Source organism: Coffea eugenioides, chromosome 9 (genome assembly GCF_003713205.1).
Source record: "Coffea eugenioides isolate CCC68of chromosome 9, Ceug_1.0, whole genome shotgun sequence".
Classification (NCBI taxonomy): Eukaryota; Viridiplantae; Streptophyta; class Magnoliopsida; order Gentianales; family Rubiaceae; genus Coffea; species Coffea eugenioides.
In genome coordinates this window covers 41470999-41614714 of record NC_040043.1, presented here as the reverse complement: position 1 = coordinate 41614714, position 143716 = coordinate 41470999, and the positions used below count along the sequence as shown (strand labels likewise).

General features: G+C 35.2%; 12 protein-coding genes, 1 long non-coding RNA gene, 1 other non-coding gene and 3 pseudogenes across 25 annotated transcripts in view; 8 read left to right on the top strand and 9 right to left on the bottom strand.

The window, feature by feature from the left end:
* Nucleotides 1-13677: 13677 nt before the first annotated feature.
* Nucleotides 13678-15423, bottom strand: LOC113782598 (probable L-type lectin-domain containing receptor kinase S.7). Its single transcript, XM_027328477.1, has one exon. It carries the CDS (start codon nt 15421-15423, stop codon nt 13678-13680), a length of 1746 nt encoding a protein of 581 aa, XP_027184278.1.
* Nucleotides 15424-18706: 3283 nt separating this feature from the next.
* On the top strand, nt 18707-22749 carry LOC113783791. Its single transcript, XR_003469983.1, has 3 exons — nt 18707-19143; nt 21191-21243; nt 22619-22749. It is a non-coding gene; the product is annotated as an uncharacterized LOC113783791 (long non-coding RNA).
* A 991-nt stretch (nt 22750-23740) lies between these two features.
* On the bottom strand, nt 23741-26212 carry LOC113782597 (annotated as a pseudogene).
* Nucleotides 26213-39901: 13689 nt separating this feature from the next.
* LOC113782596 (glucan endo-1,3-beta-glucosidase 11-like) lies at nt 39902-41136 on the top strand. The gene is made up of 2 exons (XM_027328476.1): nt 39902-40239; nt 40623-41136. Exons 1-2 carry the CDS (start codon nt 39902-39904, stop codon nt 41134-41136), a joined length of 852 nt encoding a protein of 283 aa, XP_027184277.1.
* Nucleotides 41137-47350: 6214 nt separating this feature from the next.
* On the top strand, nt 47351-55995 carry LOC113782595 (annotated as a pseudogene).
* Nucleotides 55996-58741: 2746 nt separating this feature from the next.
* LOC113782594 lies at nt 58742-62978 on the bottom strand (annotated as a pseudogene).
* A 2644-nt stretch (nt 62979-65622) lies between these two features.
* Nucleotides 65623-71595, bottom strand: LOC113783117 (2-oxoglutarate dehydrogenase, mitochondrial-like). The gene is made up of 9 exons (XM_027329157.1): nt 71427-71595; nt 69502-71173; nt 69084-69310; nt 68671-69003; nt 68226-68472; nt 67745-67873; nt 67443-67658; nt 66978-67101; nt 65623-66122 (listed from the first exon to the last, which is right to left on the bottom strand). Exons 2-9 carry the CDS (start codon nt 71053-71055, stop codon nt 65887-65889), a joined length of 3066 nt encoding a protein of 1021 aa, XP_027184958.1. The 5' UTR covers nt 71056-71173; nt 71427-71595; the 3' UTR covers nt 65623-65886.
* Nucleotides 71596-72955: 1360 nt separating this feature from the next.
* LOC113782593 lies at nt 72956-74485 on the top strand. The gene is made up of 3 exons (XM_027328474.1): nt 72956-72979; nt 73400-73478; nt 73598-74485. Exons 1-3 carry the CDS (start codon nt 72956-72958, stop codon nt 74230-74232), a joined length of 738 nt encoding a protein of 245 aa, XP_027184275.1. The 3' UTR covers nt 74233-74485.
* A 439-nt stretch (nt 74486-74924) lies between these two features.
* Nucleotides 74925-79094, bottom strand: LOC113783033 (ras-related protein RABE1c-like). Of its 3 annotated transcripts, none has more exons than XM_027329044.1 (9): nt 78906-79094; nt 78551-78711; nt 77423-77495; nt 76726-76826; nt 76199-76264; nt 75798-75895; nt 75561-75623; nt 75392-75484; nt 74925-75269 (listed from the first exon to the last, which is right to left on the bottom strand). In XM_027329044.1, exons 2-9 carry the CDS (start codon nt 78621-78623, stop codon nt 75186-75188), a joined length of 651 nt encoding a protein of 216 aa, XP_027184845.1. In that variant the 5' UTR covers nt 78624-78711; nt 78906-79094; the 3' UTR covers nt 74925-75185. The 3 variants fall into 3 exon arrangements, with proteins under 3 accessions (XP_027184845.1, XP_027184844.1, XP_027184846.1); XM_027329043.1 differs by having other exon boundaries at nt 78551-78678; XM_027329045.1 differs by having other exon boundaries at nt 78551-78678; nt 79011-79082.
* Nucleotides 79095-82442: 3348 nt separating this feature from the next.
* LOC113782815 (40S ribosomal protein S15a-1) lies at nt 82443-84721 on the bottom strand. Its single transcript, XM_027328740.1, has 4 exons — nt 84614-84721; nt 83394-83540; nt 83145-83305; nt 82443-82799 (listed from the first exon to the last, which is right to left on the bottom strand). Exons 2-4 carry the CDS (start codon nt 83524-83526, stop codon nt 82701-82703), a joined length of 393 nt encoding a protein of 130 aa, XP_027184541.1. The 5' UTR covers nt 83527-83540; nt 84614-84721; the 3' UTR covers nt 82443-82700.
* Nucleotides 84722-96662: 11941 nt separating this feature from the next.
* On the top strand, nt 96663-98985 carry LOC113782869 (actin-depolymerizing factor 2-like). Its single transcript, XM_027328811.1, has 3 exons — nt 96663-96813; nt 98074-98339; nt 98448-98985. Exons 1-3 carry the CDS (start codon nt 96811-96813, stop codon nt 98605-98607), a joined length of 429 nt encoding a protein of 142 aa, XP_027184612.1. The 5' UTR covers nt 96663-96810; the 3' UTR covers nt 98608-98985.
* Nucleotides 98986-100628: 1643 nt separating this feature from the next.
* Nucleotides 100629-104137, top strand: LOC113782592 (pentatricopeptide repeat-containing protein At2g39620). Its single transcript, XM_027328473.1, has 2 exons — nt 100629-103526; nt 103645-104137. Exon 1 carries the CDS (start codon nt 100629-100631, stop codon nt 103311-103313), a length of 2685 nt encoding a protein of 894 aa, XP_027184274.1. The 3' UTR covers nt 103314-103526; nt 103645-104137.
* Nucleotides 104138-104826: 689 nt separating this feature from the next.
* Nucleotides 104827-104898, top strand: TRNAC-GCA. The gene has a single exon. It is a non-coding gene; the product is annotated as a tRNA-Cys (tRNA).
* Nucleotides 104899-106420: 1522 nt separating this feature from the next.
* On the bottom strand, nt 106421-112121 carry LOC113783338 (elongator complex protein 1). 2 transcript variants are annotated; one of them, XM_027329442.1, is made up of 6 exons: nt 111805-112121; nt 110930-111263; nt 107754-110823; nt 107347-107436; nt 106948-107267; nt 106421-106846 (listed from the first exon to the last, which is right to left on the bottom strand). In XM_027329442.1, exons 1-5 carry the CDS (start codon nt 111961-111963, stop codon nt 106958-106960), a joined length of 3963 nt encoding a protein of 1320 aa, XP_027185243.1. In that variant the 5' UTR covers nt 111964-112121; the 3' UTR covers nt 106421-106846; nt 106948-106957. The 2 variants fall into 2 exon arrangements, with proteins under 2 accessions (XP_027185243.1, XP_027185244.1); XM_027329443.1 differs by having other exon boundaries at nt 106421-106832.
* A 1474-nt stretch (nt 112122-113595) lies between these two features.
* On the bottom strand, nt 113596-124226 carry LOC113782880. 2 transcript variants are annotated; one of them, XM_027328825.1, is made up of 11 exons: nt 123979-124226; nt 123303-123420; nt 121916-122803; nt 121670-121794; nt 119960-120145; nt 118901-119864; nt 117849-118361; nt 117441-117772; nt 116465-116563; nt 116259-116384; nt 113596-115697 (listed from the first exon to the last, which is right to left on the bottom strand). In XM_027328825.1, exons 1-11 carry the CDS (start codon nt 124180-124182, stop codon nt 113934-113936), a joined length of 5319 nt encoding a protein of 1772 aa, XP_027184626.1. In that variant the 5' UTR covers nt 124183-124226; the 3' UTR covers nt 113596-113933. The 2 variants fall into 2 exon arrangements, with proteins under 2 accessions (XP_027184626.1, XP_027184627.1); XM_027328826.1 differs by having other exon boundaries at nt 123877-124054.
* A 2437-nt stretch (nt 124227-126663) lies between these two features.
* Nucleotides 126664-129519, top strand: LOC113783847 (THO complex subunit 4A-like). The gene is made up of 5 exons (XM_027330086.1): nt 126664-126929; nt 127049-127156; nt 128169-128237; nt 128320-128501; nt 129195-129519. Exons 1-5 carry the CDS (start codon nt 126702-126704, stop codon nt 129334-129336), a joined length of 729 nt encoding a protein of 242 aa, XP_027185887.1. The 5' UTR covers nt 126664-126701; the 3' UTR covers nt 129337-129519.
* Nucleotides 129520-133247: 3728 nt separating this feature from the next.
* The window catches only part of LOC113783662, a 17751-nt gene continuing 7282 nt past the window's right edge, over nt 133248-143716 (bottom strand). For 2 of the 8 annotated variants that reach the window (XM_027329858.1, XM_027329866.1), the window contains 11 exons: nt 143361-143412; nt 143002-143286; nt 141757-141867; nt 140983-141174; nt 139979-140254; nt 137650-138273; nt 135945-136441; nt 135804-135864; nt 135652-135720; nt 134119-134659; nt 133248-133683 (listed from right to left, as the gene is read on the bottom strand). In XM_027329858.1, coding sequence (XP_027185659.1) covers nt 134588-134659; nt 135652-135720; nt 135804-135864; nt 135945-136441; nt 137650-138273; nt 139979-140254; nt 140983-141174; nt 141757-141867; nt 143002-143286; nt 143361-143412 — 2239 coding nt within the window. In that variant the 3' untranslated portion in view covers nt 133248-133683; nt 134119-134587. The remainder of the gene's footprint in view (nt 133684-134118; nt 134660-135651; nt 135721-135803; nt 135865-135944; nt 136442-137649; nt 138274-139978; nt 140255-140982; nt 141175-141756; nt 141868-143001; nt 143287-143360; nt 143413-143716) is intronic. The other 6 variants (XM_027329864.1, XM_027329859.1, XM_027329860.1 and 3 more) reach the window with 6 other exon arrangements.

Genomic DNA, 143716 nt, shown 5'->3' with positions numbered 1-143716 from the left:
AAGTTCTTTTCTGATGCGAATGGTGAGATTGGTGCATTGCTACTCTAAGATTAGTGTTATTGAGACAACTTGTAGATAGTATTACCCGGTAGAGAAAAGGATTTAGGATGAAAAACAAGCCAATATATAAACTTCTCGTTGTCCAATCTGAGGCCTGAATTTGAGCCGCCCATCGGAACACATTGAGCATCCTCCTTCCCGACTGAAACCCACCAGCTGGACGTGTGGACATTAAGTTCGCTAGTTTAATTGTATGGTACGACTGGACTTCAGGGATGTTTTTGGTGACCTAAATTTCTTTCTCATACCACACCAATGCAGGCATACGCTGTAGAGTTCCAGCGTTATAAATGAGTGTCCTTAGTAGCTAGTTCCTTTTTAGTGGTAGCTATTTCGACTGTAAAACATTGTTTTTGATACATAATTAATGTCGTATCAGAAATGGTAAATCTTGCTCATATATCCGTCTGATTCTGCGTATACTACTGTTGGTATTATATGGAATGATGGAATACATATGATCGTTAAATTATGTGGATACGGAAATAGGAATCAGGAGACTTATATCCACAGTATGTTATTGGTATTCTCGTCAAACTTGTTCGACCTTCTATTCCAATGAAGATATGATCGGTTTTCTTTTTTCCTTTTTGTGTATTTCTCAAGTAACCATGACAAAAATTTTTCACTTGTGAATATGAACCCTGTGTTGCGGAAGTTCTACCAAATTAAGGTATAACGAGTAAATTATTGTACCAAAAATTATAAAATGATAATTCCCAGAAAATATTTGGTAAGGCATACTGACCTGTTTAAGTATCAATTTTTTAGACAGAATCACCTATATATGCAATTAATTGTACAATAACTCACTACAAATATACCTACAAATATAGCTACTAAATAGACAATAAAATAGAACACCAGAATTTAACGAGATTCGGCTAATTTGCCTACATCCTCGGACACTACCGACAACTTAATATTTCACTACTTAATATTTCACTAGAAGAAATATTACAAAGAGAGAGAAGGAAGCAAGTTATGATACTCTTGTTTGGTGTGATTGAATTGGTTTGTTTGAGAGCTATTTATAACTCTCAAACCATTCCACAAAAACCAATTCAATCGATGTGGGATATTGGAATGTTAGACCAACAATTTCAAAGTCAACAATTATTGGCTTTGAAATTCAACAATTGTTGACTTTGAAATTCAACAAATCTCCACCTTGGCATAATTTCTAATTCCTACCCAAAAAAACAAAATCTTGTCACTCAATATTCGGTGGTGTCTTCAAATGCATTGTCAAACGCCAATCTTCAAATTGTGCATATCATTTATCAAATTCAAACAATGTTGGAATTTGATAGTTGTCACAACCTTCGTAAGCATATCAGCAGGATTCTCTTTGGTCTGAATCATTTGAAGTAGTATCGTACTATCTTCTAAAATCTTCCTCACAAAATGATACCGTACTTCGATATGCTTCGTCCTTGCAGGATAAACCTGATTCTTTACTAAATGAATAGCACTCTGACTATCACAATGAACTTTGAAAGGTTTCTGTCCGATTCCCAATTCATCAAGCAACCCATGAAGCCAAATTGCTTCCTTAACAGCCTCCGTAACTACCATATACTCCGCCTCTGTAGTAGACAAAGCAACCGTTGACTGTAAGGTAGACCTCCAACTGACTAATGTTTTAGCAAGTGTAAACACATACCCAGTCGTTGATCGATGTGTATCTTGATCACCTGCGTAGTCGGAATCACAATATCCAACTGCACCTTGACCAATCTTCTCATCCCGCTCAAATACTAATCCAACATCTACGGTGTTCAAAATGTACCGTAAAATCCATTTCACAGCCTACCAATGCTCCTTGTCAGGATCATGCATGTACCTGCTCACAACTCCAACTGCTTGTGAAATATCGGGTCTTATACATACCATAGCATACATCAAGTTACCCACCGCATTTGCATATGGTACCTTTGCCATATATTCTCGTTCTGCATCATTCTTTGGAGATAACGATGTACTGAGTTAGAAATGAGGAGCAACTGCAGTACTAAAAGGTTTGGTCTTTTCATTCATGCCAAACCTCTTTAATACTTTACTAAGATACTCTTTCTGAGTCAAATAAAGCCTTCCCAATCTTCTATCTCTGCTTATCTCCATGCCGAGAATTTTCTTGGTTTCACCGAAATCTTTCATTTTAAACTTTCGACTCAAATGAGATTTTAATTTTTCAATCTCACTTTGATCCTTGGAAGCTATCAACATATCATCAACATAAAGAAAAAGATATATGTAGGATCCATCTCGTAGCTTGCGCAAATATACACAGTCATCATATTTGCTTCTTGTGTACCTCTGTCCCATCATAAACTTATCAAATCACTTGTACCACTGCCTTGGAGACTGCTTCAATCCATACAATGATTTGTCAAACTTGCACATCATCTTTTTTTTACCAGCAACTTTGAATCCTTCTAGCTGAGTCATGTAGATTTCCTTTTTCAAGTCACCATGTAAAAATGCAGTTTTTACATCTAATTGGATAAGTTTCAGATCCAATTGTGCTACCAAAGCCAATAAAATTCTGATGGAGGAATGTTTCACGACTGGAGAAAACACGTCGTTGTAATCAATTCCCTCCTTCTGAGCGTAGCCTTTAGCCACTAATCTTGCTTTGTAGCGAACACCAAACTTATTAAGAAATCATTAATGAATGCGCTCATGATAGCCACAATAATTATGCTTAGAGGACTAACGCAGTAACAAAAACAGGCCCTCTTGCCCTCATTATCATTCCCGAAACACATTAACCAACTCATGAAGTGACCATTTCCTGAGACGCGTAACCAGTATATTTAGTATGGTACAACGAAATCTCTCATAATTTTGGAGATTAAAAGAAAAACATTCATCTTACACTGTAAACATAAGACAGGAGGATAGTGTCGAAATGTGTCACACCCCAGCTCCACTCCCTCCTTAAGGCTTCATTGGCAGGACTTACTCAATCACTAATTTAAAAATTAACAATAGTTTTTATTTATTGCTTCGCACTAGAACTCACTCAGTCACTAATTTAAAAATCAACAATAACTTTTTTTATTGCAAAAGTATTTTTACAGTTCATAATATATGCCTTAAAGGCATTGCATCATTATGTAGCGGAAATTATGTTCTACTTAAATTCACTAGATCCTGTGCATCTTTAATGCACTTAACTATCATTGCCATACTAAGAAATTTCTTGCTTGTGTTTGTCCTGAAGTTTGATCTTGCAAAAATGTTCATATTTTGATGTCAGCTCGACAACCTAGTGAGGTCCGTGTAAGCAGTTGCGATTAAACTTTTGAGAATATACATTCAAACATATATAAAACATATAAAATAGATAAATCACGGCACAATGAAAAGATACAGCACTGAATATCGGTGACAACCTAGGTCCACCTTATACCACCATCATGAGTTCAACCTCCTACTTCAAGAATTAATTAGGTCAATTCTGGAAATGTCATTCACTCTCGACCCAATAAATGGACAATCTCCTATCCAAGTAGTAGGTTGCGAACTACTGTGTGAAATGACGCTCGACATAGCTCTTTACTTGTTTGATGAATCAAGACATACTGTTGACAAAACACTAGTACCAGTGCAATAAAGTATACAACTGGTATGGTCAAGCACAAGCAATCACAATACAATTATTTGGCAAAACAAGTCGTGAGCACTTTTTGGTGCGATAAAGTACACAATCAGCAAATGCTTCATTAAACTTGCAAGTCAATTCAATCAATCACTTTTCGGTGTCGTAAAATGCACATCCGAATTCACAAGACAATAGCAAGCTAGACAAGCCAAAAAAAAAAAATTTTAGTGATATAAAATACACATCCAGATTCACAAAATAATGGGATGCTTGATAAGCAAATAATCACATATGTATGTTCAACTTAAATAAAAAATTATCATTCAAATGAGATGAAAGCATGCATCACAGTTGTTTTTAAGCACTCAAAAATAACAATCATTGAGTTCACTTTATATGGTTTTAGCATGAGGCCAACATAACTATTGTTATGGATTTAATATGTAACAAGAAGGCTATCATATAATAACCATATGAATGCAATATTGTCACTACATGAATGCAGTGAACACTCATTTGAATTTTCTTATCCTATGTTAGCTTGTCTCCTATTGCCATTTTTCTTTTTTATACTCTCTTATTCCCTTTTTCATGCTATCGCCTCATATTCTACTACAATTTTATATGAGTGGGTTCTTTGATTTTGATATTAAAAATGAAGAGGAAATGACCTATTTATAGAAATCAGAAAAATGGTGAGTTAGCAAGGGAAGAGATAGAGTCACGACACATGTCACCACTATGTGACACGTGTCAAATGTTTGTGACACATGTCTGGATATGTGTCAAGTTTGAGATACATGTCCTGCCACGTGTCACTTCTAGGAGAGGATGGCAATTAGTTTTATTATTTATAATTTGACACCTCAATTTCTAGAGAATAGCATTCAGGCCACAGGAAATTCACGTTGTCAGCATTCAAGACTTATTTCCATGTAACATCATTTAAGTATATATCGATTTACTTAAGATATTACACATAAATAAGGAAATACCCTTATTTCAACAAAAATAGTTTCAAAACCAAATTCCTCATGTATAAAAAGTCAACTTTTCACACGAAGAACAAATTTTGAGTTTGCAACTCGGGATTTAATCTTGAGAAGTCTAGCATTCTTGAAAAATAGATCTCAACCTAATTTAATCATGGAGAATAATTACTAGCATTTTTTATTCTTATTTGCTTAGCATTTCAAATAATCATTCTTTGAGGTGCTTAGTCTTCACAAACTGATCAAATTTGATCACACTTACTGTTAATTCATAGTTTTCTCTTCTAGATTCACTTTTTAGATAATTATAACTTGCTAATAATATATTTAAGAGTTCAGGATGTCATGAATCCTTCTTGGATGATAAAACTAAGGGGTTTAGGTGTGGGGTATTACAAAATGTATAGACCAAACACTGGGATTGCCCTATTCGGCAACTAAGGTTAGTATATTGCCTTGAAGAGCTCCTGCGGTGCATATCATACTCAAGAATGAGTGGCAAGCAAGGTATGACTTCACTGTTTTGGCCGAGTCAAATTTAGCAGCAGAAATGTTAATCAATATGTAAGCTAATTTATGTCTCCCAAGAACTTTAACTTCTCTAGTTATAAGTCGTGCAAGACACGAAGGGGAACAGGATAGTCCAATATTTATGAAGATTTTGTGAAATTGCAGTTTTCTTTATTCAATGAAACTGAAAAACATTATCGTCATGAAATTCCTCTAAAACTAGTATTCTGACCGTGCTATGCAGGGATTTATATTTTAATTCAAAACAATACTTATATATTACAATATTAGATAAAGTATATGAAAAAGGCCAAAAAAAAATTCAAAGAAGTGTATGCTTAACATATTAAAAAAAACTTTATTTCATAAATACAAAATGGACTTTCTTAATTTTAATATCTTAAATAAGTTGAAACCAAATTTTGTTAACCTATTGTTTGTCAATATATGATAACAATTTGAATAAAAGAATTTAATATATAACGATTTACATGATAGAGCAATTGTAAATTTATTTGTCAATATATCATGTTATACCCATTTAATCCATTTTCCTCAATTTTAGAAAAATATTACTTCCATCTTGTAATCCTTAAATTGTTGAGTGCTTATAGAGTAATGTTTTTAATAAACTTTAATATAGATTTAAAATAATCTCTATAAGACGTGTTTTTAAAATTTTCAAAATTGTTAAAAACTATCATCCTTTTAATCCTTTTTTACCTGCTAACTGGTTATCTGCTGTCTTCTATGACTTTCATAACTCTTACCATGGTGTCATCTTTCCTGTCATATCTCCACAATCCCATTCTTTTTTTCTCCTCTCTTCGTTCAATTTTATAATAGTTTACATTCTTTTTTCGACTATTTCCACCACTCTTTAACTTCTCGTTATTGTCTTTCCCTTACTTATAGCTAGTCTCTAACTTTCTATTATTGCCACCCAATTTTCTATTATTTTTCTTTCACCATTCTCTCAAACCCTTTAAATTCATAATTTTTTTTAGGCTAGTAGTACTTTATTTTTTATCCAGTGATTTCATAATTTAGGATTTACAAATGGTACCATTACTGATATTTTAAATCTATGACCAATGAATATTATTTTCTTTTTGTTTTTTATATAATTTTCCCTTTCAGTTAGGATTACTAAGTTGAAGGATAAAATATTGTTATTTATTTTTTACTTTTAGCAGGGTTGGTGATTTTTCCTCTTTATTTAGTCTCATATTGTAAGACCCGAAGACAACTTAAGAGGGGTGACTTAGGTTGATTATAAAAATTAATCAAGTCATGGACACCTTTTTGTTCAATATGAAATTTACCTTCTTTTTTAGGTGACCACACAATGAAGCAATTAGTAAAAAAGTAAGATTGCTTGGGAGTAGAAGAGATAAGCAATTTAAAAATCACAAGATAACAATAAGTAAATAAGAAGGAAAGAATTGCAAACCAATTGACTACCAAACTCCTCTTGAGCTTGTAGATCAATTCAAACAAATTTCTTCAAATTGATGAAATACAACCAATCTTGTATACAAAGGAAGGTTCACTTCCTCCTTGCCTCAAGATCCACTCGATCAAACTAGAAAATTTTACTATCTCGCAGGACAACCCTCACAGACCTACACTATTGAAGTATTCACTCACAAATAAAAAATTTACAACGAATTTTACACCACCAAAACTACAAATTTTTCTTGAAGAGTATTTTCTAACTAAAATCATTTTAAATCTTTTGTATCTTCAGTATGCAAAAGTTATTTGAAGATTCTGACCATAGTCTAATTATAGGAGACCAAAAAAGTTTTTCATTAATACTTCCAACGGATAGAAAGTAGTTGAAGAGTCAACTAGCCGTTGGAAGTATCGGACGTCCGGTAATTTGGTTTCTTGCGTCCGACAGCAGGCATTGAATTTAAGAGATTTTTTTTTAATTCTATCGGACGTCGGGTGCTTGCGTCCGAAAGCAAACAATGAGTTAGAATGAATATCTCAATTCTATCGGATGTCCGATATTGTCTTCGTGAGCGTCCGACAGCTTTCGTCGAATTTGAAAGATCCTATCGGACATTCGATACTTGCATCCGATCGAGATCAGTGAGTTAGGGAAAATGTCTTATTTACTTTGGACGTGCGGTGATGGAGTTCTTCATGCGTCCGAAGTTGGGTAATAATTTTGGGACGTCCGATCATGTCTTCACAAGCGCCCGATAGCTTTCAGCAACCTTTGTTTCTTTCAATTGCACTTGATCTTTGAATCTGATTTGGTTCATAACTGAAAGTATATTTTGAAGAGATATTAGTATCATCTATTAATTTTGTAAACATCAAAAGTTAGGGACTAAGATCAACAATGTTCTCCTTTTTGATGATGAGAAAACAATGGATGGAAAAAAAAGAAAAAAGATTGAGCATAAGCTCCCTCTTACTCATTGCATCCAAAATTTCAAATTTATAATAATTCTCCCTTATACATAACATCCATTTCTCCCCCTTTTTGTCATCATAAGATGAGAGTAAAAATTAGCAACCATAATTCGGCAACAATAACAGAGAATCCAATATTTCAAACAAAAATAGAAAAATGATACAAGAATTCAGCAATCATCAACATACCAATATTCAGCAATCATCAGTCAAAAATAGAAAATTGATACCAAACAGATAAATACCAATCAAAATAATTATCAAAACAAACCATCATTAGATCAGCATCATTAGATCAACATTATTCTTTTTTCTCCCTTTTTGTCATTGTAAAAATTCAGTAATATCCAAAAATATCAAGAAAAACTCAGTTCAAAGTATCAGAAATATCAAAAAAAAATTACAAACGAACATTATGAACAAGAATCTCACCAATCTTACCAATATTTTCTATTCCAATTATTTTAGTTTTCATGTCATCTCCAAATGTCACTTGCCATAAGACTTTGGTTTGAGTTTTGATGAATTGTGATGGATCACCGATCATGTGTTTTGAACATTCACTGTCTATTAACCACTTTGATTCCTTAATAATGTTCACCAAATTCATCTACTCAAGAGTTCAAGAACTAATATATGGTACCCAAAAATTTTTGGGTTCTTGAGAGTTAGTATCATGTCTAACTATCCATATACATTTCATGCCATTGCTCAAATTTTTCCTTACATAATAATTATTTTTCATGTGACCAACTTGATAATAGAAACTACACATAGTCAGGGAATTGCTTACATAAACAGGTTTAACAAATCTGACTTGTCTTCTTCTATAAATGGTAAATTCGTTTGCATTAGAATTCAACATTTTCTTATGAATGTCAAAGTGAGGTTTTGCTTCATTCCTTTGAAAATAGACTTATTTCTTGTGTTTAAGCAATTAGTTAAATTATCTATTCTTCTTTTCAAATTACTTTGTTCCTTTTTGAACAACTCACAAAACTTTATTTTTCTATCAAGTTCAGCACGTAGATCAGTCTCAACTTTTCCTAAGTTATCATTTTCAGCTTTTAGATTCTTGTTCAATCGAAAAAGATTTGCATTATCCTAAATAAGAAAATTAATTTTCTTTTTTAATTCCTTGTTCCTAGCACAAGAGTCTTCAAGTTGCTATGCAATCTTTCAATGAAGCAATTAACATCATCATCAGATTCCTCATCACTGTCAAGTTGAGAGTTGCAAGTAGTTACCTCATTGTCACCAATGGCCATGAAAGTCATTCGAGCAGATTCCTCTTCCTCTTCAATATCACCATCCGAGTTGCAATCATTTCATGTGATTTGAAAGTTGTTGAACTTTGATTTTCTTTCAACTTTTCCTTCTTTCTTCTTTTTCTTCATTGGACACTCACTCATATAGTGTCCAAATTGGCCGCATTCAAAGCATTTGTCCGCTTGCTTTTTATTAGCCTCTTGTTTTCCTTTGTTCCTTGCATTGTTGAACTGATTTGGAAATGTAATGCTAAGTCCTCCTCTTCTGAATCTCCTTTTATTCAGGATTCTTTTGAATCTTCTTGTGATGAGAGCAAGATCATTATCATCAATTTCTACATCTTTTCCATCCAAGGAAAAAGTATCATCTTCATTTTGAGAAGTTTTTAGAGCAATGCTCCTTCTTACTTTTGCATCTTTTTCCTCTTGCACTTTGGACTTAAGGTTCAGCTCATAAGAGTTAGAGAATTTATAAGAGATTCAATAAGTAAGAAATTTAGATCTCTATCTTCTTCAATGGCAGTCACTTTACTCTCCCAATTCTTGGATAAAGCATTCAAAATTTTTCTGTTTTACTCATCTAGAGAGTATTCCTTTTCCAACACTTCTAAATCCTTAATGAGATCATTAAATCTACAATATATCTTATCAATATTTTCGTGACATTCCATCTTGAACGATTCATACTTGGTAACCAAAATAGATTTCTTTTGTTCTCTCACATTCTCACTCCCTTCATGAATTTCTCTAAATTTATCCCTGATTTCTTTAGCGGACTTACACTCTTTGACCCTAATGGATTCATTTGAATTTAAGGCACTATACAACATATTCATAGTTTTAGCATTTAAGGTTAGGTGAGTTCTGTCTTCACTAGTCAACTCATTTCTAGTTTTTGATATCGATTTTTGAGTGATTTCATCTATTATAGAGGTATCATATAGACCTTCATTGACAATGAACCATAACTCGACATCAATAGATTGCAAGAAAATGAACATTTTTTCCTTCCAACTCACATAATTGGATCCATTAAATATTGGAGGTCTAGTGACGGATTGTCTCTCAAAAAATATGACATTGTTGGTTGTCATTTTTACTCCAAAGTTGATTGAGCTTAATCTCTAGGAGACCAAATTCTAATACCAATTGTAAGACTCGAAAACAACCTAAGAGGGGGGTGAATTAGCTTGATTATAAAAATTAATCAAGTTATGGACACTTTTTTGTTTAATATGAAATTTACCTTCTTTTCTAGATGACCACACAATGAAGCAATTAGTAAAAAAGTAAGATTGCTTAGGAGTAGAAGAGATAAGCAATTTAAAAATCACAAGATAACAATAAATAAATAAGAAGGGAAGAATTGCAAACCAATTGACTACCAAGCGTCTCTTGAGTTTGTAGATCAATTCAAACAATTTTCTTCAAATTGATGAAATACAACCAATCTTGTGTATAAAAAAAATTCACTTCCTCCTTACCCCAAGTTCCACTTGGTCAAATTAGGAAGTTTTACTATTTCTCAAGACAACCCTCACAGAGCTACACTATTGCAATATTCACTCACAAATGAAAAACTTACAATGAATTTCATACCACCAAGACTACAAATCTTATTTGAAAAGTATTTTCTCACTAAAATCACTTTAGATCTTTTGTATCTTCAGTGTGCAAAAGTTATTTGAAAATTCTGACCATACTCTATTTATAGGAGACCAAAAAAGTGCTTCATTAATACTTCCAACGGATATAAAGTAGTTGAAGAGTCAACTAGCCGTTGGAAGTGTCGGACATCGGGTAGTCTGGTTTCTTGCGTCCAACAGCAGGTAGTAAGTTTAAGAGATTTTCTTTAATTCTATCGGACGTCCGGTGCTTGTATCTGAAAGCAGACAATGAGTTAGAAGGAATATTTCAATTCTATCGGACGTTCAGTATTGTCTTTGTGAGCGTCTGACAGCTTTCGTCGAGTTTGAAGGATCCTATCGGACGTCCGATACTTGCGTCCGATCGAGGTCAGTAAGTTAGGAGGAAGTCTTATTTCCTTCGGACGTCCGGTGATGGAGTTCTTCATGCGTCCAAAGTTGCGCAATGATTATCGAACGTCCAATCCTGTCTTCACAAGCGTCCGATAGCTTTCAGTAACCTTTGTTTCTTTCAATTGCACTTGATCTTTGAATTTGATTTGCTGCATAACTGAAAGTATATCTTAAAGAGATATTAGTATCATCCGATAACATTTGTTTTATAAATATCAAAAGTTAGGGACTAAGATCAACACACATTAATAGATTTTAAATCAAATTCCTGTATAAGTGGGCCACTCCTTACTTTTTAATTCAAAAGACATGAAAGGATATATAACAATTAAAAAAATTAAAATTCTATTAAAAAATTGAAGAGTTATAAGCATTTTGATTTAACTATTCTAAAAACCCTCCTTGCAATACATATAAATATAGATTTTCTTAAAAATAGCAATTGCTGGTTCCCAAGGTGACCTCAATAAAGCTTAATTCTCTCGTATTGAAACAGTTCATATTTATCATGGGACTATTAAATATTTATCTGTGTGTTGCATGAAGGGTGTAAAAACTGGCGCAACACAAGCAACTTGCTGATATCATAAGAGCCCTTTTGATGGAATCTGACGAATTCACAGCAATTGTTGATAAACTGTAGGCCCTCAAAATTATTAATCAAATAGATCTCAAATGATGAATGAAGAAAAATAATCAAGCGTGAGGCTTTTTTGATTGTCCTGTGAATGAACAAAAATCACAAGAAATATCAAAATCACCCACTTAATAGGAATTAGAAAACGCGACCCACTTAATGTAAATATCAAAAGCACTCATTTCTCTAAATAATATCTAAATCAAGAAATTTTTATCCCTATCATCTTATCAATTTATCAGTGATTATAACTTGCATTATAAAGTCATATTCCCAATAAAAAGATCTCAATTTGGGTATGATTTGTTTTACTTTATTTTTTCAAATAATTTTAGAGAATGGACATAGTTTAAACATGAATTCATATTTTTAGATATAATTTTTAGGTATATATTTGATTGCAAGTCTAATAATTTTGTAAAATTTTGTATGGCTGGTCGAATATAACTAAGACCCTGATTTCAATATTTCTGAAACTTATAAAAATATAAAATAATTATGACATCATATTGACTTTAGCTAATTTTTTAGGACAGTCCGACCGATCTGACTAGTTGACCCCGACCCCAAATCGCTATCTGATTCGAGTTTAACAACATTGATTAAACCTAATAAATTACGTCAATTACATGTTAATACTACATTTATTTACTCATACATTACTTTTTTCTTACACCTACATTCTACATTCTACCAATTAAATAACTATACTAATTACACGTATTTGAATTATTAACTATGTTAATTACACCTATTTAAATGTTTAACTAGACTAATTACACTATTTATACTTATTTGAATTATTATCTATGTTAATTACATGTCAAGAATAAGCTAATTACACTTAAATTAATTGTTCGTAATCCTAAATTTAGCCTATTAAATTAGTGACTAACTAATCTAATTAGACTAACTTATCTAACTAATCACACAGCCAATTAATTTACATGCTTGGACTAACTAAATTATTATAACATAAATCAATATTAAATAAATAACATAATAATATAAAATGAAAAAAATTTTCTACAACTATTTTTATAATAAATAAACGAGACAATAATTTAATAATGTAATATAACAACATAAAAAATAAAGTGGTTATTTCCTTCAAATAAACGGCTAATAAATAAACAACAATTAAAGAAATAAACAAGTATTCAATAAAGTATTCAACTTAAAATAAACATAAATAAAGTACATATAAACAATAATTAAAAGAATAAACAAGTATTTAATTTACATCTTGAACTGTCCTTACAAATATCGGTTGCCTTCTGAAGACCGGGAGCTGTCAGCACGGAAGGCTTAAGGATGCATCGAGCCAAGAGCCGATAGATAGAACTAAATATGCTATGGACTTCGACTTGGGAGTTGAGAGAGACGGTACTAGAGAGAGCGAGAGAATGAAATGAAATGCTGCTGCTGTTCCAGTTAATTGTCGGATTTTTTTCTTTAAATATTTTGGTGTAAGCATGGCAGCACTTTAATTCTTTTTTTTTTTATATATAAATATTTTCGACCTGTCATGCACAGTCATGATCATGGTTCAAAGTCTCCGCTAAGATAGAGATGACTTGGCCGAATCATCATCTGATCGATATGTCGAAACCGATATGGAACAGTTCGGGTCGCGATCGCGACTTTGAACCATAGTCATGATAGGCATAGATTTATAAGCTTCCCTTGTGAGAGTCGTATTTGTGCTATTTTTTTTTTACCAATATTTTAAGGAATTGCCCCAAGAATGAATGAAATAAATAGAAGAACAAAAACTTCAAGAAACTAATTTCATCGACAAGAAAGATTGCAAAAGGACATTGGAGATGCAACTCATAAACCAACTTAAGCCACCACGTAATTCTGACTACATTCACATATTCGCATTATATGACAGCTATAAAGATATCAAAAGACCGGATATTGACATTCAACCATAGCCAACAAGCTCCTAAAACCTAGAAAATGTTTCAGTGTGCACATTTACCCTATTAGGTACACAACAGAGGACTAAGTTCACTGAAGGATTGTGAAATCAGGAACGTATCCACTCATAAGAACCATACAAGTAGCCAACCAGCTGAAAATGTAAAAGAACAGTTAAACTAGTAGTATCACGAACTATGGATCATCATCGTCTATTGGAAAGCTTTAATAGAAGGTTGAAGGGCTTTTTTCTGGGCGAAGGCACAGGCTCTGCCTCCTTGCTTAACATCTTGACGACCAGAGTCATAGGAGGCCTTTCTGTACAGTTTGGATTTGCACATCTTAAACCTACCAGTAGCAGTTTCTTCATGTCTTGTTTTCTAAATTGACACTTCAATTTCTTGTCTACGGATTCAAGGATCTTTCCTTCCAAATCGAGTCTGCTAACCCACTCAACCAAAGAAAATCTTTTCTTCCCATCACATTGTCCTTGAAACGGTTTCCTGCCACAAGCAATTTCAAGTATAACAATGCCTAAACTATAAACATCAGTCATAGAAGTTGCTTTTCCATTTAGAAAATATTCAGGAGCAATATATCCAGTTTCAGCATTAACTGTTGAACAATGACTGCTGTAATCATCAAGTAAACTTGACACTTTAAAATGGCCAACCCTAATATTAAAGCTTCTATCCAGCATTATATTACTTGTCCTGATATTTCCATGGACCTGCTTGCATCCCTCATGTAAAAATGTCAATACACCTGCCAATTTAACAATTATCCAGTATCTATGATGCCATTCTAGTCCAGATCCTTCGTACAGAAGTCGATCAAGAGGGAGACATCCAGTAAAGTCATATACCACACTCAATTCTCCACTACAACTAGTCCAACCACAAACAGGAGCTAAGTTTTCCTGTTGCAAAGTTTTGATTTGGAAATATTTGCGCATAAAATGGCGCAACTCAAGGACTCGTTGAACATCCAAATTAAACCTGTCATTATCAACAATAACAGCAAATTCCATTGACCATCTCGGAGAATACTGCATCAGGTGTTTCAGTTCTTCATACTGATGCTCCCTGGGTATTTTGACTTTCAACCAGGCCCTCTCTTTCCACAACTTCTTAGGATCACAAGTCTTGTACTTTTCTACAAACATCCAAAACTTCTTTATATTAATGGTATTGCATTTCTTAATATATATACAAGCAATAAAGCCTAAGAAGATAACCAAAAAGAAGAGACAGGCCACAAGAATCCTAAATTTTGACGTCCCGCAAGGCCTTCCATTAACGGGATCAGAAGTCTCAGGTGGTGGTGGAGGTTCCTCGTTCCCTACAAAGGTAGCCACCATCTCCCACGTTTCTATCAAGAGCCGCTCTGAATCGGGATCACTGGAACCTGAAAACCCAGCGAATACCAAACCGTCAAGATATGAGATGTCGATTCTGACTTCTAATATCGGCAATGTTGGTTTAACCTTCGTATGATTCAAGAACACATCGATCACTCCCCGATCGTACTCAATCCATGACCATAATCGTCGTCCAGAATGAAGATTTATTCCATAATCATCCAACTTTGCCTTTGAGTATGAAATTAAACTTCCAAGGTCGATTCCAATATGATTTGAATCAGGATCCTTCAACCCAGCATCCATCTTCCCATCAAACTCGACCGCCAAAAATCGATTCTTCCCCGAAGGGCGGTATATACCCAAATACTCCCCAGCATTCCCCGTAATCACGGGATTCGCTGAAATAAAGAAAGTAAATCCATTGCTCTGGGACATCGAATTCACGGTCTCCGTGGTAAAGGTGAAAAATGTCCGAAAGTGACAAGGGCAGCGAAATCCTTCCTTATAGATTAAAGATCCGGAGCTTATGGAATCTCCATTCGATGTCAGACCAATTTTTCCACCAGAAATGTCTGCATCCCCATACATTCTAAAATCGGGAATTGATGATGTAGGGAACGAATTATATCTAAAATCTAATGTTACTGTACCTAAGGTGAGTGGTAGAAGGTACGAAATGAGAATCGACGAGCGTATGGCGAAGAAACGAGGTGACATATTAAAGCCGGTGGAGCTAATAGGCTGCTGCGTGAGGAGGGAAGGAAAGGAAGATGAAAAAATAAAAGAAAAATAAAATGCGGAAGGAAGAGAGCTGGAAAATAAAAAAAAATGGAAAATTATGATCACGTCATAATGCTTCCAACTTCATATTCTTTTTATAGAACTTTCAATTTTTAAATTATTAAAAATATCTCTTCATGCCTTTTGAATTTAAAAGGTAGGAAGTGGCTCCACTAATTATTAGGAATTTGGTTTGATGTTTATTCATAAAAAGGTAAATATAGATAAAAGATCATAAGTCCTGCTAAAAGTGCAACAGTAAATGATAGTACTGATATTGTACCCTTTAAGTCAACAATCCTAAGTCCTGGACAAGTTATATAAAAAATAAAAAAATAATAATATTCATTGACCGTGAATTTAAAAAATCTACAGCGGTATTAATTCTAAAACCTAAATTATGAAATCACTAAATTAAAAACAAAGTTCTATTGGCTCTTCAAAGTGAAAATTTTTATTTCAAATCTTTATTTTTGATAAAAATAATAAAAACAACATCAATCCTATCAAAAATGAAAAATAAGTAACAATTTAGTTTAAAATAAATATATAGAACATTTAACCGTAAACTATATCTACTCAATTTGTATACATCTGATCTAAATTCGATCATAATTAGGTTTGAATAAGAGTATAAAACTCAACCACTAAGAATAACCTTGTGTATTATTGATTTTTTTTGTATTTTTATTGTTTTATTCATATGTAAATATGTTATACTACTATGTCATTTTTGTACTCTAAATTTATTATTTTTTTTGTAATTGTTGGAGACATTATAAGATATTTTTTATTTTTTATTTGCATTTGCAACTACCAATACTTGTTGCCATTGTGATAAATTCTTGGTTTTACATATTTTTCATATTATGAAAGGTAAATTTAAATATATTGTAAAAATGTTAAACTAAATTGCAGGTTATGGGTTTTTTTTTTCTCTTTTTTGCTTCAAAATTTACCTTTTCAATTTGGAGGATGATTATGGAATCCACTATAAACTTTTCCAAAAGAAAAGTTGACACCATTCAATCCAATTTTATATCACAAATAACTAAACTCTAATGCTTTTATTTGAAGATACAAATGCAAGTATATTTCAAAAGTGTAAAACTAAATTGCAAGTTATGTGAGTTTTTTCTTTTACTTCAAATTTTAACTTTTTAAGTTGAGGGTTGAAATATGCACAGGTCAGGATTCTAGTTTACATAAAAACGAAGGAGTAGAAGCTAGAAGGTAAAGGAGTTGAAAAATAAAATAATGCATCATAGTTCTACAATATAGAAGACGAGAGGACCGGGAAAAAGACCAGATGGGAAATTATTTTAAATTACTTTTTAATTGTTCTATTGTAGACACCATAGTAAGTAAAAATAAGGGATGGATATAATACAAAATATTATATGTCTACATATTATATATGCATCCCTTTTTTTCAAAAATATGATTAGTTCAGAGTTCATTGCAAAAATAAAAATAATCAAGTAGGTAGGTGAAGTCTTATTATTGATTTTCTTCTATAAAAGATAATTAAGCACATAAATTCATACATGAATAGTACGAATATATTTCAAAGTTATGAATTAAAACTATGGTTACAATTATTAAAAGTTTCAAAGATTATGCTCTACTAATACCAAAATTAACTCTTGTGTTTAAGACATTAAATATATTAAAATGTTATCACCTTATCATTTCACACACACAAAATGAAAAGTAGGATAAAATCCAAAAATCCCTATCTCCAAAAGGTCAAGATTTACCTGTCAAAGTGATGTCGATGCGATTAAAAAAATATATTTTATTCAAATGACACCTACTTTCGGTCCATATATTTTAATTCCTTTTTTAATTTTTTTCTTTTCTATTTCTTTAAGGGAAAATGGTCAATTTCATTCATAAACTTTTTCACTAGTACCAATTTTAGTTTCTAACTTTTATTTCAAACAAATTTGATATGTGAACTTATTTTGCAATTCCAATTATAGACCTCTTTGGTGGCGCCACCATCTAAAACCGATTTGACTCATAATTGATCAACTAAACATGAGTATTTTGGGAACATCACTCAAAGGATTATAGTAAATCAAGTAAATTATGTAAAAAAAATCATAAAATTAAACTTTAAAAATTTTTATCTAGTGATTTTTAATATGATTTAAAAGTTTTATCTAATGATTTTTTACACGATATACCTTTTTTATTATAATTTCATGTGTGATATTCCCACAATATTCCTGTTTAATTAGTCAATTATGAATCAGATTAATTCTAAATAATGGTACCACTATAAAGGCTCTTAATTAGAACTGCAAAATAAGTTTAAATACCAAATTGATGAAATAAAAGTTATGAATTAAATCAAAACCAACAAAAAATTTAGCAGAAATTGGCTATTTGCCCTTTATTTAATTCCTTCTTTGTTTTTGTTTTTCCCTTCTACTTCGTCCTGAACCCCATCCCGCTAACACCACCACAGTATAAACGCCAACCACCACAACGACCGATTCCACCGCCAACCCAAGAAACCCACGGCCTCTTTCTTCCCCTTGACCACCACTTCTTTCCCTCTCCCTGCAGTCCTCTCCAGCTTCCCCCGACCACCACGTCGCTCCTCTTCCCCCTCAGTCCCTCCCACCGCCTCTCCCTCTCCCCCTTTCCTCACCAACCCTTCCCATTCTCCCAGTCTGCACTTTCACATCGGCCTAGTCGTTTGCTAGTTGGTAGACAATGCACCTAAATTTCAGTGAATGCCTTGTTGTCAACCTCACATTTCCTCTTCCCACAATGGGAGTTGACTTAATTCTCAACCATAGAACTATTCAAAATTTTAAGGACTAGTATATAGCGCAGAATGAGAGTGATTTTTTTTACTGTAATAGAAGTCTACATCTATCCGTCCATCCACCATAAAAATTGTAGTCACTGTTGGATGGGCGATGTAACACGTCACAGATAACAGTGAAGCAGGTTCGTGGACCGGTGTTTTTAACATTTTAACATTCGATACTTGAGTGGTTAAGGAATTGCTCAAGTGTGGTCGCTCTCATGTGCCCTGCACCTAATTTTTTTTGTGATGCCCTGTCTGCCAGACTGCTCTGGGCTCGAGATCACTGTTTCTATCCACTCCGGAAGACGTCCTACTCTCCTCTCCCCTCCTCTCCTCTTTTCTCGATCAATTTCTTCCCTTTCATTTTCCTTTTTTAACCTTTTCTTTTTGTGTCAAAACTTCGTCCAGTAGCAGAATAAATCCCATATTCTTCTAGTTTTTTGGGACAAATATCTCTCGAGATTGAATCTGAAAATTTTCAAACTTTTCTTTCTATAATTTGAATTTTTTAGATTTCTTTGATTAAATCCTCTTACTCCCTTCCTCCATTCGCGATCTGAAGCTTTGTTCATATGTGGTTTTCTGTTCGTTTTTCCCCTTTTTACTGACATATATTAACCTATTTCTTTGTAATCGCAGGTGGAAAATTTTGAGCTTTTTCTTGTTCAACACTTTTGAACTACTCCAAGATATGGTAAATGGTAAATTTTATGTCATTGACTATTAACTATTGAAAAGTTTACGTTTATGCACTGTGATTTTTTTCTTTTTCTTCCTCTTTTTCTCTAAGTTTTGGCAGTGATTTCCCTGCTTATCTTTTACTTGAATGCTTAAAAGAAAAATTTTCAATTCTTTTACGAGCTTCCTTTTTTCGGTTCATGTAGGAGAATGTTTTCTTTTTTTCCATTCACATAGGAGATTTTTTTTTTTTTTTAACTTTTTTGCTTTGCATCTCTACACCAGTAAGTGATGAATCTGTTTTTTGGTGGTTTTGTGAGTTAATAGTTGGGGTTTTCAGCCACAACTAGCCAAAAGCAGTGTTGGCGATTAAGGATTTCCATTAGTTGTGATTCTTGTCTTAGTGACTTTTCCTTGTGTATTTGCATAAATATTTCCTTTCCTTAATCTTTTGCCAAAGTATAATTAATTCATTAAATTTCTGTTGGTTTTGTTTGACAGGATTGGCTTGTGCTCATATAATAAGATACTATTTTGAGGCCATAACCTAGATTATAGTAGAATTACTGCTCCTAAGTTTGTTATCTGTTCAACTGTTATTGCAGGAAATTTTTGCTCATTTAGACTTTACCTTCTATTAAAATGATTTTTTTCCTTCCCTTCTTTCATGCCGTTCAAGAGTTTTTTTCGATTCACAGAGCTATTTTTTCCCATTATTCAAACCTTTTAGCTAGCTCTCTTGGAGATTGATAGTGTAGAACACCGTAAATCTCTCGGTGGAACTTCTTGATTATATATTTTATAAATTTCAGCTATACAAGCTAACCAAGTGCTTTCTGCCTTATGGCAATTTTCACTAAATACAATGGCTAATATACCTATTTTCAATGTTTGTATGTAGTAAAAAGTTAGACCAAGAATAAAAGCGTCAAATACTAGAGTTTAAGCATATATAGAGCTGGCAATTTGTCCCAAGTCCCAATGGGCTACCCATGCCCAAAGGAACTTTGGGCGGGATGGGTATTATAAGTTGGGACACATCCCAACTATACCCATTAATGAATGGGAAAGGATGGGAAATACTTGGGTACCCATTGGGCTCAAATGGCAAGGGCTCTGTTTGGATTAGCTGTTTTTGGTAGGTGTTTTTGAAATATTTTATTGTAACAGTGTATATGAAAAAATTTTACTATAAAATTTTTTTGAAATATTTGATATATTAATATGGATGGGATGTTTCTTGAGTTATTGTATATTACTGTAACATTGTATTATGTTTATTTAATAAAACTAAAAGAAATTTAATAAATCAAAAATATTAAAATTATATAAAAATAAAAAAATGAATTAAAGGAAAAAAAATATGTAGAAAATGGATTTGGGTATTGGGCGGGATCAATCTAAACCCATCCCAAAATGATCCCGCCCAAGTTAGTCTCAAAACACATATGGGTAAGGTTGGGCCCAAACCCATATGACTCGGTTCCATCTCAAACCCAAGCAAATCCCGCCCATCCCGCCCATTTTGCCACCTCTAAGCATATACTAGAATTAGTAGTTAAATTACCATTAATTTAGCAGCCTTTTTTCCCCGGCTGTCCGTAATGTGCCACTGCATTGAGCTCGAGGTCATTCACTTTGTAGGAAGTCAGGAACTGCTCTACCCGCTCGCTGTCCTCGTTTTGTCTTCTTCCCCTTTTTTCATTTTTTCAATCAATGTTCTTCCTTTCCTCTTCCACCCTTTTATTGTCTTTCCTTTTTCAATTTCTTTTTGCATTAAAATCCTCTTTTATGACTGACCCATTTTCCATGCTGTATAGTAGTGTGTGAAAGTAGCTGAGACAAATCTCAAACTCCTTGGATTTTATAACATATGCTTCCTTAATATCGAATATGAGATTTTTTAGAATTTTATTTCATTAAATCTGAAATTTTAATATTTTCTTTCATTAAATCCTCTACTTCCCTTCATCCCTCTCCATTTTTCTGTCTGTTTTTTTAATACATATTTTCTCTTCACATTTTTTTCCTTTTTATTGATCTATAGTTTACCTATTTCTATAATTGCAGGGGGAAAAGATGAGCTTGTTCTTCTTTAACACTACCGAACTACTCAAGATATGGTAATTTTTTTTCCACTGACTATTGAAAAGTTTACTTATATACAAATTGTGGTTTTTTTTTATCAAGTTTTATATGTGATTTTTGTGGTCATTCAAAGTTTAGTCTAAGTTTGGCTGTTCAACTGGACTATATTGATATATATATATAAATAGCTATTAAACAAATTTTTGTTGTTAGCTTAATTTTTGTTATTAGCTTCACCTGCGTAAAGGCTTTGATAGAAAATATTGGTTGATGATTTATTTTCAATTTTAAGAAATAGTTTTGTACAACTTTCAACTAATATTTAGTATTGCATTGTTTGTAGATAGAGGGATTGGAAAAAGAGATTAAACTGACAGAATTTTATAGGGTTTGGTGGATTGAATAATCGGTACAGTTCATCTTATGAATTATTCACAAGCTACCACTTGTCTTAGTTGATTTTGGGCTGTCAAAGACACCCGGTTTATATTGCTCTACAAATATACAGATTTTTTGTCAAGTACTTGAGAGCATTTTGGTAACTGTAGAACACGGCAATGAATGCTGGTTCTTTCTTGTAGGGTTAACAGGATTGTTATCTTGATGTTTTGTTCCATGACAAAATATGTGTCGTGTAATTTTCTAGTATACTCTTCTTTCTTTGCAGATGTGATTGATGAAGAGTACAAGTAGTCTAAACTTGGATACTATTGGATATGCCTAGCAATTGGGCGGGTTGGCTGGGTTTTGGGGGGTTAATGTTGGATTTCATTTAAATGGGTTATATCCAACTCGCCCAACTTTAGATTAGGTTAATCTTGGATTGGGTTATCTCAAACCCATGACCCAAATATGACCCAATATATTAAATAATAGATTTTGATATATAAACCCTTTCAAATATATTTTCATATACAAAAAATAAATAAAAAATTCACACACATATATATATTTTCACACACTAAAACACTTACAAATGCAAGCACACACTCACTTTTTAAGTTCTTTTGAAATACATTATTTTTACACATACAAACACACTAAAATACTTTCACAAATACACACACATACTAATTGTTTAAACTACTTGGACCCAATCACATTTTAAAGAAAGTTATAAACTGAAATTTTGACCCATAAATGAATTTTGTAAATAAACTATAGTCTCTCATAGTTGTAATGCAATTTGTTCAAAGAAATTACTTATTTAGCTCTAAATTATTATTTTATAGTATGTGTATAAAAATAAAAAAATAAAAAATATATATATGTATGGAGCAAGTCAGGTAACGCAGATTTTTAATTATATGACCCCTGTTGAGGAATTGTAATTACTAACCACAAAAATCAATTTTGGCTAATGAAATCCTGCTAATTAATATAATCAAAGCTCCTATTCATCCATGGCAGGACTCGAACAACCTCAGCAATCGAAACAGAGCCTTGTCTTTGGTGGAGCATATTGGAAAGTAGTATTGGAGTTATGATCTTGATACTTTTTTTTTTCCCTCCTTTGTAATATTTTTTAGCAAGGGAGAAAGGAATAAATCTATTATTTTTTTAATCATTTGTTTGTGTTTACAACTGATTACCATAATAAATCCATTTTCTGCTCTTTTAATGGTCATTTCTTTTAATCTTTTTCAGCACTAGTGTATAAATACCAATTCAATTATTTGAGATGCCACCAAGTAAGTAGTAGAGGCGTTTTTTTAAGAGTTAATCTTTCCTACACCGTCAGTGTAAACCTATTTTACACTGACGGCTCACCATATTGCGCCACCTCATTAATGAAAATTGGCAACCTGTTATAACCTGTAACCATTACCTATTATCAAATAAAAATAGGTTATTCACCTCTTTTTCTGCCTCTTCCTTCTCTTTCTATTGTATTCTCGATTTGCAACCAAATTCCTCCGCTGATCAACTCAAAATTGGGATCACAGGTTAGACTTCTTTAATCTCTCTCTCTCTCTCTCTCTCTCTTTTATATGTATGATGTCTTTTATAAACCCACTTTTACTTAATTTTTACAAAGTGTAAACCCTAATTCAATATTTGTTCAAGAATCGATTTTGTAGTATAAAAGAAAGATGAAATAAATATGTCAAAAAATAAGAAAAATTAACTAAGTTCCTCTTTATATTGCAAAATTATAGTGTAGGTCGATTCCAGCCATGCTAGTGGAAATTCTTATTAAATCTGTTTTGAATATAAATATAACAATATAATGACATTCTAGATAAATATAACAATATAATGACATTCTAGTTAAAACTAACATTCTGGTCAAGTCACTTAAAGTGGACAAATATTTGAAGTGGACAAGTGAACATGTATCAATGAAAAGATAAATACATCAAACTATCACTCTACTTAAGTAATCTGAACTTGGACAAGCAAACTTGATAACAAACTATCATTCTAGTAAAGTAATCTAAACATCTAAACAGTACACGTGAATGAATGAAAAGATAATTCATCAAACTACCAGGCTCTAAACAAGAGCATTTATTGCTCTTAACAGTCCACTCAATTCTTTACTTTGGGACACGTACTTCTATTGTGCCCCTTCTCTTTGCAACAAGAGCATTTATTAATTTTACGAGACTTTTCTAAACCACCCTTCATCCGTAAGGTGCGAGGACGCCCTTTTGATGCAACTGTCACGGGATTGAATAGAGTTATACTCTTCTGAGATGTTTGACCTTGAGTGAGATCATGAATTTCAGAATGTGAGTCAACTTGAGAAATAGATAAACTACTGTCTTGCTCATTTTCGTAGGGCAAATCATCAAGTTTGTCAGATAATGCTTGCAACCCTTGAAGTGCAACTCTGCAATATTGAGTATGGTGTCAAATCAGGTTAAAAATTTCACTGTCATTTAAAAAAAAAAAAGTAGAGGTACTATACAAACCTGTGGTGTTTTGCAGATCTTGAAGCTTTCTCTGAAATGCCAAGTGAACGAACCATTATATCATTAAACCACATGCTTGAATTTCTTAGCGGCTCAGCTTGGTGAAGTTTTTCAGAAAAATCCCCCTCATCTCGTCCACAAATAGCACTCATTGTCCAACGATCCAACAAATAATGCATTGGAAGTGAATGAATTTGTTTCTTTATAAACACCATCAGCGCATGTTTACAAAGAATCCCCACAAATTCAAACTTGTGACAAGAGCACTCAACTTTTTGTTCAACAATATTTAGAATTACAATATATGAGGGAAATTCCTTTTGACACTCATGTACCCTATATTTGTAAACTCCATCTTTCATAGTTATTTTCTCAGAAACATATTTCTGGGATTCCAGTAATTCATCTTGAAACATTCTGAAAATTTTTCGTGTATACACTTTGGCTGCTTCAACTTCCATAGGGTACAGAGTTTTCAAAATTGGTTTCGTATTCTTTGTCTTAAAATTTTTTTCTTTTTCTTTATCATACCTTGCCTCAATAGCCCTATCATATTGAGTCACAAATTTACTCATAGCTGTGCTAGAATTCAGATAGTCTTTGAAAAACTTATTCATACTCTCACTTCTTTGGGTAGTTGACATACCTGGACAAAACAGTAGCAATTACACAAAAGTAAATAATTATATAATAAAAAAAATTAATTATCACTATCCTAAGATTTAAAGTCTAAGTCAAATTTTATTTTTTTAACCAAGAAAGAATAAGGTACATACCTGCGCAAAAACTAGCACGCACAAAAGCAGGAACCCATCTTTCACGAATTGAATATACCTTTTGTATCCATGTATTATTTTGCAACTTGTACTTCTCAATTAACTCAGTCCAAGCCATTTCAAACTCTTCTGGAGTGATAGTGTCATGAATGCATTTTGAGAAATGATACTTGAAATCATTGTTTTGGTGATAAATATGGCTAAGTGTCTCTGGAAATTTTTTCTCAATATGCCACATACAAAAATGATGTGTACTCTGAGGTAAAACTCTAGCAACAGCATTTGTTATCGCAGTGTCTTGGTCTGTAATGACAGTTTTAGGAGGGCACCCAAGCATTGCTTCTAACCAAGTTTGCAACAACCAAACAAACGATTCTTCGGTTTCATCCCAAAGCAGAGCACCTCCAAACAAAATTGACTGGTAATGCTGATTAACTCCAGTTAATGGAACAAAAGGCATCTTATATTTATTTGTCAGGTATGTAGGGTCAAATGTAACCACATCACCAAAGTGTTTATATAATGACCTTGACTTAGCATCAGCCCAAAAACAATTAGCTAGGCGACCCTCTATATCTACTTGAATGGCATAAAAGAAACCAGGATTCTCAGATTGTCGCTTCTGAAAATATTGCAGCATTAACTGTGCATCTCCTTTTTCTAGTTCCTTGTGTCTTTTTGTACTCAAATAGTTACAAACATCATGATCAGTGACATTCAAGTTTCCAATTCCCCCCAACTTGAGTTGCTAAAACAGAGACAATCTTGCTTGGGCGAACACCAGATTGGTCTAGCATATCAATCAAATTCTTTTGGGCCACACTTTTTTTCCTTTTTGAACGTAAAAATTTTTTGCTATAAGGAGAGGCAAGTACATGATTATGTTCTAAAACAAGTCTAGCAATAATCCACTTACCCTCTTCCTTTTGGGATACATACACCAATGCTTTGCATCCTTGTCTTGTTTTATCCCGTGGCATATCAGCTTTAGAATCTTTTTTGGAGCGAAATCCTTCTTTGGAACAAACAAATTCTTGTCCAATTATCGATTTATCGCTCCTTGATTTCGTGATACGATTTCTTCGCACACTAAAACCTTTATTGTGTGCATAGTTAGAGTAACACTTAAAGGCATCATCCAATGATTCAAATTCCATTCCAACATATAAGTTCACCTCTTTTCTAGGTTCAATCTGTTCATTAGTAGAATCTTCAGGCATAGATCCATGTGCAGCGTCATGGTCAAATTGATCTTGTTCCATAGGACATTCAATACCAAGTTCACGTTCCATACGACATTCAGTACCCATTGTTTTTCCGAAAGATGCAACCACAATACCAAACTAGAGACACAAGTTTCACACAATTGTCAATAAACATGACAATTAAAACTGCCACTCTTGAAATATTCAAAACAGATTTTGCAATATAAAGAGGAACTTAGTTAATTTTTCTTATTTTTTGACATATTTATTTCATCTTTCTTTTATACTACAAAATCGATTCTTGAACAAATATTGAATTAGGGTTTACACTTTGTAAAAATTAAGTAAAAGTGGGTTTATAAAAGACATCATACATATAAAGAGAGAGAGAGAGAGAGAGATTAAAGAAGTCTAACCTGTGATCCCAATTTTGAGTTGATCAGCGGAGGAATTTGGTTGCAAATCGAGAATACAATAGAAAGAGAAGGAAGAGGCAGAAAAAGAGGTGAATAACCTATTTTTATTTGATAATAGGTAATGGTTACAGGTTATAACAGGTTGCCAATTTTCATTAATGAGGTGGCGCAATATGGTGAGCCGTCAGTGTAAAATAGGTTTACACTGACGGTGTAGGAAAGATTAACTCTTTTTTTAAATGGCTACTAGAGTGCCTCTTTCGGATTAATGTAACTTTATATTGTAGAACTTATTTCCCTTATCCATCATAGTTGGGTATCACAGAGCATTCTACAATTACCCACTGCGTAGCACATGGTAACTAGTATTGCAACCCATGCTATGCACGAATTTACGTTTAATATAATTATAATAGTAAATGAATTATTTATATTAGTTACATGAAAAAAGGTTAAAAAAATTAAAAGAGTGCTAGTTTAGTATCTAATTTATACTGTATTTATGTACTTTATTTAAAACCTTAACGTATATTAAAAAATATGAACAAAGGTCACAAAAATATCTCAAGAAATACTAAAAGCACAGAAACCACAAATTGTTATCCCTCCCTTCCATATTCTCATTTTCTACGCCACTTCTTGTTAACATTCTCCTACTCTTCATTATCCTCTTCCTCACCTTGCTAATCCAAACTTCCGACATCCCTGTAACTCTTTTCTCTCTCTCATAAATTCTACATTTTTTTCACCCTACCCTGCTTCTATCAAATTATGCTATCTCTTACCCAATTTTACAACCTATTTACCTTCTGTCCTGTTACTCTCGATATATAATTGTAAATAATGACCAAATTTTCAATTTGTTCTTTAACAAATGAGTATGGGTATACAATTTTATTAACTTCAAATGGGTAACCCAATTAAATTACCCATATTAAAATTCATTAATAAGTGGCTATTAAATAGATAGATTGGGACCACCTATTTAGACTTAATTAAATTAGACGTAAATTTAAATTCATTAGTAAGTAAATTTAAATCACTACAAATTGAATAATTATATTCTACCTTTTGCAAAGGCATATTTAACATTATTTTCTTATTCTTTATTCTTTTTAATTTTTGTTAAATTTTATCCTACTTTCTCCCTCCCTTGCATCAAAGTTTTAATTAACTCATTAAGTGTTAATTGATTTCTTGCATTCATACATAAATTATTTTGAGATTCTTATAGAGTGACAAAATTGAAACTCCTTATGATCACTACTATTGGTTCTTCTGTGTAACCTTTTTTTTTTTAGGTAAAAATTTATTTATGAATGCAATGTGTTCTTATTTTTGTTGATTACAATGATATCTTATTTTGTTATTCAAAGTTTTGTTATTCAAAGAATATGGGAGAAAAAATAAATAAAAATTTGTGGTGGATTGTAAATGGATAAGATAACCAAAATCATGTAAAACTATATCTATTTGATCCACATAAATAACCCATTTTGATAATTTCATCCCAACTCACAACTACAGCTCTCTTGACTTTACCCTGCCCAATCCTATACTCCTATCTTTATGCTCCTTTTACTATTTAGGATTCAATACCTTTCTTTTACCCTTTCCAACCCTATACTCCAATCTTTCTGTTCCTTTTATTATTTAGGATTCATTATCTCACTTTTCAAATATTTTTTTTTTCAAATAAAGAGTTAGAATTATAGTCATCAAGGAAAAGTAATTGGGTGTAACTTTGGTGAAATACTACTATTTTTGTGATGATCACCCAGGATAATTGTTTTATCAAATATTTGTTTTAAAATTTTTGATAAACATTCCAAAAAATAACCATCTAAATGCCCCTTTTATTAATTTAAAATTCATTTAAAAATTTTATTTTATGTGCACTTTCTAATGTACGCATTATATGCAAAATTATCCAGATGAACTTTTGAGCATATCAAAAATTATCTTGATGATGCTATATGTCAGAAGGTTTATTTCATTAGTTGGAATAATCGTCTAATAAGATAAGTTTAAGGCTAATAAAATTAATTTAGTTGCAATAGATAAAATGGTTGAAGAATGGTTATAATTGGATATGTTACTTGAATATTTGACAAATCTATGTATATACCTGGAAGGAAAGTGCTAATAATGTTATTATATAAATGATTAAAAATAGGACTAATCAGATTATTCCTTAGATTTGACAAATCAATATTTATTAATCAAGGAATAAAATGGGCTAAAGTGATAAAATTGTAATGGGGTGAATGATTTTAATATGGGACTAATCAAATTATCCAAATTTATTTTCTTTACTTATGGAAGGAAAAAGTGGTCAAAATCTAAAAACAAACTAAAAATGATTTATTAAGCACTCATTTGAAGTGGGAAAGAAAGTTTTAAATTTTGAATTTGAATTGTCATAGGAGTAGTTGTAAATCACACTATTTCAAAATTTTTAATTGAATTTATGTATTAAAATAAATGAAAAATCTAGAAAAAAAAAGTATGGGAGATTTGGAAGCCATCCAGGAGGCCTCCACTAAAACCTCTCCTGCAATACATATAGATATAGATCTCCTCCGAGTAAGTTAGAAAAAGGAGAATTTGTTTTGACTTCTATAAGGAAGTATCCAAATTTTTTAGTGTTTCTTGTGTTTGGCTGGCCGAATGAAAAACAAACAAAATTTCCAAATTTTGGCAGATGAACAATTCTTTTTTTTTTTTTAGCTGCAGATGAACAATTCTTTTTTAAAATTTTTAAGCAATTCTCTTTTAATTGGTTCCTTATATTATTTTGTCCAAGATTTAAGTAATAGTTGTAAACTACATACTTTATTTCATATTTTGATTAAGATTTCTTTTTTTTTGCTTTTTGTAAAACATTCATTTGCTTACCAGTATTAAATTTGAAGTTATAAAAGAAACAAAAATATAAAAACCTTTAATTGGTGTTTTTACATAAATAAAATTGTTTGATATTATATACACCATCAATGTAAAAAAAAATTACACAAGTTGTTTATACATTTACCATATGCAATTTTATATACTCACAATTTTTATGGCAAACCCCGTGCACAGTTACATACATTGCTTAAGGATTGCTTATGTGTTAAAACAACAAAACCAGCTAGTTCACAAAGTATTTTATATATGAATTGTCTAAGCTTAATAAGCCTACTAATAATTGATAGACATAATTAGTGCTCATAAAATAAAGCAATTAAGAAAATTTTTTAGCTATTACTAGGAAAGTATAAGCAAAAGAACGAGCAAACTTGAAATGAACAATAGTACAGGATAGATATGATTCATATGAAACTTCATATAGATTAGTAAATGAGCAAAATTTTGGAGAAATTATAGTAGAAAATTCCTAAAGGTTAAATCCTTATTAGTATGTTTAATTTTTACCAATTTAGTGATTTAAATGCACATATTCTGGACTATCTTATATTGACACTTCTTAAATCATATTTATTTTTTTTTCAAATAGAACACTTGAGCCCCCTATCAATGTGTAATAATTAAGTAGGTTTGAAGATGAACAAAGTTACTCGACACTCAATATAAGTTCTATTCGATAAGAGTTTGTTTGAATTTGGTTCACCAATTAATGAAACAAAATTTGAGCAGTATTTTAGATTTCATAAACTCTTAAGTTCGAATTGAATTTGGCTCGATTAACATATATTAGAATTTATAGGTAAAAAATTCAACTACTCAATCTCAACTTGACTTGATAAAAGGTTGTTTGACTTCAGTTCGATAGATAAATAAACCAACTTTGAACATACTTTCAAACTCGATAAAATAATCAAATATGCTTGAAAACGAAGGTTGTTCACTTTGATTAAACTCATTTATACGCCTACCATTTTGCACAACTATTGCTTTATGATGTATGCACTATTTAATTATACACCAATTGATGAACTTAAATAGCAAGCATAAAAACAATATTTATTTCTTGCATACTCGGGGGGAAGGATGGGTTGGGTGGTATAGGGGGAGGGAGTATAAGCAAGAGGTCTCGAGTTCGAGAACTCGAGACCTCTTGCTTACACTAAAAAAAAAAAAAACCTTCTTGCATACTCTTTTTTTGGTTAGGAGAAAAAATCACCTTGTTAGAATTATTTAATTAATGGACCATACTGAGATTTTTGAGCTATTTGTATGCCAATCTTGAAACTTTTTTAGTTTGAAGGACCAAATTGAAATGGTAACCTATAAAGTAAAACACCAAATTGAAAATTTAACATATAACACACAAATTAAAATACCGTGTAAAAAATTTAACATACTTCATATGACCAAAACAAAACTAACTCTTACTAATTAAAATCTCATTATTAAACTGAGAAGCTTGTTTTCACTCCTACCAACTACTCACTTTTTAGTTTTTATTTCTTATGATATCTTGTACTCGAATGAAGCACGAAAACGAAGTAGTTTATATAAATTATCAAAACCTATTATTTCTGTGATTTCTGTTGTAATAGAAATCGCTTCATTTATCAAAGCTAAACACTGTTCAAAATTAAATATAAGTGCAACTTGGAAACATAAAAATCTCAAAGATTTTGATGCTTACTGCATATAATGAATATATAAGTTTCATTTTAAATTCATTTTTGGTCTATTTTATAAAGAAATTTTCAATGTCTTATTTTCTATGTAAGATAGAAAAAGAAAAAAAATAATTGTACAATGTCTTGTTTTCTATACAATGAATTCTCATTCCTTATATTTCATTTTGGTTTTTTGTTTTGCTATCCTACAAAATTATTTATTGCTTTTTGATAATATCCAACATTCATTTACTATATATTATTTCTTTTTTCTTTCAAATGCTTCCAACCAATTATATAATAGCAAGCATACATATATTTATGAACGATAAAGAGATTTGTTTGAAATCATCCATTTCAATATCCATTGCCCTACCTTTCTTTTCATTTTTTTCCCCAAATTCTAAGGTTTGTTCTTGCTTTAGTGGCCCCAACATTGTTATCCTTTGAATTTTACTATAATATAATAGGTCATGCCAAGAAAATTATTATCGGTGTTATAAAATAATTAAATATTGTGGATGCCTATTACATTTATCTCACCCCCTAAATAGTGACAAATCTTTCTCGTTTTTCGAGATGATAAAGTTATGGTGACTTTTGAGGTGATAAAGCTGGCACGACTTTTCAATAAAGCTATTACAACTTTTGATAAAGCTAACATGATTGTCGCGGCCCATTTTTTCGCGATGGGAAAATAAGATGCTGTTTATAAAGATGTGATTTTATTTAAAAATAAGTGAAAAAGGACCTAAAATGGGACTTTAAAGAATGCGACAGTTTGGGTCCAAAATTTAGTCTAAAAAAGGTTTTTTAAAAAAAATAGGAGTCGTCACTTGATATTGAGTTTTGGTGTATCAAGTCACCCAAAAATATTTTTAAATAAAATAAAAAAACCCTTTTTTCGACAACTCCAGGTCATTGAAAACAGAGAAAATGAGTTCGGGAGTCATGGTTGAAGAAGGAAAGGCAAAGGTTCAATTATCTCAAACCTAAGGCACCCTTTCAACCTAATCTAAGCTAGTTGCGTGGTTTAGTCAAAATTTTTTTAATCTAACCCTTAAATTTATCATATTTGGATGTTTCCTACATGGATGCAAATAAAAATATCGAGAGGGACAAAATGTCCATTTAAAGGTTTAATTGATACCAATCGCATTAATTGCGAAGGCTAAAATAATTCCTTGAAGGGGTCACGAATATGCGAATGATGAAATTTAATGAAAAAAAGAAAATTAAATTATATACATAGATATAAGTGATCAAAGAATAGGGAATGCAACATAATGGGTACAGGAGGCGAAAACTCGTGACATAATTTTTTTATACAAAGATTAATGGGATATTTAAACTAAAGAATTATAATCACCCATATCCATGTTCAAAGAATAATTCTCCTAATATGAACAAGCAAATGAACTAACGTATTCCACAATTTCTTAAATGAAATGCAATTCTAAATGATATGATTAACACATGTAGAGGGTAGTGGATAGAGGATAATATAATAGAAAATATCATGCAAATGAGAAAAGATTCTAGAATAAAAATATGCTTGAAAATGTAATGAATATCACACAAATGAATCTAATACATGAACAATATAAGGGTCTAGCATTGGATTAGCCCACTTCTAAAGAACCTTTCTAGCGTTGGACTAGCAAGCATACGGAGGGAGAAGCCACAACTAGCGTTGGACTAGTGTGGTGACGCCATGCATTAATACTACATAGTAAAATAAATAATACATAAATTAAAACAAATAAACATATAAGAGCACGTAGCACATAACACGTGAGCATAATATTTAGATGCAAATATCCTAAAGGAGCGAGTAAACATGTAATCACACAAGCATGCAAGTACACAAACAACTAAAAGCAAATAGAGACCTAACTATTACATTCGGGGGTCCTAACTACAATTTAAAAGGGCGAAGAATAAAATAATAACCTAACTATTACAATTTGACATTTAAATGCCTCTCAAATAATCAAAAATTAAATTAAAGTAAATATACAAAATTTAAAAAACAAATAAAATGAATAACTAAATAAAATAAAATAAAAACATTCAAAAACATGCAATTACACACATAAAATGATAAAATCACATAAGAGCACATAGGAGAATTTAAAATGACACAAGAAGATACCTCCCTTGACATAGTAGCTAATGGAGAATGGGATTTGCCCTATTTAACTCCAAAATTAACAGAATCATCAAGGCACCAATTTAATTAACAAATAAATCATAAAAAATGAAAATAAATATGAAATCAATCAATTGAATCATTCAAATGGAATATAATTAATAATTTAAGAAGAAAAGCAACTTCTATTTAAGAAATCAAATCTGTCAGGGACCTAATTGCAAAGATTAATAAAGTTTTAGGGTTAAATTATAATTACTAAAAAAATTCGGGGTCCAATTAAAGGAAAATAAAGTTTAGGGACCTATTTGTAATTAATTAAGGACCTAATTGAAAGAAACTTCAAGTATTTATGATCACAATACAATAAAGTAAAAGTAAGGGACGAAAGAGCATATTCATTTCTGGTCTTCCTAACCCAACAGGCGCTTGGGCCAGATACTACCTAAGCCCAGCCAAAAGTCCAAGCCAAAACACACAGGCCAGCCCGTCTTTTATCACTCAAATCCAACCAAAATAAAACATGGGTCTGACCTTCTAGCCCAAGCGAAAATAAGAAACAAGCCCACAAAACAAATAAAAATTAGCCCAACCCATCCTTTTTATTTCTTTTCTTTTCTTCCTTCTTCCTCCACTTCCCAGTCGTTTCTTTCTCTTCTTCTTCTTCAGCTGGCGGCCATGGCAGCAGCCGGCGGCCACCGGCGAATTTTCCGGTCGCCAAAAATTGCCAAAATACACGCACTCACTCCATTTTTCGGGTAGATTCCATTTCTGGAGTTAATTTTTACAAAGATGACCTGAAGGTGGCCAAAATGCCAAAAAATAGCCGCGGTTTTTATTTTTCAAATCACCCTATCTTTCACCAAAAATCATAAAAATTATACTACAGCACTCTTACAACTTCTATAATACAATTATGATTTTAATTTGACAAGAAAACAACATAAAATGGCTAAATTAAAGCAAAAACAGCCCCTAAATGAAGAAAACTACTTCAATACCTTTAAAGCTCAAAAACTTCAAAATATTTAGATAATTCCAACATTTTCAGACCTACACTAGCAAACGGTTATCTATTTTGACAAGAAAAACATGCACAATATTCAGCTTTTAATTCGTTTTCCATTTTTGCATTTTTACAAACACCTAACATGCATTCACAGAAATCATCTTTTTCTTAATGTTTATTCATGGCTTTACCCCAAAACTTCAATAGCATCAGTAGCAACGACAACAAACGAAAGCAAGGGACAAATAAACGGCAGCATGAATTTAATCTGATTAATTGAGGAAAGGAAAGCTGGAAAAAGAAAAAAAAAATAAGTACCTCAATGAAGGAGAGAATGTGTTGGTAGCCGAAGAAAAATGGAGAGTCAGGAGCCTCGGGCACCCAAAATTTCTTTTGTCTGGCTTTTTCTATCCGTTGAAAGCTCAAGGAAGCCGAAGGGGAGAGTTTTTTTTTTTTTTTTGTTCTGTGTCTTGTCTCCTCTTTTTAGGGAGAGAGCCGAGAGCTTGGTATATATGCTGGAGTAGGGATGTACGCGAGTCGTAACTCGCGAGTAGCGCGGTCAATGGTTTGGCTTGAACTCGATTTGACTGAGTTCGAGTCAAAAGCCAAATCTCGAGCTACTCGATTACCAAACCGAGTTCGAGCCAAATCTCGAGCTACTCGATTGGTTTTTGAATCGAGTTTCGAGCCAATAATTTGAGGCTTGAGGCTTGTCGAGCTACTCGTCGAGTCGGGTGTATTTAAATAATATATATGTATTATAATTATAAAATGATCGTTATGGGTATAATTTATACTGAATTTACAATATACTCTTCTTTATAATAAAATTTTATAATGGCAAAAAAGTAATAACATAATTGTAAAAAGACCTAAAAAGAAAAAATACCTGGAAAAATGGAAGAAAATAAGGTTCAGAAGCTTTTTCGAGTTGAGTCAAAAGCTTGATTAGACTCGACTTGATAAGGCTTGACTAAAAGTCGAGCCTTATCGAGTCGAGTCTCGAGTTTAAAGGGAGTTTTTCGAGTCGAGTCTCGAGTTACGATTTTTTGAAATCAATCGAGTTCGAGTCGAGCTCGAGTATAGTAATACTCGAGCTCGATTTGGCTCGATTACATCCTTATGCGCTGGAGCAAGGGTGGAGTCTTTTTTTTTTCTTGCTTCCTTTTTGCTTGTCTGTCGAGAGTCCCGAAAGAAAAGGCTGAGAGAAAGGTCTTAAAGGCAATCTTAGGAGCCTTTCTTTGCAATTTTTTCTCTTGGATCCGTTACCTCTTTTTTCTTTCCATTGCTTCCTTCCGGCTAATTTCTCAGATTATTTGTATTTAAAAAAAATAACCGCCAAATGCACCTCTGACAGGGGTGTTTCTAAATGTATAGCGGCCGTGCTGAGTCAGCACGGCCGCATAACTAAAAATTCCACCGAATCTTCTCTGCAAAAAATTCAGTTGTGATAGGTGTCAGACGGGGACGTGCTGACTGGGCACGTCCCCGTCTGACTGAAAACTGACTGGTCTGGGACGGGCGAGGGGAGCATGTGAAGTGAGGTTCAGGGACGGGCGATGATTCCCGTGGGTAGGGATAGGATTAGTGGGATCCACTTGGGTATGGGACACTTGTAATTTTGGCGGTTTTTGTGATGAGAAGAAGAAACTATCTGGTGCGGCTCGTTGAGTTCTTTGTCAGCTACATTTGGGAAATAGGATTGGAGGTGGTTGTGCCACGTCAAAAAATTTAATTATTTACGAGTTCCAATTTAGATTCTTTGTCCATCATTCGTTTAAGAAAGAAACTACTGTAAAAATAATAGGAGTGTTTGGATAGCACAAATATCTCAAATAATATTTCGCTTGCATTATATACATATTTTCTAACTTATCTTTTTATATTCTCAATTATTATTTTATCTCATATACATCACATCATAAAAAGTACTATAGTAATTATTTCAAATAATACTCTATCCAAACAAAATAATAAATATCAACATTTATTGCGGATTCTATTCTCTCTTACATCATTGAAATTTTGATGCGTGGAAATTTTTAAAATTTTTATTAAAAAATATAATATAATAATTTAATGTATTTTCCAACTCACCTTTTTATATTCTCAATTATTATTTTATCTCATATACATCACATCATAAAAAGTACTATAGTAATTATTTCAAATAATACTCTATCCAAACAAAATAATAAATATCAACATTTATTGCGGATTCTATTCTCTCTTACATCATTGAAATTTTGATGCGTGGAAATTTTCAAAATTTTTATTAAAAAATATAATATAATAATATAATATATATATAATAAAAAAATTACTAAAAATAACGTAAAAATTTGTTTTTGACAAAAAAATGACTTTCCAAACAAAATCTAATAATCAGGCTTGTGTATGAGTTGGAGCAATAGACGTAAAACCCTAACTTGATGGAAGAAAGTCGGTTCTAGGAATAAAGAAAAAGGAATTTCACTTTTCAGACGCCATTCCATCTATTGGCAGATGTAATAACACTCTATTGAATGTATAACACCTGTCTTAGTTATCCACTTTAGCTGGCAGAAGGCCAGAGACATCTCATTTAATGCAGAAACCAATTGCCGCGGACGTTAAAACTATTTTTTTTGAGCATTTGTCAGGCGGGACGTGCCGACTCAGCACGTCCGCGTCTGACAAATGCACAGGCCAGTCAGTTTTTAGTCAGACGGGGACATGCCCAGTCAGCACGTCCCCGTCTGACACCTACTGTGCACCATTAAATTTTTTGCAGAGAAGATTTGGGTGGAATTTTTAGTTATGCGGCCGTGCTGACTCAGCACGGCCGCTATATATTTAGAAACAACCCCTGTCAGAGGTGTATTTGACGGTTGTTTTTTTTAAATACAAATAATATGAGAAATTAGCCCTTCCTTCCTTTCTCTCGTGTGCTTTGGTCAAAGAGGTGATGATGGCTCATGATGACTTCCCTTTTTAAAAAAAAAATACAAAAACTAATTTTTTTTCTTTTGTTTATTTTTTATTTTTTTAAAACAAACCTGCAAATAGAAGAAAAATGTACAGTAAATTGCAAGAAAAAAATAACTCATTAAATAGAAAAAATTTCAAGAAAACATTAAAATTTGACAAAATTTTGGTGTCTACAATGATTGTCGATAAAGCTACCGCATCTTACAAGAAAATTGTATCACTATATTGGTCGAAAAGAGAAAGATGGAGTTCCATCAGTATCAAATTCACTAGCACAGTAAAAAGTTTTTGGATCTATAATCCAAAATACCCAAAGGGTGTCAAGCCAGTCGAATATAAATATTCATTGATGATCTTAATTGGAACTCCTAGAGAGCTTCAAAAAGTTGTCGAATATTTGAAGAATGAATTTGAGATCAAAATTTTGAAAAGACTAAATTTTGTCTTGGTTTCCAAATTGAGCATTTAGAAAGTGGAATCTTTGTCCACCAAACTACTTACATTCAGAAAGTATGAAAGCAGTTTTATATGGATAAAGCACATCCATTGAGTACCTCAACGGTCGTCAAGTTTATTGATTCAGATAAGAATCCTTTTAGATAAAAGACAAAAGATAAAGAGATTCTTGGTCGTGAAGTATCATATCTCAATACAATTGGTACACTAATATATCTTATTAATCGTACAAAATCAGATATATCATTTGCCCTAAATCTATCAGAAAGATTTAACTCATCTCCTACAAGACAACAAAAGAATGGTAAAATTGATGTGTAACAGATCTAATCTAGCAATAATCTAGCATATTTATTTACCAAGGCATTGTCGACTGCAATGTTTGAAAAATTGGTGAAGAAATTTAAACACAAGAATAGTGACTTTTTTTCCTTTACTATGGTTTTTTTTTTTCATTTTTTCCTAGTAAGCTTTTAACGAAACATATTCTTTGTGTAATAGACATCTAAAGGGGAGTGTTATGAAATAATTAAATATTGTGGATGTTTATTATATTTATCTCATCTCTTAGATAGTAACAAGTTTTTCACATTTTTCTAGATGATAAAGCTATCGTGACTTTTGAGGTGATAGAGCTGGCATGACTTTCGATAAAGATAACAGACTGTTGATAAAGCTATCATGTCTTGTGAGAAGATTGTATCACCACCATCTTGAAGATGCTGGCTAGTGTACTTTCCCTTATAAATAGGGTTAACCCTCTTGTATCAATGTAATAGAAAACTGAGGTTTCATTTGAGTTAATGAAAGAATAATTCTTTTCTTACTTTTCTTTACTCCTAGGCTCTTTAATTTTCTTGTTTTTCTTAGCATATTACCCATCACATAAACAACTCAAATTCTATATCACATTAGCATTAGTTTTATAGTAGCCGGTACTATATCCATGCTTTTTGGGGCTTCATCGGATACTTTGGTTTCTTTCCAAACCTCCACGAACCCACATTTACTTTTTTTTTTTAACTTATTTGTCTCTATTTCATTGGCTTTTTGCAACAGTGGAAGTCACATTATTTCTACATTGAAGAAGGAATCGGAAATTTAGGTTTTGTTTAGTTGCTATTTTTATTTTTAAAAAATATACTATATATATAAGAAAAAAAAGTGATTGAAAAATATTTTCATAGAAAATATAAAAAATTTTCCTTACAAAACTACAATCCAAACACCATCTCAATGCTATCATATATTATACGCTAATTCTCTTTGCAATTGTTTCTCACAAGTTCCTTTAATCTGTCCATGGTATCCATCTACAGTCAATTAAAATTTGATAAAAACAATTCATGTACGATATCATCGGCACAAAGGTCAACCATAAATTCAAAGGACAATCTTGTTATGTCAAACTCTTTTTAGGGTTTTTTAAACGGGCACTTCTTATGACAAGTATTTACCATTTTAATAGATATATTTACTTGTATTATGTTCTTTGCTTACATTTCCCAAATTTAACCTCATATTTAAAAAAAAGGAATTGATTCTACTCTTATTTTTAATCTAATTTATGTATTTCTCTCTTTTTAATAGACAAATGATTTTGACACTCCAAGAAAAAGCCCAGAGACTCTCATTATTCTAAAAAGATGAAAATGTCCCTCTATGTATTTTAACGTTATCTAAACGCCTCTTCAATTCAATTTGTCTTCTCTACTCTTAAATTAGTGTTCAATTATTGCTAATTAATGATGAAATAAATGCATAATAGTAATGATTTTAAAAGAAAATGTTGTGTGAGCATGAATTATTTTGTAGTGCTTAGGTAAAGTACTAGACTTAGTTATCTATTACTTTTGCCCTAGTTCATTATTTCTTAGGTTGAGTTTTACATCTTAAACAATATTAGAGTTTTTTTAATATCAAATATTATTGTCAAAAGTGTAGAGGTTTCTATAAAAATAATATAAAATAATTGTTAAACTATGTTGGGAAAATCGCCAATTTAGTCCCTAAACTTTTTTTTTCCGTCAATTTAGTCCCTATACATTATTTATAGCCAATTTAATCCCTAAACTTATATTTCGATTCCAATCAAGGAACTTAGCGGCGGCGCCACCTCATAATTTCCATCGGCTTCCAGATCTAGGAACCCAGAAGGGGTATTTTAGGGACTTCCATATTTTTCATATTTCCCTTTGACTTTCATCTTATTTCTATATGGTCTTCACCTTCAACGACACCTCCCTCTCCTCTATCACATCAGAGCGTCTACTCCGGGCTATGCAGAGCGTCTACTCCGTCCTCTGCTCCCTCAACCTCCAGGACAAGGTCTCCATCACCACTGCCCACTCCCTCGCCGTCCTCCAGACCTCCTACCTCCCCTTCGCCTGCAGGTTCCACCCGGACCTCACCCCCTGCTTGACTGCCATCCTCAACTTCCATCTCAAGACCGGCTCCCCTTTCCTCATCAATGCCTACCCCTACTTCGCCTACAAGGCCAACCCCAAGCAGGTCCCTCTGGAGTTCGTCCTTTTCCAGCCCAACTCCGGGATCGTCGATCCCGCCACCCCTACTGTATTTATTCCAGTGTAAACAATTATAATAAACCCCAGTTTCCTCGAAACTTTGTAAAAAAATTAAAGAATTTCCATCTTTGCCTCCTCATCATCGGGATGAATTATGCAGAGTTATCTCCTTCAAAAGCTTGTTAAAGTGCTGGGAAGAAGATCAATGGGGTGCGTGCCATAGCTGCTTTGGCATTGTATAATGTATAGTTCTAATATATAGTATATCCAAAGCCTTACTCATCATTACGCACCACATACAATTTGTTTGGTGCTCAGCGAAGAAGGGCCGGCTTAGATTATGGGCGCACCAACTACGAATGCTTTGCAAAGTTGAATTCCTTCAGGATTCCGCTATTTGCTTTGTATCTCGACGATCCCGCCACCAATCTCCACTACGACAACATGTTTTTCGCCCAGATCGACGCCGTCCATTTCGCCGTCGAGTCCTTGGGGTTCAAGGATGACGCGGTGTGCGTCCAGATCTCCGAGACCGGCTGGCCCTCCAAGGGGGACACTGACGAGGCCGGAGCCACTCCGGAGAATGCCAAGAAGTACAACGGCAACCTCATCAACAAGCTGGTGTGCGGGAAGAAGGGGACGCCCATGAGGCCCAACGCCGACTTGAACATCTATGTCTTCGCCCTTTTCAACGAGAACATGAAGTCCAGCCCAAGCTCCGAGAGGAACTACGGCCTCTTCAAGCCGGATGACTCCTCGGCCTACTACATTGGCTTCAACAGCACCGGTCTCCTTTCCACTTCCTCCAATACCTCCACTACTCCTAGTAGTACTGGTAGTAGCAGCAGCAGCAGTAGTAGTGTTCCTCTTGGCTCCTCCTCCTCCTCCGGTAGCACCACTTCTTCCACAGCAGTAGTAGTATCATAAGATGAAAGTCAAAGAGAAATATGAAAAATATGGAAGTCCCTAAAATACCCCTTCTGGGTTCCTAGATTTGGAAGCCGATGGAAATTATGCGGTGGCGCCGCCGCTAAGCTCCTTGATTTGAATCGAAATATAAGTTTAGAGATTAAATTGGCTATAAATAATGTATAGGGACTAAATTGACGGAAAAAAAAGTTTAGGGACTAAATTGGCGATTTTTCCAACTATGTTTTGAGAGTAATTTTAATATTTAAATTTTTAGACAATATACTTTATGGGTGTTTATGTTATAGGTGGAGTGTTTTGGAACTTTGTTTTTTTGGGGAATGCTAATATCATTTGTCTTTTAATTTGTTATTGTTAATTCTTGATATTTAGTTCACAATAATTAATGATTCGTTATTACTCCTAGCTTGCTTATTGTTTACAAGCATTTGATGAATTTAATACTTATACCTTGACTAGGGGTGCAAACAAGTCGAGTTGAATCGAATTTTGTCCTAATTGAGTCGAGACTCAACTTAGTTTTATGAACCTCGAACTCGAGCTCCAGTTCAATGAGTTCAAAATGTGAAGTTCGACCTCGAGCTCAAACTTAAAAAATAAAAAATAATTATTTCATTTTTTAAAAATGAATAAAATAATAATTTTTTTTAACAAATAATAAAATATTAGGAACATATATGTAATTTTACTATTAAAATAAAAAATAAAAAATAAAAAAAAATATATATATAATCGAATCAGTTCGCGAGCTAACGAATTGAATATTTTTGAATTCGAATTCGATTTGATCAGTTCAAACTCGACTCGAACTCGATATTGACCGAGTTCGATTCAAGCTGCTTGCGAACAACTCGATTTGTTTGCAACTCTAGCCTTGACACTCATTATCTAGATATATAGATTTCAGTTGATTAAAATATACTGAATTTAAATAGGTTCCTCTTTAGAGATTATTCTGTTACTCATTACACTATTAAGGTATTAGTCACTTAAGTGGACGTGTGAAGATCTTATAAGCGAGTAAACAGTTTGAAACATAAGAGAATGAATGAAAATCGTACGAATCGAAGTATCCGAAAGTTGTGCCAGAATAAAAAAAAATTGGAAAAAAACCAACTCTTTTCAAACTCGGAAAAAAGAGTACCCGGACTGGTTTTTACATGCGGTTGACATAGATGTGGGGTGGGGCACGGTTCGTAATTTTTAAAACTGTGGGTTCGACGGCCTAGTCAACATATAAGGTTAAATACGTCGTTTTGTCCATTAAAACTAAAATTGATAAGGGAATAACCCCTTTTTCTTCTAAGTCTTGTATTTGGAATGACTACTTTATTATCTTTACAATAATAAAACCTCTGTACACAGTTAACTTGATGTTAAATTTATTTGTTTTCAAATTTACTCGTATATCTATTATTCATCTCTTTCTAATTCTCATGTTCTCCCTAATCAATGATTTTTTAACTACCCAAACCTTCTTCTAAAAGTCTCTATTAATCTCCAATCAATCAACCTTTTCTCCCAAATTTTAATGTTGTTTCATACGGTACATTGTACATATTTCTGTATAATACACTTTTGATTACATATTATATAAAATAGTTATATTCACTTGCACTATTTATGTAATTCTTTTAATTAAAAATATTTTTTGACAAGTTACACACGTATCAAGTGTGCCTCAATAGCTAGTTTCAATAATATGAGTTGTTAGTTTGTTAAACTTGTTAATTATGTATTATCTTGTTCATTATTGTTGTAAAGATCTTGTAAAGGTATGTTTACTTTGAATATGTGAAAAAAGATAATTGAATAATGGTTTTTTTCCATAAAAGACGAACAAATAATGAATTTTTTGCAACTTTTATTTAGTGTCAATTGCAAATTCTCAGAATGCAAATTTCTCCCCTTTTTAATTCAAAACAGTTATCGCACCTTCGGCTTCGGGGGCGGTTATTAAATTTGACTTGACTCGGTAATTGAACTATATAACCAAGTGAACCGACCACTAGGCTCGGCCATGTTCCTAAATTGATCATATAAGCCTATAAGGAACGACCCTATCAAAACCATTTGACCCACGATTCAAACGGAACCAAGTCGAGTATGCATAAGGTTTTGTCACTAGATTAATTAAGTAAATGCACCTTTAGACATTTTCGTTTACTTTCTTAATGTACAATTAATCATTTTTTTTAAAATTTTAAGCAAAGGAGGGAATAAGAATTAAGAAATATGGAGGAAGATGGAGGATTTAAATTCAGAACCTCTATTTTTTAGGATGTGAAAAGCTACTAGACTAAAACATTCTCGCAATCAACATTTCATTCCAAACTAAATATGTTATCGTTATGCATGATAATGGTTGAGTGTTTAGAGAACTACTTAGTTTTAATCAAGAATAAAATGATAGTGGTTTAGGGAGGAATCTTAGAGTTTTTTACTATTGTTAAGTTTAGGGTTTAAATCCTGAGCATGATAGTTTGAGGCAAAAAGAGCGTAGGAAGAGGTCTTAAAAAAAAGCAAAAATCAAATGAAGTGGTTTAAAAAAAAAATTAATATGAAGCTACATTTTTGGAACTAAATATAAATAATTTTATACTATCTTTTGACTACATGATTTATCTTGTGAAAGAATGATTTTAAAATGAAATTGAGTCTTTTACTACTATTTATATATTCATAATATACCTCTCTAACTATGATAATTACTATCTAAAACAAATTTATTTATAAAATTTGGAATACTAAAATGACTAATATGTATTTATAAATATTATTTAATGACCTACCAGTTCAAATATTTACTTAGTTGAACTGGTAACTCATCCACTCAATCCTTTTACCAAATTTTTTGCCAAGTCAAATTTAATAACTAAGCCCCCAGATTCCCAATTTGGTGTGACCAAGTAATTGATCATTTGAGTAATACTGTGCAAGGATCTTAGAGATCAAGAGCCAACTAGAGAAAGATTAAGAAGATGAATTAAGGGAAGAATGAAAGAAAAAGAAGATTAGGCAAAGAAACAGCATGAGCACTTGAGAGAAACAGAGTCAAAGATTATATGTTATTGCATAAGGATTGCTTTGCTACAGTTACAATAATTTATATTTCCTTGAGTAACTAACTAAACCTCATAAAAAATATGCCATTGAAAATTTATGGAAATTATCAAAAGACTATTGGAATATACAACATAATTGGAGTTATGACAATATCCCCCCTTAAAAGAATCCTTGTCCTCAGGGATTAAGACGAGGAATGATACTAAATGGCTTGGTCTAAAAGAATATGACCAAAGAAGCAGCCTGTATTAATTTGTATTCGAAGTGTTGAGGCCAATTTTGGAAGTTGCAACTTAGGAGATGATCCCATCCTCCTAGATTCCATGAGAAACTCTTCCAAAAAGTTTGTAGTTTTGAACTGAACTTCCTATTATAGGCCAAGTTCTTGCAACTATCAAAATCTTTGACACACCATAAATTTCAACGAAAATATCTTGTTCCTTTTCAGTTTAGCTTTAACATAGCCTGCATCCACTTGACTAGTTAATCTGCAATAAGAACTCTCAATTGCATCTTTATGGTCGAGTGCAACTCGATAATTTGAATATTCTGAAACATTATAACTAGGTGTATACTAGTGCAAACTAGAAAGTTCCCAATCACATGAGGATATTCCCATTTCCATTACTTTCCTAAGATTGATCCCCCTGGGTCAGCATCAACAAAAGCCAATGATTTAATCTTACTCATCTCAAATTGGTTTTTATTGGATGAACAGATTCAAGAATGGAACTTTTTGCAAGTATATGATTAGAACTATTCGATTTTTCCAATCTTACTGCTTAACTCAAGAACAAGCCAACTCCCTTTTGGTCAAATTTTACTAGAAACATTTCCATTATCCAATACATTCAAGTGGCAAAATTGCACAGATTCCTTGGAACATGGCTCATTATAGCTTCTACGAGTTCAAAATCCAATACCTCCATAAGATTCAACCTCAACTGAAATATTGTAATATGGCATCTCACCTCTACTACATGCCTGCTATTAATCTCTTGATCCCACTTATACAGGAATACATGCATCTTCAACAGTGTAACTTCGATACCCCATTCTTAAATTTACCATTTCTACTCCGTGAAAAGTTGCTCGAAGACTTAGGTAAGATTAGCAAAGTTTTCGGAAAACACAGTTGAGAAAATTGCATCACTGTTCTTTCTTCACTTCCAAAATTGAACAGCAAGTTTCCTGTACTTCCAAAATCAACTAACACCCCCATAAAAGTTCTCAACACAGAAAAGGCTCAAATTGTTTCTAGATGTTCCAAAGGGCTTATAAAGAATCATGATATTCATATCCCAACATGCAACTAGAAGAATCTTGCTTGATAAATTTTGGTGCGAGAATATGTTGTTTTCTCCAATACTAGTGCCATCTTTGATATAGCCCAAAGCTTAACCACAGATTTAAACTTCTCAATGACAATTTCAACAAAATACCCTTGGAGTACAGCACTTGCAAGAACCTTCATAATGTCTCTTGGCTTCAAAAATTGTAACACAAATTTGATGGTTTCTTTCTTCAAGGCACAAATTATACGAGACACAGTCAATTTAAGACCTCCTAAAAACAACAATGATTTGAGTTATTCAACCCGTTTGTGATTTTTTTTTCAACAATAGTCCATTGTTGTAATATACTACACTTATCTACTTCATCTTGCAATCTTTTCCTTTCCAATTTATAACATACCTCAAAAGGTTCAGAACATTAATCTTTCCCTTCATCAGTTGCAGGTCTTGGATTCAATATCAACATTTTCTCGTATACAAATTTCATGAGTTTCAATCTTCGTATTATCTAGCAATTGACAATTTAAGATGATCTCATCACATTTTCTATTCCTTCCTCGAAATTTACTATAGAAATCACAACCAAGTCACTAGTTGAAAACTCCAAAAAAAGAACCCTTACCAATTTCCTTCTCAATTAGTTGCTCATTAATATTAGCCGTTTCTGATTGACCGGTCAACTTGTTAGAACCCTTACCAGATTGACCGGTCAATTGTTAGAACCCTTCTCAATTAGGGTTCCTTCTTAAGAACCCTTACCAGGTTGACCGGTTGAACCGTTGGGTCGATCCGAATTTTTATACTTGAGGTTCGAGGTTCGAATCAGTATTGGAACATTTTCTAATAATTTTAACCCAAAACCAGGTTCCTTACAAAATCGTCTGATTCAACCGAGTTGACCGGTTGAACCGCCAGTCCATTGAAAAGTCAATGGACTTCTTGCACAAACGATCCAATTACAAATCCAACACGATTTCATGGCTGATTCACCAGGTTGATCGGTTGAACCGTCGGGTCGGATCGGATTTAATAACTATGCTTCCGAGTGAGAGCAGTCTTAACATGGCACTTTCTCCTGTGCTTCATTGGTTTCTGGATAATGCTTTCTTCTATTTCTTTCACAGGTAGCACCTTGGAAACGAATAAAAACCCTAATCTAGTTGCATCAATATCGGTATAATTAAGCAAAAGTTGATAGCTCAGATCCTCAAACTTCTGGTTATTCAAAATTCAGAATCCTTATTTACTCTAATGTTAAGTTTTTCTATCTTGAATAATAACTCTCTTCCAAAATAATGACGAATACCAAGTTGTTAATGAATCTATGATCGTTTTAGATGAAAGGAAAATAGGTATACGATTGAGATACCTTGAAATAACGACCGCCATGTCAATATAAGTGGCATTAGAGTTCTGGCGGTGTTCAACTTTAACGTAGAACTACACCTTCCAAAACATACCATACACAGTGCTCAAACATACCACTTGCAAAAGTATTTAACAACATATCACACACATTCCCCAAACATCTTCTAAGAGCACTCAACATGTCACATATTGTTACAAACATATCACAAGACGTCCCCAACATATCACTCCTTCTAAAGCATTCAACTACAACATATCACACATATACCCACACTAGTGTTCCAAACATCACCTCTTCTAGCACCATGTGACCACAACATGCCACACACAGCCCCAAACATGTCATTTCAATTAAAAGTGAATACAACACAAATCACACGTCTTACTTGCCATCAACTTACCGTGAATATATTAGTATGGCACTGTTTTTTCTTTTCTCTCATCCACTCTCCTTCTATTTCTTTGCATCATTGCTTACCCTCATGGGGCTGCTTTCATTCGTTGTTGCATTCATAGCTATTGTACATTCTCCCCAAAGAGTGGGGGGCGAGTATGATTTTCTCAGATTAGTACAACTTTGGAGCGATTCAATTTGCCTCCACATAGGACGAAAACGGTGCTTTCGACCGACACCCGTAGCACGGGCAACACTTCATGGGGTTTGGCCTGATAACTGGACGGTGCCACTATTTTATTGTGCAAACAATCCAAATAATGCATATATCAACCTCGGGGTAAGCAAGTGTTTTGTGTTTTTATATATTTTCTAGTATGCCAACATTACTCAGTTTTACCCTTCTGTATAATCTGAAAATTTTTCAGCCTTACCTTTTTGTTTCCATACGCTTTTCGGTGTTTCTTAATTAGACTACCCGAAATCAACAATTAGCAGCATACATTTGTTTTAAAGACAAAGTAAGCATTTTCATTAATGATAGGAAAAAGCTGTAGACACACAAGGGATATCACCAGCAGTACAAAAGGAAAGAAAAACCGAACTATTTACATAAGATAAGAACATCTACATAGGCGAGGCATGCCTAACTAATTAAAATTTTTGGGAGTAAACCCCAATCCATTGCAAGAGTCCAATTCTCCGGATTGCGCCGCATTCCTGTCCAAGTATTTCCAACATAGCTCTGTTAGTAACAGTTTTCTGAACAATGGAACAAACATAGGCATAATGTTCCTTAATGAAACTCAAATTAAGTCAGAGACTCAGAGGGAGAATGTTCTAATGCAAGTAGGTGTTCGCCTACCAGAACAAGGTCAATAGCAGAAGTTGAACACAAAGCAATGAAATAAGAAAGAGCCATCAACGCATAAGACTCGGAATTTTCTTGGGCAAAATAAAGTTCACATACATGTAGTTAAACATTAATCTTGGCCATAACGAGCTTGTTTTGAACAAAGTAAGGATTTTGAAAATGAAAACAAAGAACTCTAGACTCTTAAGGTTTATATCTAACAAGACACTTTTAATGTGGTAATATGACATTTTATAATTATGGAGCCTGTATGACACCCTTCCTACTAGCCTGATATCTGGCAACAGATATGATATGAATTAAAACTACATAACACAAAATGCAAACATTTTATTTGTTATAAAGTTCTAGCCTTCCATCCCCAACCAACTAGCAAATGAATAGCCATAATAGAAGTTGGGGGAGGGAAGCGGGGAGCTCCAATAAATATCATGAAACTGGCAATGAACTACAAGAACATCAATTTAAATTTCATCGAGTCCTGGTACACGTAACAGTGAGATAAGAGAGTCTCCCTATTCTTTGCCTAATATGGGGGCAGATGATATGAGATTAGAGCACAGAGCAAAAGACAAAAATAAAGGATCGCCAAACTATGTATCAGGAACAACTGGTATGTATTCTCTCTGAGAAATCAGAATTACTTGGAGTTTGATGATCTAAAGTTTATCCGTGAATATACATACTGTTAGTTTGAACTTTTTGCACAAAAAGCAGTTCAACTAACACGCATGGAATGAGTTTGAACCTTGAATCGCAAGCTTCACGAGTTAGCAGCGTAAAAACTCGTATCCTTCAAACTTGTGTAACAAAAATTTTCCTTTGTTAAATAAAAAGTCGGTACCCAAAAACAAAAAGGCTGCTCGTTTCAACTCAACAGGTAACTGCTATCTTGGTAATGTTATGTTATATATTAACCAATTAGAAATAATTCATTGTTTTCATATATAAGATTTGAAAATTCAATTGAACTCATTAGCTAAATGGCAGAGCAAATCTTATTGCCACTATGGCCTATTCTCAATTGTTTAGGATTTTATAAAAATTGATTTTATAGAATCAATTTTCTCAAAATAAGTGTTCTCATCTGCTATTTAAAAATGGATATTCAAATGGATGAATGGAATTCTCAAAAAAAAAAAAAAAAAGCTGCAAAAGCTCATTTTGACTAATAATGACTCGATTACACTTTATATGATGCGTAGATAGAATTTAGGTTTTTTAATAATTATCTAAAAATTTTGAGAATATTTTTGTTTGCATAAAATATGCCCATAATTAGAATCAAAAAGCACTATAAGACCTATTTCTAATTTTTATTTTTTTTGAGCCCAAAACATTCTAAAATCATAATGTCAAAGACAATTTGGGGCCCTTTAGGATCAGCCCCTCCAATTGCGATTTTTTTTCATTTTCCCATTTAGTAATTTTTTATTTTTTTTATTTTGAGAGAAAGAGGCAGTAGATTTTGCCTCAAATTGGAGTATCAAGAAAAAAATTTTGGTTTGCATAGAAAAATATTTAAATTTGTTTCAAGAGATTAACAAGATGGAAGGTGTACAAAAGATGATTTTGGTATTTTTTTAAAACTAAAACTTGTAGTAATAAGGAAATAATCGTGCGAAGTCCACTGGCAAGAATGATGAATCTCTAAGGTGCTTTTCAGTGAAGAAAATCTCACCGTTTAGAGTTGGACAGAGTATTTGGACAAAGCATTTTTTTTTTCCATTAATTAACCATTTTTTGTCCAAAATGTATTTGATTGTTTAAAAAAAATGTTTAAGCATCCTTTTTATCTTCCAATTAGACTTGTAAAACTAGTAGTAGGGCGTAAAGGAATATAGAAAGAAAATCGATACGACAAACTCCACATTGCATTTTCAAACTTATATCCAATTTTTACTTTGCACCTTAAGTTTCAATTTTGGAGGATTTGCACCCTAAATTCTTAATTTTGGATACTTTACACCCTAAATTTTCAAATTTGTCTCATTTAAGTCTAGTCAATGACAACTTTAGCAAAATTAATGACATAGAAAACTCAACAGATCAATGATAGTGTGCCGAAAGTGGTCAAAATGTGCCAAAATATCATAGCAAAAATAAAATAATAAATTATCATTAATTAACATCATATTTTATCTCGTTAATTTTGCTAATAATATTAGTAATTGTAACTATATAAATCAATGATGATGTTCTAAAAGTGGTCAAAAAAGCTAAAGGATTAAGAGGAGGGTTGGGTTGGGTAGTAAAATGAAAAGAAATGTAAGTAATTAAGAGGTTTTGGTTCAAAACCTCCCACTTATCACAAAAAAAGAGGTAAAGGATAGTAGTTAGAATAAAATGATACGTTGTTATTAATTTTCACCTCCCTTTACCTCGTTAATTTTACAAATATAATCATTAATTGAACTTAAATAAGACAAAATTCAAAATTCAGGATGCAAAGTGTTCAAAATTAAGAGTTTAAAAAGTGTTCAAAAGTAAAATTTAGGATCTAAAGTGAAAAGGTGATATAAATTTGGTGGTGCAAAGTAGAATTAGTCCAAATCAATATATGGTGTCAACTTCGTACCTTTCTTTTGTTGTGGAATTGATAGAGAAGGGGTTTCGAAATATGGACAAAAGAATAGGTAAGGACTTGAAGGCACGGACTTATGATGATGATGGCTTCTAATAGTTAGTAATTAGCTTCTTGATTTTGTCTTATACTAGTTTATAGAAAATGGCGAAGTGTCTATGGTTGTGTATGGTCACCTGAAAAGCTTTCTTTAAATTTGGAAGTTAGGTTATCAGTTTGTTTGATAAGAAACTGCGCAGCATCTTAGACATCGAATGGACAGGAAAAAATAGACATAGGATCTGAAGCGATTCTCTTCCGCCACCGTGAAACGACTACTGCTTCCTCCTCCTTCCATACTGGGGCCTTTCCTTGAAAGGTCTATCAATCTATTCAGAGTCCTGAAAACTCCTTTCTTCAACAACCAGTCCCTACACTCCTTTCTTCCCGTCCCAACCTTCATCAAAACCAGTCAACCCAGTGTAACCCAAAAGGAAAAACTAGAAACACTGAAACAGGCACACGTATTAATTTGGAAACTTTCAAGGAAAAGTTTAAAATCGGAATCAAGACCTTTATCTGTTTCGGATTATCATTAATGAGTTAAGAATTTGTCAAAAGTAAGTACTTGACCCCTCTGTGATTGCTGAATAAACTGATGTTTGGGTTAAAAAGGTTGACTCGTTCTGTTATTACTTTGGCCAGTGAATCTCATTATGGATGGAGTTCAGGTTTTTTTTCTTTGTTTTTGCTTGAATTGTTCGCTTATAGTTGTAATTTTTGGCATTTGGACTCTGTTGGTTAAATAATTTGCTGCCTCTTAAGGAATGTATTTCAGTTTTTCTGACACTCTGACTTGTAAGGATTAAAAGGAAGTCAACCGCCGGCGAGTTAACAGTTTTGATGGGACCGTTAGAGAGGGAGGAGAATAAAAATAATAAAAATAATAATGATAAACAAAATTAAATTAAATTAAAACATGGCTCTATGAAAATCTACGTGGTTACCTTGCATAATAAACAGCTACATATGATCGGATAATCTTTTTTCTTTTTTTCAAAAGACAGCAATATCATTATATATATATATATAGATATATTTTAATACTTAAAAATACAAGAGTTAATTATAAAAAAGGCAATGACACTCTCATCCTTCCTAACTGCTTCTATTAACCAAATTGAAAAATCATTTATCTATTCTATTACAAAATGTACTAACATATGACTTGTTACATCAGCTATTCTAGATACAAAAGAAACTGTGCATTATTCAAAACCTTGTGTTAATTCATCAATGTCAAAAAATGACAATGAGGTGAGTTTGGGGGAGGGAAACCCTGCCGTCCCTGCGCGTGTTCTAAATGCTTCTCTGCCCCCGCCCTCCCCCACTCTCATCTGCTTCCCTTTCTGTCCCCACCTCACCCTACCTCTTACCCCCGCTCCTACTATTTACTAATTATAATTTTTATATTTTATTTTGATGTTATTTTTCTACGCATAAAACATCAATTACAAATTCTATAAATTATTTTTATATCCTTAGCTAAATATTTAATATTCAATCAAGGTTAAAAATTATTTTGATATTTTAAATTCATTTTTCCATAATTAATAGCAAAACTAAACTCATATCGTCATATTTATTTTTATTTTTTATAAACAACTTACAATATGTTAAAATATTCAATTAACTAGAAATAACCAAATAATCATTTTATCATATAAATTATGATATTTTTAATTTTCAAATTATTAATATATATACATATATTGTTGATGTATAGTTGTAATATGCATATGTATATGTATATATTTATAGAACTATATATAGATATTTAGTGTTTTTAAGATTTATTTTAATAGTACAGAATGGGGTACGATATCCGACCTTGTCTCTACACACAAATCCCCTCCCCAATTTAAAACGTGGAAAGAAAAATCCCCTCCACCCCCGCCCTCACCTCCTGCCGCATTATTCCCCGGCCTCTGTTATCATCCCTAATTATCATCACTCGAAGCATGACAAAGGTTGGCCAGTATAAGACCGCGAAATCCTAGCTTCCGAACTCTTGCAAGGAATACTTGATGACTGTTCAACAATTCGATCTTGTAACTGGAATTATTCCATGGGTGTGCAAAAAGTTTCAAACCAAATTGCTAATTCAGTTCAATTGTGAGATAACCAAAAAAGAACAAAAAACTAGTTGCTCAATTTTCGCTTTCTACCCTCGAATGTCTTAGCCATTCGTTCTCTCCTGACTTTCTTCAAGGCCATCTATTACGTACGCTGGGAGTGTCTCTATTTTATTGCGAGTTAATCGCAAAATCTCCCCCTAAAGTATAGCCACTTTTGCACTTTGTCTCTTAACGTTATTATTATTTTTTTACTTATGCTTTAAACCATTAGCCAACACTAACATTGAGTAATGGCGATGTCAAAAAAATATTTATACCCCTAAGAGTTAATTATGGTAAATTTTCTTAAAGTATAGCTTGTTTTGTGCTTTATCCCTTAACATCATTTTTTACCAATTTGTTTATATTGTTACTAAAAGCATTAGTGAATTCCAATATTTGATAACATTCAGAACAATTAATACCTAAAAAATTAATATTCCTAATATAATAATATTTTTATATATATGGTCCTACCTAAATTTCATTCCATAATTGCATTTTTTTAAATTAAGGAAAATATCTTGCTAATTTGACTTAATAGTGGTTAAAAACAAACAAAAATTATTATTAAAAAGTGAAAAAGTGAAAATATTTTTGAAAGTCTAAAACTGACCAGGATATTGTCAGTTTCTCTTTGAGAATGTGCATATGGTTAAGTTTTCCTTGTTGTAGCTAGATTTTTTTTATACAGCTAAGTTTTTTTTGTTGGTCATACTAAAAAAAAGAACCATGGTTGATTTGGAGTTCAAAGTTAGTTTCCAAAGTTTTTTTTTCTAATATGCCGTACTTAAATGCTATTAAAATTTATTTGGATTGCTAAATTTTTCTAAAATTTTTTTTATTGCATCTAAAAATTTTATGTTGAGTGGTACAAAATATTAGAGTTTACTAATGATTTTAGGATCAAATAGACAAATTAAGAGAAAAATGATATTAGCAAATAAAGTGCAAAATAGCTATATCTTAAGGGGCCCTTAGGGATATCAACGTCTTTTTGACATTTTCGTTACACAATAGTAGAGTTGACTAATAATTTAGAGGGTAAAGTGAAAAAAACATAACGTTAAAAGTTAAAGTGTAAAATTAGTTAAACCTTAGGGATAGCTTTTATAATTAATCCCTTATTCCCGTCCAGAAACCCTTATATTCGAATTCACAATTACAACCTTGTTCCTTAGAACTATATTACATCATCTCCTCTTTTCTCATTTTGTATCCTTTCTTTCGTCTTCCTTTTCCCAAGCATATGTTTACTTTTCCATTTTTTCCTCCTTTTCATTTTTGTATGAAGGTGTTTATTTCCACTGTCTTCCTTCCTTTCCAACTTTCAGTTCAATTAAAATTTGACAGCACAACAAAAATCTGAGTTTGTGAAAAAAAGCTATGTAATCAGGGGTATTATATCGAGGAAAATTGTCCTATTGCACACTAATTGTCAAAGATGCCTATTCTTTATGGAATTATAATGAATCTTTATGAGATTTTCAGAAGGATATTCCAGTTACTTGGTTTATTCCTCAATGGAAACCAAGACAGGCATGCAAACTTGAAAGAAAAATTAGCGTGATATCTAAATCTTTTAATAGGGATAATCTTAAAATGAAAACGTGTATTAGTTTTGCATATGTTTCTGTTTTTCGTATATACTATATAGTTTGGTTTACGGAGACTTTTGTGTGTTCAGACACAACGAGAAGTTGATAGAAGGGATTATTGGTGGTGGAATTACAAATTGCCACGTCGTCCAAGTTTAAAAGATCAAGGGTGGTGGGCCTATGAATGGTATAAGCATGGTACTTGTTCTCAAAATCGCTTCAGCCAAAGCGATTATTTCCAACTTGCTGAAAATCTCATGGGTGGCTATGATGTCAGCACCGCACTTAAAAGGAACATACACACAGCGTATCCAATCATTGCACAGGTTAACCACTCCATCAGTCAATTTACTGGTTTCCTTCCGGAGTTACGATGCCAACCATACAGAGGATTTGATATGTTAGTCGAGATGATAGTTTGTTTTGATCGAACAGGCACTACTGTCATTGATTGTCCTATCCTCACAACTAGCTGTGGATTGTCCGTGACTGACACAATATATGTACCGGGACTCTAGTTAATAAATTCTCCTAACCCGGCTTGGATTTGGAATTGGGTGACATGCTTTTTGACTGTGTATGGATATCTCATTATTTTAAATAATATTTTATTTATATCATAAATATATTTTTAATTTACTTTTTTATATTTTTAAGAGCAAATTATCTACTTGGCCACTAAACTTTTGCAAACGTCGAGTTTTGGTCACTCAACTTTTAAAAATCTAATTTTGGCCACTCAAATATATAAAAGCAAGACGCGAGACCATTCTGCTAGATTTAGTCGTTAATTTCGCTGATCTGTCCATTTGCACGATTTTCAATACAAAAAGCAGGGTCAATTTAGGAAGTTGAAAATATATTTTCTTCTTCTTGTTGTATAAAGCTAAAATTACTTACCCGAAAATTACAAGAGAAGGAAATGGAAGAAGCCCAGCTTGGATTAGAGGAAGTAGGACCAAGATTAACGCCACCAAGAGCTGTACCAGCAAGATCCATGCCGCCTACATCGATGCCACCCATTTTGCCTACTTCTGTTTGTGGGATGAAATAGTAATGATAACTTCATGGACTGCACAAAATCCGGGAAGAAGATTTGCCAAATGCGCATTGGGGGAGGTTTGTAACATCTTTTTAGATACTTAATTTATTATTGTGTAAGAAACATAATGAATTTGTTTATTTTTGAAGGATGGATGTGGTTATTGGGCTTGGATAGATGATGAAATGTGCACTCGATCTACAATGATTATTCCGGATCTACTCAGAAAGATCAATGGAATGGAGAAAAAAATAGCTGAATTTGAAAAAGCTGCAAGAAAGTGGGAAGCAAAAGCTATGAAATTGGAGAGGAAAATGAAGCCACTTGAAGCTGAAATTGCCAGGTACAAATCAGCCAATAAGCGACTCATTCGATGTGCATTGTTGTCTTGGCTAATAGTTGTCTTAGCAATGTTTGTTAGGAGAATAGATAATTCTGGTGGCATGCTACAAATTTGTAGCATCGTTGAAAATCACTAAAGAATAGGTACTCAGTTGGATGTAATGGTAGCATATTGAAAGGAAAAGGGCAAATGGCTTTATAAAGCCTCTTTTGTACCCTCAGTATAAACATTTTGATGTATAAAAGTTGACTTGTTCACATGAATAAATTGTATTATTTGGTGCTCACTGTTTGAAACAACACATTTTAGTAGGATTTTATTTCATCAATGACAGAGATATAAGAACTAAATAGACAAGTACTGCATTAACATAGAACAATTTGCATCAAAATGGACAAAATAAATTGTGAAATGAACAAAATGAACAATTTATGAAGACCTACTCTATGATTTGTGAAATGAACAACGATTATATTGCCTAAAAATAGAGGGCCAAATTGCACAAATCAATGGGTGGAGCAACATTGGACATACCTAACACCAAGAGTAGATTTCCTTGACCAAAATATACTTCCATTTCTTACTTCCTGAAACTCTACTTTCTCTGATTTGTCGAAGCTACTGGCAAAGTTGCATGCTTTGGCTTTGTTAATTTTACCGTGGAAGCTCAACATCCCGGAGTGCAAAGAGAAAACGACAGACGACTTGTGTGCGGGTACGGGAAAAATCGACACACCTAATTTGGTCTCTCTTGCAGTGCTTTAGGCTAGTTAGTAGTTCTAAAGAGGAGAGAAACAAGGAGAAAGTTTAAGAGCTTGTTTGGATTTCTATTTGCTACAGTTTTTATAAAAAAAAATATATACTGCGATGATTTGATTTATATAAAGTAAAATAGTGCAAAGAGTTGATGAATATAAGATAAAGGGCAAAATGCCCTAGTGACCCTTAAACTATTATGAAATTCAACTTTTAATCCTCAAACTATTAACTGATAAGTTTTAGCCCTCTAACTAATTAAAACATATAATTCTAACCCTTCCGTCAACTTGAACCATTATGTTTAACAAAGATAAAGGATTCATGAGATGCTAGTGGCCCTCAAACTATTACAAAGTTTAACTTTTAACCCTCCAATTATTAATTGATAAGTTCTAACCCTCCAACTAATTAAAGCATATAATTCTACCCTTTATGTTAAGTTGAGTCGTTATATCGAATAGAAACATCTATTGATAAAGAATTTGGGATGCGTCCAACTGAGTATTTGATAAATTAAGAATGTTTAGATATAGTGATGTAAAGTTTGAAGGAATCTCACCAGAGAATTGATTATTTGAGAGATTTAGGAAGTTCAAATTTTGAAGTGAACCAAAACTTCAATTGATTTTGGTCAAATTTAACAATTGGAGATTTGGCAAATCAATTTATGAGTCAAATGGGGTAAAATAATTTTACTCTATCATATGTCCTGTGAAGACAAAACACCCATCGATTATGCACTTATTACGCACTTGGTGATGTTTCTGTTTGACATAACGATTCAAATTGATGGAAAGATTAAAATTATATATTTTAATTAGTTAAAGGGGTAAAATTTATCAGTTAATAATTGAAGGGTCAAAAATTAATTTTATAATAGTTTGAGGGCCACTGCTACGCATGTCATATTGTTTTTGTTAAACATAATGGTTCAAGTTGATGGAAGGGTTAAAATTATAGGTTTTAATTAATTGGAGGGCTAAAACATATAAATTAATAGTTAAAGGGTCCAAACCTAATTTTGTAATAGTTTGAGAGCCATTGCCCTAAAATAAAAAAGTGATTAAGAAATGTGCTCACCAAAAAAATAATGATGTAACAATTTGACGCATGGGAGGTAAACTAATAATTGAGAGGAAAAGTGGTATGGCTTTGCTTCTTAGTCCTTCTGATGGCAAGTTTTGCCACATTAGACCCAGCTCTCAACCATGTCATTCCTCTCAACTCAAATTTCGGAATCAGGTGAGATTATTCCACAAAGTTTAGGAGCTAAACTTAAACGTCGTGAACCAAATTTAAGACCTAAAACATATCTTTCAATTTCGAACCAAACCTATTGAACCAATAGAAAGGAAAAAGTAATTAAGTACAAAAAGCACGATTACGTTAACAATTAGCAGACAACAATAACAAATAATTCAAGATCAAATCAGATCATATCGGACAAAAATTACAATAGGAAAATTTCTAAAAATTTCCGGGAAGTGATTAAATATGAATTTATACACGTATAAATTTGTGTTGTGCATGCAAATCTACAATAATGAACATAGAAATGAGTAAATACTCGAGAAATTTGGAAAGAGAAGCACACCGTGGAGAGATATTGAAGAGGAGTCGACGATTCAGAGAAACCCTAGCGAAATCGAAATCAGAATTATTCAGTGAGTCTAACCCACTCACCTTCTTCTTATGCTGAAGGTAACATAACATAATTGTTAAAAGTCCACCATGCATATCTTAAATCAATTTTAGGTTGATTTTATTCCAGTCCGTGAGATTTAACTCCTGAAATAATTTTCTTTTGCTCCTTATTTCTTTTCCCTTTTTCTTCTTTATGGAAAAGGTATTAATCTAACAGAAGACTGATTAATAAAAGACGTACCATGAACTAATAACACAATTAGCAACATGTGTACACCATAAAAATAGCATAAACAACAAAGACCAAGAACGCAACAAATCATGAACAGATGAGGACATTTCCAAAAGCAAGATTTACTACCCTGCAAGAAAAAGGCTTTTCACACACATGAGATGAAATTTAAAATTCCTTTTGACGCCATAACTGATATTTGGAGAGTGGACCTTTTAATTTTCGTAAAAGAAGAAAAAGAAAGGCACTAAACAGAAAGTAAAAATGCAGTTGTTAGAGCTATGAATAGTACCAAATAGTGGAGGTGGACATGTGATGATGAACCTCCACAAATAGCAATTCTGAAGCCGCTCCCATTTGCATCAAAGTGCAAAAAAGAACAAGATAACTGCAGATTCATCCCTTCACTGCTATAAACCCAGATTGCTGATTCCTATGCATATTGAAAATATTTTAGAATTACCCAAAGTAAAACACAAACAAAGGCTCCCTATTATGCATGACAATGGAAAGACAGCTCGGGTCTTTTGCCTTTTCGCCCCCATTCTGAGTTGAACTTTTGCAAAGCGTGTAGGGTTGATTATATTTCGACCAATTTAATCGGATATGCTATATATGGTAGTAATTATCAAATCCACAGCAATTTGGCATGTTACAATAATGTCTCAATCCTTGTCGTCATCCTCTTCCCCCGTCAAAGATCTCGATCTACCCATCAGATTTCTATCAGCTTCGGACAATTTTTTTTTTAAAATCAAGCTGTAGTTTTTCTCTGAATCTGGAATATCTTACTTACATTTCCTTTCCCATACCATTCAATGCATCCCTCTTCCCTGCTTCATACTAAGTTTCTAAACTTTTAAGCTGCAGAATATAACCTGTCGTAAAAGTCCTACATTGGAATCAAAAACATAATTTGAGGACCAAATTAATGAAAAAAATCATAGTGAATGAAATTGACTTTAGCCTAAAAATTCAGGGACCAAATTGACAAATTTCCCACCAAAATCCTTTGCAATCTCGCCCTTAATGGAGCACGTCCAACGTACTGGATATCATCAAAATCTCCTCTTCCCAATGCTTTCATGGCAGTAGCCAGTCGAAGTGCAACATAATTGTATGCACCCATGTTCATTGGCTCTTCCTGGCACCAGACAATCTCAGCATCTGAAATTAATCACTAGACAGCTAATGTCAAAGAGGCAGTACAAAGAACATCGTCATAATTGTCCTTCAAAATAAGTTCAAAACAAATTTTGCACGAGATTTCCACTACTTTAAGGTTCAGTAAGGTTAGGAGTCACAACCCTAGCAGCAGAGAGAGAACCATATCATACTTTTGAGATTTCAGATTAGCAGCTCTCCGAAGGTCTCAAAGATAATTTGGCAAGCCCAAAGTCTAGTCAATTAAATATGCTCATTCAATCAAATGCTTGTACTTTAACCTTCCAGAAAGTCAGCTTTAACAAGTTCTAATAATCAACCAAAAGGTACTCATTTCCAGTGAGTTCATTAAACTAATGTGAGAGGTTCAAATCCAACATCTTTTCAGTCAGCCAATGAGCTATCCCATGCCAAATTTTATTCCAAAATGCAAAACCTGCTAGGCTGCTACTGCTTTTTGAGCCATGCCTGGTTATGTTCGGTATCCTTCAGTTAAACTTCTACATGTACAATGCTTCTTTTGGCATATAAATATCAAGGAAGAAGTCAAGGTCCTAAAGGTTTCCTGCTTTCACATGAATTTAAAGTAGCCAAACAGAAGTGAACCCATTACTCGTTTCCATCTTTTTTTTTTTTTTTAACGAATGTAAATTTTAACTTTTACTTGCTCTAAATACCGAGTCAAACAAGGAGGCCTGAAAGTTTTCTTAAAGTCGAAAGCAAAAGATTATTTGGAGGAATGGAAAAGATAATATAAAGACTAGCAAGTCCCCCAGTTATATGGGACAACAAAGTAGTATTCTACTGGCATATCTTTCGGCATAAGGCATGAAGCAGAAGCATGGTTTTGGTGTTAAAACTTTTTGTGATTTTTTATTTTTCCAATTTTACCCTCACAAAAGTAAAAATTTACTAAATAAAATCACTAAAATTCAACATCTTCCAATACCTTCCACCATATTAACTTCGAATAAACAAATAAAACTTTACTTCCATTGGTTTTATTGAAAAAAAATAAATTTTTTTCTTAATTTGCACACCCAAAGGCATGCTTTTCCCACTATTAGAGCAATATTTATGGCCCATACCACAAGCAACCTATTTAATGTTCTACACAGACAGCGCTCATAATTTCCATTAAAGGCAGAAAGTCCTATGAAGATGATAAAAATTCTCATTATTAGGTTAATTCCATAACACATACTTGGATATCGCTTCAATTCACGTTGGATGAGGTCATATGGGAAGGGACAAAGTTGTTCCACCCGACAAATAGCAATACCCTTCCTATTCACTTTTCTCCTCTCTTCATCAAGTTCATAATAAACCTGCAGAATGGTATATAAAACTAAGACCATATGCCCCCCTCAGGTGCTTGGTCTGGTGGTTGAGGTTGCTGAAGATGGAGCTTCAAGTCCCTGGTTCGAACCTTGCTGCCAGCAAGTTACTGAGGGTGGTGAATAGTCTGCAGGATCCATTCCCTGCGGGACACACTAAAAAAAAAAAACTAAGACCATATGCCAAAAGTTTCTGAAAAGAAGAGGAAAGACTTAACATAGATATGCACCCAAAAATAGACAGCGGACAAGTAAAATGACGTTAAATATACTACTGTAACTTCTAAACAATTATTTGTGTGTCCCTTCATAGATATGCACACTGACATAGAATGACAAGTGGATCAGGTTATGGCATTCTACCATATAAGGGCCTAGAAAAGTCTACCATATGGCTAAAGAGATACCATTATGGTGAGAAAAGAACCAATACACACCTTTCCTGAGCAAAGGATCAGACGACTGATGCCCTCCTCAACTTCCTTAAGCTCATTCTGGTCCTTTATGAGGCGCTTAAACCTGGTCCCTTGTTTGTCAAAACCAGGATGGCCTTGGACATCATCAAACTCAGAAAGATTGGACTTGCAGTCTTTATGCCGAAGCAAGTTCTTTGGAGACATCACAATAAGAGGCTTACGGAATTCCCTGTGTATCTGGGATGTGTAGATTGCATGAGAATACTAACAATATTTCCACAGGCTTGACTCTGTAGACCACTATTAAAATGAGCCTCAGACATGAAAAATTCAAAAATTATGATCAATATTCAAAACAGATATCATACCCAGTGTTTCTGATACGTGAAAGCTGCTCAGGAGACTTGAACCCAGTCCAGTAGGCTGAAAGCCAGTCCCTCCTTTGGGGGACATAATCTTTGCTTGCCACAAATTCTTCATTAAGAATTGAAAGAACTTTATTGTTTATCCTATCTATGTCCTCCTTAGACACCTGACCAGATTCTACAAGTTTCATTTGGTAAATTTCCATAGCTGAAGGATGATTTCGGATTACCTATTGGTATCATTCAATCGTACAAAACATGAAAAGCCCATGATAGCACATGAAACAACTGGTATAATAGCAATGAATAATGTTACAAGATGATACTTAGAAGCAGTTATCCAAAGGAAGGTGAATTCAAAGGGCCTGCATCATGAATTTAGTGAGATGAATCATAAGAACAAACACAGGCAAAGAGCTGACCTTATACATTTGGGGCTGGGTAAAAGATGGCTTATCAATCTCATTGTGACCAAATCGACGACAACAAACTATGTCAACCACAACATCAGAATTGAATGTTTGACGCTACTCTGCTGCAAGCTCACAGACATGGACCACAGCCTCCACATCATCGCCATTGACATGGAAAATTGGAGCATTCAGGGCTTTAGCAACATCAGTACAATACTGAGAAGATCTTCCTGATTTGGGATCAGTGGTGAACGCTACTTGGTTTGGTTCCACCAGTAGTGTAATTAGGAAGAGCGCTGAGATGCAGGGTCTCGTAAACAACTCCTTGTCCTGCAAAGCTTCCATCCCCATGAATTAAGAATCAGCACTTTCATTGGATATAAAAACACATCCAAATATAATAGTTTGCCAATGGTGGTTTATCCCGATGAATGGTGCACAAATCAGATTGAATATATTCTTTTAGTAAGTAGTATAAACAATCACAACATCCCCAAAGAAGTCGTAGTTTATGCACGACCGCCTATCCCTCCAAAAAAAGTTTAGCATTCGTCGATCATCACCTAACTCTACATCCCAAAAAAACATCCCTGATGTATTTACTCTGCTCTTGAAATTATGCACAAAACTTTGTGCATCTCTCTTCTCAATAATAGAATTTTGCTTAGTGGATATGAAATTAAAAGCTTCCTTTTTCGAGAATACAACATTAGTAGCACCTCCACTTTCTTTAGCCAAATATGAATATGCATCTGTTATAGGTATTCCAAAATCAAATATATGAGCCATTGTATTAGCCTTATCCTCAGTGACTACTCTTCAGGACTTGAGTAGATGTTTTTCAAACTCTTTTGCCATCCCATGATTATGTTCCTTAACAAATTTAGTAACTTTCTACTGACCATCTTTGTCAACCTCAAAAGTGATCATGGTCTTGCAATCAATTCTAGTGTCTAATCTATTATAAGTAGGATCAGTCGTGACTTTTTGATTTTCTTTATCAAGCTTAAGACTTTTCTTAGAACAAAAATATGATTTTGATCTGATTTTTTTTGTCCCTGTATAATAGTATTGTTTTCCTCTTCGAACACTGAAACCGACTTGATGAGCATAAGCACCCTCTTTCTCTGATTGCACAACTTTGGTTTCTCAATTTTTTCTCCAGTTCTTCATTTACAAATTCATCCGAGACATTATGTTCGTCATCCCTCTTACTCTTGCATTGGCACTCACTTTCTTCTTCGCTATCAATGCGAATTGTGTTATCCCCGTTGTTAAGCTGATGCTCAAAATTAGACAAACCTAACCAATATTAAAATAACGACATATTAGTTATTGAAAAATCTTGGGTTGTATAGAAATATAGTTTGACCAATTTAAAGTGACTTGGTAAGAAATCGTGAGAAATACAACCTCAATTTCGGCCAAAAAAAAAATAACTTATCAATTTATCCATCAAATTTAAGAGTTGATATTTCTTTATAATTCTCCATAGAATCAGAAGTATTTGTATGATTTATGCTCTGGATTTCAACTATCAACTTAATTTATGATGTGCTAGGACTTAGTGAACATAGAATGTGGACCAATAAACATAACAAGCAAATGACAACATGGATTAGGAATGGCAACCTTGAAGTTCTGAGTTTATTTGCTAATGTGAGCGAAACGTCAAGATAGTTTCTGGTTTTCTTCTTTTAGGACCATTACTTTCTCTTAGTAAAACGAAAGGAAAGGAAAAACACTCACATGATTGGAAAAAAAAAAAACTCACATGATTATCCCTGTTTTTGAATTTTATGATAACAATCAACATATTCATTAGCAAAGGCCAATTTAATAATAATGATAGACAAAAAATCTTGAAAATCGTTTCTAATGTTTCCAGACCTACATTAGATTATAACTTTCAGCTACACTCTTAAACAAAAGATCATCTAGTAATTGTCCAATATATCTTAAGTTTTTAAAAATTTACAACATGATGCTCAAAACCAACAAAAACAAGACAGTAGTCCATTATAAAAAACTTGAAGATCTAAACAATCATTAGCTTACAACTTACTTTAGATTGAGGAAGTTGTTTGACTATCTGCAATTTTTCTCCAAATAGCCAACCAATCCAAATAAACCCAAATTAATGTCTCTTCAAGAAGTGTAAATGTACAACCTGCTCTTAGTAGATAAATAAACAAAATGGAATTTATAACTACGATGTTCCTTATTCCTCTCTCATCTCTTTCCAATTTTCCGCCCATTAAGTGCTTTACTTTCCCTCCCATTTTTTCCTCTAGAGAAGAAATGGAAAAGAAACCTGATTTGTTCCCTTATTTCTGTGAGACAGATGAAGTGAAAATATGGGATGACGTTAACCATGGTAAAACGGAGCACCAAGTTTTGTGAATTTTTAATATCTTATTTATACTAATGGCGTGCCAAATTTTGGATTACTCGATCTACAAGTGAAGCTGTAAACCAGGTTCACCCAAGTTTTTGAGGTGGAGGAGCAAGTTTTGTGATTTTTTAATATCTTATCCTCATATAAGGGGACGCTGCCAACTGCCCGACTCCTAGTCCCGCTGCGTACCCTCCCTTTCTAACAAGCAAGGCTCATCTCTCTTTCTAGGCATTCCCTTCCCCAAGCCAAGAGAGTGTCCAGGTTTTCTCCTTCTCTAGTTGTAGGACTTGAGGAGGAAAGATATCACCTAGTGTTCTAGGGGAATGAAATTCAATACTTATACTAATGATGTGGCAAATTCTGGATCATTTGATCTACAAGTAGGACCGCAGACCGAATACATCCAAGTTTTTGCCAGCGAGCAACTCTCCTTGTTTTCTGCCATTATTTATTATTATTTTCTTTTATTGCTAGCATCTTCGTTGTTTCCTGTATCCGAAATCGGAAGGGCAGTAGTAACTCTAGTATTCTGGTCCCTTTAGCCCACAATTAAAATTTGTAAAGGATCAGCTTATTAGTGATCCTTTAGCGTGGTCTTCGCTCTCGACGCTCCGGGCCAACTGTGGGATCAATGGCAGATTAATCGCATAAACAAGAAAGTTTTACTTCGCAGTTGCCCTTCACCAAATTGAACTACTACAAGCTTCCAGTGTCATCTGTTGGGTGCCATCCGTCAACTGTCCAAATTAACTTTCATTTTCTACGTCCTGCACGTTGTCTTTTGGTGATAACTTACCCTTAAAAGTTCCCGAGTCTTTTAAGTAATTAAACAAGTCGTCTTGATGTGTCATCCGCATTTTCCGTTTTACATGATCACATCTGGTCCTTGAGCGCTACATCTGGACAATGTCTTTAGCTGTGAAGACGACGCGCAGGCATTAAAGACTTTGTGCTGCCATGCAAGATATCTGCCATCCAGCCTTGCCAGGTCCAGGCTCCAAGAAAAAGCACAATCACAGCTAAAAATTCGAAGAAGGGGATGTTAAAGATGTCTTTATTATTCACTCAGCGCTGCTTTCTATTACACGACAATATGAGTAGAAGCAGTGGTCCGCCTAGAGAACAGCAAGGCTGCATCCACTACCAGATTGACTGACAAGAAGATGTATAGGACTTGTTTTGTCCAAGAAACTGTTAGAATTGCAAAACACATTATTGTTTTTCTTCTGGGTACAAACAAAAACATTTGTATCTTTCTAAGCAGAATTAAACATTTAACTGCTTATGGAGAAAACATCATCAAGAAATGCTAATTGGATCAGGCTGCAAGGCTTTCCCTACAAGTTCCCTTTGCTCCTTTTGGTGCACGCTCAGGAAACCAGTAGCTGTGGCAGCAGATGGAGCACGTCCAACATACTTGACATCATCTAAATCACCTCTTCCCAATGCTTTCATGGCAGTAGCCAGTCGAAGTCCAACATAATTGTAGGCACCCATGTTCATGGGCTCTTCCTGGCACCATACGATCTCAGCATCTGATAATCACAAGAATAATATGTCAAAAGAGGTAGCATAATGAGCATGGGAGACATAATGGACCACAAATAGTCCAAAATCAACTAGAAGAGGTGCCCACTACAATATTATAAACCACACCACACGTTCAGATCAGACAACCCACAGAATGTATTAAAGACTTGGCAAGCTTATTAAGTTTCTACTCAATTAATCAAAGGTGTGTACTTAACCTTCCTGAAAGTAAAGCTCTAATAACTTCTTAAATTCAACCAAAAGGCACTCACTTTAAGTGTAAATTAACTAATGTAAAAGGTCAAAGTCCAATACCGTTAGGTACGCTGATGTCCAAACTTATGCTAAATTGTTTTTCCTATTCCAAAATGGAAATCCTACTTTTTGTCTTCAAGCCATGCTTTGTTATGCTCAAGTATCCTTCAGTGCAATTGAAGAAATTGGCATATAAATATCAAACAAGAAGTTAAAAGAGTCCTGAAGGATTCCCACTGTGATATTGAATTTTAACCAACAAAGTGATCCCATTGCTTATTTTCATTCCTCTTGTTTAAAATAATTTTTTTTTCACTTTTCCTCACTACAGATACCAAATCAAACTAAGACGTCCATCTTGAAATGGCCAGAAAGTATCCCCTGAAGTCAGCTTTTAGGAGAAGCAAAAGATTAATTGGAAAGAAAAACTAGCAAATCTACCGTGCGACAAAGTAGGGTTCTGCATGCTTAGACATACGAAGGCATATTTATGGCCCATACCATAACCAACCTTCATAGAGTTCTTCATAGCCAATGCCCATAATTTCCATCAAATATGAAGATAATAAAGAATCTCATAATTAGGTTAATATCAAAACACATACTTGGATATCGCTTCAATTCACGTTGAATGAGATCATAAGGGAAGGGGCAAAGTTGTTCCACCCGACATATAGCAACATCCTTCCTATTCACTTTTCTCCTCTCTTCATCAAGTTCATAATAAACCTGCAAAATGTGAAATAAAACTGAGCCCATACCCCATATTTTCTTTAAAAAAAAAAAAGAATTTATTTTACCCCAATTAAAACACAAATATAAAAATAAAGAGTTGATGCAATAAAATGATGTTAAATATCAGGAAATAGACATTGACGTTGTAAACTCCAAACAAGTATCTCTGTGTTCTCTTTCCTGCCTCAGAATGACAAGTAGATCAAGTTGAGTCAGAGAATTCTACCATATAAGGTGAACAAGATCTAAACTTACTGGGGCTAGAGGAGCCTATCTTATCGTAAGTAGATAATGTTATGGTGGAAAAAAAATAAAAATAAAGAAGCAATACACACCTTTCCTGAGCAAAGAACCAAGCGACTAATGCCCTCCTCAACTTCCTTATGGTCATTCTGGTCCTTGATGAGGCGCTTAAACCTGGTCCCTTGTTTGTCAAAACCAGGATGGCCTTGCACGTCATCAAACTCAGAAAGATTGGATTTGCAGTCTTTATGCCGAAGCAAATTCTTCGGAGACATCACAATAAGAGGCTTACGGAATTCCCTGTGGATCTGAGATGTGTAGACAATACTATGAGAAAACTAAGAATAGTATTTCTACAGGATGAGAAAAGTTGGAACCAATTAGCTCCACTTACTTGACGCCGCAGAACATGGAAATAGTTTGCTGGTGTAGTTACATTTACCACCTGCCAATTGCATTCTTGGATCTGCTTTCTAAGGGTTGGATCCATCTCTGGGATGACAAAGGGGTTGTCATCACTCATCTGAGAACAGAATGATGGTCAAGGCCATTAAACCTACACTATAGGCTTAAAATTGGTCATAGTCAAAAGAAGTCGCAAAAATGAGAGAGAAGGGTAGGATCAATAATGGTAAAAAATGTCAACTCCAACGCAGGCAAAATATGCCAGCAAATTGATTCAAAATGAAACATAAGGTTATGGCCACAAAAGTAGTCAAAAAGTTTTCATCAAACTCCATCTCGCCCAAAAGAAAATAAGAGGTCAATCTAAAAATAGGAAACAGATCAGAATATTTATGTACGTTCATGTGCACACCCATGTGCGAGAGAGAGACAGAGAGATCCGATCCAACGGATTTAATATACAAATATACCTGAAGGAAACGCTCCAAACGTGCACTAGAATGTTCAGGGCCCTGGCCATCATAACCATGAGGCAGAAGCACAACTAGTCCTGTCTGACGAAGCCATTTGGCCTCCCCACTGCTCAAGAACTGATCAAATATCACTTGAGCTCCATTGGCAAAATCACCAAATTGGGCTTCCCACAGTACCAAAGAATTTGGGTTTTCCATGGAGTAACCCAATTCAAAGCCCAAGACACCAAATTCAGAAAGAGAGCTGCGTAAAGAAAGATTAAAGTTCAAAACTCCGCTCCACATTGCTGACACTATTCCACGAAGGAAAAACTGATAATACAAGATGCATGGATACACTCAGTTAGTATTTCAGCATAAGAATCTTTACTAACACAAACCCTCAGAACTTTATCTTTTGGACAATCAAAACTGGAAAGGCCAGAGATACATTTGCAGTTACCTGTTACTAACCGTAAACATTTCTTCATTCTGATTGATCATAACATGATCCAAAGGGCAATACTGTCCCCCTGTTTCTTGATCATGAACGACAGAATGTCGATGACTAAAAGTACCTCTCTCAACATCTTGACCACTAAGCCTGACATGATTTCCTTCCACCAGCAGTGTCGCAAAAGCAAGTGCCTCCCCCACTGCCCAGTCTATTCCTTCGCCTGTCTCAATCATCTTGGCACGGTCATCAAAAATTCTCTTAACTGCTCTGTGAGGTTTAAAGTTCTCTGGAAGAGTTGTGATTGCTTTGCCAACAGTCTTCAAAATCTCTGGCTTTACACTGTAGACCAGTATAAAAATGAGCCACAACATATAAAATTCTGAAACTTAAATAACTAGCTTTCAAGAAACATATCATACCCAGTGTTTCGGATACGTGAAAGCTGCCCAGGAGACTTGAACCCCATCCAGTAAGCGGAAAGCCAGTCCCTCCTTTGGGGGATATAATCTTTGCTGGCCACAAATTCTTCATTAAGAATTGAAAGAACTTTGTTATTTATCCTATCAATGCCCTCTTTAGACAGCTGACCAGATTCTAAAAGTTTCTTTTGGTAAATCTCCATGGCTGAAGGATGATTTCGGATTACCTATTGGTATCATTCAATTATAGAAAACATGAGTAGACCAGGATAGCACATAAACAACTGATAGATTAGTCAAGAAGAATACTCAAAAGATGGAACTTAAAAGCAGTTATCCAAAGAAAGATAAATTTAGAAACACTGCATCATTAATTCAATCATACGAGTTATATGAACAACATAGGGAAAGAGACAACCTTGTACATTTGGGGCTGGGTAAAAGATGGCTCATCAATCTCATTATGACCAAATCGGCGGTAACAAACAATGTCAACCACAACATCCGAATGGAATGTCTGACGCCACTCTGCTGCAAGCTCACAGACATGGACCACAGCCTCCACATCATCACCGTTGACATGGAAGATTGGGGCATTCAGTGCTTTAGCAACATCAGTACAATACTGAGAAGATCTTCCTGACTTGGGATCAGTAGTGAAGGCTACTTGATTGTTAACCACAATGTGTATAGTTCCACCAGTAGTGTAATTAGGAAGAGCGCTAAGATGCAGGGTCTCATAAACAACTCCTTGTCCTGCAAAGCTACCATCCCCATGAATTAAGACACCCATGTTTCTTGTTCTAGTGACGTCATTAGAATAATACTGTTTTGCTCTAGTTTTCCCAACTACAACAGGATCTACTGCTTCCAGGTGACTGGGGTTTGCCACAAGAGACAAATGAATTCTCTTTCCACCCCTAGTTGGCCGGTCATAAGAAGTTCCCAGGTGATACTTTACATCACCAGTTCCTGTATACAAGCCAACTTCATCTGAAGGTTTAGTACCACCACTGAACTCGCTAAATATCTGGCGCAAAGGCTTCCGAACAACATTACCCAACACGTTAAGTCTCCCTCTGTGTGACATTCCAATCACTATGCTCTCGACTCCCAGATCTGCAGACCTATCAAACATTTCCTTCATTCCTGGGATCAAGGTTTCAGCCCCTTCAAGCCCAAACCTCTTTGCAGCAGTCCACTTAGTGGCCAAGAAATTCTCAAACTGAGAACTCCACATGAGGCGATCAAGAATAACCTCACGCCGCTCATGGCTGTACTCCATTGGTGTGGGAGTCTCAATCCGGTCCCTTAACCAATTACACTGTTCACGATCAGCAATGTGCATATACTCATAGCCAATAGCACCACAGTAAGCCTGTTCAAGCCGTGTCAATATCGCTCTCAAGGTTTGCACAGGTCGGTTCTCTGACAAAAATCCTGACATCCTCCACACGCCAATGAAGAACTCGCGATCAAGATCAGCTTCAGAGAAACCATAAAGTGCAGGATCCAGATCATCTGGAATTTCCCTCTGTTCCAAGCCCAATGGGTCCAACTTAGCTTTCATGTGACCATACACCTGGTAAGCTCTAACAAGCAGCAACAGTCGCATACTCTCTTGAATCGTTTGACCAGAAATTCCAGGTGAAGTGGCAGCTTGGCCAACAAAGTTCCTAAAGAAGTTGTCCCATGACTCATCAACACTATTAGGATCTTGCTCCCAGGCCCGCTGAAGCTCCTCAAGATAAACACTGCTTGTCCCATCTAGGAAACTGTCAGTTAGCTTAGACAGCGGAACAGGACGTGGGACAGGTGCAGATTGCGCCTTTGATCTAAAAACTGTGGTATGAAAAAATCGATTTTGTAATGGAACTACGCGTGTTCTGGATACATATGAACCACCTCTCTGCGACAAAGTCCTTCTGATGGCAAGTTTTGCCACATTTGACCCAGCTCGAAACCATGCCATTCCTCTCAACTCAAATTTCCAAATCAGATGAGATTATTCCACAAAGTTTAGGAGCTAAACTTAAACGTCGTGAACCAAATTTAAGACCTAAAACACATCTTTCAATCCCGAACCAAACCTATTGAACCAATAGAAAGGAAAAAAAATAAGTACAAAGGCACGATTACGTTAACAATTAGCAGACAACAATAACAAATAATACAAGATCAAATCAGATCCTTTCGGACGAAAATTACAATAGGAAAATTTCTAACATTTTCCGAGAAGTGATTAAAAATGAATTTATACACGTATAAATTTGTGCATGCGAATCTACAATAATGAACATAGAAATGCGTAAATACTCGAGAAATTTGGAGAGAGAAGCACACCGTGGAGAGATATTGAAGAGAAGTCGACGGTTCAGAGCAACCCTAGCGAAATCGGAATTGAGTTTTTATGACTTTTCTCTTTGCCCTTTTCAGGTATAAATATACGAGGAAGAGAGACAGCTAGACAAGTCGCATTTCTGTTTCAGCGGCTATACTAAGCCATTTCCAATTCCCATCTTCTCGAAGCAAATTTCTCCAGGATATGCGCTTTACTTTATTTATTTTTTCGCCCCTTCCTCTCCCTTGTGGGTCCTACTCTTGGTTTACTTTCACGCAGAGTAAACACATATTCTTAATCTTAGATAAAGAAAAAACGACTACTTTTCAAATGAATAAAGTAATAATACAATTAAATAACAAACAAGATTAAAAGGAAAAATACTTTTTTTTAAAAATCAGCAAAAGATCAAATTAAGAAAAAAAATTAAGTTATTTTTATGTAAACTAATGCAAGTTTTTTTTTGGGCAAACAAACAAAAAATAAAATGGAAGTTATTGAAAGTAGAAGCTATTAGAGGTGGGAGAGAGTTGGGTTGGATGGTACAGAGGGAGGGAGTGTAAGTGAGAGGTTTTGGTTTCGAATCCTCCTACTTACACAAAAGAAAAATCTATTAGAGGTTAACTTTATAGTGATGTCTAGTAAATTTTTACTTCTCCATGAGTAAAATTCGAAAACCAAAAATGGCACAAAATTTTTAACACCAAACTCTGTTCTTGTGCTTTATATATAGAAAGATATAGACTAGTAAATTACAATTACTAATAGATTCGATTGCAGATTGTATCGTCCATTGGAGTTTCCAATTACTTGATTTAACTACCTTAGATTTCTTTTATAGTTTTGTCTCGAGTCTCAAGACTCGAACTGGTTTTGATAGCGAGAAAGTCTGCATAGAAATTTTTAATAATTTGACAAAAAATTGTGAGAGCAAAAACGGAGCAAACGAACCCCTCTATTTTCAATCCGATTCAAGTAATTTTTTTATAATTGTATGCTTCTATATATAGTTCTATTCATGTGTTTGCAATTGCTTGTTGTATGGTTTGGTCTGAATAGAAGCAAGCGGGAAAGTGAATATTTCTTTCTTGCATCTCCTAATTATAAGAAAAGTTTGGGAGAAAATGGGTGCGTGCTTTTAGTAGTCAATGAAACGTTTACTATTACTTCTATCGTGAAAAAGGAAAGTTGCTAAGAGTTTAACTTTATGAGGGAACGCGCCCAGATTTTTGACCGGGGGAAAATAGAAGGCTTTCTGTCTTGAGAGTACCACCGTGATGGAAACTATTTTTGGGTACCATCTTAATGACGAAATCTTTTATATTGATCACATTAATGGAAACCTTCAGATTATTTCTTTTCTCAAAATGTTAAACCTATATTATGCCGCAAAAATTTCCGGAAGTTCATTCTTTAGCTTTTATTGTATTCCATCCTTACAAAACCGGTGAAGTTTTTTCCCTCTGAATTGTTATCGCCTCCAATTCGCCTCTAGCTCTCGAAGAAGAAGAATAGTTTCAAGTTCTTCGCCATGGAAAATCCTTCTATTGAACCGGTAAATCACTGTTTTTTTTTCCTTGGGTTCTCTAATTGTAATCTTTTTAGCCTTTATGATGTTATATTACTTTGTTTACTTTGACGTTATTTTAAGTTCATGATTTATTTTGATCGTTGTGTTGTGAATCTATGCTGTTGCATGTTTACTTCTAGATGAATAAAAATATCAAGTTCAAAGTGTAAAGGGCTTTGGTGCTTCCTTTTAATTGTAATTTTCAGTTTGTTGACCAAAAAAAAAAAGTTCTTGTCAAGACGAAGATTGTGACACAACTACTTGTTTTGTAGATCTCTTTTGGTACCAATTGGGTAAAATCACATTCAATTCCGTCGTCAAAATATATGCATCAAGAAGAATAAAAACAAACCAAACCTACTTTATTATGTTTTGACCCAATAACTTTTTGATGTATTATTACAGGCTATCTTGCTGAAGATAAATATCAATTGTTGTGAGTTTTGCCCCGGGAGACTGGAGAGAGCACTGCTAACAATCGATGGTAATATAGCATATATTCATGTTAGATCACATGCTGTTTCTTGTGTAATTCATTTTTTGATGCTATTTTTTCTTCCTCGTGCTTCTTGTTTCCGTTTTTGTTTCCCGCTTTGTCACTAGGTGTTCTTTCAGTTGCCGTGTACCGCGAAAAAAACTTGGTCGCTGTTAAAGGCAAAGTAGACCCGAACAAACTGATTGCTTCCATTAAAGCATGGGGAAAAACTGCAAAATTCTTAGGCTATGATGGAGGTCCGATGAATTTCAATAACCATGCCGATAAGGAGAAGTCCAAGAGCTCAAAGCCCGTCAGGGATAAGTGCCCTGAACACAACAATTTTCCCAAAAATGGGAAGGAAAGAAATCGTGGCTATCCAAAAGATGAGAGTCGTAAGAAGGAAGAGAGTAGTCATGAGCCTGAAGCTTATGTTGCACCCCAAATTGACCGAGAAGTATGCAGGGATCCTTACTGCAAACTCCATAAGAGCAGACCAATCTTTCATAACAAGGTGCCCTCAATCAACTGTGCTGATCATCCTCACCACACTGGCGGTTTTTTCGCTAGAGGTGGAAGTGGAAGTCATTTTCTTACCCATGGCAACGCTTCTCCATATGATTACCCAAGGATGGCGCCGCCGCATCCAATGATGGAGCAACCTGGATATGGTTTCTACTCTGGGAGCTATTATGGGCCAAGATTTGATGACTACTCTTACCATGATGATGCCCCATATCCTAGGCACTGGCCCTATATGTGAGTGAGGTTCAGGAGAATGGAGGTTTCCAGTTCTTGACTACTTCATTTCTTGAAATTTTTCTAAAATGAGTTTGATTCATAGTTTACTTAGGTTCTTTCGTTTGCTGTGCCAGTATCTATTCCAGAGCTGTTACTATGACAGCATACTGGCAGATTATTCTAGTTGATGAAGTTGATAAGTTGCACTTTGTGTGGCAATAGGTGGTGGAATCTGGATGTTCATCTGGACAAATTTATGTTTTCCTTGTCATCTTATGAAGCAACTGTCATTTTGTGTGGATTCATTTTTCTTTTGCTTTTCTACTTTAATGCTACTTAGAGACCTTGAATGACCAGCAAATTACATGGATGAAGTATTTATGCTTAATACTTTCATAAAAGAATGGCAACTCAGCAAAACCTCGGAAAGCGGAATTTTTAGCCACTGTCCCATGTCCCACATGAAACACAAACCAGAATCTGCCGTGCTGTTGTTGTTGCCCAATTTAACATTCAGACATCAATTCCCCACTTTAGTTTAGTCAGCTGCTTTGGGTACCAAAAGACGTGGCAAATTCAACGAATTTGCATATTCGCCCCACTTCCATCGAGAATTAGCAATTTGCCTTGGCTTTAGACTAAAAATTAACTCTTTACTCCCTAATTTATGTTTCTACATCAAATACTGAAGAGTTCCTCAATGAAAATCTCAAGGAAGACAATGAAATCTCAAGATTAAGAACACTACTAAGGAAAAACCATTACTAGGTTACAAGAATGGTCAGAAGAATAGTTTGGTATGAAATTACATATAAAAGTAGTATATAACTTTCAACAGATATGGCACCTCCTAGTAGAGCTGAACAAAGAAATGCGAAGGCAACTGATTATTTTTCACTAGTTTCAGCAGCAAATTATTTTACAACTTCAAGAGAGCACTTGATAAAGCCTTGTCTGGATACATATTTTGTCCGATCATGATCCACAGCAAGCTGATGTCTGAGCAGCTGGACCACTTGCAGCTGGCTGATCTGTTTGGTTAATCCTGATTGCTTGAGGCTGCGATCACCAACAATGAAAAAGACAATTATGAGATGCTAAAACTCTAAGGAGATTTGGAACTAAATCTGCTGGCATCTATAAATCACCAAGCACTAAAAACAAAGGATTAAATTATGTACCTCAATCTTAGAATCTGAATCTGAAAGCCTTTGCTTTATGTCTTTTGCTATTGAAAAGAAAACTTCCTCCACATTCATGTTCGTCTTTGCACTCTGCAATTTATATTCCAAAAGCTAAGAAAACTAATGATGTAGACGAAGGCTAAAGATGAGATGCACCTCGACTTACTGTTTCAAAGAACTTGATTCCATACTCATCAGCAAGAGCTTGCCCCTTCGAGGTTGGAACGGCCTATGGGGGTTACACTTCAGTATTAATTAATTTCAAAAGCACATTTCAAACTTAATGAAAGAATTGATCTTAGTGAGAAAAGATTACACTATGTAATCCATGCAACCAACTTGTTTAAAAAATATTAAAGAAGCAAAATCTGATTAGGAGCAGCTTACAACAACGACTACCTACCCTTTTGCTTTCATCCATGTCAGCCTTGTTTCCAACCAATATTTTGTTTACATTATCTGAAGCATGTTGCTCAATGTTGCGAATCCAATTTCTGATATCTGAAAGGATCAAACAAAATGTAATTGGAGTAATCTAGCCAAGCCTAATTCTACGGAAGGAACTATGCTCCATAAAGGAAGAATGTAGCAAATGCAAAATTCAGCTAGAATTTGATGACATGTTTAAATAGCTGTTCACAAAGGAAGAGAAGTAGATAAGCATTGGCAAAATAACACAAGTTGGCAACGAAGAACCAGAAAGAAGTTCAAGAATTCTAAAAATGAAATAGAAAAGAAACATAAAGAAGTTGCAGCCACTAAAAATCAGACAACAAGAAGTTGAAAAAAGGTTAATAAACTTACTGTTGAAAGAAGACTCATCAGTTACATCATAAACTAGCAAAATGCCCATAGCTCCACGGTAGTAAGCTGCACAATTAAAGATATGGGTAATTGACATTGAGAGTATGAAGCATCAGAAACTGCAGACAATTCAAAAGCCACTTGTTGCTTAAATAGCCTGAGCAAGGTGAAGATCAACCAGACTACCAGAGTAGTACATGCTGCAGCCAGAAGAAATAGATTTGCACTTTTATGGGCAGAAGTACATTACTAAAGAACTTGGAGTTCACCTAAGACTGTTACTTATGAATAGCCTTTTAAAACAAGATGGCCATACCGCCTATGTGCCTCAATCGCTGCCAGGCTGGATATAAAGATAGTAAACTTAAACTAATAACTTCAATGCCTGCTTATTTGGGTTGAAAACAAAAAGGATAAAGGAAGCAACACGAAATGCAATGCATAATGTCTACCAAAGTCCTAAGTATGTTTAAAATGAGGAGCTCTTACTGGCACTCAACAGGTAAAAATCGAAAAATGTGACACACCTGTTGTTATTGTCCGAAACCGCTCCTGACCAGCTGTGTCCCATATTTGTAACTTGATACGCTTTCCCTCAAGCTCAATGGTTCTTATTTTGAAGTCAATGCTGCCAAAGAAGATAAAACTGTAGAATCAGAGGATGAAGGGATCAAAACAATAGCAAGGATCCTAAACTGATTCACTTTGGGCTTCTCATAGTTTGGAGTGTCCAGTTCAATTACTCCTTCAGACTAATAGTTCTTTTACAGGTGGCTTGGCCTAAAAACAAGTGCACGAAGAAATTATCCAGAGAAACCTATTAACATGTAGTGCACACCAAGATAAATCTTGAATATCTTATAGATTTTCATCTGTACATGATCGCATGTTGGATCTATCGAACCACTTGGCCAAATAACTTTAAGTTGAGAGGGGCAAAACTGCTATTTTGATACCCTGATAAATAGGCCCGAGGCAAACCTGCCAATCATGTGATTGAAAATTCATAATGGTATTAGAGACCCTAATTCTAAAAAAGCAGAATACGCACGCAATTCAGTGATACTTTTTCTCGAAGAGTCAGTGAACTTTCAGTGTTGGCCAATAGCGATTGACCTCTTCATCATTCATGTTTAATTGTTTCTTCATGAAAAAATTAACTACATGGAGTGTCATGTTTAAAACAGCCAACACAAAAAAGAAAGATGAACTTAGAATACCAACCCAATAGTGGTGATGAAACTTGTTGTAAAGGAACCATCTGAGAACCGCAAAAGAAGACAACTTTTCCCCACTCCTACAATCATTACAATATAAAACATCAAACCTTTAGTAATAGTTTTACAATTGGTTAAAAAATCAACTTTTGAGAATTCAACTAGGCAACTTGAAAATAGCAAGACTCAGCAAGGTTGAAAATAGTAATGGAACAGGACATCCATCATTCTATTCCAAGAAAGCCACAACTCAAATATTAGAGAAGAGAGACTATATATAAGATGCCTGAAGAAAGAAGATGAATAAAGCAAAGTATGGAGAGCTAGTGGAAGCTCCAATGAACAACAGAGAATTGATTATGATACTAGAAAGCACCAATAAACCGACTTTTGAGCATTCAAAGCTGAAACACAAGGCTGGGTAAGGATGATAACAGTAATGAAATAGGACTTTCATCATCCTATTCCAAGAACGCTATCAGGCGTTCAGAATTCAAAATTGGGGAAGAGGAACCATTTATAGGGTGCCCAAGACACTACGTCTCAATGGAGAGTAAGTCAAAGTTTAAACATAGATTTCATTGTCAAGACAATGTTGATTAGGTTTTACATGAAAACATAAAACAAAAATGGGGCACACAAAAATTCATCAAATCCTGGAGAAACCCCAGCATAATTCAAGTTCAGAGAACAAAGAGCAAGTAATAGGAAATACAGAATGGCCTGTTAATTGGAATTGTAAATATCCAAGCATTTCTCTGTTGCTAAATGAGAAGTTAGCTTAGATTCCTTCGGGTGGTAAAGTGTAAAGCCACCAGAGACCCACGACATTTGTCCTGGTTTCAGTCGCAACACCTATTCCCTGTACCCTAATTTTTCCCTTTTTGAAAAGAGAAAACTCTACCAGGCCCCAAACTCCCAACATATTGAATCATCAATAGAACATAGAATGGTGAAAAGCATATCGCTGTTAGAAAAATCCATATAACAAGCACTCTCAAAAAACGAAATATCGAATACCAACTTTAAACAACAATTCATATAGACAATCAAATTCACTCTAATACGATCCCATTAGGAAAGAATTAAATTTGACATGAGTGTGGGAAGGAAAGGAGGAAGAAGAAAAACCAACCGCTGTCGCCAATGAGAAGCAATTTGATAAGATAATCATAATCAGCTCTTGCCCTTGTTGGTGGAGCTGCCATTGTCTTCTTCCAGTAGTATATATCTTTTTAAATTAATAACCAATTCTTCAAAACCCTACACCAAAAAAGATATGTAAAACTTCCGTTCCTGCAATAGTGCAATCACATTGATATTCTACATCAGCGAACACATAATAAACACCTTCACAGTGTGAAGTTGTGAGTGACTATTGGAAAATAATGAGAATTGATAAGTTCAATATCAAATTTAAAAGAAATTATGGGCTGAAAAGAGAGAAGGAAAATAAAACAGAGAAAGTCACACACACGAGGAGGGGTTACCAGTACGGTGGATTCGAGAGGCGCGAGTTAGCACGACGACGACGAGGTGAGAAAAAAAATAAAATTTAGGAAAAAAGAGAAAAAATAATCTAGCGAAGAGATTACCGGTGGAAAAATGGAGGAGGAAGAAAATGAGAGAGGAGGGAGATCTCTCTCCGAAAGGGTGGGCGACTTCAGTTCTGTTTTCGGTTTCTCTCTCCGCGTATAGTACTTGTATCAGTATCAGGTACTTATCTACGTGTACGTTTTTACGAGAGAAATGTCTTTTGTGTTATTTTTCGTTAATCATACTTTCACTGTAATTTTAATCATATAATTTTTATTTATTAGATTATCTAATAAAACAAATTGCAAGAGTGCGAATGATAAAAAAATGGATTGCAAATAATATTTTCTAAATTTTTGAGATCCTTGTTTGTAACTTTAGTAATATATATATATATATATATATATATATATATTGTAGCTTCATGATTGTTTGAGATAAGAAATTGATTGAAAATGCAACAAATAATTTTAAAATTTTTTCACGAAAACTCATAATCCAAATGGGCTATATTGACTGCCGATCTGTTATGGACATTGTCATGTGTATGTATTAAATAAAATATTTTTAATTCCCAACATAGGAGAATTTTTGTAGAAAAAATAATATTAGACATTCTTAGGGAGTATAATTTCTAAATTTTTTGATATTTTTTTGGGAAATATAACTTTCTCATCCAACATTTCTAACCAAAATTTACATAGCAGCCTGGAATCGTAAAACTGAGGTCCTTCCCAATTTTTTCTTTTCTAAATAAAGGTGTGCTTCTACAATTTTTTTTTCTTTTTCTTTTTCTTTTTATTAAAGTATGGTGGAGCACCCACTATCCAGAGTATACTAGTGCGAATGTTGCCACTCACGAACAGGGGTGCTATCAAGTCAAGTCAAACTCGAGTAGCACTATGTTCAATCTCAAATTTGATCACTATTCGAACTCGAATGAGTATATAAATTTGAGTTTGAACTCGACTCGACATAATGAAAATTAAACTCGAACTCGACTCATTTGAGTTCGAGTAAATTGCAAGCCTTATTAAGGTCGAACAACTTGAGTTCAAACTCGAGTTTTTCTTTACTGAATATAACTTCATGTAAATTTATTAAAATACGAACTCATAATAAATTTCATAATTAAAATATATAATATATATAAATAATATAAATACTTGATTAAACTCGTCAAGTACTCGAATAATTACTACTGATACTCGAATTCAACTCGTTACATGAAACGAGTAACTCGAACCCGGTTAAATCGAATTTGAGCCAAACTTTTAGCTTGCAAACGGCTTGGTTAGCCCACATTCCTGCTCACGAAATTAATTGTGGCGTAATTGAAGATATGCCAAAAACTGGAAAAAGGAAAAACCCTTATGTTCTCTCTCTCTCTCTCTCTTTTGTTTTTTTGTTGACGCAACCCTTATGTTCTATCGATAATATTAGGTGACGACTTAGACAGGAAGTAATTTTTTTATTATTGACGAAAATGACAAATTAGCTTAGTCAAAAAGATACTTCGAAGAAAATGAAACTCAAAAAAGTAACCTAGTCAGTCAAGCACTGCAGCTTGTAAGCCGGGCATGATGTGATATAATTAGAACAATTACGTAAGCAAAGTTTAGCTTCAACTTCAACTGCGTCTTAGTCTCCTTCTATTGTATGATCATGCAACAATTTATGGTGCGGAGAACCGCGAATTGTCACTTCCATTTCTCAATTTTGGTATAGAGGTGCATTTATACTTTTCAAAATCAGTTTTTAACAATTGACTTCAAACACTTGCAAACTTGTAGTCTTAAAAACAAGAGTTCAAATCAAAGACCAATGGAGCTCCTTGAAACGTGAAAGTTTGTGCTTGTGAAGATTTTTTTTTCTTTTTTGGTTCCTAATTCAAAGCTTATTTATCCCATGACTGTCTTGGGAGAATAATATGCATACCATGGCTCTAATTTCCGTAAGCAGCATTACTAGTGACTTGCTTAAAAGGATTGATCAATTTTTGTAAAGGCGGGGACCAAAGTGCAAGGAGACCACTAAGATGGGAAGTCGTCTTAGGTAGATTCCATAAAATGCCATATGTCCCCCTTAAGCTTAATAAATGACTCGAGGAAATGAGAGAAAAAGCTATGCTATGGGAAGCATATGCTTGGAAGATGCTCTTCCCACCATCTCTACAAAAAGCCATTCACGTACCTAGGCTTCTTCCCTCTTCTCATTTTGAGAGCTTCCATCCCATTGATGTTAATGCTGCTGCATTTTCCTCATACTCTAAGCCGTAGCTGTGCCTTTTTTCTTTTAGATTTAATGGGATCTGAAGGTCAGAAAGCTGGTGAAGATGGTAGCAGTGGCCGCGGAAGTGGTGGTGATGGTAGCATTTGCATCGATGAAGATGGCTAAGGAATTCGACCATCTAGATTAAAAGTCGTAATGGTAAACTCACCATTAGGGCAACTAAAACCTTTGGCAGTTTCTCTCTTCTTAAATTTTTCACCTGGCTAAAAGAAGAATAGGTGTTTTTGTTTTTCCCCTGGTAATTGTTACTTGTTAAACCCCTCTTGACGGCATAAAAACTAGAAACCATTATTGGTGGTTATGCATCCTGGTCGCTTTCTTCTGTGTTTTGACTGGATTGTTTAAGATTATACTGCTTAACTAGCTTGCTTATGGAATAAAGTTTAGTAAATATGCTCCCACTCGCCTCAAATTTAGCATTATAAGATATTATGGTTCTAAAGATTTTGTCGTCTGTTGCTAGGAAATGATGAGATCAATTTTACACTGATCCGTGCACGCTAGTATCATACTATATGTTTCAGGATGTTCACATATTAAACTATGGGATCTTATATGAACAGAAGTGCAGAAAACGGCCCTAATAGATGTCCGCCATCTAGGTCTGTTAGGCTCTGTATGCCAAAGTCCTAAAATTAAAGCCTCTGCTTCAGCGACCTGTAAACAAGAAGCTACACCAATTTTTTCTCGGTCTTTCCTGGAAAAGGAAATGTGCTGTTGAGATGGAAACCAAAACCTTGCTTATTACAATCATCCGTTGACTCGCTTTCATTCACGTAATTATGTCTTTTAAGTTGGTGTGGACGAGGGTGATCCGCCTATAGATAGCTGAGAATATGAAATAATCTTCGGTAGACGACACTAGAGAGCACCTCATCACCACTCTTGGGTTCTATGAATCGACTCATACAATCAAGATCCAACTTAATCATCCCCAACCGTGCCAAAACCCCCAGACTGGTAATTTTTTCAACAATTGAAATGAATAAATATTTCAACAATTGGACTGAGTAAATATAAGTCCTACATATTGCCGACTCTTAGGATTGCAAATGTGCTAGCACTTCCTAGTATCGGAATATATGATCAAGCATATCATAAACATCCCACGAGCACGCCCATTCTTAGGTTACATATAAAGTTTCAACAGATCTACGATACGCAGAAGTGAAATAACATTTATATGTATTGGACCCTGATTCGAACGTGCAAAGGAAGTTTTTCAGCTTAATTGATACCTGCAACATACATGCATGTCTAGGCATGAAGAAAGATTCCGCTAAACATTATAGTCGATAATCATACTACATTCAAAAAATGCAAGTGAACGACCTCTACTCACATTTGTAGGGAAATAAAGATCTTGCAAACACAGAACTACCCAGAAGTAAATCAAGTCACAGACAAAACTCGTCAAAATTGTCAATTTATATCTTTGTTCCAGAAACCCAATAACACTAATAAAAGAAACCAAGGACTTTCCCACCAACATTTTTCCTCCTAGCCTCTTCGTGGTCCATGATGCCAGCGGAAGTAGTCAGCACAATGTACCCAAACTGTGAGTTCAAGACAAACAAATGCTCAGAACCGATATATATTGTAAGCAGAGGAGAAACTTGATAACTTCTACTGGCAATTAACTCATGAACTAAACAGGAAGTAATAAAATGTGACATAGCAAAGCATATGTTGTATGACACTGATCATAAAAAGAATGAATATTTCAGTTTTCCTAAGGTGAAAAAAAAATACTTGTATACTTGTTTATCATCTTAACAGCATTGCAAACTGTCCGTACAGTAGTCATCAATTCCCAAAAATAACAATAATAATTGTAAGCATTAACCAGGTAGTTTGCTTTCCAAATGCTCTGACCAAAGTTGTTAACATATTGATATTACCTGTCTAGAGGGAAGCAACCTGGCAGTCCATCCTTCAATATCCTTGACAGCAATGTCAAAGCGAGGACTAATGACACCACATTTGTTTAGCCTCCCATTCAGTTCAACAACAATTTTTCCAGACCTGTGATCATCAACATATTCAAACTCGCCAATGTATCCTGCCAGCCATGTCCAACAGTATGTGAGAAACTTTAGGATCAGCCAAGTCAAAGAAACAAAAATGGTAGCCAAACAAAGATTTCATACCATGCTTCTGCATCACCAAGAGAAACTTGATAATCACTTTTGAGGATGGTCTGATCATGACTTGACGCTTTCCCCGCTTCTCAGCATTGTACATGCTCTTGAGAGCATCATTCAAGACACTAACTCTCACCATCTTCGCTGGTAATTCTGCAAATGTAGATCAAGCCTCAATAAAGGAATCATAATTCATGAATAATAAATCAAGAGAATAATTTCAGACTCAAAAACTGACTTGCAGCGATAGTTTGTCAGTCCAACATAGAGCAACTGTCACAGTAAACCAGGGGAGTGAGGGGACACACACCAAAGAAAATTCTCAAGGAAATAAGGCCTCATATTCTCAATCAACTTATACCGGAGGCAAACCAGATAGGCCACAGCAAATCTAAAAAGCTGGCGCATTCCCAAAACGAACATTAAGTAAAATAGCCTATTTTCCTACAACTTCATTTAAACTATACTGGGTCATCCAATCAATCCAATTAAACCTAGTAAATTGAACACAATCACGAAAGCCTTCAGTTCGTCACTACGAACAACATATGGAATCGGGTATGAAGACGTACCAATCAAAACCCACAAAACCATCCAACACATTAAACTGCAATAATCTACACAACCACCACTACTTTGAAATCAATCCAACATTCAGAGTTTCCTTTTTTTCCAAAACACTTTATATAGACCATCTAAGACAAATGAAAAATGAATCTCATTTACAAATCCAACCTCTTTCTGATTAAAAGCACACAAATCATCTCAGTCCCACAAGCTCCCCAGTTTTCTCTAAGCAGAAATGCTTCCAAAAATCTTACCCTCCTCCATCTTTCATTTTCACTAAACATTTCCCCATGAAATTCTCAAAAATAAGAGAGAGAAAGAGCCGTAGAAAAACTTTAAACATCAAAACTAAAAACAATCTCTTCAGCATCCAGTTTTTAAAAACAAAAATCAAGTTAATAAAAAATCACTAAAAAATGAAACAGAAGACATCGATCCAGCGAAACAGCTGCTATACAAACAAAATAGACAAATACAAGCATGATTTTTCTCTTTTTGGTAAGTTATATAAGCATAATTTCAGAAACGATAAGTACATATATATAAACTAGTGCACAAAAGAAAAAAAAAATAAAAAGAAAGAACGCAAAGAGAAAAGACGCATGAAAGGAAGTCCAAAGAAATGAAAATGAGCGCCGATTGGGGTATTGACAGCTTACCAGAAGGCTGAGATAGGCAGAGGTTTGCTAGTGAGGACTCCGGAGCGAAGACGGACAAGAAGGAGAGAGCTAGGTTTTCTGCTCTTGGAGGTAGTTTAAGAAGCTAGTGAGAACTCCCAAAAACCCTAGCTTATACTTTTTCGGCTACACTGGGCCAACTTTTTGTTGGGCTTATGTATCAGAAGACATAGCCCACTCTTTTCGGCTGATGACCAACCACTGTAAATTAAACCAATCCGAATTCTAATCGCAATGTTCTTTTCTGCTCTATTTAAGCCCGTATCTCTTTGTTCTGTTTCTGTCTAAACCCAAGCCCATGTGCTTCTGATTTACATCTGACCCAAAGTCCACAACATACTATGGCGAGATTTTTGTTTTTAATTATGTATTAGCTATTTTTATAATTATACATTTTGTGGCTCATTGTTCTTCTCTGTGTTCATAGTACAACTGGAAACACTTTTTTTTTTTATGTGGAACATCCAATAATTGATAGAGTTGATTAGTATTTTCTTCATTAATTTGCTAATCAAAACCAAATTGGTTTATACGTAGATTTCTCCCAAAAAATTTTCTGCGGAAACAACTAATAGAACCATGTCTAATGGCAATAGATAGTAATGAAAAAGTAAACAGTCCCTATTCATTTGGAGTTAGATATAGCTTGAAAAGCGTAATTATGTAGCGGATTTGTTAGCTTTGATTTTCTATTTTGCATTCTCAACTTTTTCAAATCCTGGAACTCTATCTTGTATCTTTACTTCATGTTTTTCGATTTACCTAGTTATTCATGAAAATAAAGAGAAAAGAAAAAAGAGTTCATTATTTATTATAAAAAAATTGATTCCATCATGATAAATCATGTGAAAGCGAATTTCATGAGAAATAGCCGATAACTCGCTCAAAACAAAAAAACAAAAAAACATAGCACGATAAGAAATTCAACTTCTCAATAAACTCTATCATGACCTGCCGTGTAAAGTTACAACAACGAAGAGGTTGCTTGTCTCTCCTAGTTATTATTGCCTTGACTCGACGGATCAAATGGCTGCGAATAGAGCTGTTAATCGAGCCGAGTCGAGCCGAATATTTGGCTGCCGAGCTCGACTCGAGTTTAATTCGAGTCGAGCTCGTTAGGAAAACGAACTTTAAAATGTGTTCGAATTCGACTCGTTAAATGTACATGTGGCTCGATCTCGAGCTCGAGTTCGACTCGTTTATCACAAACAAGTAGAGCTTCACGAGCTCGAGCTCGAGCTCGTGCAAATTAATCTTAATAAAAACCTATAATTTTTAATTTTAATAATTTTGATTTCTAAAATGACAAATATGCCCTTCATTAACGAGTTCTAACGAGCTTAACTAAACGAGCATGTTTCGAGCTCGAGCTCGACTCGTTAACCAAAATTAACGAGCCGAGCTCGAGCCTTAACGAGTCGAGCTCTAACGAGCTTTCGAGCTACTCGATTGACTTAACAGCTTTAGCTGCGAATCAAGCTGTGTGCTAGACTAGACAATTAGTACATAATTAATTAAGAGATGGAGAGTGTATTGAGAATCTCTAGAGGTTGCTTTAAGGACAGGTGAAGACAATAATATATCTAATCTCAAATAATAGTAAACTACAATTAGCACGAATAGTCAATATATCAAGTAAAATGCTTCTAGAAGGTTTATTATTGTCTTAAAACAAGGTTGCCATTTTTTGGATAGGAGATTATATAAAATATTATTTAGAATAAATACTGTAGCAGTTTTTGCAACGTGATATATGTGAATGAAAAAGGCGATTAAAAAAATAAAAAGGTGCATTGAAAAATATATTTACAACAGAAACCGATAATTTTTCGACAAATAATTTCTATTCAAACACACCCATTGTTGCTTCCCTCATTCTCCCTTCCCCTCTTTGTCATTCCTCTTTTCAGATTAAAGTACGGAAGGCGGGCAATTAAACAAAACCATCCACTCTAAAGAAATTTTACCCTTTTGTTCAAGTCAATTTCGATTCGAACAGGAGCTAAGCGATTTATCTAATTCATTTTTTTTTTGCTATGTAATTTCTAAATATATAATTACAGTTGTCAAACTATTTGAGTATCATATAGAGAGTCAATTTGATTGTTGGAATCTGGTTGGCAGATTAAGCATAGAATCTGAACATGAAAATATGCTCGAACTGCTACTATTCTAGAGGGGAAGAGATTGAACTGCATAATAAATCACTCTTGATAATGACATGACAAATTTAAAGGTATCTAGTAGCCAAAGCCATGAATTGGCCTGCTTGCATGCATACGACCACCGGTTTATTCTTGTTAAAATAACCAATTAAGTATTATAACTCTTAATAAGAAGAAGATTACATTTAGATTTTGACAATCACTAGACTTTTAATTTAAGAGTAGACCTTAAAGACATCTGGTCTTTCAGAAGAGCTGACACTCATTGCTGATGTACAATGGTTAATTTTATGATAGTATATGTATATATATCTATGTATATGCAAATCGAAATATGAGTAGTACAAGTCCTAAAGTACAAGTTACAACAACTCTTTGACTGTAAAACATATATATATATATATTAGTTCTTGGATGACATTTTAGTTGCATTGAAAAACTATCTCGATTCATGATGTTTTGTCTAATAGTCTCATCTGCTGTAGAAAAAGTGAAAATTTGGTTACTACCACGAAGTCAAGCATATAATATATTCTTGCAAAGGTCATTCACAGTTGCTGGGTAGAACAGCATCAGCAATTTTGTGGTTGTTTTTAGTTCTTTGTGGCTCGGCAGAAAGAGAAATGACTCAACTTCCTTCTTCGATTACCTCACATACTTGATCGGCTATATGATTTTGATGATCCCAAATTAATTAAGATGATCGAGCCTCTAATATTGATTAATTAATTGGTTAGAAAATAATTATAATTCACCACTTGCTTCCACATGTCGTCACATAGTTCTTGAGAACTAGTTGTTGCCTAAATACAAAACAGGCTTCTGCCTACTTTTGAATTTTGGCTTCCATAGGAGGGTACAGGCCTCTATACTCTGAATTGAAAGCATCCGAAAGTAATTAATTTAATGCCATATGCTACCGCTATTGAATTAGGCAATAATTTGCTAGTGCTACTATATATAGCTTAATGACTTAATGGGCTAATTACAGAAATTAATGGGGAAGAGGTCAACAGGCACTACTCGAAGACAAGCCAAGAAATCCAGGTGCGATGAGGACAAAGAAAATTAAGTGAAATCTAAATACTATTTCTTCATGCATGGCTGTCCCTTTTTGTTTACCCATCTAAGGTTAAATTTCTATCTCAAAATTCCTCGGGTTAAATTAGTACCACAAGTTTTTCCTTTTTATAGATTTGTAGAACATGCACAAGGATAATAACTTCAGTATTTAATTAGTTGAATCCACAGAGTTAAGTCTTTTTGTAGATTCTTGAGGGAGACCCTTTTTATAGATTTGTAGAACATGCACAAGGATAATAACTTCAGTATTTAATTAGTTGAATCCAAAATTTAGTAATTTTCAGAGTTAACAGTAGTCTTTTTGTAGATTCTTGAGTCAGTTTCTAGCTCATGCATGATTCTGAGGACCCTAATTTAGAACTGGTGATCAACTGGTTCCCACGACTTCGTTGTTATTTATTTATTTTTTTGATTAACAACCAAGTTATGTCATTAAATCAATGAAAATGAAACGGTCCGCTTAATGAAATGCAGACGAATCGCAAGCTGCAATGTTCTGAAGGCCTTCTTTGTCAAAAAGAATATCATATGACATTCCACTCTTTCTATCCTAGAGAATTCCAATACAGGAAATATTTGATCAAAATTGGAGTGCTTAGAATGCATTTTGATAAACCTCCTCCATACAAACAAGATAAAATAAAAATACCAAACTGAAATTTTGGAGTGTTTGGCCTTCTCCAATCCTATCATGAGTTGGCAATACCAAACTGAAATAAGAACGAAGAATAACATAAAAATGCAGCATCTAATCCTCTTCATGACAAAGGGACACAAGCTTATGATGATCAGTGGTTCAAATTTCTGCACCAAATAATGCAAAATTTACAATGGAAGAAACCCATAAATCTAACTGCAATGCCAAACTACGATCAATTTTACACGGTAGCTAACTTTTTTATTTCTAAGTGTCCACAGTTCTTGAGCCGAATTTTGGAGCAAACCCCATGATAATGGTGCATCATACAATGATAAGACCATCTGACTTTAACCTTATTATCAAACTTGATTTTCAAATTCATGGAAGAAATAAAAAAAAAAACCCCACGAAAGTCCATGTAATTAAATAGTTGGATTAGACCCATAATAATAAAATACTAAAAATCAAAAAGCTTCTCAAGATGATGTGAACTCACTGAATAGTTCACTCCTAGTAAAGTAACAGCTGGGCAGCATTAGAGTAGAAGCTGTTTTCTTTTGTTCCTTTTTTAGGAACCAATGAAAACTTTTATTAGTATAAAACAAGAATCCATATACAGCGGTTTAAACTTTAAAGTCCTCAAATACCACAAGATCCACTCTTGGTATGCTTTCATCGGTAATTACAGTAGAAGCTTGTTCAGACGTATGTTTTGAGACCAAAATGCAAGCCCGTGTTGGTGCCAAGAACTCCTTTCCTAGTCAAAACGTACAGCAGACCAGATGTTTTGACCGACCAAAGTGTTGCCTCTGTTACATATTGTCACTAATCTTATCATGGAAGAAATAAAAAAAAAAACCCCACGAAAGTCCATGTAATTAAATAGTTGGATTAGACCCATAATAATAAAATACTAAAAATCAAAAAGCTTCTCAAGATGATGTGAACTCACTGAATAGTTCACTCCTAGTAAAGTAACAGCTGGGCAGCATTAGAGTAGAAGCTGTTTTCTTTTGTTCCTTTTTTAGTAACCAATGAAAACTTTTATTAGTATAAAACAAGAATCCATATACAGCGGTTTAAAGTCCTCAAATACCACAAGATCCACTCTTGGTATGCTTTCATCGGTAATTACAGTAGAAGCTTGTTCAGACGTATGTTTTGAGACCAAAATGCAAGCCCGTGTTGGTGCCAAGAACTCCTTTCCTAGTCAAAACGTACAGCAGACCAGATGTTTTGACCGACCAAAGTGTTGCCTCTGTTATATATTGTCACTAATCTTATCCTTACTCAAGGTTTATCTGGACGATTGCAGCTTCTTCTCCTTAATCTTCACAGGTCAAATAGACAAATAGTAGAGTCAGGACGAGACAAAATTTAAAAGAAAACTATACTCTATGCCGCACTCAGAGCCGCCCGTTTAAGTGTTAAAAATAAAATTTTCTAGATTTGTACTGTTAAATGGACGTGTATTTTTCCTTGCATGCATTACTTTATTTGAAGGGTGATCTTCGGATTCCTTTAAAAGCAAGTACCAGTACAGACTTGTTAAACCTCAATAGTTTCCAGTTCTGCATTGTTGGAGAAATCTAACCTCTTGGGCTCTTGGCCGTCCATCGAGACAGTCTTCATGAGCTGATTCAGAAAAATTTTATTGGCAGCCATTCAGTCTAGAGTAGTGACCGATGACAAAGGTACATACATACTACATATACTGTCAATCTCTTGCTAGTAATAGGTTGTCATAGAAGTAATCTTTGTAGATGGAGCATCCAGTATATTATATCCTCTTTCTTGCTAGTGACGGGATTAACTTGTTCCCAAAAGGAAGATGTCTGTTTGATATTGAGATTTCATGGTATTTTAGTGCAAGGAGTGCTTGGGTAGGATAATAATCTGTTTTAACTTTTATTTCCTTTTTTTTTTTTTTGCTTTTCAGCATAATATTAAGACAAGATTTGTTGCAGGATAATTAGGACTCTTTCGTTCTGTGGACCTGTATGACCTTTGAATTTTATCATGGAAATCGTACTTCATCAAAGATTGTCGTTATACTGCTGCCTATTGGTTTTCTAAATCTGTTCATCCATTTAACACCTTGGTTTATCTCTCTTGTGAAGTTAACGCAGCTTGGTTTATTGTTTGATTAACACTCTGCAGGTATTACATAAGTGGAAACTCTTGTGAAGGCTATTGAAACTGCTGGAATGTTGTCTGAAAGTCGAGCACAAATACAAGCCTCAGAAGCCATCTCTTCTGCCTCAATGAGATATATATCAGAAAATCTACAGTTTTCCAGGATGAAGAACACAATTTTCCCTCAAGCTTCTTCTCAGCTCAATGGATACGGTAATAATTCAAGAACTCATTATGTAAAATCCACTAAAATGACATCAAATATGGGAAAAATTGACAGCATTCTTACCTTTGACAATTTCAGGATCCAACGAGTCCGTTTCTGATATCCCTCTACAAATAGACAGCAAATTGTACGTCACTGCTCTTCTGACTAACCTTTTTCCATTCTTGATTGTTCAGTTTGAGAAGTAATCGGTTCCTTCACTAGTTTTAGTCTAATTGAATCGAAACTTGACCTTCTCGATATACAAATTTTTCCACTAATAATTTCATACTTTCTCAACAGACATACATATGACAGCAACCTTTACATGGATTCAACTCTACATAACCAGCACGGAGTATTCACTATCTGCTCGCAGTCCCCTACTATCAACTATCAATCAGGTTCAATAAATCTCTCTTGTTCTCGCTGACAAATGCTATGATCATGCTTTTCTAATCCGTTCTATAATTGTCACGCATTATTTTTCGCGACATCCATAGTTGGTTAGGTAGTCCTCAAGTCCTAACCACTCTCTAATGATTTATCTTTAATCTCATTTTCAGGGCCGTCCCCATTAATGACCATCAAAAGTCTTGATTGCCCTCCTCTTGGAGCCAATCATTTCGGTACCAAGGCTACCTACGACAGCAATATTGTTAAGCAGCAGCAATTGTCCCATGTTGAAGGGATTCCTGGACAACCAAATGAAATTGTATATGATTTATGATCCTGTCTTTAGTATTTGATTAATGATATCTGAAGTCATGTAACGAATCTTCCGAACGATGTCCAAACACAATAATTGAAGCAGGCGTGTCTAAATATTCGTCTTCACAATAGCTACTAATTCCAAGTTTAAGTTTGATCATTATATTTAATAGTTTTTTCTCCCTCATAGACGAAGTTGATTAACATATGAACTAGGATGACTGTGTATAGAAATCCGTCGGTTGATCGGGCCAAATGCTCCATGCTGATCAGTAATTGCGTGCAATCTCAAGTCAAACCTAGTGAATTGTGGTGGTTGTCAATGAGACAGAGCTGATGTAACTAATAAAGCATATTCATCACATATTAAAATCTAAGTTAAACTAGTCAGAAGTTCTTGCTTCTTGCACCATTCACAGTTTTTTGTTGTTTTCCTATTTAATTTTCCTTATCCTTTTACTCCAGGGAACAATAAGAATTGCAAGGAAGCGTCCAATTGAAAATGCTGACATGACCAGCAGAAAAAGCCCTGAAACTACAGCAGGCAACAGACCACCCTCCAATACTGAATGGACGACAAATAAGAAGATGGCAGTTTGTTTCCAAGATCATCAAGTCCCCAAGGAAGTTAACGAAGTTCTGAAAGATAGAGTATGTGTACCTGCTTGGTTATGATAAATAATTTGTTATATATGCTGGATCATGTAAAAATTTGGAGTGATCCCTTGGTTGGATTTCTTTTCTTTTCTGTATTTCCGCCCTTAATTTTGACACATCTGCTGTACTTGAGGCATGCATCCAGAATTAATTAGAGTAGAATGCAGCATTAGTTGGTGTGAACCAGTCTATTAGGTTAACACTAAAGCCATCATCCAGGAGCAAGAGAGCATTAAAAATTGGGATTAATAAGTTAAGACAAGCAACTAGAGATGTAGTTCAATCATTGCACACATTCCGGTTCAAAATGACCAGCTAGCTACTTGACTGCGACGGATGTGTTTGGAGGCGGAATGTTTGCGTGTAAATTCTAAAACCAATAATGTCCTTTGCAATTGACTGTTATGCAGGTGCCTGTGAGGAGGAGCCAGAAGTTGGCTGACAAGATCACAGCCCTTCAAAAACTGGTCTCTCCTTATGGTAAGGTAAGCAACCATTAGAAATTCAGGTCCACTGCAATAATTTGCCACGAAGGATTTTATCGGACAATCATCTTTTGCATTATATATACCTTCAATTGCAGCATTTATCATGCTTCTTAGATACTTGATTCCCAATCCTGACATGGAGTTGAATTTAACTGCAGACTGATACTGCTTCGGTGCTTCACGAGGCTTCAGTATTTATCAAGGTCCTTCAAGATCAAATAGAGGTTTCAACCTAATCTCTAATAATTTTGCTTGCTTGGTAAAAAATTTAGCATGAGTGGGCCGGGGTTAAACTAGCTGCTTTCAGAGTCCCATAAAATGCAAAATCTAATGCTTTTAGGGAAGATTACTCATCTTTTCGAAACATAATTACCTGGTAATTGAAAGGCTATCATGTGTCGTTAAGATCATCCAAATACTAATAAGGCCTAATCAGCAGGTTCCGCTAAAAAAAACATGAGACCAGTCAACAAAGTGAAATAAGCAGCTTATCTTCAGAGCGTTCATTTCTCAACTTTTCTCATTGCTTTTGTGCAGAATACTTTCAACAGGGTAAGAAGTACTTCTATGGACCACGAATATTCTCAATCAAAGGTATACAAACGTTTCACCTCCCAACACTAAAAGTTCTGTTAATGTTTGACATGAGCTTACCTTAAACATGAATATTGGAATTGATCCCTCTTGCTCATTGCTACTTTTAAACCCTATTTCGTTAAACAGATCACCGGAGAGAGCCAATTTGATCTACGTAGCATGGGGTTTTGTTTGGTTCCAGTTTCACTGACTCGGAATCTCATCAGGGAGATGCTTTCAATCCCTACTCTACGGCAAACACTAGCCTTCACAGAATACTTTGACACATTTTTAATTAGTTTCACCAGTTTTTAGTTGTACTCCGAACCACCTTGTCCTTTCCTATTTCATTTTCGAATATATCCACAGATTTCAAGGAATGAAAATCTTGTGTTTGGATTGCATTTTTCGTCATTTTTCATGGAAAAATTACTGTAGCGATTTGATATATGTGAGGGAAAAAGGTGATAGAGAAATGTGATCACGGAAAACGACAATATTTTCCGACGAAAACAAGCAATCCAAGCATGGCCTTATCTGCAGCGGTAATACATTGATCTTGTACTACTAACCTCCATTAGATTATTAACGACGTAATTCTGCAAAAAGACAGCAATTATTACCAGACACATAAAAGTCCGAAAGACCTTTACGATTAAGCTGTTTTGTCCTTTTATGATTATTGCATGATATTTGGAAAAGGTGCAGAGAAAGCAGTCCAGTTTTTGTAAACTCCACTGTCTTTATTCCACGAGAATCATGCACTTTATTGTCAAATTATTCATAATTGTATCATCTACGTACTTGTAACGATACCAGCACATTTTAAGAAGGTTTACAAGTAGCATGAAAAGATTAAATCTTATATACAATAATAACAGTCAGTGTATACGTTATTACTATTGAATTCATGATATGTGTGTAAAATTTGAATTGCATAGATATCATTAATCCAGCGCTCATAGTGTATACACTCAGTGTAGGAAAAATTAATCCAACATAAAATGCTAGAAGTAACTTTTGTTTAAGAGGATCCGGAACTCAAACATTGATTTCATGAATCGTAACCCTAGCTCCCGGTAGTTGATTTTCAAGAATAAAGAGAAAAAGGAAAGAGAACGAGTTGAGTGTTTGGTTACAAAGGTTCGTTCCCTTACAAAAAGGGGAAATTTTATATTGGTCCAGAATAACTATGAGTAGCAACTGTTGTAGTTACTATTCAAATTTCTTGAATCTATTTTTAAATGGATCTGTTTAATGGGTGCTTATAGAATATTCGTTAAAATATATTTCAAATGTCATGTTTTTAAAAATGTATGATTAATTAAAGAAAGTAAATAAATATAAGAGAGGATATGTAAGATTAAATAAAAAAAGTATATAAATATAAGAAAATGTAATAATTATTAGTCTGTATATGTGTATCGTAGTTTAGGTGAATATTAGGTGTATTAACGAGTACCTGACAAGGATATGTTATTAAACCCTTATAAATTGCTTCTGACTTTATAGGCTAGAAAGGTCATTGACAAAGATCCGTGCCAAAAACTTGGTCATTGACAAAGATCTTTAGGTTTCATGCACTCTCATTTTTGTTTTCTAAAACCTATAATAGGGCAATATCTTAACCTACAAACATATAGAGTAATGTTAATCGATTTGCCATTATCTCATTTAGTTCCGGTGAGTAGAATTTGAACACATTGCCCAAACAGCCCGTGATACAACATGCCCAACACAACCTATATAAACGTTAGCAGTGGTTTTATATTCTAAAGTGACTACGGAATTTGCTTATCATAAATATGTTTTTTAAAAAAATAAACACGCTATCCAAGTGGATGTCCACTCAGCGACATGCCTCCAACTCTCTCATCCTATATATGTTTTTTTTTTGGACATCATATTATCGACAAGATCTTTCTTTTTTTTTTTCCAAGTTTAGGTTTTCAAGTGTGTTGAACAAATCAAAGCAAAATTTAACTATGTTTTATATTTTTAAGATCCACTTATGCCTGTCTATATCCAATGTCTCTTAAGTACTCAAGAATAAAAAAACAGATAAGTTTGCAGGAATTAGTCGACTAACTTCTAAACAAATACAAATCCTAAGTCGACTAATTACTTACCTAGTTACCTATATAAATCGAGCATGCAACAAATTCCTTTTATCCAAAGTTAGGCAGTCATCAACTTTCAATTAATACACAGCAATATATATATGTATATAAACTCTTTTGGTATGTTTAATCGCTACAAGCTCAAAGGACACTTTATCAAAGGTACAAATTAGTAGGGTAAGAAAACAAAAGATTTCAAAACTTTAGTGGTACAAACTAGATATATGAATAATTTGAGGGAAGCTTGTAGTAATTAATAGAACAGAGTATGAATACTTTTCCTCCTGTAGTGTGGGCACATGTATGTCATTTACGCTGTGCGCCAGCCTTCCTGCCCATAACGTGGCAAAACTTCTTACGTCAAATAATACGTGGCATCAATTTACTGGACCAAATTACTTCAACTTTCGCTGTCACCGTCGGCCTGTGATTCTGTTCTCCCATTTTAGAATTGAAAAGAAAACCCCAAAAAGTTAAAAAGCAACAGCGTATCCGAAAATTTTAGAAAAAGGGACCATATAAAATGCTATAGTAGTTGAAAGTGCCGTTCGAAGTCCTCGAACTTTTAGTTATCTAATTCGTCCAATAAATTTTATTTTTTTCGTTTTAGTATTTTGGCATGTCCATCCGTTGCAGTTTAATTATTATATTTAATTGGTAAATCAAATTGATTCTTTTGGCAAAAGTTTTCCAACTATTTAACTAATAAATCTGACATAATTGCCAAATTTACTTTTTCAAAATTTTGACCTATACACAATATATATATATGTTACACAACAAAAATTATACAAGAATATGATTCAGTAGTGATGACATAATTTTCAAACTATAAAATAAATTAGATGAAGCTCAATTTGGGTTTACCTATGTATTACAATAATACTTAAATTAAAATCGCATTCAGATGCAATTGACTCAACTTTAAAATGATTATCCAAGTAGTCTATTTGCACACCAATGGTGAATTATTTTATAATTTTTTAACAAAAATTTGCAAGGTGATCTGTATCCAAAAACAAACCTATTAATACCTGAAAAGAAAAAGGTCAATAATTGAATGTCATTTGTCTAATTTATGCCAAATGACCATATTTATACATTTAGCAAAAGTTTTCGCAAAGTAGTGCAATTTTTCCTAATGTGAGGGTCAGACGAAACTTTGGGTAAAGTTCAGGGACCTTCAGGCAATTTTATTCGCAGCCAATATAACTTTTAAAAAAGAGAAAAAATAGAAAAAGAAAAGAGAGTAAAAGGAGTAGTCCTCTTTCTTCTTAACCTCTAGGATTAAAAAGTCTATCTAAAACAGCAAAACTCTTTTATCGGAGCCCTAGATTTCCTCTCCTCCCATCGCTCTCTCCACGGATTTCTCCTCGTCTCGATTTGTCGCCTCAAAACATGGTTAGTCCTTATTTTTGTTTTCTTTTTCTCCCTTATTTTTTCTTCTGATTGTACATATTTGTCATTTGTGTAAATATTCTTTTATAGCCTGTATCTATGTGCTTTTGTTTTGGTTAAATTTATTTGGGTTGGATCTATTAATAACGTGGACGTGGGTCTGACTTTTTAAATTTTTGATCCATTTCTGATCATTCGTGATACATTTAAGGTTGAATTAGGCGTGGATGGTCCCCGGATCTGATTTGATTTGGGTTTGGTTGATGGACATGACGTGTTTGTTTGATGATCGGAATTTTTTCTTGTGTTTGTGGCTATTTTGAGGGGGTATAAATTTAATTGGTAGGTGCAAATTTGGATTCGACTTCGCCACATTTTTTTGATCTTTAAACAGATGCCGTAAATTAAGAATTAAGGATCCTAATCATTTAATACAAGACGCAGTTTTGGTCGATGGACGGATCATCTTCTTAGACGTCGTATACCCGTAAATACCCTTTGTTCTTGGGGTCTGTGGTATTGATTGCTTTATAACACTAAGAAGCTTCTGATCCTGCTGCAAGTCCAATAATTGATTATTTTAAACTTGGAGCTACGGATTACGGGCTTGAGAACCAAAATGCCTGCCTTCTCGTACTCCTCGTGCTTGGTTCTCTATCCCAATTGGTATTGTATCCTGTTCAAATTAAGCTGTATCAGGAACAGTTCCAATGCCCAATCTAATTCTGTTCCTGAAGATGACTAATCACAGTCTAATGGGAATTCTATGGCGCTAAATTTTGCCTATTCTCGGACAAAATGTCATGATTTTGCTGCACTACATGTAGCTTCCATAGAACTGAACTCATAGGTATGAATATGAATACAAAAAATTGCTATTGCCAGTGAACTTGCCCAATTTTCTTTCTGGGGTTGTCTTTTTCCCTTCTCATTCTTTTGTACTGGAAGTTGGTAGTAGGGAAATATTGTCTGTGGCATTCTGGTATTTAGGCCAAAACTTTCTTACAAGTTTTTAGAAGATTAGACATCAAAGTTCCAATTGGAAGTTTGTAAATAAGCTGGACAAGGAGGACACAAAAAGTATAATCAGAGCCCTGCATTTTTAAGCTGGAAAAACAGGTTTTACAAGGAATTTTTTGACAAAAACTGAGTTGGGTGCTTCTAAGATTATTGGGGCATTACTAAAATGCATACCTGTGTCTAATGGTCTCTATTCTCTGTCTTTTGGATGGTTTTGAGATAAAAGCTCTGTCAAAAATGTAGGCTAACGCAGCATCGGGCATGGCTGTTCATGATGATTGTAAGCTGAAGTTCTTAGAATTGAAGGCAAAAAGAACTTATCGCTTCATAATTTATAAGATCGAAGAGAAGCAAAAGCAGGTTATCGTGGAAAAGCTTGGTGAGCCTGCAAATGGCTATGAAGAATTCACTGCAAACCTACCTGCTGATGAGTGCCGATATGCTGTCTATGACTATGATTTTATGACTGAGGACAATGTCCCCAAGAGCAGAATCTTTTTTATTGCTTGGTTAGTAAATCTAGCACATTGTTTTGTCTCGTAAATATTCAACTTAATCCTTTTTTTTTTTCCTATTTCCTAGTGTATTTGGTCTGATAGTTCTATGCAATTGTGAAGGTCTCCGGATACATCTAAAGTCAGAAGCAAGATGATCTATGCAAGCTCTAAGGACAGGTTCAAGAGGGAGCTTGATGGTATCCAGGTAGAGTTGCAAGCAACAGATCCTACAGAAATCGGGCTTGATGTTATCAAAAGCCGAGCTGGTGGAGCTGCTTGAGTTGTCATTCTTGCAGATGAGGGTCCTCCATACAGCATGCGTTGCTTATGTTAAATGTTTATATTTGTGTCAAAGTAGAACTTGCTTAGATGATATATCCGATTGTTGTTCATCTTATCATTGCGTCTTGGCTTCATGAAACTTGGGTGATCTCGAGTATACTATCAGTGTTATTTGTGGATTTATTTACTACTTGGGTGTGATTTATCAAGGCAGGATGTTGTGTCTTGTGCGCAGGGATAGATTTAATGGTTGTAGCTTGATGCCCCTTTTCCTTATATTTTTAATTCTGTACTGTCACGGCTTTGACCAATGTTAATTCTCTCTTTCGATCCAAAAGAATCGCTGGTTGCAATGAAATTCGCTTTGCTCTGTGTTTCTTTTAGTTTTAGATATTGCTCTGTATCATGGACTCTCTTGCCCAACTCACTCCAAGCCTTATTTTGTTCCGAGGACTGAGAATGGGGTTGGGCTTGCTTTGACTTTTTCCTGCGAAGCCTCAAAGTTCAGGACCTTCTTGTATTTGGGAGTGCTTTGGGTAGGGCGTGAAGTTGGGAGTATTGTAAGTTATCAAGACACCCAACATAGTATGGTTCCATTTATGGGTTTTATTGGGCAGTATATTTAAATATATTATGTATGTATACATATTAATGATTATTATTTTATCTTGTATTTATATAATTTTTTTAATTAATCAGCTATAGCTCTATCTTGTATTTATATAATTTTCTTAAATAATCTTACTTTTTCAAAAAATTTTGCACCTAAAGTACATCTTAATGAGTGTTCAATGGGTATATTTTAGATGACTTTGCATATGTAAACACCTTCCATTATTAAGCATTAAACTTATAAATCTGAATTCGGGCACTTTTTTTTTTTTTTTTTTTTTTTTGCTTTTATTGGTATGGCATTGCAGTGTAGTCAAAGAAAACTGATTTTGATAAACCATTTAATTTTCTTTTTGGGTATGGTAAAATTTTTCTGTAAAATTAATCATCCGATTTTCTTGATAGTATTGCATCATGTTGTTCTTGTGAAAAGTTCTTCTAAGTAAGGTCTCGAAATGTTTCTATATTCAGCAAAATGATTTGGAGAATATGGAAGCGAACATTTTACCTGCCTTCAACAATTAGCACTAACAATTATGATTGTTTAGGAAAGTGGGCAAATAGGTAGCGGTAACATCCCAAATTTTTTTTTTTGTTAATCGCTACTTTTTATCTATAGTATTCTACACTATCCTAATCTAAGGTAGAGACCCAACTAGATCTAGGGAGGCCGGTGAGAACTGAACCATCATCGGACCAAAATGATACATTACGCACCCATCTGACTTTTTTAAAAAATCACTTAATGTGACAATTGATGGGATTCCACTAAGCTTTAAATGGCTTAGTGATGGCTATCAACCCAAAAGGCTGGTGGTTGGTAACATCCCAATTCGAAAGTGTAATTTGTGCTTTTCTTTTGCCCAAATTTATGTCTGAAATATATAACATAATTCGAACGTTAGCTTAGTAGGGTTGAAACTTGAAACCAAAATTAAAAAAAAAAAGGACCATGAATGGAAAAAGGGTGGAAACAAGACTATGAGTTGTTTAGGATTTTAGGATGAATGACAAAAAGTACTGACAAAAAGGAAAAAGTGGGACAAAAAAAAAAGTTCAAAAAGGAAAAAGGAAAAAAGAAAAGCAAAAGAAAAAAAGAACCAGGTAGCCTAGTATTTTGATGAACTTTAGCATATAAAGATCAGTGGTCTGACTATTGCAGATTTAATTGATGAGAATTGTTGTACCATGTAATTATGTATCTTCCTTAGTTGCGTTGCATGAACCAAGAGGAGCCATACTTGCTCGTCTCGTCTTGTCAGTTGTCACATGCTCTTTGCTTTAATCTAAAAGCTTAGATCAATGGCAGTTAGCAGAATTATCTCGCTCCGCTGTATCTGGTGACTAGTTATATTCAATCAAAACTCAAAAGGAACCATGACAAATAGGTTTGCCTAGGTGAGGAAGATGTTTATGAGACATGCTAATTCAAAGTTGAAGCCGCACTTACAATCCCTTTCAACACTAGCCAGCAGTACCCCATCTTTATCCTTCACCAAACCTCAAAATTTCCCCAACCACGAAAACCTCCTTGGCCTCCTGTCCTCCTGTAAAGACCTCAAGAATCTTGAGCAAGTTCATGCCCTTTTGATCACCGCTGGACTCGGTTTTGACATTTCATCAAACACCCACCTGATCAACCATTACTCTTCCTTCCAAAAATGCCAACTTTCTCGATTAGTTTTCGATTCCTCGCCAAACCCTGGTGTGATTTTGTGGAACTCAATGATCAGAGGCTACACAAGAACAAACCAATACAAAGAAGCCCTCCAACTTTACCGCGTAATGGGAGAAAATTTGGTCCGGCCAGACAATTACACTTTCACTTTTGTACTCAAAGCCTGCACTGGAATTTTAGATTTAAAAGAGGGTAATCTTGTTCATCGAGAAATAGTCAGAAGAAGGCTTGAAAACGACGTCTTCATTGCTACTGCACTTGTCGACATGTACTGCAAATTTGGTGATTTAGAGTGTGCCAGAGAGGTATTTGATAAGATGCCTAGCAAGGATGTTGTGGCTTGGAATGCTATGATTTCAGGTCTATCGCAGAGTGTGGAGCCTAATGAGGCCTTGGAACTTTTTAAGTATATGCAGTTGGGCAGTAGGGTGGAGCCTAATGCTGTCAGCTTGTTAAATTTGTTTCCCGCAGTTTGTAAGCTGATGGATGCAAAAGCTTGTATGTCCATACACGGTTTTGTGTGGAGGAGAAATTTTCCAACTACTGTTTTGAATGGGTTGATTGATGCGTATGTGAAATGTGGATATTGTAATGTAGCTCGAATGATTTTTGATAGAATGGCGGGGAAAGATGATGTCACGTGGGGGACAATGATGGCTGGCTATGCATACAATGGGTGGTTTTGTCAGGTTTTGGAGTTGTTTGATTGTTTGAAGAGGAAGAATCTGGAGATGAATAAGGTTTCAGCTGTGAATGCTTTGTTGGCAGCCTCTGAGATGAGGGATTTTGAGAAGGGGCTGGAAATTCATGATTATGCAGTAAGACAAAGGATTGATTCGGATGTTATGGTATCTACTTCTCTGATGACCATGTATGCAAAGTGTGGAGAAGTAGAGAAGGCGATGGAGTTGTTTTGGGGGATTCGAGAAAGGGATTTAGTTGCTTGGTCAGCAATTATAGCTGCTTTTGCACAATCTGGCAATTATGAAGAGGCTCTCTCTGTTTTTCGGGAAATGCAGAATGAGAAATTGAAGGCTAATGCAGTGACTTTAGTGAGTGTTCTTCCAGCTTGTGGTGAATTATATTGTGTGAAGCTGGGGAAGAGCTTGCACTGCTATGCTGTCAAATATGCTATTGACTCTGATTTATCTGTTGGGACAGCCCTAGTTTCCATGTATGCAAAATGTGATATGTTTTCTTCAGCATTGATTGTGTTCCATGGACTGCCAAATAAAGAGGTTGTTACATGGAATGCTTTGATAACTGGCTATGCACAGGTTGGTGATCCTTACCATGTGATGGAGATGTTTTCCAAATTAAGATTAGCTGGGTTACACCCCGATTCTGGTACAATGGCTGGTGTGCTTCCAGCTTGTGCCGTATTAGGTGACCTATGCCTAGGAAGCTGCATCCATGGACAAATTATCAAATACGGTTTTGAGTCAAACTGCCATATGAAGAATGCTCTAATGGATATGTATGCCAAATGCAGAAGCCTCTCATCAGCTGAAGTCATATTTAAACACCTCGAGTCCTTTAAAGATGAGGTATCATGGAATATAATGATTGCAGGATACATGTACAATGGATGTGCTCAGGAAGCCATTTCTACATTTTATCGTATGATATCAGAGGCTTTCCAACCTAATTTGGTCACAATTGTGAGCATCCTGCCAGCAACAACATATTTGACTGCCCTTAGAGAAGGTATGGCTGTTCATACATGTATAATCCTAAGAGGATTTCAGTCTTATACACTTATTGCAAATGGTCTCATCGACATGTATGCAAAATGTGGCCGCCTAGATTATTCAGAACAAATATTCACTGAGATGAATCACAAGAATACAATTTCTTGGAATGCAATGATTGCTGCATATTCAGTTCATGGGCTAGGTGATCGTGCTTTTGCAACTTTTTATCTCATGCAAGAGAGTGAGGCCAAAATTGATTCTATTTCTTTCATTAGTGTCTTGTCTGCTTGCAGACACTCAGGATTAACCAAAGAAGGTAAAAAAATATTTAACTCCATGAAGCAAAAATACGGTCTTGAACCACGTTTGGAACACTATGCATGTATGGTGGACCTGTTAGGGCGTGCTGGATTGTTCGATGAAGTTATGGATTTGATAAAACAAATGCCTGTGCGACCTGATGCTGGTGTTTGGGGAGCACTGCTTGATGCATCTAGAATGCATTCTAATCTTAAATTAGGTGAGCTAGCACTGAAAAATCTCACCGACCTTGAGCTGGGGAACCGTGCCCATTATATAGTGCTATCAAACTTGTATTCTCAATCAGGTAGGTGGGATGATGCAACAAATGCGAGATCAAGTATGAAGGGGACAGGACTGAAAAAGACTCCAGGATGTAGTTGGGTTGAAGTAAAGGAGGAGGCCTTGCATATTGTGTAGGTAACTCAGGCTTCTACTTCAGAGCACGAGTCACAAATGAGCTGTTTGGAGTAAAAGTGGCAATTGGGTATTCTTTCCTAATAAGAGCGCTGCCAATCATGTTGATAAAATGACTTCTTGAGTATGATAGCAAAACACAAGCAACAACTCCTCTGCTGTGGACAAGTAGTGGGGTGGCAAGGCAAACTGCCTTCCTTTTTGCCGCCAGAGAAGGTTTGGTGCCTGTTAGAACTGTTTAGATCAAAACTTAGTAATGTCTTTCCTCTGCAAATTTCCTTTGATCTTGATGGTTCTCGTTCTTCCTCCAACTTCTCTCCTTGAAAATTTACAGGATAACGGGAGTACCTTATGATGGTCGAAGGTATGGTGTTCATTATGAAACTCAAGATACTTGTAGCAAATTATGCAACGGTAAGAGAAGGGTCCTAACAAATATAGTGGAAAATGTTGTATCATATTCCCATCTAACGGCTGTAACTTGTTTCAGAACCTGATTTGAGGGTATTGACACAGATCAGACGCACCTTGAATAGGAATTTTTGGTAGGATATAAGCTGCATTTATTCAAATCCATTAGCAACGAGTTTTCTCACACACTGCAAAAATGGAGAACAGAAGAAGGCCCGCCAGACGCGGCGGCTTTCATTCAATTCTTGTTTGCAGAATGGTGAAGGCAAAATTGATATGTTGTTGCTCAAGCCTTGTTCAGACCAGCACTCAGTTTGAAGCCGGACACATCTCCAAAGAAGTCTTGGTTGCTGCCGTCTTGTTTCACTTCTTGTTTAGCTAATTCTTTTACTTATTCATGATAAAGAATTGATGCATCACAAACTTAATTAAATTAAATGTGCCTAAGAATATACGGGATTCGTATTTACAATAAAAAGTCAAGTAGATCCACCCATTCCTCAATCAACTACCCCCTACCCACTCCCCCCCCCCCAACAACCAAAAAAAAAAAAAGAGAAAGAAACATTGACACTCGCAACAGAATTTTTGGATAAACTTTGAATCAATTTTCCTTCATGTCTTGTGGAATCCTAATGATGAAATCGATAATTAGGAGTCCTAATGATGAAATCGATAATTATCAATCACTGGCTCCAAAAGTTTACGAACTTTCACTACCTTACGCAATTATCAAAGGGAATGATAAACAGCTTTGTTTAGTAAAAAAAAAAATAGAAATAAACATTTAGAGAGTGAATAAATAAGAAAATATTTGTTTATGTTAAAAACTACATTGTGTAAGGAAGCTAATAAGAGATTAAAACATGACATTATTCAGAAGAAAAAAGAGAGAAAAAGAAAGCAAGTTAGTCAATTCACTTCATATTAAGGGGCATGTAAGCCATTTTATCATATTTTCAAACGGAAATGTTCATGGTGATTCATAGTTGATCGTTAACTTCTGGGGGTAAATTGCTGATAAAATAAGTTTAGAAGGGTAAACAATTAGGTATGAGGGGAAGTGATCCCACAATGGGCGGACTGCCTCCAACGCAGCACAAAAGGGCCTATAGCTCAGTGGTAGAGCATTTGACTGCAGATCAAGAGGTCACCGGTTCGAACCCGGTTGGGCCCTAAGTGTTTTCCGCCATTGTTTTGCCCATTGCATTCTACTCAAGCACTTGTCGTTTTCTCACGTTCATGAATTTATTTTCAGTGTTAATGATGCTCGAGCACTCTTGTTCTCTTAGGTTGGGCATCATACCTAGAAACACGCACGTAGTAATTAATTCCTCACGAAAAACAAAGCATTCTTCACATTGCTTTGGTAAGGGTGATAGCAGCAATTGATCCCCCCTTTGCGTCCATTTGTTTCAGAGGAAGATATGCTTGGCTCCTTAACTGCCACGGAAGTCCCTCAAAGAAAAGCTGTCAAGGTCCAAGGAGGGGAGAAAAAATCAACAATTTTTCGTACAAATTCTTCTACAAATGGATTGATTCGTTTAAAGATGAAAATGGGTGCCATTGCGAGCGCGAATACATTCCTTAACGGGAAACCTAGAAGTAGTCAAAATAATAACTTCTGGAGTAAAATAGAAATCAAAGAACAAAAGCAAATTCTATTTCTTCGAACTCCAACCTTCAGACCCAGAAAAGGTTTCTTAGCGGAAATTTCTAGTCTACAACCATTTACGCGACGAAAAGATCGTAAGCCCAATTTCCATCTTCACACATTTCAAACCGTGCTTATACTGAATAAATTTGACGTGTATCATTAGGAGAGAAGTTTTTATGCAAGGTACAAATCCTTTGTCCTTTTATCTGAACATGAACCCCATGCTCCTGCAATGTCAAAGAGCTAGTTGCTAACAGATCGTCCTGTTTCCAAATACATTCATCATTAGTCGAACTGCCAGGTCATCTCAGTTTGGAAAGACAAGAAGATTTACCAAGTAAAATAATTTCCTCTCATCTCTTCATAACTAGTATGTCGATGGGTCTGAGGAGGACAGAGATACAAGTATTCATAATACTGAAAGAGTTTCCTAGCGAAATCTAGGATAAATCAACATGAATAGATACACTACAGAATGAAGTGATTACTCGAAAGCCTCCACCATATCAAGCCAATCCTATAAATTCAATAAAGAATGAACCAGCACTTGCAAGCATGGCACCAGCTAGATTAAGCTACAGAACTGAGTGCTAGAAAACAGCATACTCTGCTACTAAAATAAAGGGGCAAGTCTCATCAAAGAGCCCAGAAAATCAGCTGCCAGTCAATTTTTTTCGTTAATAGGATGAACTGCCCATGCTCAAGTGCATACACCGACAATAGATGTTTTGTGATGCCAATGCACGGAACTTTACAACTTGTAAAACCTACCCTCTTTTCAAAAATTTCAGTAGAATCACTTGACACTTCAATGGCCAATTTTCAGAATCAAAGAATTCTCATTTACACAAAACAAGGAGAACTAGAGCACACCAGCTGAACAGAAGTAAATAAACACTATGAAGCAAAGAACAATGAAATAAAAAAGCAAACAATAACAATAAGCAGAACACTTCTCTGTTGCATTAAATCCCACTAAGCTGCTGGATGTGCAAGAGAAAAGCACAAAACATGTTGCCACTATGACATCATAGACTAAAACTTGGCAAAATGTTCATCACTAAAAAATCAAGCTATTCTCCACTACAATAGTCAACTTGAAAAATACAATCTCAAATGATGAAGTGGTCCAGAGAAAGATCAGATAAGGATAAGATATACTTGCAAACCTAACATGAGCCCCCTCAAACTGCACTTTAAACAAATGCCAAGTTAACTTTAAGTGGTGTTAACATCATTGCAAGCCAATTGAATAAGTTTCTGGCGATAAAAATTGGCATGCCTTAAAGCTACAGAAAAGTTAGATTACAAACGAATGATACATTCAAATCTATTCTGCATGACCTCCTTTAGAGTACAGCAGATTCCAGTAAAACGCGGAAGGCTTTGACAAAATAGGTTCAAGTTCCAATCACACAACTTCATGATCTCATCCCTGTCCAATGCAATGCTTTCTGTATCAAGGACACTGGGGACACATGCAAACAAAAATGATCAGAAAAGTATATTCTAATCAATTAAGGTGACACATAATATCATGGAAAATAAACTGAATACAATGCCTATTACCTCTTCATCGTCAAACCAAAACTCTAGACTGCCAAGAAAAAGCTTCCAAATTGTGTACTTCTTTCCTCACTTTCCGAATGTAATGCTCCAAGGAATACACATGGTCATCCATGCTATCAGTCAACATTGCATCTTCAGCTAATTTTACTGCTGCCATTTGGGACAGTTGAAAATTTTCACAAGCGCGTTGCAATTTCCTAGCAAGATCTTCCTCTCCAAGCATCAGAAGGGACATTAAAAGAGATTTAATCTCATGTTTTGCTCCAGTAGCCAAAGCCATTCCATTCAAATGTTCAACCAAAGCCATCTCCTCACCAGGGCTACAAGCATGACCGATTCAAATCTCACAGCTTATAGAAGTAGGAAAAAAAAATCTCAATCTCTGTACAAATCATATACCTGCCAGCACGAATTTTTCCCTTATTTCGCTGACGCCCTCTCCCCTTCGTAGAGGTTGAACTGATTGAAGCAGCTGAACCCCTCCTTGTCCTGCCCATGAAAGATGTTGGGTTAGTTTTCAGGCATGAGGGAAGCTATTGGATGCCACTGACAAAAGTCAATCAGCTCAAAAAGTAACTAGTTCACATTCCGGATGCATTTTCAGTACAAGGGGTCATCAAAGCAAAGAACGAATGCAAAAATAAGAAGTGCAAGATCATCAGCAACAAAAGGAAAAATTCAGTCAATACATATCTAGCAGGCAAAAAATAAATTCAGGGGATTAAGAAATTAGGGGACGTGCACATCCAACATTCTACCCTAAAGTGAACCAAGAGTAGAATAAGCAATATAAGCATGAGGGATACCCAGTGGTGTATGCACTCATTCCACTAAAACTACTGCTCACTTCTGAAGCAGTTTCATCATCAAGCTCAGCTACTGACTGCTCATCTGACCGAAGCTTTGCAGCAAGTAATAACCTCCTCTGTCGAACAGCTAGGTAGCGTGCCACATACTTCCCTACTTTCTCTAAACCCTCCTCATATTCACCAATCAGCAAGTTGGCACATTCAAGACAAGCAATTTTCACTTCTGAAACTAAATCATCCCTCAAGTGAAGGAAGGCAATCCTTAGAGCCTCCTCCCAATCCCTTGCACTAACCAAAAGATCAATACCTGCCTTGACATCACCACAGTACTCCAAGGCTATTGTGGCAGCATCTCCTGGTTTACCAAGTGCCTGGAGCTCCTCGCAGAGTTCATATGCCAGCTGTATTACTTCCTCCTTCCCAGATTTGATCAGCCCAGCAACTGTAAGAACTCCTCTCCAATTACCAGAAGAGCGATAAGCTTTCAGAGCTTTTTCCAAAGAAGAACAACACAAGTAAGCGACAGCAGCATCTTCAAAGGATTTCATTGAACTCAAATGATCTCCCCATGCATCAAGAATTTGTGCTTTTTTAACAGGATCGCTGATGAGTTTCAGACCCAAGGGGAAAAGCTGAGGATAACTTCTCATGAGCCTCATGCAATCTTCATAATAACCATCTCCAGCTGAAACAAGATGTCGCAAAGCATTTTCATACCTTTGCAGTCTAAGGTCAATATTATATTGCATTAATGCAGCTGGCATACGTTCTAATTCTTGAAGAAATGGAAGAAATTCTTTTGGATCCTTCTGTGAGTTTAATGCAACCATAGCTGCTAGGTTCAAATCATAAATTCCTAAAGCAGCTTCAAAAACTGCTTCTGGATCAGACAACCACAATAGATGCTTTAAAGATTCCTCAGCAGAAGGATAATTGTTCCGTCCTGGACTATCAGAACCTGATAGCTCCATTTGTCGGACAAATTTTATCCTTGTCAAAGCCTCCTCAAGAGCTGGAGGTTGGCTTTGAGCCAATGTAGTCAAAATGCAAAGTTCCCTTGAAGGACTTTCCACTATTTGCTCCTCCAGGGCCTTTCTTATCGCCAACAAGACAGCAGAAATCTTGCTGTTACTATCAGAATCGTCAGTATATCCAGATTTTACAGTGTTCAACTCCTTTTGACAAGGTAGCAATATGTAATCCTTATACAACGTCTCCATTACATTTCCATTTGTGATAGCACAAACAAACTCAGTTATATAGCTCAAGTTGTTCACCTGTTTCACAAATTCTGGAGCTGACTGAATAAAGGCTTTCCAACCACAGTGGTCAACAATAACATTAAAGTCTATCCTATGTCGCCGTATCATGTATAACGCATCTCTAAAGCGCCCCTGGACCAAGGCATTGATGATTGAGGCCAGAATCAGTTTCCTTGGGTAGACACATTCAAGATTTCCACGCATTGTTTGAATAATGACAGCAGACTCATCTCCATGTAGCACACCTATAACCCTAGCACCTCTTTCCCATATGTTTATATAGTTTCTTCCATCATCTCCAGTTCTAGTCTTGAAAGCAGGTAGGAAATTCCCATATTTAACAGCCAGTTGTTCATTTTGAATATCCGCAATGTCTACAATAAATAGCAGATCCTGTTTAGTTGAAAGAATCAGATGTGTTATTGATTGGTCTGTAGCATTCGAATAAAATGAGAAACTGCTGCAGTTGTCACATAATATCCTTCTACCGACTTGAAGCCTTCCATTGTCATCAAGTCCAAAAAGTAAAGCCTTCTGTGACATGAACCCCCCAGCAAGAGCCAAAGTCATCCATGGGCATGATGATGAGAAACACATGTCATCACATTTCTGAAGAGGAACCATTCTGTTGCCCCCTAACTTCGACAAATATTGGACAATTTTTCCACCATCAAACTGAATATATGCTGAACATCTATTTAGTGGGCCAGGGATTATTCCAATTACCTGTTCTTCAACAGAAATTTGGTTGGAAATTTTAGCTTGCCAGCCTGTGGATGTTACAGAACCAGGTTTATGATCTTCAGAACACATGACCTGAATTTCTTGCAGGTAATAGGCAGGCAGCCCATCCTTGCCAGAAAAGTTTCCTAATGAGCAATTAACCTGATTAAAGGTAAAATGAGAAACACTAAGAAGTACATGTGAGTCCAACCATGCCAGGTGAGTAAAAGATCCAAATCCAATATCACATGAGGCAGCCTCAACACTGACTTCAGTGCCTTCTAGCTCCTCCCACATATCTATTTCAGGAAGCTCTACAATACACAACCTGCCATCTGATAAAAATGTGGCCAGGTTATGTTTAGAACCGTGAGAAAAGAAAGCCATATTTCGAACTGCACTGGGAAATTTTAAACTAAATAAATACATAGGAGGGGGGATCAGAGAAACAGAAAGTGGGGTGACTAGTATCTTGGAGTCATCAATTACAAATGCTGTTGAGTTATCCATTACAGCTGTGATCCACATGAAATTGTATATCATTATCTGGCCATTGACAGTCCAACTTATCAACTGTAGTGGCTTTGTTGGATCCCAGATGAATTTAACTCCATCCTGCTTTAAGTATCTAATCTCTTGTTTCAAATACCAATGATTATTATTGAAGAACCAAATCTTGATAGACTCATGATCTTCACCTCTAACCACAAATGCAAGAAGCTCAGAGTTACAATTCCACTTCAAAGAGTCTACCTTTACATCAGTGTTATCATTAACACCAAATGAGCTTCGTTGCAATCCATTCTTCTCAAAGAAAACTATTGATGGGGACTTCTTTTCTTCCCTTCGATCATAAACAGATGCAATTTTTGCCCCACTGGGCATCCAGTCCAAAACTGCTCCCATGAAACCCACTGGTTCTGAGACAGAGTGAAGTGCACCTGAATCTCGTTCCCAAACTTTAAGTTTTTTACGTAAGGGAAGTGCATCATGCTCTTTGCTTAGGGTTGCAAAGAATTTGCCATCACCTCGCCAAGAAATGGGACTCTCACAAGAATAGTTGGAGGAGACAGCTGGTTCATCTGAAAGAAAGGGTAGATTATCAAAAGGCTTAATTACCCACACCAACTTGATATGAAGAGCTAGCAGTGTAAAAAAAGATCAAGTAATATAGGAAGAAGTCCTTACGTACGTCAACATCCCCAGGATGATCATCCAGTGCCATCTCATATAGCACATCCCAATCATGCGTCATCACTAGTATTTGACCGAAACCAGTAATTACACCAAGCAAATCTCCATCTGGACTAGGCGAAATGCACTTTATGCCACCCTCCACTCGTCCGACCACTTCTGTGGTACTATCATCCACAACATATAGCAAGAGAAGCCCATACGAAGTCCCAATTATCAGTGCTTCCTTCTCCATCAGATAATCCATGGAAGTAATGTAATCTCCCGGTTCCATATCAATAGAGTCAACTGCTGCAGATAATGAAGCTGAACCCCATGTTCCTTCATTCTGGCACAAAATCCTACATGTCAGATATGTCTACACTCCTCTTTATACACATGTAACAACTACCGAAACAAGCAGCTGGAAGTGTAAATATTCAGCCAAAGACCTTTTAGATGGCACTGATCAGTTATTAGGGGGTTAAAAAAAGAAATAAAGAACGAAGTCCTCGTAATTGTATTGGTCAGCTTGGTTCCGGACCTCTAAATGGGTAGGGAAGCTTTGTTCTTTTGCAAAATCTTGATCATTTACAGGGACCTACCTCTCGTGCCACTTTTTGGAATTCACTAATCCATTGTTCAAACCCTCCGTAACAACCATCATTGATAATAGGCGTAAATGATTTCATATCTAATCGCTACTACTTTCATGCATGCCAATTAGCACAAATTGAATTAAAGCCCTGCCTTTTTCTTTACTCAATTTGTCAAGGTTAAAACTTTTTTTTTACAACAATAATTCAAATCTTCCGCGCCAAAGCGAAAAGAAGAATACGATAGACAGTACAAACTGAAACGAAAAACGATGCAGAGGAAAAAGAGATTACTTGAGGAGATGGAATATGAGTTGTGTATATGAAGTTGGCCGAGGAAGCGAAGAAGATACGGTTGCGTTCAATATCAAATGCTGCAAATTGGACAACTTCATCTTCCGAGTGTAATTGAAGCTTCGACGGTAGCTCCCATGAGAGCTTCAGATTATTCATTTCTACTCTAACGAAGTTCTATCAACCAGATGAAAGCCTAACCAGAACCCTAGCTAAGAAAGATTCTCATGAGCATGAAAAAGGATATAAGCTCTGCGAAATACTCCAACTGCTGAGGTTTTATTGACAACTAGGGTATAAGCACTGAGAAAAGAAGAGGTTTGCTCCTGTCGGACGACCAAAAATAAATCATAATAATAGAAGAATTACTCCTTAATGAGGTTTACAATTTAAAAGGCTGTCTTTTGAGTTTTTTTTTTTTTTTTTTTTGTAAGTGCGAGTTTTGGAATTGCAAATAGTAATATGGAGTACAATAATATAGGATCACAATTGATGTACACTTAAATTTCAATTCTTTTCTTCAAAATATAGATTCTAATGGTTCAAATTCAACCGGTTAACCTTAATTGTCGCTCACGCCAAAATATGTCGCTCACGCCAAAATAAAACTGTTGAAATATTTAATTATAAATTCTATTTTGAGAAGTTTTATGTTGAAAAAAAGTTATGCTACAAATTAGTGATATAAATTTATTTTAAATTGAGCATTACTGCTGGACAACGAAAGATAGATAACGTAACAATATATTGAATTGAGCAAAACAAGAATTTCTTGTACAAAATAAACAACAATTCAAAGAAAAGTAAACACTTCTTTGATAAAGGATTCGTTTGCATATGAATCATATCTACTGAAGCCAATAATTTCAAGTTATCTTTGTTTTCAACTTTCAAATAACCTTTTCTCCATGAGTAATTTTTTGTTTATTTTTATACCATTATTTTTTCCATGATAATTTTGTTGAGCAACCTTTGTTTCTCTTTAATAGCTTTTTCAAAATTTTCAATTTTTCTTGAGTTATCAATGAACCTTGATTGTCCCAAGTTACAAAATGCAAGCGTGTGAGAATACTCGTAACAAGTTTTTAGTTCTCACAATTAATATTTATTAGCTACCATAACGAGAATTACAATCTTCTACATTTCATAAGAAGGTTTAGCTTACATCCTAGCTAATTGGACTCTATAGAAGCATCCTTACAAGGAGTCAAGACTCTGTCTCAACTGTGATTTGATACTATCATCAACTTATAAATAACTGTTTCATAAAAAAACTTATAAATAACAATAATTTCTATGACTCTTGAGTTGCAATTATATTCTTACACTGAGTCAAAAGTACGGGTCTCAAACACGTTATAATAGCAACTTCGCATTGATTTCACTATAAACTTCTTATCTTAGTATGACATATAGCTTCCTTACCTTTCTACATGTTTCTACCAAAAAATATAAGATATCACAATCACGGAGAATATGAGTTTGACCTAGAGGCGAAATAGAGTTACCGCATAAGATTCATGCTTGTACCAGTCTAATTCATGTATTCTCAAAGCACAATGCTCATATTTTACCTCTCCAGCAAGTATTAACGTATTTAGCTTCCGTTAGCTCCATACTTTTGTCACCCTGACCATCCTTCTATTTAACCCTCCGAAGAGCCGCGTATAAACAAATGAAAGCAGACCAAGATGCTTGCTCACTCCGTCCATTCATTGCAAATGAAAAAACATTGCACCAGAAAACACAGAAGCTTCAATTCCTTCCTCTGGGCTCTGACCAGAGTGCATAAACTATAAATGACTGGATATTTATAACTCAAAACTCTTATGCGAAGATACACTGGTTATGAGAACTAAACTGGGTAACTGCATATGATCCAGTCTAGCTCGTTCACAAAAGAGAAGACAGAACTACTATGGATGCACAGGAATGAGTTCCAGAGCACCAGGCGACTATCCTGTAAACCGACATGTTACATATACTGACGGTTCAAGTATTTACACAACTATGTTCACTCAATCATCATCTAGCAAGTTTGCCTAAATGTAACAGATACAAGTTTCCCCAAAATTTGCTTCAGCTGATTGCCAAAGCAACCAACCTGACATTCTTTCATGAACATATTGTTAGTCCAGCTCGATTCCTTTTTCTTTGGCAGCTTTTTTAACAGATTCCACATTCCCTTCAGTCTCGCATAAACGGAGATAAGATTTCCACAGTTTGATGGAAAACGGATATACGGATACAGCTTTCTTGTGAAAACTCTCCTGTATACACTTAATGTCCGTCAAATCATGCAAAACATCTGCTGCTTCCACCCATGCATATTCTGGTGCTATAGGAACAGCATGAAAAAGTGCATTTACCAAGAGTGAACTTGCCCAGAAAGATAAACTGGCAGAGCACTTTGTGGCATTGGAACTAAGCTTTTTGCAGACAGAAAATGCAAGCAAATAATTAGAAGGCAGAATCTCCATCAGGGCTTCCACAAAGTCCACCAAATCCGTCACTTTATCACAAACACGGGGTAACAGAGTAAGACCGTACCATACTTCAAGAACCAAGCTCATCAAAGAAAAGTCAGCTGAAGCTGGACTCAACAACTTGCTGACAAGCTGTCGGGCAACAGGCTTCTTGATTTTTTGAATGAAATCTCGCGACAGTGGTTCTGCGCCAAGTGAAGCTCGAACATCAACCAGATGAACATTCAGAATGTTCAATATGCCTTTGAGATGAACCACCCCCTTATCTCTGATACTATCTATAAGCAAAAACGGGACAAGTTCTCTCAAACAATGCTGGTAATTATCAGCGGTAGCTGCCTTCAGTGCCAGATCTAATGCAGCTTGAGCTTCGGATTGATTGTTCTGCAGTAATTTATACAATGAAAGATTGAGCATCCCGAACACAGTGTCATTCTGACCACAACTAAAAAACCAAGCATGGAGATCTGACACTGAAATTGATATCAGTGAACTATCTGACTTCTCATCTTTAGCTTGCAAAACTCCACAATCAGAATATCTTGCCTCCAGAACAGAATGAAACCATTGGTCCATTAAGTCCTTCACAAAATCAAATTTCCCACTCTGGAAGACACATCCAACATATTGATTCCAAATACAATGAATGCCAGGAACTTCATCCGGCCAGTTTCTAAGAGCTTCCTCAAATCCATTAAAATTGGAGCCCCCCAAGTCATATTCAGCCCAAGCTGACATCAAAACAAGTTCTAAACATGACGGATACAACTTGATATATTTTCCAAGCAAATTTCTACTGCATTCGAGGCCCTCCAGAACCGATACACATCTAACATGGTTGAGAGCAAACAGGTGTGCAGCCCTTAGAGTTGTTTCATTTTCAAGTGATTCATGATCCATGTACAATGCTAGTGAATCAACAGCTAATTCCAAGAGTGAAGCAGCTTGTTGCTTCTCATCAGATCTTAAAGAAATCGAAGGCCACTCTATAGCAGAACATTCTTTCCTACATTCAAATTTCTGTACCACAGCATCAGGCAATTTCTTATATAGAAGTATATACACACAACAGATCCAGAAGATGAATTTGTCACAAATGGTCAGGCAAGTAACAATATCAGGAAGAGAAAGTTGAAGGTTATTGTCAGATTTCTTAGAGGACCAAAAGAGCCCAGCGATCTTCTCAAGGGCCATACCAGCACTGCCAGACATGCACAAAAAATTCATCATCTGCAGAAATATATCCAAAGTGCAATGGCTTGCACGCATGGCATCTCCATCAGAAGTAGATGTATGGTGAGAAAGAGCCAATAGTGCAATATCATATGCAGCCAGCCGATCATCGAGCTGTACACGACTGTTAATGTATAAAAGCCAGAGTTCATAAGATTCTTTGTTGTATTCAACCTGGAAATCAAATAAAGCAGTTCATAAACTCCTGGTACTGAAATAAACACAAAACTGGAAACCTAGACAACAACAACAGAAGTTTGGTGAACAAGTGATATTTTTTCCCATGGAGAACAGGGACGATTGCAAGCAAGACTAATAAATATCACTAACGTCGTCATAATGCACCTCTGTTTTTAATACCATGAATATAACAACAGGAAACAAAAAGAGAAGAAAGAGTAATCCAGGAAGTGGGACAGGGAAAATAGGGCAAGAACAAGAATATATTCAAAAAAAGAAAGACAGAAGAGAAACAGTACTAAATATTAATAGTTTGTTTATGACCTTTTAGCAAAAATGGTAGTGAATATCAAATCCTGAAGACTTTGATATTGTGAAGACCTTCTATCTAAATAAGATACCTTTGCTCTCATCACGCCTTTATTTACATATAAAACTCATAGAAATCTTTCAATAACGACACGGTTATATCAAACATTGAATCCAAAAGGCACAACTGACGAGTCTCGAACTTCCAATTCTTCATTGTATAGAAAATAAAAGAAACATGCATACCGCATATCGGAACAAGTCATCCTTTACAATTGCCTTCTGATTACTGTAGAAAATTTGCAAGTAAACTATCCAAAGAACTGCAGATGTGGGATTGTCCTCAATGGCTTGAGCAAGAACTTTAAGAGCCTAAATATTTTAGATAATGGAATGAGAACAAAATCCTTCCAAAATGAATACTCTGGTCCAACTCAATAACCATTTAATACCTGCATCCTTGCTTTATACTTGTCAGCCTCCTGATTGAAATTAAGGATAGCTATTTCCAGGGATTGGTCAGCATCAACGACACATTGATCAATTTGACCCTAAGAAAACCCCAAGAATACGTAAGTTAATTGCTATATACCCATGAAAATGAGAAAACAATTCATCTGGAGAGCCTACCAAAATTGCAATATTAGAAGGTGCACTACACTGAATTAAATGCAAAAAGCTAGCAGAAACACACGCTAAACTAGCACAAAGTAAAACAAGAATCAGTTTAAGGGGAAGGAAGATAGAGTTCTACAAGGAGCAAAGGAAAAAAACTAGGCGGATCCTCATAATTCCAGCATGAGCTACCCCACTTTATGTATAAATAGATTGATATGAACAACATCTACCATGAGAATCCAAGAGAGTGCATAAGCAACACTACAAGCAAAAATCATAAGTAATGACTTCATGTGTTCCAAAACAGAAATAGATATGAATGCCAATAGCAAACACTAGGGAATTGCCGTCTTCTAAGCAGATATGAACTGAAAGTTAAGGAACCTAGGAGTGCTTGTCTTTCCAGTATTTTGTTTTAATAAAATAAACACTTCAAGTATTTATCTGCTTATAGATCCTGTACCACAAAAAAAATTTGATGTTCCAAAATGAAAAGCAAATTGGAATTGACATCTCAGAAGAACATTTTCAAGATTTACGACATTAACGAAGTTATATTTTCTGTTTAGGAAAGAGGGAAACACAATATAAAGACTCCATTAAAGATTAAACTCTAGAAAGGCAGAAACATGAACATTCACCTATTCCTATACTTTCCTATCCAAAAGATCAACTCCATGAAAATAAGCATTCCACCTCAAAGCCAAAAGGCCGGCAGTAATTCAACAATCAAGTAAATGAAATTGGAAGCCACAAGGATGAGGACTCATAAACAAACTACCCAAAGAAGGAAAGGATTCTTTGACAAACCAGTGTCCCATTTCTGTTGTTAAAATAAGATGTCTGTCTATTCCAGCTACAGTGGACCTCTATACGAGCTTGAGTGCCATGCAAAAATGGCTCATTTGATTGTGAAACCATCGGACACAAACTAGACAAAACCAAGAAAGCACTGAAACACTTCCCCCAGCATTGTCCATAACCTTGAGATGAAGTAGATATAAATGATTGTGAATCAGGTCTCAGAATGTCTAAGCTGACAACATAAGTAGGGGCAGCTAAATCAACATGATTCAGAGACTTCCTACGCACCATAGCACCATCAAATTGTTCCCTGGGTGATTGTCTTCTGACCTGAACAACTACAAAAGAAAAACAGACATTGTATAAAAAAGATTTTCATGATTCATATTAGAGATTAAGCGAACTTAACATTACCAGAATAATCAGTACTATCATGTTTCATGTTGTCGCAGCAGTAGTCTCTAACATGCTGCCAAGAACACTCACTGTTGTTGCATCTTCCTCGGAGTTCATACATACAAAGTGGCCAGAATGGGTCAATAGCTAGATTGCAGGAGTAATACCCACTTTTTCCAACAAATAAGTTGATTGAAGTTTCAGGCAAATCCAAGTTTGATGTACTAGGCTTGCTTTTACAAGTGACCCGGTTATCCTCGTTCTCCTCATCAACATCGGATATGAGCATACCTGTACTTGCATTATTGGACTCTAGCACACTGCAAAGTTCTATGAACTTCAGGGCACTAAATGCACACTTCATTGACGGCAAGAGAAAAGTGCCAGAGGTTTTAAATTCTTGACTTCCCAGAGAAATACAACTACCCATACAAACATCTTGGGAGGAAGATGCATGCTCTGAATGCAGAATATCAAACTGGTTGTTAATCTGGACTGGTAGTTCAGGACATCTTTCTTCCTTGCTATAATCTGTACCAAAAGTAGAAATTGTAAAATCACAGAAAATATCAAGTTACAAAAATAAAGATCATAAACCAGGATACATGACAGCAAGAGTCAACATGTACAATTACAAACATCTGAGACAAAATGGATCATCGAAGTCTCCACTTGGTAGACATATCAAAAGGAGAGGGGGAGTGGGAAGAGAGTCTCCACACGGTGCAAGTCACATAATTGGCTTCCAATCAGATGAAAGCGAGTTTGTCATACAGCATCAAAAACAACGTTTAATGGAGAGAGAGGTGGTGACTGCACAAATAGATTTCTTCACTATTTATCCAAGATTAATTAGAGAGTCAAGTCAAAAAATAAATCTACACAATGGAATGACAAATAGCAATAAATAGAACATTTGCAAAAGAACAAAGTAGTAGGTGTACTCTGGAGTTCCTTACAGTAAGATAAAATTTCCATTCTCATGACTTTGGACTTCTTTAATGCTCTACCCAGAACTATTAAGAAAGGATCACAGGACAAACAGGTAAATCCTCAAGAAGAAATATTACCTTCATAATCTGAATGTTTGCCATTCTCTGCCTCAGACAATGGTACATCTGCAGTATCAGTCTCCATCATCTGTCTACTGTCATCATTTTCATCATTTCTTTCAACTAAATCTTCCGTGCTCTGGGTTGTCCCCTTTTTTGGCAATTTTTTTGTCTTTAGCTTTTCAAAGAGCTGTGACCTTAATGACGCTTCAAGAAGAAAACAGTCTTGAGAACTATCAAATGGCGGTTGTCTTTCAGACTCCTCATAGATGTCCTTTTCCCTATCTTTGTTGAATTCTGATGTTCTTTCAGATTCTATATTTTCTTGAGCAGATTTATGGTTAAATTCAAATATCTCACCTTCCTGATAAGATGACTGACTTAAATCACCAGAAGGGGAGCAGACACCATTTGACACAGGTTGCTTGTGACCCTCCGAAGGACTTCCCTCACGCTTGGAGCAAGGATCAGATACCAAGTTCTGCCCACTCACATGCATATTAGATGGGTTCTGATAGTGATCGTTTGCAGGAGGTACATTACTATTATTACCGCGTATGCCATTAATATCAGATCCAGTGTGCACTTGATGGCTGGATGCGGGTATTTGATGCTCATTAACATCAGAAACATAATTAAAAGAATCCAATTGGGCTTCTACCTGATCATGCTGTCTTAGGGAGACAACCAAATTTGGGTTCTCCATCATGAGAGATCGAAGCTGTGCCGAGTATAATTCCCTTTTACTGTAGAGTTGAGAGCATCTCGCATTAGCTTCAATCAAGGCTCTCTGGGCCTTCCGATAAGCCATAAGTGCATTTCTTTCTTCTATTTCACATCTGCGCCGATGCTCTTGTGCATCCTCTATTTCCTTATCTTGCAACTCCTCATACTCCAGCAGTGACTGCAAATCCATGTTATTCCCCATCATGTTTAACTTGTCCAAACCATTCAACAAACTTGGATTACTCAGACTTGCCTTCTGCAAGGAAACAGAAAGAGATAATCAAAATTGAATGTGAGGCCCAAGATTTTAAAAGTAAACAAATAAAGCAAAAGCTGTGGTACAGAACAAACCTGTAAGTTACCATCAGCAAGATGCAGACTAGATGCCTGAACTTTGTCATCTGATTTTAATTTGCTCACTTGGTCACTAGATTTTGCTTGATCGCTATCACACCTTTCTGTTAAATTAGTGCCAGATGTAACATTGTTCTGGATGGACACTTGAACATCATGACGAGCATACTCCTCGGGATCCAACTGCACATTGTTCTTAAGAATAAGAAAAGAGAATGACAATGCATACGTAAAACTGTATATAACACAAGTCTGGATTCACACACCTTGATATGAACGTAAAACATCTTCCCACCCAAAACAGAATTGTTTAACACAAGAAGCTTCAGAAAAATAATAAATCTTTCAAGTATAGACAGAATAAAGGAAAAGATTCACTGAAGCTTTTTAGCTTTGTGGCAGACATGGGACTCCAGATTTTTGGAGGAATTGGAAATTAAAAAAAAAAAAAAACCCACGTTCTATCCCAAATTTAAGAAACAGCTATGACCAAATTAACTATATCCTGCTTTGTTTTTCAACTCCCCTCATCTGTTAAGCTCCCGCAAAGACACAGATCAGAAAAATTAAAGAAGAGAGCACACCAAAACAAAACAAGCGAAAGATCGACTCCTAATTACATCCATATACCAATATGAGGAAAATTGGGACAAAAAGGATTGCAATTTCATTAAATAAGCATCAGTGGTCGAGGAGCTATAGAAAAGCTCTGTTTTACAATAAAATACACAAGCAGATCCATTGAGGACCAGAGGTGGTGTGGTAGGAACTAGGAACAGGCAGAGATATCAGCTCTTCCACCACCATGTTCATGAGATTATAACAATAAACAAGAGATCTGCTTGAGATTCATATACACAAGTTGTCGCACAGACTAGAAAGAAAATGAAGCTCCTTGGTTCAGCACTATGAGATCAAATAGCTGATACCACACCACAAGAGACCTTATAAAGAAATTGCTAAGACATTCCTCAGAACCCTTTTTACCCAATTAGCCAAGAACAACTAGTAAAGTAATTATGTCATGTTTGGTGAATAAAAGAGGTAAACATCAAGATTCAATCATATAGAAGTATGGTCTGATGGTAGGGGGTAGATGTCCTAATTCAGCAAGTCATTAAAAAGTACAACCAAGAGAGAGGAAAAAATAGAGAGAAAGAAAACAAAACCAATATTTATGCGGCTACTACTAAGTTTTTTCCATTAACAGCCAGGAGAATGAATCTCTCCCAACTAAATTATAAATACCCAGAATTACTCTAAGAGCAAGCTGAGTATGGAGGAAAAGATCACAAAGGACAACTTGAAAGAATTTAAAGTCACATACAACATTAAGCTATTTGTTTCAGCTTTAAAAGGCACAGCAAAACTGCAAAGATCAGTGCATATCCATGTATTTTTTATATTCCAGACATATTCATAGGAAAAGAGCAAGTCACGTGGCAAAAACATAGGTAGATGACATGGCCATGTTGCAACACCATTGCATGCCATTAACAATTGGCTCTTAGTTGAACTTTGCCTCATTGCTCTTCTACAGGTAGTAAACCTTATTCATTATTCTAACTAGTAAAATTGAACTTCAAGATATCAAAATAAGCATGTTTGGATCTAGAATAAGCCAATTTTTAGGCTCTGCACATCTTTAAAAATAATGATCAAAGCTACCAAAAGACATATATAGGATATATTATCTGTGTGTCTTACTGATCTATTTGGAAAATCACCAGTCGCCCTTTTTCCTATTTGCCCAGATTGTTTCAACCAAATTACAGGATCGCCTTGTTTAGGATTCCTGGCACACTGTATGTTATTAGCAACAGTACAATTACCTGCATAATAATTATCACGCCATTCATTAGGCATCTCAAACTGTGCAGTATGCTGCCCAATCCCTCCCCCCCCCTCCTTCCTCCAAAAGTAAAGCATTGAAAAAGAAAATTAAGCACTTACCCGCAATAGCAGTATTAAGAGGATTTTCTAATGAAAGAGAGTCCCTCGCCTCTGACTGTTTCTGCACTCCAGAAAGCGATGTACCCAAGGAAAGTTTTTTGCTACGATGATCATGATCATCTACACTCTCTTTACCACTATTATCCACCCTAGACTTTCCTGATGTTAAAATCGGCTGCAGAGAATGAAGATTATTATCTAAATCTAGCTGGCTACACTGTGGTTTTCCAGTTTTTAGGCGCTTCTTGTCAGCTTTGTTCAACTCACCGCGCAAGTCAAAACCTGAGTCTTTGCGAACCCTGTTCCCAGGATTGCCAGGGTTTTTAAATTTACCATCACTACCTGATCCACCAACTGAATTTTTAGTTTGCTGGGTTGACTTGAGCTTTAACTGACTTTCTCGGATTGCAATTAGCTGTCTTAGGTCTTGCAGTTGTCTTTTGTTAGTATTAACATGTACAATTGATTTCTGCAAAGACCCATGATCACCGGCTACCCCTTTCTGTACAGTACTGAAATTTCTAGAGCTAGGTATTTGTCTACAATTCCATGAAGTTGCTCCATTGACAAATGGGCGACTAGGAAAGGCTTCTCTGTTGACTAATCTAGCTTTCTTATTTTTATTTTGAAGCAACTTCGGCGACCTTTGGAGAGAAGATACAGGTGGTCTGCTACTTCTATCTACTCCCTGTGTTTGGTCTTTAGTTGCCAGAGTATTACGCCTGCTATCATCAGAATCACTGCCACTGTCATCATCTGAAAAACTTATGACAAATGGCACAAATGGTCCTCGATTCTTCTCAGAACTCTTGAGATGGTCTGACCGCTGAGAAGCTCTAGAAGATAGACCAACCATGCTTGCAGACTTGATGGCAGGATCATGCTGTTCTGTGAACAAAAAGCAACTAATGGAGTTGGAGAATCAAGCAAGCAAACTACACTAAACAATAACATTCTTGTCCCTTCCCAAGACACAGAAAGAACCTCCAACAAATGCGCATAAAATTTAGTCATCATGCATAACATAATGGGTATATATACACATGCAAATATCACCACCAAGGAGTAGATAGTAGAATCCCAAAGTACTGGACCAAACAAAATTTAGACTCGGAAAGCTGGTAACTGTACATATGGCATTTCTAAAAGGAGTTTTTATGATTCTATACAGAGAGACAATTATCAACTTCTACACATGGTAAAAGATCCCAGAAATTGGGGATTAGAGCATGGATTCCGAACAACCATTATATAATGACTTAATGCATTGTCCGCCAATTATTTAAAGAGAACAGTTCCATACCAAGTAATTAATCGTCCATCCAGATTATATATAGTTACCCCAAGAAGGTTAAAAACAATTAACCTCAAGGTGTAGTAAACGTACCCCTCTCTGCATCCTGAATGACCTTATCTACTGAAGAAGCTTCAGCAGAATCTGGCTGATCCGCCTGAGCAGTATCACATCCAGCAAGATGAGATGTAGATGCAGTAGCATGGAAGTCCTGTAGGATCAAATTCACTTCTTAAGGAGAACAACTTGGCTAAATTCCACCTCCTAAAAGCAAAAATAAATAAAGGTGCCGTGACCACAAACCTATTCTATTGTAGAACGACAATTATTTAAGTCTGCATGTATTAAGAAAGCCCTAAAATCAAATCTCCACAAGCATGCATATCAAAAAATTGAATGTCACCAACAACTCCGCCCCTAACGTTTAAAAGAAAAAACAGAAAAAAAGAAAAGCAACAGAACAACACAAATGCAAACTAAACAGAACAAACGTAGCCCTCAAATAACAGGGCTTCTTCTTAGCGTTCAAAGACTAATAAATTTTTTTTTTTTAAGTAAAATTACCAAAATCAACCAAAAAGAAAATCTCATGCATAACCATTTTAATGGAAGAAAAGTAACAAATATTTCAGCAGAAAATAACAAAAGATTTACTCGTGATTCATACAGGGAAAAGAAGAAAGGTCCATAATTTCCAGCAGCGATGCGAGTGATAAGTTCATAGCTCAGACTGAAACATAAAATTAGGGTTTGAAGCTAGAGAGAATACATCGTCGTCATCATCAGAGGAAGAGAGTTCGCCTTCTTCTCTGCTTTTAGAGGAGTCATTAGCTGCAGCCTTAGCCTTGGAATTAGTAGCCGGAGCGAGCTTTTCCCCCCTAGCTACAGCAACTCTCAGGCCGGCTTTTTGGGTAGAATTGTGGTCGTCGTCGTCGTCGTCGCTGTTATTCTTCATTAATTCATAGCTTTCCATCCATTTCTCTCTCCAACTCACTTTTTTTTTTGTTTGGGGTTTTCTTGTTCTATCTCTCTCTTTCTACATCGGCTTTGGCGGTTAAAAACTGTGAAATTGGAAACCCCTCACGAAATGCAAATTTATGCAAAAAAGAACAAAAATATTATGGAGGAAGAATGGTGGCTTTTTCTGGGCGTTTTTACTGTGAATTATGACGTAGTAACTAATTTTGGGCTGCGGTGGCCTCTTTTTTTGTCGGCATTTACGCAGGTCGCAGGTGGCCGTCTTTGCCTTCCTTCTTCATCTTGCTTGACTGCGTGATTGCGGGTGATTTTTTTTTTTTTTTTTGTCTTTTAGACAAAAGAGAATTTTGCTTGCATCTTAATTAATTGATTTTTTAAATTTTTTATCTTTTTAATTGACATTTTATTTCAGGTGCATTACGTCACCAAAAAAAAATGCTAATGTATTATTTTTAAAAAAAATTCGATCCAAACACGCTTTCCGCGCCAAAAGGGCAACATTTCTATCGGTTTAAGGAACTTCAAAAGATTGTGGGCTCTTCAACCTGGATTTAAGGATAACTGGGATCTTGTTCTGTCACTAATTAGTTGAACAGGATTTTCTAGTGAGTCTCCCTTGGATTAGTCTTTGACTCAATTTGACGATGACTCTTGAGTGTTTCTAATCTAACTGGATGTATGAGTTTCTATCGATTTCCGAAAAAAAAAAAAAGCCAAAAGGGCAACATTTCCCTAGATCCAAGGCAGCCCAATCCTCAGCACACCGTGAGGTTGTATTAGTAGTGTCTCAAGTTTCTATTATGTCGTTTCATTTAATTACCAGTATAAACTGCTAAAGCAATGGATCAGTGCCAAATAATTGCAGGTTGGGATAATTGTTCATGAGTGTTCGTTTAAACATATCTTCTGTTAACCTTTGATATCTACTACTTTGTGTCGGTCTCTGGAATTTCACGAGTATAGTTTACCTACTTAATTTTTACTTGCATAAGATTGTCGAAAATAGAAGTTTATTTGAAAAAATTATTCACAACAACATTATAGTACTTTTATAATGTAATGTATATGAAATAAAATGATGATTAGAAAATGTATTTATGATATGAGTAAAATAATCATTTGTAGCTAAACTGACATTTGAATACTAGTTAAAGTCGAAACCTTAAGAATTATAAATTTTGGACTCAATTCCCCCTTCTCAAACGAAAATTTCAAATAATGACCACCGAGTAGTGGAATTCATTTCTTTGGCTATAAAAATCCAAATGGCGGCTTACCCTTTTTTCCACGAAAGACCTTGAGAAATATAAATTTTGGATTCAATTCTCCCTCCTAAAAAAATTTCAAATAATAACTATTCGATGGATTTCATTTCTTTTGCGATAAAAATCCAAATGGTGACTTACCCTTTTTTTTTCCGAAAGTTTAGAATAAATAAATCGTGTATGTGTACAAATTGTGAGATTGCGCAGCGTAATACGAGTGAGCCTCGGAGTTTATAGCAAATTTGTGAGAACAATTTTCACACTCACCAAATTGGTCGGCCAACATGATTTCCTCAAATTAATAAAGTGATATATACGTTCAAATATGTATACATATTGCTTGTCATAATTGTATCCTATCATCAATAAATAGTTTAACAGATCTTAAACATCGAACTGTCACGGGTTCGAATATCAGTTAACACGTCAAATAAATGCAAGCATGAAAAAGAAAAGATGCACTAAAAAAGGATAGGTTACATTCGGATTTCTGTAAGTGGCAACTGGCAACTTGCTTGCGAAGCAAGTTTATCGGCCTGTGTCTCTGTGAAAAGTGAAAACCGAAAACAAATTCAAAAAGTAAGTCCCGTGAAGCTACTGCAGAACGGTACATTTTCAATTTGAAATACGCCCATCAGTTTCACCTTTTCTACCAAACTCAACCCTGAAAGATCTCCTTTAATGCACTAAATCCAAAACGGGCAAATTGGTAATTTAAGATACCAACAATTGGATAAGTGATTGAAAAATTCGGGGTTATTTGCCTAAATAATCCAACTTTTATTGAAAATTTTCAAAAATGGTCTAAATTCTTGAATCCTTTTGAACTAGAGATTTCGTTTTTTGAGATAGCGATAAAGTGCTCATATGAAAGATGGCGAGTTTCAATTTTTTGTTTTGAGTTACTTTATTTCTAATTTGCACATGTAAAATCATCATTTTCAAATTTTAAATAGTGATTTTAAAGCCGATATTTTAAGTGGCGTAATCTCTAATTTTAGAGAGAATTCAAAAGGTTTGGGCTAATTTCAGAACTTCTAATAAATATTGGTTTATTTTGGTAAATACCTAGTAAAATTCGTGCTCCTAACTAATCACGTGAAATTTTGAATTTTTTTGATCGCTTTTCATTTTTCACTCGTAAACCCCCGCATAACAGCCACACTGTCCTAAAACCTCCTCCAAATCCTCCTCAAAACGAAGAACTAAAAAACCTCAATGCTTTTGTTTTCTTGATTGATACTCAAAAATGGCCGATCTTCTGGACATGTCCCTAGACGATCTTATCAACAGAAACAGGAAATCTGGAGGAGATCATGGCAATTTCAGAGGCCGCGGAGGAGGACGTGGCCGTGGCCTTGGCCAAGCTCACTGTATGAGTTCTGGTCCCGGCCCAACTCGCCGGACACTGGTCTTCGTTCCGTACCGTACGGTTCCGTACCTTCGACCACGTGTGGCTGTGACTTCAAGATCTCCGGTCACCCCCTCCTCCTTTTCTTTTTTACTAGTTTTTGCATGTTTTCCCGTAATGAAGGGATCTGTACAAAAAAAGGTGGGGTTTTAAGGTATTTATTTAGCACTTAAAAATGAATGCAGGGGCTTCGGATGCTTGAAACTGGGATGGTTGAAGAAGGAGGGGCTAGCAGTGGGACAAAACTCTACGTGTCCAACCTGCATTTTGGGGTTACTAATGACGATATCAAGGTGCATTTTTTGGTTCCTCTTATTCCAGTGTTTGTCATTTTTGGCCTGTTTTTGACTTTTAACTTGATGGAGCATTTCAACACAGAAATGTTCATTCAAACAAGGCAAAGAGAGAAAGAAAAGAAAAAGGGTTTGTTAGCTTGGTACTTTGTTGATCTTGGCTGATTTTATGTGGTTGAAATTTGGTTTATTGGTTCTTGATCCACCCTTCCTGGGCTTCTGGGCGTCTGGACTTCTGCGAAGATTGGAATTAGCTCAGAAGTTTTAGTCGTCTTTATTCTTGAATATGAAAATCTGGGCCCTGTTTCTGGCAAGTTGAAATAAGTATTTGGATGGTTGGACTTCCAATTTTTTAACAATTTAACGAGAGTGAATGACGAATTGATGGGCTTTGTTATTATATTCGTTGCGTGTTTGCACGGAACGCAAGGTGAATATAAGGAAATACATCAGTTTTCGTGTGGGTATTTTCAGTTGCCTAAATGGAATCCGGAGCTCAGTTTCTTTTTCTTTCCCTTTTTCTTTGTCTTCAGTAGATATTTCTCTGAAGCTCATTTGCTAGTTGTTCCCTTGTTCTTGAGTATCACGCCTGCTTGCTTTATAATACATGCGCCATGCCTTTGATCATTAACTATGTTTACACGTTAATTGAGAAACTGCAGATTCAGAGGAATAGATAGTTCTTGTGTTTTACCTTGCAATTCTTCTCTCTCTGCTTTTGGCCAACTCCGATTCACTTTGAGAGATCAACTATTCAAGAATGTCAATTTTGAGGTTGTCCTGCCATAGCTTTTTAATGCCAGAAACACATTGCTAAAGCAGAATGGATAAAAGATAAGCCGACTGTGGGCAATGAAGTAGTTAGGTGTCTTTAGAAGCAATTCTTGCTCGTGAATAGAATCAGATGTGCATATTTAATTCTTTTCTCTTCAATCTAGCAAGCAAACAACATACATTTTATCTCATAGCGAAATGCTCGGATCAAGCTTTACATATACGTAATCTTTTGCAGGTACTATTTTCAGATGTTGGTGAGCTAAAGCGATATGCAATTCACTATGACCGGACTGGAAAGTCCACGGTACATTTTTGCATTTGGTTACTTATATTTCATTGTGAAGATGTTTTCTGGCCACGAGCTTAGACAACAATTTTTTACTCAGGGAACTGCAGAAGTGGTATTTGCACGACATTCAGATGCTTTAAAAGCTATCAATAGATACAATGATTTGCTGCTTGATGGGAGGCCAATCAAAATTGAGATTATAGGAGGTGATTTTGTAGCATATGCTGTGCCTCCATCAAGTGAAGGCGATTTGGGATATCAAAGTGGGGCCTTCAGAAGGTATGTAACATGTCTTCATGTCTTTTGTATAGCTTGTCCTCATGAGCATGTCTTGTTATTTTGCTTCGGAATCTGGCAGCCTATTTGTTCTGCCGTACACCCTTTGTACCAATTTGCTTAATTGCATGTGGTAAGGGAATATTTTCTTTAATATCAGCAATTTTGTGGGGCGAATTGTCAAAGCATGATTTTCTTGGTTGTTACCCAATGAGCTGACATCTCTTATCTGTCTCTCTCAGAGGCATGATTTTTCTTTTCTATTCCGTTTAATCATTTGTTTATTTCTACTGGTCTCAAGGGACCTCTTATTCCCCTCCCCCCCCCCCTTTTTTTGGTTTAATTTATTTTAGGTTTGCGTGGTATGTGTTTCCAATCAGTTTTTTTTTGTCAAAGTTTCCAATCAGTTTCTATTTTTGTTTTAGAATGTCCATTATCTGACTCTTGTTAAGTGCAGTAACTATGGATTTGACATGTTTGTCCTGGCATGACATGAATTAGTTGTTGAGATGAAGTTTATTGAGTTCCTCGAGTCCTCTTCTCTTTTCTGGTAGTACGCAATGGTATATGGGAAAAACTATTTTCTGTAATAAATAAGCATTTCAAGAAAGCCTACAACCAGTAAGATGGCGTCTTTTGCATTGTTAAAACTTGTTTCATATCCCTAATTATATAGTGCGTTGTTCTGTTGATCAGTAACAGCAGGGATGGGTTTAAGCAAGCAGGGAGACGTGGACAGGAAGGTCGAGGAAAGAAAAATCTTGCTGAAAAAGTCTCAGCCGAAGCTCTTGATGCTGATTTGGAGAAATATCATGAAGGTGCTCTGCTAAGTAGCTAATTTCATACGCAAACATCCCTCTCTCCCCCACCCCCTAACAAAAAAAAAAAAAAAAAGTAGTAGTAGCTAATTTCATAATTTTGACTTCCTGGTTCTTTTGGCCTTTTGGGGTAGTTCCGAACATAAACCCTTGTTGTGACTTGTACAAAGATGATTTAGTTGCATTTTGCTGAGGTTTTTTTTCAAAGTAGATGGTTGCACTGGGAAATTAGCTGACACTGCTACTATTTTACTCCTACAACATTATGATGCCTTTCTTGAATCTCGACATATAAAGTCTACTGTTTCTAGTTTGAGTCTTTGACAATAATACCATGCTACAAGAAAGAGTTCATATGCAATGGTGCTTAGTGGGGGCCAAAAACTTGTGTAACTTTTTTTGGCAAAAAAGCTTGTGAAAGTGATTGTGCATAATTAGTTAACATGCAACTTTAAGTTTGCGAAGACGCTTCACTTGTATATCCTTTTCGCAAAAAAAAAAAAAAAAAAAGAGTTTGCATTTGTTTCATTCATTTCATTCAACTTTTTTTTAATCACTGCATAATAAGTTAATTTTTGTTTCCTCAGTAGGAATAATAAGGTATTTAAGTTATCAAAATTGGTATTAAAAGAAAAATGAGAAAAGAAGAAATAGGAAAAAGAGTGGGGCAAACTCAAAATTGAGATGATAGACAAATTTTCAAAAGGGAAAATCGCCAATTTAGTCCCTAAACTTTTTTTTTTCTGTCGATTTAGTCCCTATACATTATTTATAGCCAATTTAATCCCTAAACTTATATTTCGGTTCCAATCAAGGAGCTTAGCGGCGGAGCCACCGCATAATTTCCATCAGCTTCCCAATCGAGCAACCCAGAAGGGGTATTTTCGGAACTTCCATTCTGGAGCCTTTACCAAAATTAACCGAAACAAAAGTCTTATGAGAAATACCCACCCAAAACCCAAAATGAAAACAAAAAAATTTCTTGGGCAAAAATTTCTTGCTCAGCTCTCATAGAAGAGGGGTGGTGACCTTGTGGCTTTCTTTCGAATCTTGGAAGAATTTTTGAAAAGTTCTCACTAAAAAATCTGAATGCATCCCATGTTTGTGTTTTATCATCTAAATCTTCTTAATCTTCAGCCAACCAATTGATAGAATAAATGCAAATGAGAATCACAAGTAGGAATACCAGTAACAAAGGGCAACGCTGCCCTTGATCGGGCAGAAGAAAGAAGCCCTCAGAGGCTAGAGCCCGTACAAGAAACGCCCAAGGTGACGCACTTCTTTCAGAAAGCACAAAAACACGCACAACACCCACTAAAATACGACTCTAACACGTTTCACAAAATGGTGGCTTCAGCTTCAATCATCCCATCAAACCCAACCGCCACCGCCAAATTTCCCACCACCTCAACCACTGCCACCACCTCTCTCTCCCCACCCTCCTCCCTCAAATTCGCCTCAATTTCGCCAAACTATCCCTCCACTAAACCCCTCATTTCCCATTCTGCTCTTCCCCATTTCCAACACAAGCCCCTTTCCGCCATCACTCCCCCCAACGCCTCCACCACTCCTCCTCCCACCGTCACCGCTTCCACTTTTCATGGCATCTGCTACGTTGTCGGCGACAACATAGACACTGACCAAATCATTCCCGCCAAGTATCTTACCCTGGTCCCTCCAACCCGGAAGAATACAAAAAGCTCAAGTCCTATGCTCTAACCAAACTTCCCTCTTCCTACCAGACCCGTTTTGTTGAACCGGATCAATTCAAATCGAATTACTCCATCGTCATCGGTGGTGACAATTTCGGATGTGGGTCGTCCGTAAGCACGCCCCGGTGGCGCTAGGCGTGGCAGGAGTGGCAGCGGTGGTGGCTGAATCTTATGCGAGGATTTTTTTCAAGAATTCTGTGGCGACTGGAGAAATTTTTTTGTTTTCATTTTGGGTTTTGGGTGGGTATTTCTCATAGGACTTTTGTTTCGGTTAATTTTGGTAAAGGCTCCAGAATGGAAGTTCCGAAAATACCCCTTCTGGGTTGCTCGATTAGGAAGCTGATGGAAATTATGCGGTGGCTTCGCCGCTAAGCTCCTTGGAACCGAAATATAAGTTTAGGGATTAAATTGGCTATAAATAATGTATAGGGACTAAATCGACAGAAAAAAAAAAGTTTAGGGACTAAATTGGCGATTTTCCCTTTTGAAAAATATATAGCGGCGACCATGATCCATGCGAAGTGCCTAGTGCAAATGACACCTTTAACCTAAACTCGACTTTTCTTGCTATTATTTGTTGGGTTGATTGTTCATAAGTTCGCTTTGATCAAAATCTGCTGTGAATCTCGTTCGTGAGACAATAAAATTGAAAAAGTCCAGAAACAGATCCAGAACCTAACAGTTTTTTCCAACTGTCTGGCTGTTGAATATTTGTTCTTCATTTTAACCCAAAGAAGAAGTACAAAATAAAGTAATTCTTCGTTCTTCTACACAAGAACTTTTCGATTCTCATTCGGTAAATCGGAATTTTCTTCATTTACTGAATTCGAATTTTTCGTTCTTTATTTTACCGACCGAATTCGAATTGAATTTAGAATTTTCGAAATCGATAATTTGGAATTCGGCACTGAAATCGAAATTTCAGATTTCGAATTATGCGAATTTGGTTCAAATTCGGTAATGGAGTTTTTGAAATCGGAATTTCCTATTTCAAATTCATAATTTGAAATTGGAAATAGAAATCGAAATTTCCGATTTCGATTTCGATTTCGTTTTGTAATATATATATATATATATTATTATATATATAATAATATTTTTTATAATATCTGTAATATAAAATTTATATTATATAACAATACATCTAACAAAAAAGGGAAAAAAAGTTTCTGAATTCGGTGTATTCAGAATTTATCGAATTCCGAATTGAATTCGGAATCGAATTCGAATTTAGAACTGATGAATTCAAAATCGAATTCGATCAATAATTCTGCCGCCACATTTTCCAAAAATTTCAAATTCAATCTTCCAAATTACTGAATTTGAATTCGTTGCACACCCCTAATTCAAAAACTCGATCAAGACAGAGACGACTTGGCCAAATCATCGTCAGAATGGGGTTTTCCTTTCTAATACCGATAGGAGATGAATCCGAAATAATAGATTGTCGAGAACTTGATCGTCAATTCAAATTTTTATTATTTTTACTAATTTTTTATTTTTTTATTAATCATATATATATTTTTATAATTTTAAGAATATTAAATGTTTCAAAAATTTGCATCTCGCTGAGACCGCAATCGATATGCCGAGACCGCAATCGATATGCCGAAACCGATGTAAAACGATCAAGTCACGACCGCGACTTTGAACCTTGAATGGACGCCGGACGCCATCCTCGAAGAAGGAAGCCCTGGCTTCGAATCCTCGAGGTCATCGTGTGAAAAGTCCATGTTACCATACTTGCGGAAGATCTCATGAAAATTCACGTGGAACTTAAAATGACAATTTTCAGATTGACAATGATTATGTTTTACGGAGGTGCGCGTGAATGTCTTTCATTAGAATATCAACACGAAGCCAATCCCGATGAAAAACATCAAACACCGCTGCCTTTTCAAGACACGAAAAAGGAATAGCTCGTTCCGCTCATACCCTTGCTCCTCTTTTTGGCCATTTGCCAGTTGATGAACTGAGATGAATCATCTTAATCCGAGTATGCCGTCTCTTTACAAAGAATATCTAAGCATATACCAGAAAATAATCTCCATTTTGTAATGACTCAAATAAACTAATTCAGGCATTTGAGGAACATTCAGTCAAGAACTTTCTATTCCTTGAAGTAAACTAACAGCAACATGAAGTAAAGCAGAACTTCAGTCAAGAACTTTCTATTCCTTGTTATTGAATTGATGATAGCAGCTTTGAACAGTTCCAAATAGAATATATAAGATATTACATTGCCCTCTAGGATTTCACCATTTACATGTTACGATGGCAAAATTTCTCGACAGCTATCTTACAACTATCGCAACATGATCCTTCCACCCGTTTTCATAATATCGGGGGATGAACATGACAAATCAAAACCACATATTTACAAAGCTAAGAATAATAAGAACTATCAATCATCTCCAAAAATACATACCAAGCAACCTCATATGTGATAAGTGCAGCAATTGAGAGATCTAAACCACAGTATATATTTACCAGGTGGCCATCAAATGAAACCTAATCCACGAGTGCAATCACACGAAGCATTTCAATGTACTGAAGCGAGTATCTCCATATTATCAATTCAATCCAAAAAAATTCTTGCCACCGTGCAGCACATCTAGCAAAAATTCCACACTCAATTCTTGCCAATAACTGTTTCTACAAAGAAGAATAATTTGCAATCTAACATCAGAAAAAGATGACATCAAAAGATTTTAAATTGAATAACTATACTAGCTTAAAGTTATGCAGCTTGAAGGCAATATTTTGCACAGATGCCCTTGGAAATCAGCAAGCTATTTATGTTAGCTAAATAATCACACAAATCAATATGATAACACAACATTTAAAAGTGCATGTTCTTTAAGGGCAAGGAATCATTTTATGGTGCTCTCGTAGAGTATGTAAAAACTGTTTTATCGATTTCAATCTTCACACACACCAATACTTGAAATCCTGTCATGTTAGATGGAAGCTGTTTGTAACATGAAAGCAAAAAACTCAAGCAACGGTTACTGTAACAAGGCAATACAAAAATGAGAAGTAAAACACATAGATGTGTTTGTATTTACAGTAGAAGATATATATCAGTACCTGAAAAAGATCCAAATGCAGTGGCCATGTAATCAATTCATGTCCTTCACTCTTTGAGCTGGATAATCTTGGATGTGCAATTTGAGCACTTATCCACACACAACATGAAGCATCACAAATTTAATAAGCCGAAGATATTTCCAGAAGTCCGCAACATGATCCTGATGAAGAAGCTAGTCATGAATTTCCTTGTAACTTGCAACACAAATTTTCTTGAAGCACACAAAGAGCAAGTATGCTAGAGTATGAATTAACTTCAGCACCCATTCTCTTGGATGTCATACTTTGGCCAGGTAAAGGAACAAATACACATCTTCAACTGTTTGATGCAAAACAAAAATGTAGGCATCCAATAGTCAAGCCATTAAATATTTAGCAGCTATACCCACAATTAAACTTTGTGATCATCAGGAGCGATAAAATTCACTTTCTGATGATAGCAACAGAAGGTGGTGGATAAGCACCAAAGTCATTCATTTGAAAGCTGAAGTAAGCCTCGCATCTGGAGGTAGGGATTCTCTAACAGCTTTTCATTGTTACTCTGCAAATTTGAAGTACAAGCCACCTTGACATTAGTTAAATGAACTCTATAGAAGCAGGAAATTAATGACATCAAAACATTGTTAATGCTATATGCATAGTAATTCCACCAAACCCCCCCCCCCCCCAAAAAAAAATCAACTGAAAAATCACCCAACCACATGACATGACATGAAAAATGAAAATCCGAGTTTTTTACAGAAACTATTATAGCTAAGCTACTCCAATCTCTACCTAAATGTGAAACCTCGTTAAGAGGAAATGAGTCTAAAACAGGGCTAGAAACACACGGTTCTACAAAAAATTGTGTTGAGTGTTAGGCTTGGAAGTCCGAGCAACAGGAGAAAGCACTTCTTACCGATGCCCCTGCATTGTATATTATGTATGCTTGTATATGCACCAATCTACTTTTTCATTTATAAGTTGTTTGCTATATACAATTAAAAGTATACATAAAGATGCTTGTATATCTCAAATATTTTTGAGAATTACAACTTCTTCTTAGGATATCTTTATATGTGCACCATCCCATTTACAAATCTTCAATATGTTTTAGGGTCTCAAAAATGAGCTTGAAATGTTGACTACTGAACTTTTGAAATTTAATGTTTGCATATGAAATCAACTTCAAGCTTGACTTGATTGCAAAATTTGCTAAACTTGCGGCAAATTTTGCTTTGGCTCAACTTCATGCAAGTCCTAAACTTGAACTTCACATTTCTCGCTATTGTATCTAATAATAAAATGTTAAGTACTTTAAATACCAACTAAATTGACATACACCATCAAGTTGTAGCTCCCTGTTGCTCCATGCAGTGTTGTAAACTGTATAATGTTCATAAGTTTTTATTTTTATCATTTCTTTTGTTTCATGAAGGGAGAGGAATGGGATGCCGCCATTTCTTTTCTTCTTTTTTGACACCATGTAAAGGATGAAACATTCTCTTTGCACCACCCCTTTCCCTATCCAAGCCTGATTATAGGACAACCTACCTGTTGAGCTCTTGAAACGAGACTATGTAGCATTCTTTGATAATTTTCTGGTTCTTCCGTCATCATTCTCTGCAAAATTATCTAATTCATCAGTAAAATCTTCCCTTGAAGATAGTTCAATCTGATGGTCAAAAGCATAAAATGACACTTACCTTCAGAAGAAAAGTTGAAGAATAATATGCCACTCTAGAATCCGTATCATCTAACAACACCCTGTAAAAAAATGTCTGTGTAAAAAAAATGCTATAGAATAGATGGGACCCATCACTGAAGAAAGTAAAATTGCAAAGTACCTAAAAAACTGCTCTCCACCAAATTCCTTAAAAGCTGCAGGATCTGCAGTACATTTGCCAATTAAAAGTAAGAGAAGCGTAGCTCTAATGTCTGAGGTAGCACCAGGTACATTTCCTCTTCCTTTGCTACCCACAGAAACGCCCAAAGCAATATTATCTGTTGCAGAAGCTGCAAGTTGGATAAGAGGCCAATAAAACAATGCAGCAGGAACACGTGCAACCAATTGCATAGGAACAATGGCCTGCCCATGAAGGAGTAGTGCTGCCATGGATGCAGTCTCTCCAACCAAGGGATCTTTGCTTGGGTTAAATGTGCTAGTAGTATCGCCAAAGGTCTCATCCCAGCTGTGACTCTCATTTCGAGTGAAATGTTCTGAATCAGCTTTCTTGTTCCAATCTACACTAGAATCTCTATTTCCAAGCATGACATCTCCTAGTGGGATTGCACTTGTAGGTAGAACTTTCAGGCATAATTGAGAAAACAGAATGTCACACATCTGACCAAGTGCAGCAGAAAGAAATATGGATGTTAGGAAAATCAAAATACAAATAAGAAACAAAGCCACATTTAGACATTTGAAGATAACAGAGACCGAAGTGTTCATTGCTCCATATATAGAGACTTCAGCAACAACATCAGCAAAAAGAAGTATCTACCTCAAACAGGAATATTGTTGGCACTGACTTGCTAACTACTTTAGTTAGTAGAAAGAATAGTTGCATCAGATGAATTACAATGAATCAATGACATAATAAACGATCATTTGTCTGAGAACCTTGTAAAATTTTTCAAATAAATTAACCATGAAATCAGTGTATTCATCTATTTGTGGGTACAACCTAGAATGGAACCTTCGGGAGCCTAAGAGAGGTAGTTCTTCGAACCTCACTCTAGAAGATGATCTTATTTAGGGTGTAAGAATGAATTCTCTTAAGGATCAGATCATTTTATGGTACATGGTAACAAGAAATAAAGCAGGAAAAAAATCTTTGCCTCTAATAAATCCATGTGATAAAGCACTTAAGCCTTATCTTTTAGCAAAGGCTGCAAATTTGTACTGTCTGCATGAAACGACCTCCTATGCTGCAAGAATTTTGTAACTCCAGATTATGGTTTCTAAAGCAAACTATTTGAATGAATATTCACTTTCACATAAAATAAGGAAGATAAAATTAGACAAGAAGAACCAATAGCAATACACATAAGAGAAAGAAGAAAGCTGACAAAATAAAATCTTATAACTCACAAATGCTGAACAATATTTGGATAATATAGAAGAGTATTTTTACACCATCTGTTTATCTCCCAAAGCATGTGCTATAACAAAGGATAAAGAGGTTTTGTTACCATTGGATCCCATGCCTTTAATTGGACTTGGGTCAGTTTCAGAACTCCAGTCAAAACTGCATCTTACTAAAGGAACAAGTTGCTAGCCTAAGCAACAATCATTATTTCAAGACATCCTCTAAACCCTAGCAAAGTTAATATCACAATGCCGAAGAAAAGTTCACTACAAGTATTTGGTTTCTGCAATTCATGAAGAGAAGAAGCAGTCAAGACATGTTAAGTTGGCTCAAACAGGAAGCAGTTTTCATCAATAAGATATCAATGCATCAATGTCATAAGAATATGCCAAACTAGAATCTGGGTACAGATGGTTTCCAGGATTTGCTAAAATAACAAAAAGGGGCCAGAAGAAATTACCTTCAGTATGTTCATATGATCAGTTTCATTTATCTGAGCCATCAAGGACAAAGCACTGCTCATAATATCTATAACTGCATTTGCTTTCTCAAGACGACTCTTGTCATTTATAAATCCAGAAGCTTCAACATTGATCGCATGATGGACTTCACTCTCATCTAAAAGAAATTTACTTCGCATAAGAAGCCTCTCAAGGATGTATAGAAAGCCCCACCGGATGAAACTATTCTTGGATCTTAGAAGTCCACAGAAAAGCCATATATGCAGTGGTACATCCAAAGCAGCTGAATAATCATTAACACCAGCAAGGGCAATTTTCTGCTCCAAATTTTTAATTCTTGACCAAATACTTGTATCACCTCCCTCACTGATTTCTGCTATTAGTAAATCCCCCAACCACAAATAACCATGGTGGCGATACAAATTTCTTTCAGAATGAAGAAGAGAATGTAAAGTGGCCCAAGACAGCTTTGCCTTCATGCTCAAGCTGTTTCTCCGATATCTTTCAATACTTTCCAGAAACTTACAAGATTTAGCTGTCTTTATCATGTGTGCAAACTCTTTGTCCACACGAGTAAATGAACTTATAAGTGCATCAAACTTCTCAACAATTTTCTCCATAAGCTGCAACAGCAATGAATTTTATGTTAAGCTTAAAATCGTAACACAATGAAATTTTCCAGGCTAAAGTTACTGTAGTCGTCATTTGCAGGGAGGAAAATGGAAATGAAAGAATTCAATGTCCACATTATAAAACTGTATAAACAAGATGTCTGGGTAAGGATACCAGAACAAAAGTAAAACATAATCTATAAAGCGCTCATCGTTTCTGATCAGGTTGGGACAAAATAACACCAGACATAAATAAAGGAAACTTAAAGTCAGAGCAGGACCAAGATATCAAACTCAGTGCCATCAGCAACGCTGAGGGATAATTAGGTCTAGCAAGTAAATCAAATTTAACTAATAAATAGCCATAATAAGGTTGTTGCCAACATAATGTATACCATATCTTTCGGTTATTCATTTACCATATCTTTCGGTTGAATAACTTAGAAATATTGTTCAGCGAGAAACCTACAAACCCATAAAAATGCCAGTAATGCTGTTTTATACACCTATCTTCCCTCTTTTATACTGCACATAGCAATATGACTATCCGCATTAAAGACCTAACATCTTGTCTATCACAATTCTGATGATATGATTCATCTGAATCACTATATTAATTCATTCATCATTTTTATGCATTCTCATTCCAAAACAAATTAGCATTTTTTCCCATCGATAGTGGTCATTCCATTCTCACACACAAGGCTCTGTAAAACTGCTATAATAAATGGTTCATAAATGTTCTTCCACCAGTAGCTTGAATTCATGATTAAATTCCACCTTTATGTTCATCTACAAAGGAAGCATTCAATTTAAGTAAACTACTTGTCTGACAGGCAATGAGCTTCAAGATCTAGGAATCCTAGTTTGGAGAAAAGACTCTTGCAAGTCTTCCATGACCTCTTCAAGTTGCTTAAAAATACTAAAAGCCCTGATTATTATTTATAAGAACTACTAAATTGTAATGCCAAAAAGATAAACTCCATAAGTAATTTCTGTAAGAAATTTACCGTAAAGTTCCTATTTTACATGAAGCTGGTCAAGCAGTTGAAGTAAACTGCCTTTTCAGTAAAAAAGTTATGCAGGTAAGTTCACATAAAATATTACACAGTGAATTATATTGCAAAAAGGTGAAATAATGTCAGTTCCATCAATGTGGGAAATTAAGGAAGGAATGTACTGCTTCAGATGGTAAAGATAGTAGAAGTGAAAAACCAAGTGACTGTTATTTGTCTCTGTTTCATGATAAAAGGGATGTACCAAATACTACGAAGGGAAATGGTTAACAGGTTGAACGAAAAAGAATTCACTATCAATCTCACTACCATTCTACAATGGAAGGGACAAAAAGTTGGGACGATATAAGAAACAGGTTGAACACTTGTCTCCACTTTTTGAGTCTACAAGAAGGAATTTAGTTCTGTACACCTCAATCCCTCTAGTATGAGAACTTAAATGGTGCAACCCTGTGTCTCCAATCAATCATAATTGCAATCACACTAATTATCAATTTTTCAGTACTGAAGTAAAAGAAACACGACACCATTCACAGAACAGATTATGCAACAAGTCATGCTCCAATCTCAAAATCTCTTGACACCACAATTGCCTCTCAGGATTGGAGATGGTTATACAACCTGAGATTTCCAATTTACGAACTCAAGATAAACAAACTAAGAAGCTGTTTTGTGAACAAAGTCAAATAAGAAGGCATTACCACAATAAGGCGATCGCTATTGGGATATCTCGACAATGCAGTAGAAACTGATCTCCTCAAAAGCTCTATAATGCCATCAACTCCAAGCTTAACAGAAATATGTAAAGCTTCAGGGGCATCGGCAAGCATAAGCAAGTTAGCAATTGGTTGGACCTCTTCATCATTGTATTCAGACTCCCCAGTTGCAATACACTTCTCATTTATTTGATGTAAGACGTAGTCAAAGAGCACCAGGTACAAATTTCTCCGTGCATCTCTGGAGTTTGAAAGCACTAACTGCATTTGTAAAGTAAGTGAGGTAAAGAAATATCAATGTGTTCAAGCGAAGTTTAAGTTGTCAAAAAGCTCAACAAGTTTTTGACAAAATATATTAAGACCACTTCACTACAGAAAAACAGTAAGTTAAAACCCTGCTACTTTGATCAAAACACAACAAAATTGGGCAAAAGTCACCCTGCTATATAAATTTCTTCAATTTCTTAATTGCCACCTAATATCACGTCGTATCGAATTGAAATATAAGATCAAATTTATCATGTGCCTGATTTCATCAAAAAAAAAAAACTTACACAATTTGATCAACAACTAAGTTCAATCCATGTACATCCAAAATTTTTCACCATAAACTAGATCAAAATTAGCGAAAATTTTACTTGGCTTCAATAGTTTGAGATCAGTTGATGTTTTTGCGCAAAATTTGAGAGTTGGATAATTACAAGTAACTGCACCATTTTTCAATGATAACCCAAATTCATGCCATAAATGATATGCACAGAGTTAAAATTGAACTATACAAAGAATCTGATTCAATATGAAGAAGATGGCAAATAGTGCCTCATTCTAATAGTTTATTTGGTCAAGAATATCATCAATTTACACAGCAAATAGGGAATCAAAATAAATTCACATGGCAGAATGATTTTTGCCCAACAAAATGCAAGCCTATTTCCATGTCTAAAGAATCTATACCTGCAACAAATTATAAGAAGTAATTAGAGGTATACCTCAACAAAAATAAATTCAATTCCTCCAATCAGATCAATTTGCTCAGTAAAAAACATAGGGGTAGCTGAAGCAGAATTAATAGAACCATCCGGAACTTCATAAAACATGTTTGTCAACATGCAGATAAGCTTGCTTCGAACTACTTCTGCCCAACAATTTAGCCGGCTTATTGTCAACAAAACCTTGATAACCTGCAAACAGATCCAAAAACGATGATTTTGGTCCAACTCTTCATCAGACAGACAATGATATAAAGGAGAGAACAGTTCAGTATACATGGTTACTGAGTACACAAACAATTAGATGAAGATTTAGCCTATCGTTTGAATTGGGGCAACTTCTGTTGGAGATATTTCTTTTATGCTCTGAAAGGAAAATGGTACAGACAGTTCATATAGTCAATTATGTATAGTTAATGGAAAGATTAGACCAGAGAAATTACATGCTGCTTTCCCTAATAAAGTTCCCTATGAATTCAAAGCTAATAGAGAAGTAGATTCAGTATCAGTCATAGCTCACACAACAAAGAACACAGTGTTGAACGTGTTGATCAATTTAATCCAGATTGTAATCTTCTATATAGAAGGAGAGGAACAATTGATGCAGAGCAAAATATTCTCTTTAATATGTTTCTGTATCTCCTAAAGGTGTCCTTTCACAAACTTATTAACCGCCCTTTGTTAAGGTTTCACGTCCAGCTTGGATGACAGTACATTTTAAGTTTTGCAGGACCATTCATAAAGAATAATGAAGGCTAGTATCCCAGGACTCACTCTTATGTCAAGTGCTTTCAATCTGCTCCTGCGGATTTTGCCTCTATCACAGACAAAATACAATAAACAGCTTAACGCAGAAGCCCAGATAGATTCTTCCTTCTCTTCTACCTGTGAGGAAAAATAATTCTCAAGAATTATATAAAATAAGGAACAGAAATAGTAAACTCTGAGATGAAAAAAAATATAACTCAAACAATTCATATTAGTGATTTAAAGACAGACTAATCAAGCAAATAATCGACTTCTAAACTTAGAGATAGTCTATGCTCAATTTAAGAGTATTAAACCATGCATATAAGGTACTTTGGCACCTTAAAATCAACTTAATATATCTAATCTACTATCTATATGAAAAGATCACATGAGGTAACTACAAATGGAAGAGCCAAGACACTCATAATGTTCAATCATTTGCTCGAGCATCACTTTTACCCCTTGTATAAACATTAAATTGAGCTAGAATCCAGTAACTCAGGAACTTTAAACACGACGAACCCAGAAAAACAAAAAGTGCAGCAGTTAAAGAGGTTCTTTCATCTACTTGCTTCCACAAGATGGTATATGCAAGCTGATCAACAGATCAAAATCCCATTTGCTGACAAAAATGACATAGTTGGATTAGTAGCAATGTGACGTGCACATTGGCGTGAAGAGTGAGCTCATTTTAGGCCTCATCTATAGTTGCATACAATGTATATTTAAGGCAAAAGATCATACTTTGCAGACAGCATTTTGTTGGAAATAGGGAACACTTCAACTATATCCAAAGAAATCCTGATGGACCTAATCCACTATAGTAATGCTATACCTGGACAACATAATATCCTGAACAATATTAACAGCATGCTAAGAGCACATCTTTTGTTAGTGACAAAGAGTTGGTAAACCTTTAGTTATTAAGGAAGGCTACAAATAGCATCGGAGACATGGCTAAGTCAAAAACTCGTGATTATGATGAGCTGGTTGTTAAATTTTTGAGGCTGAAAAACTTTCTAATCAACAAGTACAAGTTAAGCAAACCTTTGAGAATTAAGGGAGGCACCTTAAAGATACTAAGGTAGTCATGAACTGAGTAATGGAAAAAGATCAAAGCTAATGATGCACATATTTAAATTATGTGGTTTAAATAAATTAGTACATTCAGTGATTTGTTTTAGAAATTTTTGTCCATCATATTAGATGTTTGAAGTGGCAAACCAGGGACAGGTGTAGGCACAATTCTAGGATCATTCAGGTATGTACCTGCACAAGATGAAGAAGGACCTCAGAGAGAATGCCTAAAATCCAGCATTCAAATTTGTCAACAGCTGAGCAATTTCCCATTTTCTTAAAATAATCCATCTTTCTCGTTGCCTCTGAGGAAGGTGGCATTTCATTGTCCAAAATTTGTTCCTGAGAATACTCTTCGTCAACTGGGGAGTCCTCATCCTGCGGTGGAGGCTCCAGTAGATGCGCATGAACACCTAGGTTCAGAATTAAATCAAAAGCCCGAGTTTTTGATACCAGCCTTGGAGAATTTAGCATTTCCTGCAATCAGATTTTATTACCATGAAAATATCCACATTCTACCACTGACAGCCAACATGTAAACAAAAGAGCACCTCAAGCATAAATAGAGTGAGTGGACCAGCGGTCTCAGAATCCAAAACATACCTACAAAACAAATTAGCGTTCATCACTAGCAGACGAGTAAGAAAGAAAATACTTGCATCAACTAACACACATAATTGTATGAAAATCTAATTCAGTTTTCTCCCCAAATTTGAATGGGAAACTTTAAGCTTAAAATCTTTATTTCAATCAGCTCAATCATATCAATTCTTGGCCAAATGCACAGATACACACACACATACACAATCTCTCTCTCTCTCTCTCCCCCTCGTATGTGCGTGTAAATGTGTATCTGCACCTTGTTCGAAGAATTTATGTATGATTCAGAAATTATCTTGAATTCATC

Coding starts and splice junctions, on each gene's coding strand:
- LOC113782598 (XM_027328477.1), bottom strand. CDS start 15,423: ATGTATGGGGATGCAGACATTTCTGGTGGAAAAATTGGTCTGACATCG.
- LOC113782596 (XM_027328476.1), top strand. CDS start 39,902: ATGGTCTTCACCTTCAACGACACCTCCCTCTCCTCTATCACATCAGAG. Junction 40,240..40,622: donor CAGCCCAACTCCGGGATCGT/CGATCCCGCCAC, acceptor TTTGTATCTCGA/CGATCCCGCCACCAATCTCC.
- LOC113783117 (XM_027329157.1), bottom strand. CDS start 71,055: ATGGCATGGTTTCGAGCTGGGTCAAATGTGGCAAAACTTGCCATCAGA. Junction 67,659..67,744: donor TCCATGTTCTGCGGCGTCAA/GTAAGTGGAGCT, acceptor TACACATCTCAG/ATCCACAGGGAATTCCGTAA. Junction 66,123..66,977: donor TGAATTGAAGCGATATCCAA/GTATGTGTTTTG, acceptor TGTGATTATCAG/ATGCTGAGATCGTATGGTGC.
- LOC113782593 (XM_027328474.1), top strand. CDS start 72,956: ATGGAAAATCCTTCTATTGAACCG. Junction 72,980..73,399: donor AAAATCCTTCTATTGAACCG/GTAAATCACTGT, acceptor GTATTATTACAG/GCTATCTTGCTGAAGATAAA. Junction 73,479..73,597: donor AGCACTGCTAACAATCGATG/GTAATATAGCAT, acceptor CTTTGTCACTAG/GTGTTCTTTCAGTTGCCGTG.
- LOC113783033 (XM_027329044.1), bottom strand. CDS start 78,623: ATGGCAGCTCCACCAACAAGGGCAAGAGCTGATTATGATTATCTTATC. Junction 77,496..78,550: donor GCTTCTCATTGGCGACAGCG/GTTGGTTTTTCT, acceptor TAATGATTGTAG/GAGTGGGGAAAAGTTGTCTT. Junction 75,624..75,797: donor ACATGGATGAAAGCAAAAGG/GTAGGTAGTCGT, acceptor TAACCCCCATAG/GCCGTTCCAACCTCGAAGGG.
- LOC113782815 (XM_027328740.1), bottom strand. CDS start 83,526: ATGGTGAGAGTTAGTGTCTTGAATGATGCTCTCAAGAGCATGTACAAT. Junction 83,306..83,393: donor CTTGGTGATGCAGAAGCATG/GTATGAAATCTT, acceptor CATGGCTGGCAG/GATACATTGGCGAGTTTGAA. Junction 82,800..83,144: donor GGTTGCTTCCCTCTAGACAG/GTAATATCAATA, acceptor TTGAACTCACAG/TTTGGGTACATTGTGCTGAC.
- LOC113782869 (XM_027328811.1), top strand. Junction 98,340..98,447: donor AGAATCTTTTTTATTGCTTG/GTTAGTAAATCT, acceptor GCAATTGTGAAG/GTCTCCGGATACATCTAAAG.
- LOC113782592 (XM_027328473.1), top strand. CDS start 100,629: ATGTTTATGAGACATGCTAATTCAAAGTTGAAGCCGCACTTACAATCC.
- LOC113783338 (XM_027329442.1), bottom strand. CDS start 111,963: ATGAATAATCTGAAGCTCTCATGGGAGCTACCGTCGAAGCTTCAATTA. Junction 111,264..111,804: donor CTCATATTCCATCTCCTCAA/GTAATCTCTTTT, acceptor ATTTTGTGCCAG/AATGAAGGAACATGGGGTTC. Junction 110,824..110,929: donor TCCTGGGGATGTTGACGTAC/GTAAGGACTTCT, acceptor CCTTTCTTTCAG/ATGAACCAGCTGTCTCCTCC.
- LOC113782880 (XM_027328825.1), bottom strand. CDS start 124,182: ATGGAAAGCTATGAATTAATGAAGAATAACAGCGACGACGACGACGAC. Junction 122,804..123,302: donor CATTCAGGATGCAGAGAGGG/GTACGTTTACTA, acceptor TTTTGTTCACAG/AACAGCATGATCCTGCCATC. Junction 120,146..121,669: donor GTGATTTTCCAAATAGATCA/GTAAGACACACA, acceptor AACAATGTGCAG/TTGGATCCCGAGGAGTATGC.
- LOC113783847 (XM_027330086.1), top strand. CDS start 126,702: ATGGCCGATCTTCTGGACATGTCCCTAGACGATCTTATCAACAGAAAC. Junction 128,238..128,319: donor ACCGGACTGGAAAGTCCACG/GTACATTTTTGC, acceptor TTTTTTACTCAG/GGAACTGCAGAAGTGGTATT. Junction 128,502..129,194: donor CAAAGTGGGGCCTTCAGAAG/GTATGTAACATG, acceptor TCTGTTGATCAG/TAACAGCAGGGATGGGTTTA.